Source organism: Malaclemys terrapin, chromosome 4 (genome assembly GCF_027887155.1).
Source record: "Malaclemys terrapin pileata isolate rMalTer1 chromosome 4, rMalTer1.hap1, whole genome shotgun sequence".
NCBI classification, from domain to species: Eukaryota; Metazoa; Chordata; order Testudines; family Emydidae; genus Malaclemys; species Malaclemys terrapin.
Window position 1 is genome coordinate 30,122,028 of NC_071508.1, and position 144,179 is coordinate 30,266,206.

General features: G+C 49.0%; 1 protein-coding gene across 6 annotated transcripts; it reads left to right on the forward strand.

The window, feature by feature from the left end:
- Positions 1-18,413: 18,413 nt before the first annotated feature.
- KLHL12 (kelch like family member 12) lies at positions 18,414-104,020 on the forward strand. 6 transcript variants are annotated; one of them, XM_054026245.1, is made up of 13 exons: positions 18,414-18,830; positions 30,593-30,746; positions 31,293-31,510; positions 39,894-39,971; positions 56,731-56,880; positions 58,178-58,292; positions 60,672-60,778; positions 71,718-71,913; positions 72,707-72,865; positions 73,874-73,972; positions 98,368-98,554; positions 99,128-99,270; positions 103,169-104,020. In XM_054026245.1, exons 1-12 carry the CDS (start codon positions 18,648-18,650, stop codon positions 99,252-99,254), a joined length of 1,773 nt encoding a protein of 590 aa, XP_053882220.1. In that variant the 5' UTR covers positions 18,414-18,647; the 3' UTR covers positions 99,255-99,270; positions 103,169-104,020. The 6 variants fall into 6 exon arrangements, with proteins under 6 accessions (XP_053882220.1, XP_053882219.1, XP_053882221.1 ...); XM_054026249.1 differs by adding an exon at positions 21,219-21,375 and having other exon boundaries at positions 18,742-18,830; positions 99,128-104,020; XM_054026244.1 differs by having other exon boundaries at positions 99,128-104,020.
- Positions 104,021-144,179: the final 40,159 nt, after the last annotated feature.

A 144,179-nucleotide genomic window follows, 5' to 3' on the forward strand; every position in this document is an offset into this window, starting at 1 on the left:
GTGTATGTATGTGTGTGTGTGTGTGTGTGCATGCCTAGTGTGTGTGCCCAGTCTGTCTCCCGTAGTATGTGTATATGTGTGTTCCCAGTGTGTCTCCCGCCATGTGTATGTGTGCCCAGTGTGTCTCCCCCAGTGTGTGGAGCCCAGTGGGTGCGTTTGCCCCCAGTGTGTGTCTGTCTCCAGTGCATGTTCACATACCCTGTGTGTGTGTGTCTGCCCAGTGTGTCTCCCGCAGTGTGCGCATGCATGCGTGCCCAGTGTGTGTGTGTGCATGCATGCCCAGTGTGTCTCACCCAGTTAGGTTTGGAGTCTCCAGGAATTAAAGATAAAGTTTAATTAAAGATTAATGTCATGTGATGAAACCTCCAGGAATATGTCCAACTAAAATTGGCAACCCTATCCCGAGTGTGTGTGTGTGCCCAGTGTCTCCCTCAGTGTGTGTGTGTCTGCATGCCCAGTGTGTGTGCCCCGTGTGCATGCGTACCCAGTGATGTCTGTGCCCAGTGTGTCTGCCTCAATTGTGTGCATGCCCAGTGTGTGCACCCCCAATGTCTGCTCCCAGTATGTGTGTCCCCAGTGTGAATGTGTGTGTGAGCACACCCCCAATGTGTGTGTGCATGTGTCTGCCCCCAGTGTGTGTGTGTGACCCCAGTGAGTGTGTGTGTGCCCGGGGTGTGCATGGGTGGGTGTCCGCCCCCAGATGTGTTTCCAATATGTGTTATCCACAATGTGTATGCGTGTGCCCAGTGTATGTATGGGTGTGTGTCCACTCTCAGTGTGTGTGTCTGCCCCCAGTGTGTGTGTCTACCCAGTGTATGTGTGGGTGTGATGGCTTCCCCCCGGGGTGCAGCCTGGGACCGAGAGCCACTCGTGAATCACACAGAGAAAGGCACCAGCCAAATCCCCCCCAGTTCCCAGCACTGTACCTCAGGAATATACCGTCTTGCACTGCTCAAGATGGGCAGTGCAAATTTATTAATTGGTTCACCACTTCAGCAATGGAAAGTGGATATACACCAGCCTTTGCCAACCTGAGCAGATTCACCCCACACTTCATACAAACTCACTGGTAAAGATAAACAATTAAACAAATTTATTGACTATAAAAGGTAGATTTTAAGTGATATTAAGTGATCGGCAAAAAGTCAGAGTGGTTACCAAAATAAAATAAAATATAAGCATGCAGTCTGAACTCTCAACCCTATTAGACTGGGCAACATCTAGATTAACCCCACTGGATATTGCAGTCCTTAATATACAGGGTTGTTCCTTAAACCTGGGCCAATCTCCTCTTTTGGAGTCTTGTCTTCTTCTCAGTGTGTTGGTTGCTTGCAGCATAAGTGGGGGCAGGAGAAGGGCCCAGTAATGTCCGCTCTGTCTGTTTTATACCCTCAGTCCATGTGCTTGGGGAGCACAAGTCCAGGCATGTCTGGGTGGGCATTACTGAGTCTCCAGGCAAGGCTGAGCAATTCCCCTGGTGTGGCCTCATGTAGGTGAGTCATTGCATTGTAGCTCCTTTGTTGGACAATGGCTATTGATGGGTTGTTTGACACACTGCCTGGGCATTGGTTACTTTCCTTGCTGTTGCCTCTGGGGAGCTAATATCTAGCTGAGTCCCCAACTTACATCATGTTTTAGTGACAACCATACAACCCAATTCTCATAACTTCATATGCATTAATGATACACATATATGGATAGAGAAATTACTTTCAGCAGATCATAACCTTTCCCCTGATGCCTTACAAGGCATGCTTTATATGTAAGATCACGATTATATGAAAATGAGGAATATGGGGTTACAGTACGCTTCCCCAAGGTATACAATGTCACAGTGGGTCTCTGCCCCAGTCTGTGTGTGTGTGTCCAACTACAGTGTGTGTGTGTCCCCAGTGTGTGTGCATGTCCCCAGTGTGTGTGCATGTCCCCAGTATGTGTGTGTGTCAGCCCACAATATGTGTGTGTGTACCCAGTGTGCATATCCCTGTGTGGGTGTGGGTGTCCCTGCCTCCAGTATGCATGTGTGAATGCACCTCCAGTGAGTGTGTGTGTGTGTCCAGTGTGAGTAGGGTGTTTCCAGTCTCTGCTCCCAGTGTGTGTGTGTAGGTGTGTGCCACCAGTGTGTGCATGCGCCCCCTGTGTGTGGGTGTGTGCACGTGTGCCCCCAGTGCATGCCCCCAATGTGTGTGTGTGCTCCCAGTGTGCCCCCAGTGTGCATGTGCTGCCCCAGTGTCTATGTGTGTGCATGCCCCTAGTGTACATACACGTGCATGCATGTGTGCACCCTAGTGGGTGGGAGTGAGAGGAGACATGGTGCATGTGCATGCTTGCACCCTCACTATGAGCATACAGTGAGTGGGTGTGAGACACAGCATGCATGCGCGCACATCCCCAGTGTGTGCATGTCCATGTGCACACCCAGTGGGAGGCTAAGACAAGTGTATGTGTGCATGTCTGCAAGCGTGTGTGTGTGTGTGTGTGTGTGTGTGTATGCCCCCATGGATGAGTGTGAGACACAGTCTGTGTGTATGCCCCCCAGCAGGAGGGTGTGAGACAAGGGGTTTGTGTGTGTGAGAGAGAGTCATCAGGAGTCTGGGTACTGGCTAGGGTCCAGAGTCATCCCATGTTCCCCAGGACTAGAGAAGCTGCTCCCATGTCATTGATTCTTGGTGGCACTAGTATAAGATGAATTTGGTGGGTCTCCAATCCAGCTCCTATATCACAAACCCACCACTAGCTTTTTCAGTAACTCGCAGACTCAGCAGGCAGGCGAAGAGCTGCTTGGGCTGTGGAGTGTGAATGATCCCTGTCACCCCTAGAGGAAGTTCCCCTGGGATGAGGCCTGCTGGCAGGGCAGTGTGTCTGAGCAGTCTGCCCGGCTACTGCCTTGCAGATAGAGGATTCCATTCATCGGGGTCATTAAAGAGATGCCATTCACCAACATTAAATCCACCCACCATTTGTTTTATACTTCAGTATATTGTCATGCAAATTATCTCCACATATGCAAATTATCATATTGAATAATTTGCATAAAATGATTGGGCAACAGGAAGCTGGTCCTTATTCTCCATTGCACTAGATACACACATAAACCAAGCTCTGTTTCCTAGGAGACTCTGGAGAAGGAAGATCGTCTTTCCATGCTAATGCCCAGAGCAAAATGTTCATGGAAATCCATCCAGAAAATATACCATAGAGGAGCAGGAGTTCCTCTTTCACAGGAATAATTGCCAGGATGTGTTGGGAGCTCTTTAAAGTTGTGGGAACTGGGGGAGGCCCTCCTGACACCGTTGTCAGTGTGCCCCCAACTATGTCACCATACAGAGCTGCCTGCTGGGGAGTGGGTGATAGCAGGGTAATACCCGTATAGAGCCCCCTGCTGGGGAAGGAGATAGTAACAGGGTAATACATGCACAAATTCCTTTGCTGTGGAGTGGGGGGAAGAGGGATGGTAACAAAGTAACACCCGCACAGATCCCCCTGCTGCACAGGGGGGTAGGGGAGGGGAAGGGGAATGATAGCAGAGTAACACCTGCACGGAGCCCTCTATCGGGGACGGGAGGGTAACCATAGAATCACAGAATCATAGAAGATTAGGGCTGGAAGAGACCTCAGGAGGTCATCTAGTCCAACACCCTGCTCAAAGCAGAAACAACCCCAACTAAATCATCCCAGCCAGGGCTTTGTCAAGCCGTGCCTTAAAAACGTCTAAGGATGGAGATTCCACTACTTCCCTAGGTAACCCATTCCAGTGCTTCACCACCCTCCTAGTGAAATAGTTTTTCCTAATATCCACCTAGACCTCCCCCACTGCAACTTGAGACCATTGCTCCTTGTTCTGTCATCTGCCACCACTGAGAACAACCTAGCTCCATCCTCTTTGGAACTCCCCTTCAGGTAGTTGAAGGCTGCTATCAAATCCCGCCTCACTCTTCTTTTCTGCAGACTAAATAAGCCCAGTTCCCTCAGCCTCTCCTCATAAGTCATGTGCTCCAGCCCCCTAATCATTTTTGTTACCCTCTGCTGGACTCTCTCCAATTTGTCCACATCCTTTCTGTAGTGGTAGGCCCAAAACTGGACACAGTACTCCAGATATGGCCAGTGCCGAATAGAGGGGAATAGTCACTTCCCTCGATCTGCTGGCAATGCTCCTAATAATGCAGCCAATATGCCGTTAGCCTTTTTGGCAACAAGGGCACACTGTTGACTCATATCCAGTTTCTTGTCCATTGTAATCTCCAGGTCCTTTTCTGCAGAATTGCCGCGTAGCCAGTTGGTTCCCAGCCTGTAGCAGTGCATGGTATTCTTCCATCTTAAGTGCAGGACTCTGCACTTGTCCTTGTTGAACATCATCAGATTTCTTTGGGCCCAATCCTTCAATTTGTCTACGTCACTCTGGACCCTATCCCTACCCTCCAGAATATCTACCTCTCCCCCTTAGTGTCATTTGTGAACTTGCTGAAGGTGCAATCCATCTCATCATCCAGATCATCAATGAAGATGTTGAACAAACCTGACCCCTGGGGCACTCCGCTTGATACGGGCTGCCAACTAGATATGGAGCCATTGATCACTACCTGTTTAGCCCAACAATCTAGCCAGCTTTCTATCCACCTTATAGTCCATTCATCCAATCCGTCCTTTTTTAACTTGCTGGCAAGAATACTGTGGGAGACCGTATCAAAAGCTTTGCTAAAGTCAAGATATATCACGTCCACTGCTTTCCCCTCATCCACAGAGCCAGTCATCTCATCATAGAAGGCATTCAGGTTGGTAAGGCATGACTTGACCTTGGTGAATCCATGTTGACTGTTCCTGATCACCTTCCTCTCTTCCAAGTGCTTCAAAATGGATTCCTTGAGGACCTGCTCCATGATTTTTCTGGGGACTGAGGTGAGGCTGACTGGTCTGTAGTCTCCCAGATTCTCCTTCTTCCCTCTTTTAAAGATGGGCACTACATTAGCCTTTTTCCTAACGTCTGGGACCTCCCCGGATTCCCATGAGTTTTCAAAGATAATGGCCAATGGCTCTGCAATCACATCAGCCAACTCCCTCAGCACCCTCGGATGCATTGCATCCACCCCCATGGACTTGTGCATGTCCAGCTTTTCTAAATAGTCCTTAACCCGTTTTTTCACCGGGTTGCTGAGGGCTGCTCACCTCCTCCCCATACTGTGCTGCCAGGCAGTCTGTGAAGACCGAGACAAAAAAAAGCATTGAGTACTTCAGCTTTTTTCACATCATCTATCACTAGATTGCCTCCCCCATCCATTAAGGGTCCCACACTTCCCCTGACCTTTTTCTTGTTGCTAACATAGCTGTAGAACCCCTTCTTGTTACCCTTCACATCCCTTGCTAGCTGCAGCTCCAGTTGTGCTTTGGCTTTCCTGATTACACCCCTGCATGCTCGAGCAATATTTTTATACTCCTCCTGAGTCATCTGTCCAAGTTTCCACTTCTCGTAAGCTTCCTTTTTGTGTTTAAGCTCACTGAAGATTTCTGTTTAGCCAAGCTGGTCACCTGCCATATTTGCTAGTCTTTCTGTACATCGGGATGGTTTGTTCCAGTGCCCAGGGCCGGTGCTACCATTTAGGCAAACTAGGTGGTTGCCTAGGGCGCCAAGATTTGGGGGCGCCAAAAAGCAGTGCCCCCAATTTTTTTACAGCGTTCTTAGGCCCCCTCCCCGAGCGTGCGGTCGCTGCTCCCCTTCTCCCCCCTCCCAGGCTTGCAGCGCGAATCAGCTGTTTGGCGCTGCAAGCCTGGGAGGGGAGGAGAATTAGAGCGGGGGCGGCGAGCTCGGGGAGGAGGCAGAGCAGAGGTGAGCTGGAGTGGGGAGCTGCCGCACGGCTCCCCGGGGGGGGGAGCTGCCACGGGGGAGGGTGCCTCAGGGCGGGGGGGGGGGAGCTGCCGCAGGGGGGGTGCCTCAGGGCAGAGGGGGAGGCAGGGAGCTGCCGCAGGGCTGGGGGGGGGAGGCGCAAGGTAGAAGTTTCGCCTAGGGCGTGAAACTTCCTTGCACCGGCCCTGCCTGCACCCTCAATAAGACTTCTTTAAAATACAGCCAGCTGTCTTGGACTCCTTTCCCCGTCATATAAGCCTCCCAGGGGATCCTGCCTATCAGTTCCCTGAGGGAGTCAAAGTCTGCTTTTCTGAAGTCCAAGGTCCGTATTCTGCTGCTCTCCTCTCTTCCTTATGTCAGGATCCTGAACTCAACCATCTCTTGGTCACTGCTGCCCAGATTGCCACTCACTTCTACTTCCCCTACCAATTCTTCCCTGTTAACACATGCACAGATCCTGCTGCTTCGGGGGCTGGGGGGGGAGGAAGAAGGGGAATGGTAGCAGAGTAACACCTGCACAGAGCCCCCTGTTGGGGAGGGGATAGTAACAGAGTAACACATGCACAGATCCGGCTGCTGCGGGGCCTGGAGGAGGGATGGCAGCAGAGTAATACCCACACAGAGCCCCCTGCTGCGGGGGGAAGGGGGACGTAAGCAGAGTAACACCTGCACAGAGCCCCCTGCAGGGGAGGGATGGTAGCAGAGTGACATTCGTACAGAGCCCTCTGCTGGGCAGGTAGTAGACAGGGGCCCACACAGGGCCACTTACAGAGGAGAGGCATCAGCAGCTGGGATATTTCTTTTCCTCTGCCCCTCCAGCTGCCTGAAGGAATGTGCACCAGACCTCCAGGGTCTCCTGCTCCCCCTGGTTTGCTGTAGTGCCAGGAACAATAAGTTGCACACATACAAAATGGGAAATGACTGCCTAGGAAGGAGTACTGCGGAAAGGGATCTGGGGGTCATAGTGGATCACAAGCTAAATATGAGTCAACAGTGTAACGCTGTTGCAAAATAAGCAAACATCATTCTGGGATGTATTAGCAAGAGTATTATAAGCAAGACATGAGAAGTAATTCTTCCGCTCTACTCCGCGCTGATTAGGCCTCACCTGGAGTATTGTGTCCAGTTCTGGGCACCACATTTCAGGAAGGATGTGGACAAACTGGAGAAAGTCCAGAGAAGAGCAACAAAAATGATTAAAAGTCTAGAAAACATGACCTAGGAGGGAAGATTGAAAAAATTGGGTTTGTTTAGTCTGGAGAAGAGAAGACTGAGAGGGTACATGATAACAGTTTTCAAGTACCTAAAAGGTTGTTACAAGGAGGAGGGAGAAAAATTGTTCTTCTTAACCTCTGAGGATAGGACAAGAAGCATTGGGCTTAAATTGCAGCAAGGACGGTTTAGGTTGGACATTAGGAAAAACTTCCTAACTGTCAGAGTGGTTAAGCACTGGAATAAATTGCCTAGGGAGGTGGTGGAATCTCCATCATTGGGGATTTTTAAGAGCAGGTTGGACAAACACGTGTCAGGGATGGTCTAGATAATACTTAGTCTTGTCTTGAGTGCAGGGGACTGGACTAGATGACCTCTCGAGGTCCCTTCTATGATTCTCGAGTTCTATGATTCTATGAATATGCAGCTGACACACAGTTCTACCTTCCTTCACTGCATAAAGACCACACCACAACACTACCACCAATATGAGCCAATGTTTGGATGAGATCAGCTCATGGGTGTAGGGTTGCCAGGTGTCCTGGTCAAAAAGGGAAACCGTCCCTGTCCGGTCAGCTACACTAAAAGTCCGATTACATGCAGTAACTGGCCACCACCACCGGGAGCGGGGGGAGCAGTAAGAGCAGCAGCTGCTGCTGGAGTCTGGAGGAGTTCTGCTTACTAGCTGCTGCTGCTCTTCCTATCCCACAGCCTGATGGAGAGAACTGGCTGGCTTCTGGACTGGTCTCCAAAGTGGTACCTGCGCCATCCAGGGAGCAGAACCTATCTGCCCCCCCACACCCCACTGTGCCCCAATTTCCCCACCTCTCGCTCCAGGGACGGACCCCCGCCACCTTGCTGTGCCCCAATTTCCCCACCCCAGCCCCTCGCTTCGGGGACTGACCCCTGCCGTGCCTCGCTGTGCCCCAATTGGGCAGGCGGGCAGGTTCCACATCAGCTCCTCCAAGCCTGGCTCTGCAGGGTATAGGTGAGTCCCATGGGACAATGGGATTGAGAAACCTGCCTCATGTGACACTGTACCTGCCCCATGAGGCATTGCAAACCCTTCCCAAAGCACCCTGTGATAGTTTCCCACAATGCACTGCTCTCTGTGTCGATGCAAGAGCTGCTAGTGTGGATGGGCTCTGCCGACACAAGGGGCATAGTGTGGACATGCAACAGAGGTTTAGTTAAAATGGTTGCTGTATGTTGGCATAACTTTTGTCAACAAAACTCTGTAGTGTAGACAAGGCCTACATTATGGCAAACTCCCCACAGGCCTTGCTGGTGCTGTGAAAGGGAGCAGTGTTGGGCTGTGAAGATCTAGCACTGTTCCTGCATGGCAGGAATGCCTCCAGGGGACACTGCAGCCCCTGCACACCACTGGAGAAGAGAAGAGGAGCTGCAGGTAGGACTGGACTCTAAAAGCTGAAAGACTGTGGACAGCGACACTGTGATTTGATGGATAAGACTGGAGATCTGTGTTTTCTTCCTGGTTCTGTGTGCAAGCCACTTTAACTGGGCTTCAGTTACTTCTTTGTTAAATGGGGGATTATAGTTCCCTGCCTCATAAGGGTGCTGTGAGGCCTCCCTAAATAAGGTTTGGGAAGTGCACAATATTGCAAGGCCAGGCAGTGATGGTGATGCAATGGTGAGAAGTGCCATGGAAATGTCAAGAAATCAGAGGTGAGTTCCAGTTCAGCCCCCCAGCTCCCAGCCCAGGGCCTCAGCTCCCATGCAAATGAGCCATGCATTCTTGAAGAAACAATGGGGCAGGCCTCTCTCTACACAGTTACAGAACTTTTCACCATGCAGAGTAACTCTGCAGGTTACAGTACAACAGGGTTTGCACCATGTGGAGTACCGTGCAGTTTGTAGTGTAATGGGGAGGTTGCACCATGCTGGGTAACACTGTATCCAGGGCTGGCTCTAAGTTTTTTGCTGCCCCAAGCAAAAAAAAGAGCGCTGCCCCGCCGTAACACACCTCCTGTGAGCGCCGCGCCACCCGAAGCCCCGCCCCCCCGAGCGCTGCGCCACCCAAAGCCCCCCCCCGAGCGGCGCGCCACACAAGCCCCCACCCCCCCCGAGCGCCACGCCGCCGAAGTCCCCCCCAGCGCCACGCCGCCCGAAGCCCCTGCCCCCCCGAGTGCCGCACCGCCCAAACTCCCGCCTCCCCGAGCACTGCGCCGCCCGAAGCCCCACCCCCGAGTGCCGCGCTGCCCAAGCCCCTGCTCCCCCCCGAACGCCGCGCCGACCAAGCCCCCCCTCTGAGCGCCGCCCGGCGGAAACAAAAACAAACCAAAAAAACCCTCCACCACTGCCCCGCCGAATCAAAAAGAACAAAATAAACTGAGCGCCGCCCCGCCCCAAGGTGCTGCCCCAAGCATGTGCTTGGTCAGCTGGTGCCTGGAACGAATGAAGGACCCGACGCAGAATTGCCGTCAAAGACCCAGAGCACGGAAGGACCCCCCGCCGCCGAATTGCCGGCAAGGGCGGCAAAATGCTGCCCCCCAAATCCTGGTGCCCTAGGTAACCGCCTAGGTCGCCTAAATGGAAGCGCCGGCCCTGGTTACATTGGAAGCATCAGCGTTATCTCTGCTTGATCCAAGCCCTTTTACAGTGTAAGATGCAATGTTACCCTCCCACCCCCACCCCCCAAAATATGTGGTCCAAACACTATTAAACTGTAAGCTGCAATGGTACCCTGTGTGGTGCAAACCCCATTACACTGTAAGTTGCAGAGTTACCCTGTGCTGTGCAAACCCCGGTACACTGTAAACTGCTGTGTTATCCTGCATGGTGCAAATCCCATTATACCTAAGCTGCAGTGTTACTCCACATTGTGCAAACCCTGTTAGACTTTAAGATACAGTCAGGGCCAGCTCCAGGCATCAGCCGACCAATAACGTGCTTGGGGCGGGGCGGGGCGGGGGCTCCTGCTCTAATTCTCCTCCTCTTCCAGGCTTGCAGCGCCAAACAGCTGATTGGCGCTGCAAGCCTGGGAGATGGGAGAAGGGGAGCAGCGACGGCGTGCTCAGGGAGGGGGCGTAGCAGAGGTGAGCTGGGGTGGGGAGCCCTGCGGCAGCTCCCCCCCGCCCTGAGGCACCCCCGCGGCAGCTCCCCACTCCCCCGGCCCGGGATGCCGTGCGGCAGTTCCCCACCCCAGCTCACCTCTGCTCTGCCTCCTCCCCGAGCACGCCACCCCCGCTCTAATTCTCCTCCCCTCCCAGGCTTGCAGCGCCAAACAGCTGATTGGTGCTGCAAGCCTGGGAGGCGGGAGAAGTCGAGTGGCGACTGCACGCTCAGGGAGGGGTCCTAAGAACGCTGTAAAATAAAATTGGGGGCACCGCTTTTTGGCGCCTCCAAATCTTGGCGCCCTAGGCAACCACCTAGTTTGCCTAAATGGTAGCACTGGCCCTGGGCACAGGAACAAACCATCCCGATGTACAGAAAGACTAGCAAATATGGTAGGCGACCAGCTTGGCTAAACAGAAATCTTCAGTGAGCTTAAACACAAAAAGGAAGCTTACGAGAAGTGGAAACTTGGACAGATGACTCAGGAGGAGTATAAAAATATTGCTCGAGCATGCAGAGGTGTAATCAGGAAGGCCAAAGCACAACTGGAGTTGCAGCTAACAAGGGATGTGAAGGGTAACAAGAAGGGGTTCTACAGCCATGTAAGCAACAAGAAAAAGGTCAGGGGAAGTGTGGGACCCTTACTGAATGGGGGAGGCAACATAGTGACAGATGATGTGTGTGACGTTGTGCAGTCTATATGGTTTTATAAAAACTTGATAATAAGTCAATATAATGTAACTGAGATAGTTTTAGAGAAAATACGGTAATAAGTGAATGTAAGTAACTGGGATATGCCTCATGCAAAAGGTCTCTTGTAAGGTATCATTACAAAGCTTATAATCTACTGAGTGTGATCATCTGATTTATATAAATGTACCACTCTTGTATCTAAAACTAGAAATATAAAATGTAACTCTGAGGGCCTATTGTAATTGTGTAAAGTGTGGACCATTAATGATGGTTTGAATCTTGATGACTCCCATTGTCTGCAGATGACTGTATTTACCTGTGAGTCTTCCTGTATATGTGTGTGCTGGCAAGTGAGTAATGAAGTCTTGCAGTGACATGTGATCATGTCACCTGAACTGGAATCCATCTTTAACCTGGTGCTTTTCCAGTGAGGGGGGGTGGAAACCCAGAGAGACAAAGAGTTCCCGCCTTATGCAAAAGATATATAAAGGGGGGAAGAGAACAGAGAGGGAGAGGAGCCATCATGAAGAATCCCCTAGCTATCACCTGAGCTGCAACAAGAGCTGCACCAGGGGAAAGAATTGTGCCCAGGCCTGGAAGGTGTCCAGTCTGAGAAAAACTTACTGAAGCATCTCTGAGGGTGAGATTATCTGTATTCAGTTTGATTAGGCATAGATTTGCGCATTTTATTTTATTTTGCTTGTGACTTACTTTGTTCTGTCTGTTACTACTTTGAACCACTTAAATCCTACTGTCTGTATTTAATAAAATCACTTTCTATTTAGTAATTCACTCAGAGTATGTATTAATACCTGGGGGAGCAAACAACTGTGCATATCTCTCTATCAGTGTTATAGAGGGCGAACAATTTATGAGTTTGCCCTGCATAAACTTTATGCAGGGCAAAACGGATTTATCTGGGTTTAGACCCCATTGGGAGTTGGGCATCTGAGTGCTAAAGACAAGCACGCTACTGCGAGCTGTTTTCAGGTAAACTTGCAGCTTTGGGACAAGTGATTCAGACCCTGGGTCTGTGTCTGGAGCCAGACGGGAGTGTCTGGCTCAGCAAGACAGGGTGCTGGAGTCCGGAGCTGGCAGGGAAAACAGAAGCAGGGGTAGTCTTTGCACATCGGGTGGCAGCTCCCAAGGGGGTTTCTGTGATCCAACCCGTCACAATGTGGAAAAAGCTGAAGTACTCAATGCATTTTTTGCCTTGGTCTTCACAGACTGCCTGGCAGCACAGTATGGGGAGGAGGTGAGCAGCCCTCGGTGGTGAAAAAACAGGTTAAGGACTATTTAGAAAAACTGGACATGCACAAGTCCATGGGGGTGGATGCAATGCATCCAAGGGTGCTGAGGGAGTTGGCTGATGTGATTGCAGAGCCATTGGCCATTATCTTTAAAAATTCATGGCAATCTGGGGAGGTCCCAGACGTTCGGAAAAAGGCTAATGTAGTGCCCATCTTTAAAAGAGGGAAGAAGGAGAATCTGGGAAACTACAGACCAATCAGCCTCACCTCAGTCCCTAGAAAAATCATGGAGCAGGTCCTCAAGGAATCCATTTTGAAGCACTTGGAGGAGAGGAAGGTGATCAGGAACAGTCAACATGGATTCACCAAGGTCAAGTCATGCCTGACCAACCTGAATGCCTTCTATGATGAGATAACTGGCTCTGTGGATGAGGGGAAAGCAGTGGACGTGATATATCTTGACTTTAGCAAAGCTTTTGATACGGTCTCCCACAGTATTCTTGCCAGCAAGTTAAAAAAGGACGGATTGGATGAATGGACTATTAGGTGGATAGAAAGCTGGCTAGATTGTTGGGCTCAACGGCAGAAGTGTAGTGAGCGCCCTCCGTACCCTCCGACTGGAGGGGGCCCCGCAAGGAAGGGGGCCCCTAAAAGTAGCAAAAAAAATGTAAGGTATAACTAGGTAAGTGACATTTATTGATGCTATTGCACAATCCATGACAAAACCATGAAGTCATTATGATACATCATAATGCTATTGGCTACATCAGTTGTCTGTCGGTCAGTTTCGAATTTTAGTTGGACCTATTCAAAGAATGTGTATTTGCGTTCATAATGGCGGTCGGTGGATAAATGTTATTAATTTAGTTGTTTAATTTTTTATCGTTTGAAACTATTCGTTTCCAACGCAGAAACATGCTTTGTGATGTCAAAGAGAACATATAAGAGCGGAGCTAGTAAACGAAAGGCAGCAAAAGATGCCGAGAAGGAACTTGAGAAAATTCCAAAGTTGTCAACGTATTTTGCGCTGCAATCCAACATACAGGTACAGGCACATGAAATGGACAGCGCTAGCAGCGACGAATCGTATCCAGAAGTGCTTCAAGTGAGGTCGAAGGTGAAGCCAGTTGTTCTACCAAACAAATTGTGACAGATATTCCAGCTGCTGCCAGGAAAGAAGTATCTGAATCTGAACCACTGACTGATGATCCAGGAGATTGGCCGTCTATAATATCGGACAGGCAAATGTGTGACATTGTTGCACATGGCCCACCGCAGCAGAATGAAAGTTACGAATTTCCATTTAACGAGGAAAGACGGAGATTCACAAGTACTCATTTCTATCGAACCATGGCAAATGGCGAGAAAATAAGACGTTCATGGTTAATGTACTCAGTTCAGAAAGATGCCATTTTTTGTTTTTGTTGTAAATTATTTGGCACTGGCAACATACTGCTACGTCATGGAACATCTGCTTGGAAAGCACTGTCAAAAAGACTTCAGCAGCATGAAATAGGCAAAGGTCATCAAGACTGTACGGTGAAATGGTTTGACCTTCGGTCAGGCATAGTAAACCGTACATCTATTGACTAACTCGAATTGCAGGCTTTTCTGAAAGAAAGAGATATCTGGAGAAATGTTGTCAAACGCATGGTTGATGTCGTTATTTTCTTGTCCGAAAGAAACTTGGCATTTCGAGGAAGTAATGAAAAGCTCGGCAATCCTTTGAATGGCAACTTTTTGGGACTGTTTGAATTGCTTGCAAAGTATGATACTGTCCTCAGCGAACTTTTACAGAGGATTAAGAAGGCAGATTTCAGAGTAACAGCCGTGTTAGTCTGTATCCGCAAAAAGAAGAACAGGAGTACTTGTGGCACCTTAGAGACTAACAAATGTATTAGAGCATAAGCTTTCGTGGACTACAGCCCACTTCTTCGGATGCATATAGAATGGAACATATAATGAGGAGATATATATACACACATACAGAGAGCATAAACAGGTGGGAGTTGTCTTACTAACTCTGAGAGGCCAATTAATTAAGAGAAAAAAAAAAAAAAACTTTTGAAGTGATAATCAAGCTAGCCGAGTACAGACAGTGTGATAAGAAGTGTGAGAGTACTTACAAGGGGAGATAGTCAACGTTTGTAATGGCTCAGCCATTCCCAGTCCTTATTCAAACCGGAGTTGATTGTGTCTAGTTTGCATATCAATTCTAGCTCTGCAGTCTCTCTTTGGAGTCTGTTTTTGAAGTTTTTCTGTTGTAATATAGCCACCCGCAGGTCTGTCACTGAATGACCAGACAGGTTAAAGTGTTCTCCCACTGGTTTTTGAGTATTTTGATTCCTGATGTCAGATTTGTGTCCATTAATTCTTTTGCGTAGAGACTGTCCGGTTTGGCCAATGTACATGGCAGAGGGGCATTGCTGGCACATGATGGCATAGATCACATTGGTAGATGTGCAGGTGAACGAGCCCCTGATGGTATGGCTGATGTGATTAGCTCCTATGATGATGTCACTTGAATAGATATGTGGACAGAGTTGGCATCGGGGTTTGTTACAAGGATAGGTTCCTGGGTTAGTGGTTTTGTTCAGTGATGTGTGGTTGCTGGTGAGTATTTGCTTTAGGTTGGGGGGTTGTCTGTAAGCGAGGACAGGTCTGTCTCCCAAGATCTGTGAGAGTAAAGGATCATCTTTCAGGATAGGTTGTAGATCTCTGATGATGCGCTGGAGAGGTTTTAGTTGGGGGCTGAAGGTGACAGCTAGTGGTGTTCTGTTATTTTCTTTGTTGGGCCTGTCTTGTAGGAGGTGACTTCTGGGTACTCGTCTGGCTCTGTCAATCTGTTTTTTCACTTCAGCAGGTGGGTATTGTAGTTTTAAGAATGCTTGATAGAGATCTTGTAGGTGCTTGTCTCTATCCGAGGGATTGGAGCAAATGCGGTTATATCTTAGAGCTTGGCTGTAGACAATGGATCGTGTGGTGTGTCCTGGATGGAAGCTGGAGGCATGTAGGTAAGTGTAGCGGTCAGTAGGTTTCCGGTATAGGGTGGTATTGATGTGACCATCGCTTATTAGCACAGTAGTGTCCAGGAAATGGACCGCTTGTGTGGATTGATCTAGGCTGAGGTTGATGGTGGGATGGAAATTATTGAAATCATGGTGAAATTCCTCAAGGGCTTCTTTTCCATGGGTCCAGATGATGAAGATGTCATCAATGTAGCGCAAGTAGAGTAGGGGCGTTAGGGGACGAGAGCTAAGGAAGCGTTGTTCTAAGTCAGCCATAAAAATGTTGGCATACCCGCATGGCATATTGTGGGGCCATGCGGGTACCCATAGCAGTGCCGCTGACTTGAAGGTATATATTGTCCCCAAATGTGAAATAGTTGTGGGTGAGGACAAAATCACAAAGTTCAGCCACCAGGTTAGCTGTGACATTATCAGGGATACTGTTCCTGATAGCTTGTAGTCCATCTTTGTGTGGAATATTGGTGTAGAGGGCTTCTACGTCCATAGTGGCCAGGATGGTGTTTTCTGGAAGATCACCGATGGATTGTAGTTTCCTCAGGAAGTCAGTGGTGTCTCGAAGATAGCTGGGAGTGCTGGTAGCGTAGGGTCTTAGGACAGAGTCTACATAACCAGACAAGCCTGATGTTAGGGTGCCAATGCCTGAGATGATGGGGCGTCCAGGATATCCAGGTTTATGGATCTTGGGTAGCAAATAGAATACCCCTGGTCGGGGTTCTAGGCATGTGTCTGTACGGATTTGTTCCTGTGCTTTGTCAATGTTTGATTACGAATGTGCTGATGATTTGAGTTGTCTTTCTGCCGAAGAACAATTCAAATCGCAGTTCTTTCTTGTTCTCACTGATCAGGCCATATCTTCTGTTTCGTCGCGATTTGACCAACTTGTGGAGTGGTATAAGTTGTTTGGATTTCTGTACAATGCTAACAGCCTGAAGCAGTGTCACAGAGAAAATGAACTGGAGAATCACAGCAAAAATTTTGAAAGAAAAATGGGAGACATTGATGCCAACGAACTCATAATGGAATTGAATCGTTTTATTTATGGTATATTTTCTGGATGGATTTCCATGAACATTTTGCTCTGGGCATTAGCATGGAAAGATGATCTTCCTTCTCCAGAGTCTCCTAGGAAACAGAGCTTGGTATCTAGTGCAATGGAGAATAAGGACCAGCTTCCTGTTGCCCAATCATTTTATGCAAATTATTCAATATGATAATTTGCATATGTGGAGATAATTTGCATGACCATATACTGAAGTATAAAACAAATGGTGGGTAGATTTAATGTTGGTGAATGGCATCTCTTTAATGACCCCGATGAATGGAATCCTCTATCTGCAAGGCAGTAGCAGGGCACACTGCTCAGACACACTGCCTTGCCAGCAGGCCTCATCCCAGGGGAACTTCCTGGGAAGGACCCCCCCGCCGCAGAATTGCCAACGACGACTGGGAGCGCGGAAGGACCCCCCCGCCGCAGAATTGCCGACGACAACCGGGAGCGTGTAAGGACCCCCGCCTAGGATGCCAAAAACCCTGGCGCCACTCCTGAATGTAACAGGGTTTGCACCACATGGGGTGTAACACCACACCTTATAGTGTTAACAGGATATGCACCACATGGGAGAGGGTGGTAACACTAGGGTTATCATTCGTCCGGATTCCCCCGGACATGTCCGGATTTTTGAACTAAAAATAGCGTCCGGGGGGAATTTGTTAATTCAAACAGGGGAGCCGGATGGTGCCACTTACATGTGGCTCCGACAGCGAGAGAGAGTCCCTCCTCCCCCTGCAGCATAGCTCACTCCCTCCCTCCCCCCTCCCTGCATTCGCCTCCGGCAGTCTGGAGCTCCTCCCGCACTGCTGCCCAGCGTGCCGGGAGAACGGCTCAGACTCAGCAAGCTCCCAGAGAGACCTTAGGCGAACCGAAGGCCAACGACAAGGGAGCCAGGGGGTCGGAGAAGGGGCAGGGAGGTTCTGGAGGGGGCAGTCAAGAGACGGGGGGGGTTGGGAGTTCGGGGGGGGGCTTTCTGGGAGGTGTGTGGATAAGGTTTTGGGCAGTCAGGGTACATGTAGGGGGTAGGGTTCTGTGGGGCAGTTTTGGGGGGTCTTAGGAGGGGGCAGTTAGGGGATAAGGAACAGGGAGGCTTAGGTAGGGGGTGGGGTTCTGGAGGGCAGTTAGGAGCAGGGGTCCCAGGAGGGGGCAGTCAGGGGACAAGGAGCGGGGGGGGATTGGGAGTTCTGGGGGGGGGCTTTCAGGGGGCAGGAGTGGGGAGAGGGATCGGAGCAGTCAGGGGACAGGGAGCAGAGGGGTTTAGATGGGTCAGGAGTTCGGGGGGGAGGCTGTCAGGGGGTGGGGAGTGGTTGGATGGGGCGTGGGAGTCCCAGGGGTCTGTCTGGGGGTGGGGGTGTGGATAAGGGTTGGGGCAATCAGGGTACAGGTAGGGTCTTAGGTGGCCAGTTAGGATGGGGGGAGGGTCTCAGGAGGGGGCAGTCAGGGGACAAGAGGCACGGAGGCTTAGGTAGGGGGTGAAGTCTTGGGGGGGCAGTTAGGGGCAGGGGTCCCAGGAGGGGGCAGTCAGGGGACCAGGAGCGGGGGGAGGGTTGGGGGTTCTGAGGGGGGCGGGAAGTGGGTGGGGCAGGGGCGGGGCTAGGGCGGGGCTCCTCCCATCCTCTCTTTTGCTTGCTGAAATATGGTAACCCTAGGTAACACTACAGTTGACAGTGTTTGCACCACATGGGGGTAATACTTCAGCTTACAATGTAACATGATTTGTACAGGGTAACATTGCAGTATATAATGCAATGGCCTGCACAGTGTGTGACACGATTGCATTGCATAGGATAACGCTACACCTTATAGCGTAATTGCACCATGCATGGTATCAGTGCAGTGTACAGCGTAAAAGGATTTGCATCCCATGTAGTAACACTGCAGCTGACAGCATAGTGGGGTTCGGGCCCCACGCAGTGACCCGCAGCTTACAAAGTAAGCTGGTTTCCTGCTACAAACGTGCTCCTTCCCGTGGATTGCCCAGTGTGCAGAGCGGGGTCATTTTACCCCCACGCACGCCCCGCAGCTCTTGCAAGGCTCTTGCTCCCGGGTCCGAACGATCCCACGCAACGCGGTGCGGAGCAGAGGCCTTATTGGAAATCCTGGGAGGTGGGCGGGCAGCCTCCAGGGCTCGGGTACAGGGTTCTGTTGCTGGGCAACAGGAGAGGGTTCCGTTGCTGGGTAACGAAGGGCGGGGTCTGCGCTGGGTCACGTCACCAGCGTGCGCCTGGTGGTGCCGCGGGGCGGAGCCTAGAGCTGGCGGTTGGCGCGGCGGAGGCAGCCGGGCCCTGCCGAGCAGCTTCGGGTGCGCTGCTGCCGCCCCCCCGTGGCTCCCCGCAGCTGTTCCGTCTAGTGGGATCGGGCCCCGCTCCAGCGTCCGCGCGCAGGGGTCCCCTCAGCCGCGCCGCCCGGCCCGGGGGCCGCCGTGACTCTCCCGGGCGCCCCCAGTGCTGGGTAAGCCCCGGCCAGGCGCCCGGGAGCTGCGCCCCTCCCGCGCCGCCATGGCCCCTAAGGACATCATGACCAACTCCCACGCCAAGTCCATCCTGAACGCCATGAACGCCCTGCGGAAGAGCAGCACGCTCTGCGACGTGACTCTGCGCGTGGAGCAGAAAGACTTCGCCGCGCACCGCATTGTGCTGGCGGCCTGCAGCGACTACTTCTGCGCCATGTTCACTAGCGAGGTAGGGTGGGGGCAGCTCGCTGCGCCCAGCGCTGGCAGGTGTCTTGACCAGCGCGCTCTCGTGCCGACCCCCAGGATGGCTGTGTAGGGTTTTTGTCAAACTCCTGAGGGTTCAAAGCTTTTGCTGGGAGCATTCCCCGGTGCACTGCCATGGTGGCTCTTAGGCCCTCTTGTCCCGAGTGCAGCCAGAGACAGTTCTTGTCCCTAAGAGCTTACAGCCTGTCATAGAGAAGACTGAGAAATGGTTGGGAGGGGAGAGGTACAGACAAGAGAGGGAATTGGTTCAAGGTCATACAACAGGTCAGTGGCAGAACCATAGCCCTGAGCTCCAGGTCTAGTGCCCTATCCACTGGACCAGGCTCTTCTTCATAATATTTGATAATGATTTACACTAATTGCACATTCTTTCTTTGCAAAATGCGGAAAGGCAATAATGTCTGGCTGAGCTGCAGTTCACTGTTTGGTTCAGGTTGTTAAATAGGAGGTGCTGTCTGTGGCTTTGATTCAAACTTAATGCTGTAGCAAATAGAAAAAAAAAACATGAAAGGGGCAGTAAGGGATTGTGGAACTGAGTTTGTAAAAGATACATTTCTGTTGTCTCTTCTTATCAGAGAAGAGAAGCCTTTCTAGTAGCCTCCGAGTTGGTATGGAGAGAACATGCTGAAGCAAACTGAGATTCTGTCTCCCTACAATGCCTGTAGTCCTTTCTGGAGATACCATTTCTCCCCAGATCTTAGCAAAAGATGTAAATAGATATATGCCTTTACCTTATGTTTCCTCATTTTCACAATTTTCAATTTTGCCTTGTTGTTCTTCAGCAACCTTAGCTGGCTTTTATGCAGTGTTTGTGTAGATGAATATGTGCTTTTAAAAAAACTGGAGTGAACTTATTGCTGGTAAATATGCAGGATTCGCTTTTCTGGAGATTGAAGCTCTCTATCCAACAGTAGTCACAACATGGGCAGCAAGCAATACAAACTTCCGCATACACCAGCCACTAACTCCCTCTCAGTGAAATTTAGCCCTTTTCCGAGGAAGCACACCTAGCAGTAGCACAGTCAGTCCTTGGGACCTCTGCTGAGACTGCCAATAAGGGCCAATGGCAGCAGTGATTAGTGTGCATTAGGAACTAGGCTGAAACCATTTCTCCATGACCCCCACAACACACCTTTCAAGATCCATGGGTCCTACACATGCCTATCACAACATGTGGTATACCTCATCCAGCATATTAAGGGTATGTCTACACTGCAGTTAAAAACCCACGGCTGGCCTGTGCCAGCTGATTTGAGCTCATGGGCCTTGGGCTAAGGGGCTGTTTAATTGCAGTGTAAATGTTTAGGCTGGAGCCCGGCCTCTAGAACCTTGTAAGGCTGAAACCCATGCTGGACCATCTACACTGTAGTAAAACAGCACCTTAGCCTGAGGCCCACGAGCCCAAGTCAGCTGGTACTGGCCAGCTGCAAGTGTTTAATTACTGTGAAGACATATCCTAAATACCCCAATAACTATGTGGGTGAAATGAAACAATCACTCTCAAATGAACTCTTACAGGGCAGGTCTACACTTAAAATGCTGCATCGGTGCAGTTGCGCCGCTGTAGCAGTTAAGTGGAGACATTTCTATGCTGACAGGAGAGCTGCTCCCATCGGTGTAGTTAATCCACCTCTGTGAGGTGGAAGCTATGTTGATGGGAGAAACTATCCTGCCGACATAGCGCTGCCTACATCAGGGGTTAAGTCAGTATAACTACGTTGCTCATGGGGTGTGGATTTTTCATAGTTATACCAATATAAATTTGTAGTGTGGACCTGGCCACAGAAAAATGAGAATACAAAAACACCATATTACTCATGGGTGGACACTTCACAAAATGATCATTCCATACCTGACCTCTCAGAAGAAACCTGCACAACATCTTCAAAAGATGAGCCTGGGAGCTTACATTCATAATTTTGTTAGATAGTAAAAATCATGAACTCAATAAAGATGTTGTAATGATCTTTAAATTCAATCTGTAATCCACTAACCTTCTTTTGTCCTACCACTGCAAGGTGTTAACTGTTCACTTCACCTTGAATGGTCTCTTGTAACATGTTAACTCCTTTCCTTAACAATATGTTCCATCTTGTCTTAAGCTGTGGCACTCTGAGTACCTTTTCCAGACCGAAGAAGAGCTCTGTGTAAGCTTGAAAGCTTATTTCCTTTCACCAACAGAATTTGGTCCAATAAAAGATACTACCTCACCCACCTTTGTCTCTAATATCCAAATTTAGAATCACAGGCCATGCTTCTGTCTAGTTTCCTTCTTCTCCCTGACTTTAATATTTACTTTAAACATTTTAAATACCTGTTTTTATGTTAATTTTTCTCCCTTTCTGCTTTACAGGAGGAGGAGAAGCCACTGATCAACTGTTGAATCCCTGGCTGTTGACAGCACTTTTTCGCTGCCTCTGTGCTGAGTGGAGTGGGGAAGCTAAAACAACCCTTCAGTTTTAACTTCAGAGTTGTTCCTCATTGTGAAAACTGAGGGGCGGTTTCAGCATGTATGTACCTCTACTTCCTGGTTTTGCACTGGGACTTCTGTCTCTGAGGAGTCTATCGCAACATCCCAGGATGCTCTAAGAGCTGATCACTGGCTCCGATCCTGAAAAGCCCGGATGGTTTCAATGATTAGCAAAAGTCCTCTCTAGAAACTGTTTTGTCTGATATAAACAACACATAGAAACATCCTTCTCATTTTGAAAATAAATTACTTTTGAATCTGTTCAGATTTTTATATGGGCATCATCACTGTAGTATGAGCACTTTCCAATAGTGCATTAAGCCACAGGACTAGCATTTGTCATGTTTCTTTTTTCTCTCCAAGATGAAATTCTAGTTTTTTGTTTGGGTTTTTTTAATCATTTAATGTGTCCTGTGTGTCTATATCAGCAAAGGCAAGGTGGAAGAAAGCCTTGCAGTCAGAGCAGAAGGTGGTGATGCTTGTGGTTCGATGATCTTGGGCTTGCCTTAAGAAAGCTTTGTCTCCTGTACAGGATGAGCAGTACACCTGGGGGAGAGCAGCATTGTGCCTGAGAAATGGAGCTGCCTGCAGTCCTAGTCTAGGAGCTTTAAGTGATCTTTTAGGTATCCTAGGCGCAAACCATTGATGTTGCTAAAGGCTTATAACTCCGTGAACCTTTTCTAATAGCACTAAACCATATTGAGATGTGCTTTCCTAGACCTTCCTAATGCATTCAGGAAAGCATGGGTTTTTGGTTTATTGCCTGAATTAGGATAGTAAAAATTCTAATCTTGGTCCCTTGTCACCCTAATTGGTGCTGGATGAGCAGAATTAAGCGAATGCACTTGATAGTAAATATGAGGTAAATGATCTTAAATATTTCCAAGATATAGAGCTACATTAGGTCATTTAACAGCACTACATTTATACTAAAGAGAAACTTACCAAATCTCATTCCATTCTCTTAGCAATTGTCTGAATATCATTTGCGGTGCTCTTGTGTGTAGACAATAACTGAATCCAGTATGTGTTCAGTATAATGTGTTCAATATTATTAGGTTCGTTCTTGGTCATTTTAAATGGTGATAATGGAAAAATGATGGTAGGGTCCCCTCAGATACCCAGTCTAATTTCAAACTACCTATAGATTCATTAATGGAGATGAGACTTTCATCCTAGATGCATGCACTCTGATTTCATAGCACTGTTTGCTGCTTGGGCTGGTGAATGGAGGCTAAGGCAGAACATTCTCAAGAAATAAATGATTCCAAAATATACAGATTTATAAAGCAAGGTCAGCTTCTCACACTGAATGTCTTAAGGGTCTTCATTCAACAGGGCATTGAGGCAGAAGGAATCGCGGTGATGCAGTGGCTTATAATCTCTCTTATGGAAGGTCATTTACAAGCAAGCTAAATGTTTTTGTGGTATTGAAAGAGCCAAAATGAAGCAGAGTTTGGATGTCCTTGAATAAAAATCCCACCTGATAACCACATAGACAGGCGGTATAGTTCATGCAGATTGTAGGTGCTGTTCTTGATATCTGGGCATTGAATTACTGCCAGTGTGTTATGAAATACTAGCTGTTGCTACCTTCTCATGATTAAAGTTGCTAGTGAGTATCTCAGAGCCCAGCTTTCCCCAACTGCCCTACTTTCTAGTCCACAAGCAGAGGCTTCAAAATTGGTAGATTTGGTTTGGGGCCAAGGAAGAATTTTTCTACCAGATTTAAAGTGGATTGGACCAAGGGTGTTTCCTAACTATTCTAAATACAGGAGCTATTCAGAATCTGAAACGTTTGTGTGTTTTGGCACTTAGTTTCAAGAAAAGATGAGACAGAGAGCGTGCATGCTTAATTTTCTGGGTCTCATCTAGTTTAAAAGTTGATGTCCAGATCCAAAACTTAGGCATGGCGCAATATCTCAATGAATATTTTGCATCGGTGTTTAATGAGGCCAATGAAGGTATTAGGGATACTAGCACCATTACAGAGGGGCATACAGGATGGGGGATTACCGCATCCGAGGTAGAAACAAAACTAGAACGCCTTAATGTGACTAAGTCGGGTGGACCGGACGATCTTCATCCGAGAATATTGAAGGAATTGGCGCGGGAAATAGCAGGCCCATTAGCAATTATATTTAATGAATCTGTAAACTCGGGGGTGGTCCCGTTAGACTGGAGAATAGCCAATGTGGTTCCTATTTTCAAGAAAGGGAAAAAAAGTGACCCGGGTAACTATAGGCCTGTTAGTTTAACATCAGTAGTGTGCAAGGTGCTGGAGAAGATTCTGAAAGAGAAACTAGTTGAGGACCTTGAGGTTAATGGCAAATGCGATAAATTACAGCATGGTTTTACGAAGGGCAGATCGTGCCAAACGAATCTGATCTCCTTCTTTGAGAAAGTAACGGACTTATTAGATAAGGGAAATGCGGTGGACCTAATATACCTGGATTTCAGTAAAGCGTTTGATACAGTACCCCATGAGGAATTATTGGTTAAAATGAAAAACATGGGGATCGAAATGAAAATCCAGAGGTGGATAAGGAATTGGTTAATGGGGAGAATGCAGCGGGTCGTATTAAAGGGTGAATTGTCGGGCTGGAGGGAGGTTACTAGTGGAGTGCCTCAAGGTTCAGTTTTGGGACCCATTTTATTTAATCTATTTATAACTGACCTCGGGACCGATTGCAAGAGTGGGCTGATAAAGTTTGCGGATGATACGAAGGTGGGAGGAGTTGCAAACTCGGAGGAGGACAGGGATATTCTGCAGGGAGACTTGAATGAGCTTGTGAATTGGAGTATCAGAAATAGGATGAAATTTAATAGTGAAAAGTGTAAGGTGATGCACTTGGGGATGAATAATAACAATTTTAGTTACAAGATGGGGACGCATTGGTTAGAAGTAATGGAAGAGGAGAAGGACCTAGGGGTCCTTGTGGACCGCAGGATGACTATGAGTCGACAATGTGACGTGGCGGTGAAAAAAGCCAATGCAGTCTTGGGGTGTATTAGGCGAGGTATATCTAGTAGGGATAGGGAGGTCCTGCTTCCGTTGTATAAGGCGCTGGTGAGACCTCATTTGGAGTACTGTGTGCAGTTCTGGTCTCCCATGTTTAAAAAAGATGAACTCAAACTGGAACGGGTGCAGAGAAGGGCGACTAAGATGATCAGAGGAATGGAAAACCTGTCGTATGAAAAGAGACTAGAGGAGCTTGGGTTGTTTAGTCTGACAAAGCGAAGGCTGAGGGGGGATATGATTGCTATCTTCAAATATATCAGAGGGGTTAATACAAGGGAGGGAGAGGAATTATTCCAGCTTAGTACTAATGTGGACACGAGAACGAATGGATATAAACTGGCCGTGGGGAAGTTCAGGCTTGAAATTAGACGAAGGTTTCTGACCGTCAGAGGGGTGAAATATTGGAACGGCCTTCCGAGGGAAACGGTGGGGGCGACGGACCTGTCTGGTTTTAAGATTAAGTTGGATAAGTTTATGGAGGGAATGGTTTAATGGTAAAACATAGTAGCCAAGGAAGACCAAGCAATGGTACATGAATAGCATAATGGCCAACAAGGGTCAGGCTAGAGACTCTTGCCTATATGCTCGGGGTATTACTGATCGCCATATTTGGGGTCGGGAAGGAATTTTCCTCCAGGGTAGATTGGCTGAGCCTCTGGAGGTTTTTCGCCTTCCTCCGCAGCATGGGGCAGGGATCACTAGCAGGAGGGTCTCAGCCGATTGAAGTCACTAAAACACAGGATTGGGGACTTCAACGGCAGAGTCCAGGGAAGGGTCTTGCGGCCTGCATCATGCAGGGGGTCAGACCAGATGATCATAATGGTCCCTTCTGACCTTAAAGTCTATGAGTCTATGAGTATGTAAAAAGCTAAGAATTTAAATAGGAGCTTCACGTGCCAGCCCAGAAGGCAGAGGAGGTAGCTGAGCAGGGATGGGTTCTTTGTTCCTCAGGACACCTGTATGCACTGTGTGAAGCCCAGGAAAATGAGTGCGGGGAGCAGACTTTGCCCCTTGGGTCACTTTCCTGGCATCCCTAGTCCCCCTTCAGATCCTGTCTCCTCCTTTGCTTCCTGTACCTATACCATCCTCAGCAGACCTGCTAAGATATTTACTTCCTGCATATTTCAGGATGTTTACAGAAGTTGGAGAGGTATAGGGAAAGTATAGCGCTTGGGGACAGCGAGGTCACAAGATGGGAGAGTCAGTCCTTCCTCCTTTTCATGAGCTTTGGGTGGGGCTCTTCAGAGACATCCTTCAGTCCTTATTCTGTTCCTCAGCCCCCAACAAGACTAAAAATTGGCCTTATGCGTGGTTGACAACTCTGTCTAGCTCTCTGGGGAGAGGGGCGTGTGCTTTGATTCTCCAAAGCGTTGGCCCAAGTGCAGCACCATTCCTGCACTCTCCTCAGGAGCAGAAGGGGAATGGTTGTTTTTTTTTTTTTTTTTGAGCAACATTCCCTCCAACTATACTCTCTCTTCTTTATCCAAACAGCTGTCTCCTGCTGCCCCAACACTCCCTCAGCACCATCTTCAGATTTTCATGTTTGGCTTTCCCTCTTCCACTCTTCTCAGTTTCCCATCCTCATCCTTGATGACCTCAATCTCCACATTGATACCCTCCCCCCTACACACACCTGACTTCTTGTCCTCCTGTCTTATGATTTTAAACCATGATATAGCTTGCTCACTTACCAAAATGGCCACTCATCTGATTTTGTTTTCACTAAAAAACTGTTCCTTCTTGATTTCTCTGTATCCAAAGGCGGCTTCAGTCAGAAAAATCTGTCCTGGTAAAGAAGGGACGTGAAAGCAGCAATTTTATCAAATGGAAAAAGAGAAAGTTGATGATAGTGATTTGATAGTAATTTGATAGTGATTTGATAGTAATAAATTTGTTAGTCTCTAAGGTGCCACAAGTACTCCTGTTCTTCTTTTTGATAGTAGTAAATTAGCAGTTATGCAGTGCAGACAATTGATAAGGCAGAAAGTAAAAGCATTATTGGAAAAAAATGCACAGTAAGATGTTAGTTGGCTAACTTATAATCCATTTGACAGATCTCAAAAAGTAACTAAATGGGGACTCATTATCTGAAAACATTTTTAATAGTGTAGCTAACTTACCTAGGGACATGCTGGATTCTCCATCTCTTGGAGTGTTGTACTTAAAGTACTGCACAGGATCTTTTCAGGGGGAATAAGGCAAAACGCCACATTTATTAGCAATACATGTATTTATTAACACTGTATTATGTGCATATAATATATTACACTTACACTTACACACACACACAAACACACTCCGTCTTGTTGTTACCAATTAGTTGCTCCCCTTAACTTCACTGGCCAGGTGAGTTAGATGGGGGAGGGAGTGGAGCCGGGCTTCTGCCGATCCGGATTGATGCTCCCATGTTGACAAGACGAGACCCGGGGTCCTCTGCAAGACACCTCACTTTTATAGCAGCTTTTCTCTTATGCAAATCTATACCAGATTTAAACTCTGTGTTTGTGTCTATTGGTCCTTTGTGCTGCTTTCTTTTGAGTGTTGTCCCAATGCTGCAAAGAGGGTGTTTCCAAAAGAAGGTGCTTGCTTCTAACCCCCGAGGCCCTAGGTATGTCTGCTTGTTTTTAATGAGCCCACTTGACACGTTTTATTGTCCTTGGGTCTGGCTCCCAGCCCCTCTCCAACAGTCGAGGCTGTCTGGAGGTGCTGCCTTTCATGCCTTGCTTATCCACACCTCATTTATTTAACAGGGCAATTGATTAAGGGGGGGGGGGGGGGGGGGAGAGCTCTTGTTTTACTGCTAGCAAAAAGAAATTTTTCTTCTGTCTTATTCTATCCTTAGGGGCTATAATATTATACCAAGGACAATGCAAAGTTTCTAAATGAGGCTTTGATACAAAGTTCCATGAAAACAGAGGTCACACGTGGGTAGATCCACCACAAGGTTATATGAAGAGGCACAATGTAAAGTCATATGAAAATTATCAGAGATTGATCTACAGGAGTCTCTAAATCAGGAATGGATGTCTGTTTCTAAAAGACATGCTGTAACTCACCAGAAGTTATGAGCTTGAAGTCCTGCACTTAGGAAGGAAGAATCCTATGCACCACTACAGGCTGGGGACCGAATGGCTAAGCAGTAGTTCTGCATAGAAGGACCTGCGAATTACAGTGGACGAGAAGCTGGATATGAGTCAGCAGTGTGCCCTTGTTGCCAAGAAGATCAAGGGCATATTGGGCTGTATTAGTAGGAGCATTGCCAGCAGATTGACGGAAGTGATTATTCCCTTCTATTGGGCACTGATGAGGCCACACCTGGAGTATTGTGCCCAGTTTTGGTCCCCCCACTACAGAAGGGATGTGGACAAATTGGAGAGAGTTCAGCGGAGGGCAACAAAAATGATTAGGGTGCTGGGGCACATGACTTACGAGGAGAGGCTGAGGGAATTGGGGTTATTTAGTCTGCAGAAGAGAAGAGTGAGGGGGGATTTGATAGCAGCCTTCAACTACCTGAAGGGGACGGAGCTAGGTTGTTCTCAGTGGTGGCAGATGACAGAGGAAGGAGCAGTGGTCTCAAGTTGCAGTGGGGGAGGTCTAGGTTGGATATTAGGAAACACTATTTCACTAGGAGGCTGGTGAAGCACTGGAATGGGTTACCTAGGGAGGTGGTGGAATCTCCCTCCTTAGAGGTTTTTAAGGCCCAGCTCACTAAGCCTTGGCTGGGATGATTTAGTTGGTGTTGGTCCTGCTTTGAGCGGGGGATTGGACTAGATGACTTCCTGAGGTCCCTTCCAACCCTGATATTCTATGATGTGGGAATCACTGGGTGAAATTCTCTGGCCTGGCCTCTGCAGGAGGTCAGAGTAAATTATTTTAGTGGTTCCATCTGGCCTTAAGTTTTATGAATCCTCTCTCTCAGATTGCCACTGAGTCTCATTGTATATGGTCCACTCACCTTCTACATCCCACTTCTCTGCAATCCTCAGGCTATTGTCGTCTTACACTCTTCTTACCCACTTTCTTTTGCACCCTCATTCTGCTTTCTCCATCACCTTTGACTCCTGTTCCCCTCTCTTCTATTGTAAAGTGCATCCCAGTAACCCACGGCACTGGCTCAGTCTGTTTCCTCCACTCCTGTGTTGCCTGCACCTTCATAGGAAGGCCCAGGACTGCACTGATTTCCTCCACTACTGGATTATTATTTTCTTCTTCAACTCTGGCAGTTCCATGGCCAAGCAACAATCCTTCCTCATTGAATCCTTATCCGTAACCATTTAATCTAATTTTTTACAAGAGAAGCTCAAGTGCTTTTCTCTGAATCATACTCGTCTAGTGCTGACCCTGCCACCTTTAGCCATATACAGGCTTCAGGGGGAAAAAAATCTACTTCATAAGTCACATCCTGAAGACCTCATTAAAGGCCTGTGCATACTGACAGGAGATCCTCAACAGCTTGCAGGAGCAGGCTTTGTGGTTCTGTATGCTAGCCAATTATCCAAGAGTCATTAGAAACAGAGTCAGCAGGTTTACAATAGAGACCTGAAACCAATTATAAACTGATGTCTGTGAAGCACAATTTCAGTACACCTCTACCCCGATATAACACGAATTTGGATATAATGCGGTAAAGCAGTGCCCCGGGGGGGGGCGGAGGGCTGCGCGCTCTGGCGGATCAAAGCAAGTTCAATATAACGTGGTTTCACCTATAACGTGATAAGATTTTTTTTGGATCCTGAGGACAGCGTTATATTGGGATAAAGGTGTATTTCATCTGCACATATATAAGTACTGTGGCTTCTTGGAATTTAATATGTCTATATTTGATGAATCCTTTAAAGCCCTTAGAAAAAGTATTTGATCCAAAATAGCACATCTTACAAAATAACAAAAGGAAGATGGAAGGTTGGCATTGCAAAGTGGGCCAGAGTTAAGATTGATTGGGTACCTTAACTGTGCATTTCTCTATTTTCATATTTTTCATGTAAATTTAACCTTGGCTCTGAAATTCCTGGCTTTTTAATAGAACGACGAAGTTCTTGTAAGGATTTTTATCCTTAAATTACTGATTTGTCCCTTCAATCTTAACTCTGGCTTAATGGAATTTTTTGTGGTGTGATTATAAAGACAGGCGTGAGATGGCTGCTCCACACAACCCATAATGTGTCAGGCAGCCAGTCCAAGGTGAAGAGTTGGCGGGGGAACTCTCCTTCCCTCCTCACTTCTGCATATCAAATGACACAGATGCTGACTTTATTTTTCCCGGTGAGTGCTCCACCCCAAGGCCCCACTCTCGCTTGGCCTCTTCTCCCAAGGCACTGCCCTCGCTCCACCTCTTTCTGCCCCTCCCCTAAGGCCCCTTGCCTGCTCCCTGCTCCCTCCTCTCTGCCCCTAAAGCCCCCCCCCCCCCGCCTGCCCACCCACCGGTCCCTCCTCTCTGCCCCCTCCCCTGAATGCTCACCAAATAGTTGATCAGGTGGCCAGCATCAGGGTGAAACCACTGTGGATAGTGGGTGCTGAGCACTGCCCTATTTTTGTCCATGGGTGCTTGAGCCCTGGAGCACCCACGGAGTCTGCGCCTATACAAGGTGGTGATAGTGAGTCTGCCATTCATCTTAGGTTAAATACCACTCATTAAGCTTCTGTTGTGTCAAATCTCATCTGGCTTCTTCCAAAATACAGTTTTCCTGAGGCATCCTTCTACACCAGGGGTAGGCAACCTATGGCACGTGTACCGAAGGCGGCACGCAAGCTGATTTTCAGTGGCACTCACACTGCTCTGGTCCTGGCCACCGATGTGGGGGGCTCTGCATTTTAATTTATTTTTAAATAAGCTGCTTAAACATTTTAAAAACCTTATTTACTTTACATACAACAATAGTTTAGTTATATATTATAGACTTATAGAAAGAGACCTTCTAGAAACATTAAAATGTATTACTGGCACACGAAACCTTAAATTAGAGTGAATAAATGAAGACTGGGCACACCACTTCTGAAAGGTTGCCGACCCCTGTTCTACACACAAGAAATACTGTCTCCTCTACACACGTGTGTGTGTGTGTGCACGCACGCATGCTGAATTCGCCAAGGGAATTCCTTCATTTTTATCTTTTCCTTTTTTACATGCACTGAAAAGGCAGAGTACTCTGAAAGGACAACTTTTAAGAGCCATCATTGGGTTTTTTGTCTGACCTCTGGAAAATAAACCATTATCTCCCTTACTTTTAATTTGTAGCTTTCAGAAAAAGATAAACCATATGTGGATATCCAAGGGTTGACAGCCTCTACTATGGAAATCCTGCTGGACTTTGTGTATACAGAAACGGTTCATGTGACAGTAGAAAATGTCCAGGAATTGCTCCCAGCAGCATGTCTGCTTCAGCTGAAAGGTAATTGCAAACCAATTAACCATGCAGTTGATGCTGTTTAGAGCTCTGGAATGTCTTTGTAAGTAAAGGAAAGATTGCAGAATGCAGAAGGCTGGTGGGCTGTTTCCAGACCCAAGTCTTTTTGTCTTGAAATTGCATAATACCTGTTTGTCAAATGTGCTGCTGCGTGTACTCTGTTCTCACTGATAAGAGAGTTTGAACCTCATGGAGATATGGTGATAAAACAAATAAGTGTCCCAGGGCATCTCCCACTCTCCGGTCTTATAGCTGTGTAAGGCTTCCTTTTGAGTCTCTCCTATATCTGTCAAGTTATTTTTAATATGTATAAATAGTCAGTGGCCTAAACATACAGTCTGTTGCTTTATTTTTTTCCTGGTCCCTGAAGAAATGTTTGCCTATATGCCCCTTTGTGTGTGCTTACCTCTAAGCAAGGCTTTGGGGTTTACACTTCAATATAGACTAGAGCTTGGTTTTCTAAATTACTTTCCAGAGCAGTGATTGGATAGCAGAAGTGCATGAGCTCACTCATTCATCTCATTTCCATAGGTGTGAAGCAGGCTTGTTGTGAGTTCTTGGAAAGCCAGCTGGATCCATCAAACTGTTTGGGCATCCGAGATTTTGCTGAGACACACAACTGCGTTGATCTAATGCAGGCAGCAGAGGTCTTCAGCCAGAAACACTTCCCAGAGGTGGTTCAGCATGAAGAGTTCATCCTCTTAAATCAGGAAGAGGTGGAAAAGCTCATCAAATGTGATGAAATTCAGGTAAAAGTAGCAGGAGCTGTTGTGCAAATCAGTGAGAGCAAAACACTGCTTGAAAGAAAAGCAAATCACGGTATATCTCGCCCACTTCCCTTTCCCCCCCACATTGGTTATCTCAGGCAGGCTCTGAATGCTCTACTGACATCTACTTCTTACTGAATCAGCTGCATATTCTGAAACTGATGGGTAGAATGTAACCTCCCCTCTACAGCAAGGTAGCTGTCATTGGAACATGGAGAATGAAACATTGGTTACTTTATTGGTTACTAACTGTTATGAAAAGACCAGTACTACAAACTGGAACCAGATTAGTTACAATCAAGGAGAAAGGCTAAGACACAACAGCCATGGGAGATATTTCTCTTTGGTATAGAACAGAAATCATGAATGCTGGCCTGGGCTTGACACTTGGTGAACAGTTGGGTTAAAAGTTGCAGTGAAAACAAAAATAGTTACAATGGAATATATTTATTAGGCATCAGGTTATGCTTAGGCCAGTGTTGATTGTTGATAGGATAGTGCTTGTGGATTCTGCTTTCATCTCCAGTGCGTTCTGTACAGACAGGAAATATCTCACTCTTCTAGTTTCACTGGCATTCATGGGAATTCCTTCTCAACCCCAAATATGGTGATCAGGTAGACCCTGAGCATGTGGGTGAGACCCACCAACCAACCTCCTGGGAAATAATTCTTTGTAATAACTCTCAGCCTTCCCCATCTAGTGTCCATCTCTGGCTACTGAAGATATTTGTTAATAACAGTCGCAGATGGTCCATATGCCATTGTAGGCTACCTCATTGTACCATCCTCTACATACATTTATCAACCTCAGTCTTGAAAGAGGTTAGGTTTTTGCCCTCACTACTCTTCTTGGAAGGCTGTTCCAGAACTTCACTCCTCTGATGGTTAGAAACCTTGGTTTCAAGCCTAAACTTGTTGATGGGCAGTGTATATCCCTTTGTTTTTGTGCCATCATTGGGCCTTAAGCACCAGGGAGAGAGAGGAGTTAAGTTATCCCTCTGATAGCAATTATATCTCCCTCTGACTTCCTCCTTAAGTCTCCTCTTATAAAGTTGGTTTTATTTTCCTCTGATCATCTTAGTAGCCCTTCTCTGCACCTGTTCCAGTTTGAATTCATCTTTCTTATACATAGGAGACCAGAATTGCACACAGTTTTCCAGATGAGGTCTCACCAGTGTCTTGTATAATGGCAATGACACTTCCCTGTCTCACCTGATGCATCCTAGGATTGTGTTAGCCTTTTTCATGGCTGCATCACATTGGTGGTTCATAGTCAGCCTGTGATTAACCAGTCCATCCAGGTCTTTCTCCTGCTCTGTCACTTGCAACTGATAAGTCCTCAGCTTTTAGCAAAAACTCCTGTTATTAATACCTAAATGCATGATCTTGCATCCTCCGCTATTAAATTTCATCCCATTTCTATTCCTTCAGCTTCAAGGTTGTCCAAATCTTGTATGATATTCCGGTCCTCCAACTTTGTGTCATCTGCCAAATTTATTAGTACATTTCCACTTTTTGTGTCAAGGTCATTAATGAAAATGATAAATAAGGTTGGTCCCAAGATTGATCCTTGAGATGTTCCACTTGTACTCTCTCCATCCCGATATTTCACTTTTCAGTATGACCTGTCTGGTTTTAAGATTAAGTTGGATAAGTTTATGGAGGGAATGGTTTAATGATAAAACATAGTAGCCAAGGAAAACCAAGCAATGGTACATGAACAGCATAATGGCCAACAAGGGTCAGGCTAGAGACTCTTGCCTATATGCTCGGGGTATTACTGATCGCCATATTTGGGGTCGGGAAGGAATTTTCCTCCAGGGTAGATTGGCTGAGCCTCTGGAGGTTTTTCGCCTTCCTCCGCAGCATGGGGCAGGGATCACTAGCAAAAGGGTATCAGCCGATTGAAGTCACTAAAACACAGGATTGGGGACTTCAACGGTAGAGTCCAGGGAAGGGTCTTGCGGCCTGCAGCATGCAGGGGGTCAGACCAGATGATCATAATGGTCCCTTCTGACCTTAATGTCTATGAGTCTGAGTCTATGAGTATGACCTGTTGTAGTTTCCCCTTTAACCAGTTTCTTACCCACCTTTTGATTCTTGTATTAATCCTCATCTTCACCAATTTAACTAAGAATTACCCACATGGAACTGTATCAAATGCTTTACTGAAATCCAGTTAGCTTAGATCTACTGCTTTTTCTTTGTCTAGATTAAAAGTCCTATGTCAAAGAAAGAGATCAGGTTGGGTCTAGCACAATCTGCAGGGGAGGGATAGCTCAGTGGTTTGAGCATTGGCCTGCTTAAACCCAGGGTCGTGAGTTCAATCCTTGAGGAGGCCACTTAGGGATCTGGGGCAAAATCAGTACTTGGTCCTGCTAGTGAAGGCAGGGGGCTGGACTTGATGACCTTTCAGGGTCACTTCCAGTTCTATGAGATAGGTATATCTCCATATATTATTATTTTATTATTACCTTTTGTAAAACCATGTTGTATTTTATACAAATTACCATTTATCTCTGTCTTTAATTACACTGTCTTTCAGAATTTGTCCTAACATTCTGCCTACAACTGAGGTCAAACTACTGGGCTTGTATTTCCCCAGATCACTTCCCCCCCCCCCCCCCCTTTCTTAAATATAGGTACAATAGTTGCAATTACCTAGTCATAAGGTATGAATCCTGAGTTTATGGATTTGTTAAAAATCTTTGCAACTGGGCTTTCAATTTCATGTGCCAGTTCCTTTAATATTCTTGGATGGAGATTATCCCAGCCTCCCAATTTGGTCCCATTAACCAGTCTGAGTTTGGCTTCCACCTCATATGTGGTAATTTCTACTTCCATTTCCTTGTGGCCATTAGCCACCTGGCCGCTCCCCCCAAGATCCCCATTAGCTTTATTGAAAACTGAGGCAAAGTATTAATTTAGGTGTTGGGCCATACCTAGATTATCTTTAATCTTTTTATGCTGGATTCCCCCTTCTTTTGTTGTTTTTCTTTTTATTTATATGGCTAAAGAACCTTTTATAATTGGTTTTAATTTCCTTTGCAAGATCCAGCTCTGCTTGGCTTTTGGCAGTTCCCACTTTATTCCTACACTTCCAGACTTCCAGGAGGTAGCTTTCCTTGCTAATCCATCCCTTCTTCCATGCCTTGTAGGCTTTCTACTTTCTCTTAGTAATCTGTTTGAGATGTTTGGTCTGCAACCCTTCCCTGTGAGTCGTCCGTGCCCCCCCCCCCCCCATTGCTTGGGATGCAAGTTACAGGTGGTTTCTGCAACTTCGAAACTTCGACTTAAAATAGTTCCAAGCCTCCTTCACGTTTGCTGTTGTATACATCAGCTCTGGTCAGGGGGAGAGCTTACAGCTATTTTGGCTCCAAAAGCAGTGGAGACTTTCATGTTAGGAGCATTTTCTGCAAATAAATTAATAGCATTTACTACCCAGTATTTTTGGTTGACCTAGAGAGCTCTCTTTGGTTCTTATGCAGAGCATCTTTTTCTCCATTTCCTGAAGGAGCTATCAGACATTCCAAAAACAATTTGTGTTGGTGCCCAGTGTCTTATTTCAGAAAGAAATTAAAGACCTAACTGTATATCAGTCATTCGTTGTATGCTGCTCAGTAGCATTAGGAGTGCATGCACCATCCCCATGAATGTGGGATTTTTCCACCTAGATGAGCAGTAAACTGCAGGAGTGTATAGGGGATCTGTGATCTTCAGGAATTTAGAACCAGATTTACAGTCTTGAAAACTTAGCCTTTATTTTTTTGAGGGTTTATTGGTTGCCTGAAACCTGGCAAATAATTGGTCTCAAGTTTTGTGGGAAAATGGATTCTTTTTCATAAGTTAAAATAAGTAAAACATTCCCCTGTGTAAGAAACTCTGGTGTGTGTTACTTTTAATAGAAAGGTTTACTTATGTAGCTTAATACATTGATACCAACAGTTACAAGATTGAAAGGGGCAATATTTGTGTGAAATTTGACTCTTCATTAACTGGACCAATGTGTCAGATGCCTCTGCCTCCTCTCACTGTGTTATAGGACTGGCCCACCTGCTCCAGTAAAGATTTTGAACTCTACAGTGGGTTTTGTGGCCTTAAATTATAATTAAAGAAAACAAAGAAAAGTTAAATATGAAAAAATGAATTAAAATAACGTTGAAGGGCTGGCTTAAATTCACCACTGCGGGAAATTCATAATTAATGTTTAAAGAGCCCAGCTGAGATTGGGACCTCATTGTGCTGGGCACTGCACAGGCAAAGATTAAGAGACAGTCCCTGCCCTAAAGATCGTAGAGTCTAACTAAACCAAACATGGTGTGGGGGGAGTGGCAGAACTCATCAGCAGAATGACAGGTGGCAAACGGCATGGTAATGCCACAATATCTTTTAAACTCTTTTGAGGGAAGATTTTAAGCGAAACAGAAAAGGAGGGAGAAGAGTCACTGAAGACAGAGAGGCAAATGGTGTAAGAGAGGGGAGATAAGGGAGAGAGATGGGAAGGGAGGAGGCTAGAGTGAGGCAGAGGTGAATTGACCATGGGGGGGGAGAGGGGGAAGCAAACAGCCAATCAGCAGAGGGGAGAGACTGCCCAGTAAAGCTGTGAAACAGTCTGATAACATCAGGAGTCCCTGCTGCAGCCACTATCATGTCAGCCTGGGCTGTCCTTAGGCATGTGTGTAGAAATTTGGGGCAACACTGGGTCTTAGTGTCCAGCCTCTTCCTATCCCTGTTCTGACCCTACCTGCAGGCTCCCACAGCTGGCTGCTGCTCCCTCGTGACTCTTACTCCAGAGGGGAGCTAGTAACTTAAAAGTGAAAAAGCCTTCCAGCCTGCCAGACCTATTAGCACAACATCGAAACTGTTAAAGAGCTATTCAAGTGGTAATGAGGCCATTTAACAGGCATTTGCCAACCCCTAAGTATATACTGTCAGTTTCAGAATTTACTGACACAAACAGTTGTGCATCACTGTAATATTTACTCAGAACATCTTAGTCTACAGGACCTTAGTTTAAAGTTTGCTTTAAAAATATTTCATTAGTGAGTTGGTGTAACAACGTTGCCTCTGGCGGGACACAACTGAGAGTATCAGTTCAGGACAAATTGCTTAGAACAGGGCAGTCACAGCCCCAGGCTGGTGATTCTTCACCTCTAAGGCACACTAAACCAGCCAAACAGAGAGGACTTCAGTCACACCCCACTGGCTAACCTTAAGTCATACAAGCAATTCCCTTAGACACTCCAGTTTCCCAGTATCACCACCAGTGCCACTCACTATGGGGATGAATGGTTATGAAAACCAATATCCCAGTAAAAGAGAGAGTTCTCCTGATCCCAAAGGACTATGCCCCAGACCCAGGTCAATATACCAGTCAGATCTTACCCACAAATCACGCTGTTGCCAATCCTTTAGAATCTAAAGGTTTATTCATAAAAAGAAAGAAATATAGATGAGAGCTAGAATTGGTTAAATGAAATCAATTACATACAGTAATGACACAGTTTTTGGTTCAGGCTTGTAGCAGTGATGGAATAAACTGCAGGTTTAAATCAAGTCTCTGGAGTACATCCACAGTTGGGATGGGTCATTCAGTCCTTTGTTCAGAGCTTCATTTTCTAGCAAGGTTCCTTCAGAAGTAAGAAGCAGGACTGAAGACAAGATGGAGGAGATGCAGCAGCCTTTTATAGTCTCTTGCTATGTAGCCTTTGCTTTCTTTGTTCCAAAACAAGCACATGGCATGAAAAAACTCAAGAGTTCTGTCCATAGGCATGTCCCTGCATGCTTTACTGAGTCACAAGGTGGATCTGCCTTCTCTCAATGGGTCAGTTGTATAGCTGATGGTCCTTAATGGGCCATCAAGCAGGCTAGGCAGTGCTGACGCCAAATTGTCTGGGGTGTCACCCAGAAGCACAGCACAAGTTTGAAATACAGACAGTATAGAGCCAGTACTTATAACTTTAAATACAAAAATGATACATGCATGCAGATAGCATAATCATAACCAGAAAACCATAACCTTGTCTTAGACACCTTATTTGACCCCCTTTATACAAGATTTGGTGCCACTACAGGACCTTGGTTGCAACAACGATCTATACCGTCCCAGTTTATATCAATAACGTCACAGTTGGTGAAGATTATAAAATCACATCTCTAAAAAATCCTTGCATAGATTTTTAGATCCACAATCATCTTTAGCCTTAAATGCTTAGATCTTCAGACATACAGTTTTTTTAAATAAATCCTTCAAAAGACCATTCTTCTCTAAAATACATATTTGTAAAAAAAAAAAAAAAAAAAAAAAAAACTTTGGAAATATATTTTTTAAAGTTGGTGAAACTTCATAAACATGTTTATTGTTATGGAGATCACACAAAGTAAATTAGTGTTCCCTTTTTCTAAAAGCAATGAACATTGTTATGAACTCAATAAACCTCTGTTACTGATTAATTTAAAATAATGTCTTTGTTTCAGTGAGTTAAATATGTAGTAATCTGGAATGATTACTTTATGAAGGCTTAAGAATACATTTAAAATATAAAATCAGCTTAGAAATACTGATGAAAAAAAATGTAAAACAGAGAAGAGCTGCATCATGTATTCCATAATATTTAATGTTGTATTCAGCAAGACAGCTGACTCACCCTTACTACGAAGTTTTTTGTAAATAAATCTCTGACAAACTTCAGGATATATCAAAAAAACCTGTGACTCACATTTTTAATTCCCAAATTTAGTGCTTTTAATTAAGTACCTTCTGCATATCCAGTCTTCACCTTCTGGCATGCAGTGGAAAACATTCCCCATTTTCTTTAGAAAGAAATTACAGAAATGTGGTGTTTTTTTTTGTTCATTTGGGTTCAGAGATTTGGCTGGAAGGGGGTGAGCGGGGAGGGAAGAGAGGAGGGAGACAATGGGGAGAGGGTGGGGCCTGGGCAGAGTGGGGGCGGGATCGGAGGCAGAGTCAGAGTGGAGTATGGGCAGGGCCACAGGCAGAAGAAGTGGGCTGAGGAGCTAGCCTCCCCGAGCTGCAGCTTCAGCCACCCGCCAATGACAGCAGGTAAGAGCAGGTCAGCTCCTGGACACCCAGTGCGCACTGCAGTCCCGTTAGGCAAGGGCCATATTCAGAGCCGAATGCGCTAGCGCCGCACATTCTGTATGAGGGAGTGGGTACAGGGCTCTCTGGGGGGAACTGACTCTCCGCCACCGTGAGGCGGGCCGGGTGGCTTTGTATCCTTGCTGCCTTGTGTCTCCCTTCCGCTCCCTCCCCGGGCTGTGAGCTCAGGCTGCCATCGGGTATAGGGGCACCAGTTTACTAATACTACATAGTGCCCCATAAATCCTAAGGATGGCCCTGATGTCAGCAGCACTGTCTTGGAACTTCTGTCTTCCCCACACCTACACGGTTGTGGGGCTGGGTGGTTCCACATAGGTCTCAGTGGAGGAGGAGTCTCCTCTGCATAGCTGTTGCCCAAAGGGTGCTTTGGGTGGAGGAATAACCCTGACTGGGTCCCCAAGGTTTGCCTGTTTGTAGAAATGCAAAAACAGGAAGGACCAAGTTAGTGCTGATTACTGGTTAGATAGTGAAGGTGAGTCCGTGACAGAGATGATGAAACAACCTGAGAAACTAAATTGCACTATGTCACCAGATCAGGATGGTGCTGAAAGAGGTTTAATTAAAAGAAGCCACTCTCCAGTTGACTCGCTGTTAACATTAACTGAATTGTGATTGTCTAGCCTGACCTTGTGTATAACACAGGCCATAAAACTTCCCCCCAAAAAATTCTTAGTGAGTATCTTTTAGAAAAACATCCAACCTCAACTTAAAAATTGCCAGTGATTGAGAATCCACCATGACCACTGGTAAATTGTTCTGATGGTTAATTATGCTGACTGTTGAAAAATACATGTCTTATTTCCTGTCTGAATTTTTAGACTCATAGAATACCAGAATTAGAAGGGACCTCAGGAGGTCATCTAGTCCGACCCCCTGTTCAAAGTAGGACCAATTCCCAGACAGATTTTTTTTCCCAGATCCCTAAATGGCCCCCTCAAGGATTGAACTCACAATCCTGGGTTTAGCAGGCTAATGCTCAAACCACTGAGCTATCCCTCCCCCATCTAGCGCAATCTGCAGGGGAGGGATAGCCATTTAATTTCTAGCCATTGGCTTGATCTTTCTCTGCTAGATTGAAGAGCCCATTATTTGTTACCTATGTAGGTACTTACAGGCTGTGATCAAGTCACTCCTTAACCTTCTTTTTGTTAAGCTAAATAGATTGAATTCCTTGAGTCTATTATTGTAAGGCATGTTTCCTAATCCGTTAATCATTCTTGTGGTTCTTATCTGAACCCCCTTCAGTTTCAGTATCCTCCTTTCTGTGGGCACCAGACTGGACACAGTATTCCAGCAGCAGTCACATCAGTGCCAAGTATCGAGGTAAAATAACCATTCTACTCCTACGCAAGATTTCCCTGTTTATGCATCCACAGATTGTATTAGCCCAGGGGTCTCAAACTCAAATTACCTTAGGGCCAGTGCCCGCCCTCAAATCCTCCCAGCGGGCCAATGATGTCAGTGAAGATCGTGTTCATGCCACCTCCCAGCCTGTTTCCTACCCTTTTTCCTCACTCCCTTGGCCTCATGCTGCCCCGGCTGCCTCTGCCTGGCGATTAGTGACGCTGCCGCCATGGCTGACCTTGCCCAGCGACTAGTGATGGTATCTCTGTCCCTCTTCCACAGCCTATGGGAGCTGGGGGGGGAGGGGGAATGGCGTCTGCAGCTGACAGCCGGCAGCGTGGCTGCATTGTTCTCTCCTCCGTGGCTCCACCAGCAACAGCAGGGATAGGGAACCGCTTGCAGGGAGCCGAGCTGCCTGAGATGAATGACATCAGGATGGAGCAATGTTGTGAATCTCTCCTGCCCACTCCCCTCCTGCCCCCCCGGGCCACGAGGGCCGAATGAAAGAACTTTTTCAAAAGTTTCCATGGGCCGCAGTGGGGAGGTTCTCGGGCCACAGATGGCCTGTGGGTCGGGACTTTGAGACCCCTGTATTAGCTGCTTTAGCCTTAGAGTTACACTAGGAGCATATGTTCTTCTTCAAGTGGTTGCTCATGTGCATTCCAATAGGTGTGTGCGTGTGCCACGTGCATGATCGTCGGAAGGTTTTTCCCCTAGCGATACCCGTCGGGTTGGCCGTGGAGACCCCTGGAATGGCGCCTTTATGGCAGCGTATATAGGTCCCTGCCGACCCGCCGCCTGCTCAGTTCCTTCTTACCACCAGTGATGGTCGTTGGAGCAGCTCAGTCTCTTTCATTCGCAAGTGCCTATCTAGTGGTTCCCTTTTCTTAGTTGTTAGTTCGTTATATAGTAGTTTGTAGTTAGTTGGACTTACTTTAGGGGGCTTCCGTCCCGCTCTAGCTTCCTCAGGCACCGTGGCATGCCTTGGTCTCAGGGGTTTAAGGCATGTGAGAAGTGTGCAAAACCTATGCCCACAGGCGATCCGCATGCTGCCTGTCTCAAGTGCCTAGGAGAAGGCCATGAGACAGATAAGTGCCCAATTTTCAGGAGTTTCAAACCCAGGACTAAGAGCGGGACTATCATTTGAAGCTCCTCCTGATGGAGTCGGCCCTCCGTCCACGGCCGGCACCAGAAGCGGCACCGGAATCGGTAATATCAGAACTCAAGGCCTATGACCCCACACAGAACTATTGCTGCATATCAATGTGAGGGAGCTGAGGGTGGTTCGTCTGGCATGCCAAGCGTTTCAGGCCCGCCTGCAGGATGCACGTGTGTCGGTGCTGACGGACAACACTGCAGCGATGTTCTATATAAACAACAGGGTGGTGCTCGCTCCTCTCCCCTGTGCCAGGAAGCCCTCGAGCTGTAGGATTTTTGTATCGCCCACTCAATACACCTAGAGGCATCCCATCTTCAGGGAGCACAAAACGAACTAGCCGATTGCCTCAGCCATTCATTTCACGGTCACTAATGGTCCCTCAGGCTCTCCCCACATAGACCTGTTCACAACGCGGAGCAACAGGAAGTGCCAGCAGTTCTGTCCTTTCCTGAACCACAGCCCAGGCTCCATCGCGGACGCCTTTCATTTTTCATGGTTGAGTCACCTGCTGTATGCGTTCCCGCCCTTCCCTCTCATACACAATGTCCTCCTCAAGACTCGTCGGGGCGGGGCTTCCTTGATCCTCATAGCGCCAGTGTGGCCCCGCCAGCACTGGTTCACCATGTTGATGAACCTCTCACTGGATAGGCCAGCGGCGCTTCCTGTATGCCCGATCCTAATCACACAGGACCACGGCTGTCTGCAACACCGAAATCTGGAGTCCCTCCACCTCTTGGCGTGGAAACTCCATTGGTTGAACTCTTGAGCTTCAATGTTCGGACCCAGTGAGGGAGGTCCTGCTGGGAAGTAGGAAACCTTCCACTCAAGCCACGTACCTGGCAAAGTGGAAGCGTTTTTCCATCTGGTCTCGACAAAGAGGAACCGAACCGCAGCTAGCGTCAATTCCCCTTGTTTTGGACTACCTGTTATACCTTAAGCAGCAGGGGTTAGCAATATCATTTCTCAGGGTACACCTTGCTTCCATTTCGGCTTTTCACCTAGGGACAGCGGGTGGGTCAGTCTTCGGTAATCCCATGGTGGGCAGGTTCATCAAGGGCTTAGACAGGCTTTATCCCCAGGTACGACGGCCCGTTTCCCAGTGGGACCTTAACCTAGTCCTATTCGCACTCATGGGGCCCCCTTTTGAACCCATGGCAGCCTGCCCTCTGTCCTACCTCTCCTGGAAGGTGGCCTTTCTGGTGGTCATAACCTCGGCCAGAAAGATATCTGAGCTCAGAGCGCGGATATCCGAGCGCTGACTTCTGAGCCCCCCCATACGGTATTTTATAAAGACAAGGTGCAGCTGTGCCCTCACCCTGCGTTTCTGCCAAAGGTAGTCTCCCAGTTTCATGTGAATCAAGACATATTTTTACCTGTGGTCTTCCCTAAGCCTCATGCCAGTAACAGAGAGTGCACGTGCCAGTCCCTGGATGTTAGGCGTGCCCTAGCATTCTACATTGAGCGACAAAGCCATTTCGTATGTCACTGCAGCTCTTCATTGCAGTCGCAGAAAGGATGAGGGGGCTCCCAATCTCGTCCGAGCGCATTTCATCATGGATCACGTCCTGTATCAGGACTTGCTATGACCTGGCAAAACTTTCAGCCCCTCCGCTTACGACGCACTCCACGAGAGCGCAGGTGTAGTCCACAGCGTTCCTGACAGCAACATGGTCTTCCATCCATACCTTCATGTCACACCACGCCATTACCCAGCAAGTGAGGGATGATGCAGCCTTTGGCAGGGCAGGCCTGCACTCAGCAACCAAGTGAACTCCAACCCCTCCCCCAGGGAAACTGCTTGGAAGTCACCTATTGGAATGCACATGAGCAATCCCTCGAAGAAGAAAAAATGGTTACCTACCTCTCGTAATTGATGTTCTTCGAGATGTGTTGCTCATGTCCATTCCAATTCCTGCCCGACTCCCCTCTGTCGGAGTGTTCTGGCAAGAAGGAACTGAGCAGGAGGCGGGTCAGCAGGGACCTATATACACTGCCATAAAAGCGCCGCTCCAGGGGTCTCCACAGCCGACCTGATGGGTACCGCTAGGTGAAAAACCTTCAGATGATCGTGCATGTGGTGCGCGCACACACCTATTGGAATAGACATGAGCAACACATCGCGAAGAACAACAGTTACAAGAGACAGGTAACCGTTTCAAAAGATGATTATCATGACCCCCAAATCTGCTTGAGTCATTACTTCCAAGGATAGAGTCCCCATCCTATAAGTATGGCCCACAGTCTTTGTTCCTATATGTATACATTCACATTTAGCCATATTAAAATGCATGTTGTTTGCTTGCACCCAGCTTACCAAGTGATCTCGATTGTACAGTATTAGTGACCTGTCCTCTTCATTATTTACCACTCTCCCAATTTTTGTGTTATCTGCAAACTTTATAAGTGATGATTTTATGGAATTCTGGAGCTGGTCATCGGAGAGATAGGAAGTCAGAGAGGAGATCTGGCGGTTTGTAACCACTAGGGAAAATGATCTTGAATGTTTGTGGATCAAAGTTCTAACAGATAAAACACAACATGGGGTATTAGGTGGTGTCTGCTACAGACCCATAATTCACACTAGGGAACAGAATGGTGCTCTCCTTATGAATCTATCCAGATCTAATGCATCCAAGGGTGCTGAGGGAGTTGGCTGATGTGATTCCAGAGCCACTGGCTATTATCTTTGAAAATTTGTGGCAATCGGGGGAGGTCCCAGACGATTAGAAAAAGGCAAATATAGCACCCATATTTAAAAAAGGGAAGACAGAGAACGCGGGGAACTACAGACTGGTCAGCCTCACTTCAGTCCCTGGCAAAATCATGGAGCAGGTCCTCAAGGAATCCATTTTGAAGCACTTGGAGAGAAAGATCAGGAACAGTCAACATGGGTTCACCAAGTGCAAGTCATGCCTGACCAACCTGATTGCCTTCTATGATGAGATAACTTGCTCTGTGGATATGAGGAAAGCGGTGGATGTGATATATCTTGACTTTAGCAAAGTTTTGATACGGTCTCCCACAGTATTCTTGCCAGCAATTTAAAGAAGTATGGATTGGGTGAATGGACTATAAGGTGGATAGAAAGCTGGCTAGATTGTCGGACTCAACAGGTAGTGATCAATGGCTCAATGTCTAGTTGGCAGCTGAATCTATTTGGCGCTGGTGAGGCCACATCTGGCGTATTGTGTCCAGTTTTGGTCCCCCCACTACAGAAGGGATGTGGACAAATTGGAGAGAGTCCAGCAGAGGGCAACGAAAATGATTAAGGGGCTGGGGCACATGACTTACAAGGAGAGGCTGAGGGAACTGGGGTTATTTAGTCTGCAGAAGAGAAAAGTGAAGGGGGATTTGATAGCAGCCTTTAACTACCTGAAGTGGGGTTCCAAAGAGGATGGAGCTAGGCTGTTCTCAGTGGTGGCAGATGACAGAGGAAGGAGCAGTGGTCTCAAGTTGCAGTGGGAGAGGTCTAGGTTGGATATTAGGAAACACTATTTCACTAGGAGGATGGTGAAGCACTGGAATGGGTTACCTAGGGAGGTGGTGGAATCTCCATCCTTAGAGGTTTTTAAGGCCCAGCTTGCCAAAGCTCTGGCTGGGATGATTTAAATGGTGTTGGTCTTGCTTTGAGCAAGGGATTGGACTAGATGACCTTCTGAGGTCTCTTCCAACCCTAATATTCTATTCTATGATTCTATCTATAATGTGTAGGAGAAAACGCTGTATGATCATGTGGGACTTCAGTTTGAGTGACATCTTCTGGAAGTCTCATGCTGTCAATACTAAAACATCTTTGGAATTTCTAAACATTATAGTTGTCAATATCCTAACTCAAAAAGTGTTGCAGCGAACATGGGGGAATTCTTTGTTAGACCTTGTCTTGTCTTGATAGATAAAGAGGAACTGATCATAGAACTAAAAATAAATGGGTACCTTAAGTACAAGTGATCATAAGTTCATCACATTTATAATTAAAGATTAAAGTTCAAACCAGTAAAATACACACACGCGCGCATACACGCACACTCTTAGTGTTTTAATAGGGTCAGGTTTACAAAGTTGAAAATATTTATAAGATATGTCAGCTGGGAGGAAGAATTTAATCAGAAAAATATAAATGATAATTGGGAATCATTTAAGAACACATTACAAAACTAAAATCCTATAACTGAGGAAGAAGGCCATGCTGGTTAAAAAACTGACCTGGTTTAGAGATGAAGTAAAGACAGCTTTTAAAAAATAAATGTATAACAAATGGAAGAAAGGGGAAATTTGCTAATCACAATATGAGAGGTCAAGTCCTGGCATCGATGGAAACCTGTTTAAGAAAAAGGAAGCAAAGTACAAGAAAAGTGCCAATTTTTGTCATGATGCAAGGTTAATAGTGGGGTGCCATGCGGATCAGCACTAGGACTAGTATGTTATATATTTATGCTCCAAAGGAGGAGGTGACAGTGAGATGACAGAACGTATTGACCTAACATTTTTGGTTTGTCAACACTAGCGAGGATTATGAGGAATTCCAGAAGGACCCAGCCGAATTAACTCAACCCAACTCATGGCTATGCAACGAGAAATGAAGTTCAGTATGGGGAATTGCTAGGTAACATTCACTGGAAAGAACAATTCAGGCTCTATATGCATGCTGCTGGCTTCTGAATTAGTTATGTCTTCAGTAGGTGCCAAAAGAAAATCTTGATATCTGTGCGCAGCTCAGTGAAGATGTGCTCAGTGTATGGTAGCCACCAAAACATCGAATATCATGTTAGAGTTTATCAAGGCAGTGATAGAAAATATTATGGAAAACATTATATTGGAGTGACATTTCCCAGGGTACAATCTGGACTGCTGAACCACTATGTCCCCTTAAATCTCCAACCTGGGGTGCCTTTTACACTGCTGTGACAACAAACCACTCCTGGTCCTGCTCTCACACAGCCTCTATCATGCAAAATCACTCCCAGCTGAATTACATGAATGCTCAAACCAGCCACTCATGAATTTCATACAGGGTGACACCAGCAAACTCCCAGTCCCAGACTTGTCCCCAGAAGTGTGCATCTTGTACTGTCCAGTTCTCCTTCTGCACAATACTAGCTCATAGAAAGTCCATCATTTCATCAATGGAAAATGATATACCCTGTTATCTCAAACACTTTAATCCAAATACACACTGTTTTAGGTAAAACAATAAAAAAAGTTTATTAACTACAGAAGGATAGATTTGAAATGATTGCAAGTAATGAGGCATAAAATTCAGAATTGGTTACGAAGAAAATAAAAGGTAAAATGCAAACTGATATCTAATTTAACAAGCAAAGTGAATTGAAAAACAAAAGGTTTTCTCACCACAAGCTTACAGCTGGCTGGATTGCTTCAGCCAGGACCTTTCCTGAGTTTAATGATGCTTCCTTTGTCTTTCAGACATTGTTGGTGTCATGAATAGAGATGAAGGGAGAGAGGTGATTTGGGAGCCTCTTTTTCTCATTCTTGTACCCTTCTCCCCTCTTGGAGGATAACCCCCAGCTGGGGTTCAGGTGACAGTCAATCTGTTTGCACAGAAAACCCCCAACTGTTCCATTGCCAGTATGTAAAGTTCTCTCTCACACCCTTCTTCCTGCCAGAGAATGGCCATGTAACCAGATGATAGCCCATGATAATCTATTTGATTATGCTGATACCTGGCCAGGACATCAGTGTGTCTTTTGTCTCTAAAAAGCTGGTTTGGGCCTGCTTTTCTAACTTTGGAACATGTCACAGCAATATTATACAGTAGAATCGTATAAACTTACAGACAATGTTGATACACAGATTTTACCAGAACAATAATGTTCAGCACATTGAGTTCTGAAATGAGAACTCACAAGGCATACTTCGTATAAAATTTATCATGGTCTTGTAAAAAGGATAAATATAGGGGTACAGTCTGTCACAATGGGCTATTACAGAAACTTGAGGGCAGATTCCCACCTGGAACGTTATGTTCAGTTTTGCTCATCACAAATCAAGCAGAGAAATAATGAATAAAAAAGGTCTACAGAAGAAGAAGATGAAAACTGATAATATATCACAGAACATTCAATTCAATAAGAGCTGGAAAAAGGCTACCATTACTTAGTTTTCAGAGTAGGTGGGAAAAAAGAGAAATGCTCACTACTGTAATGAACTTCTAGTTATCCATTCCCAGTAATACAAGCATAAAAGGCCATTCAGAATTAAAAAGTGGCAAATTTAAAATTGATGCAGTGGAAGAATTGTCTTACACAATTAACCTGTAGAGTGCACTGCTGCAAGAAACTATTGAAATAAATCACTTCAGGCTTGGCTTGAAAATGTAACAGATACCTACTAGCTGGACAACTATATCTACCAACCAGAAAATATTTCTGTCTTTCTCTTTACCTAATGCCAGCTAACAGACACCTTAATAAGAAATTAGCAAACAAAATCTCTGTATAGTGAATCATAGAATATCAGGGTTGGAAGAGACCTCAGGAGGTCATCTAGTCCAACCCCTGGCTCAAAGCAGGACCAATCCCCAACTAAATCATCCTAGCCAGGGCTTTGTCAAGCCTGACCTTAAAAACCTCTAAGAAAGGAGATTCCACCACCTTCCTAGGTAACCCAGTCCAGTGCTTCACCACCCTCCTAGTGAAAAAGTTTTTCCTAATATCCAACCTAAACCTCCTGCACTGCAACTTGAGACCATTACTCCTTGTTCTGTCATGTGGTACCACTGAGAACAGTCTAGATCCATCCTCTTTGGAACCCCCTTTCAGGTAGTTGAAAGCAGCTATCAAATCCCCCCCCTCATTCTTCTCTTCTGCAGACTAAACAATCCCAGTTCCCTCAGCCTCTCCTCATAAGTCATGTGCTCCAACCCCCTAATCATTTTTGTTGCCCTCCGCTGGACTTTTTCCAATTTTTCCACATCCTTCTTGTAGTGTGGGGCCCCAAACTGGACACAGTACTCCAGATGAGGCCTCAGCAATGTTGAATAGAGGGGAATGATCACATCCCTTGATCTGCTGGCAGTGCCCCTACTTATACAGCCCAAAATGCCGTTAGCCTTCTTGGCAACAAGGGCACACTGTTGACTCATATCCAGCTTCTCGTCCACTGTAACCCCTAAGTCCTTTTCTGCAGAACTGCTGCTTAGCCATTCGGTCCCTAGTGTGTAGCAGTGCATGGAATTCTTCCGTCCTAAGTGCAGGACTCTGCACTTGTCCTTATTGAACCTCATCAGATTTCTTTTGGCCCAATCCTCTGATTTGTCTGTTTCCCTCTGTATCCTATCCCTACCCTCCAGCGTATCTACCATGCCTCCCAGTTTAGTGTCATCTGCAAACTTACTGAGGGTGCAGTCCACACCATCCTCCAGATCATTAATGAAGATACTGAACAAAACTGGCCCCAGGACCGACCCTTGGAGCACTCCGCTTGATACCGGCTGCCAACTAGACATTGAGCCGTTGATCACCACCCGTTGAGCCCGATGATCTAGCCCGCTTTCTATCCACCTTATAGTCCATTCATCCAATCCATGCTTCTTTAAATTGCTGGCAAGAGTACTGTGGGAGACCGTATCAAAACTTTGCTAAAGTCAAGATATATCGGTCCCAATCCCGGTCACGGTCCCAATCCAGACGCTGGTCTCGTCCACGGCACCGCTTGCAGTCCTGGCACCAATCACCATCTCGGCGCCAGTCACGCTCGCAGCACCGCTCCGCCTCACAAAGATCTTCTTCCCGGTACGGTCGGTATCGGTCCAGATATCGGCGCCGGTCTACTCAGAGTTGATCCCAGCACCGTTCCGCCCATAGATCTTTGTCGAGGTCCAGATCTGCCTCCTGGCACCGATATGACTGCCGGTCCCAATCCAGGTCGCGGTACTGCTTGAGACCACGGTGCGGGGCGACAACACAAGACAGGGCGACCCAGCATCCGCGATGGGCTTCACCTTCGTCCTGTCCCACCCCGAGGTCGTCCCAGGCAGAAAGTGGCTACCATGTCCAGGACCAGGATGCGGACGGTGCTAGCCAGTGGCACGATGAGGGGCAGGATCCTGGTCAGGGACCTCCACAATGGTCCTTTTGGACCCCTTGGGCATACCATCAGGTCCAAGGTGTCCCCTCGGGGGGCTTCTCACTCTGCCCACTCGGAACCCCGGGTACCGGAGGCCATTGTGAGTCGCCCACCCCCGGGGGATTCGGAGGCGACAGCCCTGCCCTCAGCTCAGGCCCATGCCCCTAGCATGGTGGACCTAGGGCAACCAGACACTCCACAAAAAGACTTGCCCGAGGACCCGTTAGTCCCTAGAGTATCCTCCTCATCTTCGCCTGACGAGGCAGTGGTGGGTACATCCTCCTTTGGCCCCCCACCTATAGACCTCCGTGCACACCAAGAGTTGCTTCGCAGGGTGGCACAAAACATGAGCCTCCAGGTGGAGGAGGTGGTGGAAGTCAAGGATCCGGTAGTGGACATTCTATCTACCGATACCCCAACACGTATAGCCTTGCCATTTATTCGGACCATCCAGGCTAATGCCAATACGATCTGGCAATCTCTGGCCTCTATTCCTCCCACTGCCAAGGGGGTGGAGAGAAAGTACTTGGCCCCCCTCCGAAGACTACAAATACTTGTATATTGACCCCCAACCATGCTTCCTTGTTGTACAGTCCGTTAATGAGAGGGAAAGACACGGCCAACAAGCTCCCGCTCCTAAATCCAAGGACGCTAGACGCCTGGATTTATTCGGGCGCAAAATTTGTTCTACTGGCGGCTTACAACTCAGGGTGGCTTACCAGCAGGCCCTCTTGAGTCGCTGCAATTATAATACCTGGAACTTGATGGGAAAGTTCGAAGAGCTTATTCCTCAGGAGTCCAGGGAGGAGTTCGGGGCCCTACTAGAGGAGTGCAAGAAAGTAGCCAGGACATCTTTGCAGGCCTCAATAGATGCGGCAGACTCGGTGACTAGGACTCTAGCCTTGGGCGTAGTATGCGCCACATCTCGTGGCTGCAGGTCTCCGGTCTCCCACCGGAACTCCAGCAGACTATCCAGGACCTGCCTTTTGATGGCCATGGTCTATTTTCTGACAAGATTGACTCCAGAGTCTGAAGGATAACCGGGCCATCATGCGTTCATTGGGCATGCATACCCCGGTGACGCAACATAGGCCTTTCTGACCCCAACCACAGCACACCTACCCTAATCCTCGGCCAAGACAGGACTTCTCTAGAAGACGTGGCCGGGGTGGTAGGAAGAGACCGTCTGGTCCTCAGACGGGCCAGAACCAGGGCCCCCCCAAACCTTCGGCGGGGTTCAAGCAAAACTTTTGAAGGTGCGCCCGAGGGTGGAGCACCAGTCTCCTTCCAGGATCCTTCCCTACCTTTCACCAACCGTCTCTCCTATTTCCTCCCTGCATGGTCCCGCATAACGTCAGACCGATGGGTCCTACGTATGGTGGAAAGTGGATACCACCTTCAATTTGTTTTGTCCTCCCCCGCCCCCATCCTTCCTCCCCATCCCTCTTCAGGGACCCTTCTCATGAGCAACTCCTCGTACAGGAGGTGCAAACGCTCCTATCGGAGCTATAGAGGAGGTTCCAAGGGAACTGAGGGGCAGGGGTTTTACTCCAGTTACTTCCTAATCCCCAAGGCAAAGGGGGGGCTACAGCCCATCCTGGACCTGTGCGGACTCAACAAATTTATGGTAAGGTTGAAGTTCCGCATGGTTTCCCTGGGGACCATTATCCCTTCCCTGGATTCTGGAGACTGGTATGCCGCCATTGACATGAAGGACGCGTACTTCCACATAGCGATTTACCTGCCGCACAGGCGTTTCCTTCGCTTTGTGGTCAACCAACAGCACTTCCAATTTACCATCCTTCCCTTCAGCCTATCCACGGCACCAAGGGTCTTTACAAAGTGTATGGCCATCGTAGCTGCCTCACTCCGTCGACATCGTATCCAAGTGTTTCCGTACCTCGACGACTGGCTCATTTGGTGTCGCTCCAAGGACCAGGTGCAATCTCATGTCCAGTTCACCATGAGATTGTTGAGACAGCTGGGCCTACTGCTCAATGTTGAAAAATCCACTTTGGAGCCGACCCAAAGAATAGACTTCATTGGAGCAGTCCTGGATTGAAAACTCACCCATGCGTGCCTACCGCACGCCCGCTTCCAGTCCATGACGAGCATTATCCACGGCCTCCAAAGCTTCCCGACCTCGACAGCATGCACGTGCCTTGGTCTCCTGGGACACATGGCGTTTTGCACCTTCGTGGCCAGACTGCGCCTCCGTCCACTTCAGGCCTGGCTCTAAACCATATACCGCCCAGGCTGGAACAATATGGACACAGGGGTCACGGTACCGACGGAAGTCGTAACCTCCCTGGTCTGATGGCTGAACCCCAGCTCGGTATGCGAAGGGGTGCCATTCCATGCCCCACAGCCCTCCCTGGTCCTGACCATGGACGCATCATCTTTGGGTTGGGGTGCTCATCTCGCAGACCTTTGCACACAGGGAGGGCCTTTGGACCACCCAAAAGATTTCCCTGCACATCAACGTACAGGAACTGAGAGCAGTGCACCTGGAATGCCAGGTGTTCGGCAAGCACCTTCAGGGCCGTTGTGTTGCAGTTTTCACAGACAACACAACGGCCATGTTTTATATCAACAAACAAGGGGGAGCACGATCGTCCCCCCCTCTGTCAGGAAGCCATTCGCCTGTGGGAATTTTGCATAGTCCACTCGATCGACCTGGTGGCATCGTTTCTCCCAGGAGTCCAAAATACCTTGGCAGATCGCCTCAGCAGATCCTTTCTGGCTCACGAGTGGTCAATTCGCCTGGACATTATCCATTCCGTTTTCCGGAAGTGGGGGTTTCCCCAGATAGACCTTTTCGCCTCTCGCAAGAATCGGAAGTGCCAGATCTTCTGCTCTCTCCAGGGGCACTCCCCGGGTTCCCTATCGGACGCCTTCCTGATACTGTGGAAAGACCGCCTGTACTATGCCTTTCCTCCATTCCCGTTAGTCCACAAGGTCCTTCTCAAGCTGCGCAGAGACAGGGCCCGCTTAATCTTGATCACCCCGGCATGGCCCAGGCAACATTGGTATACCACTCTCCTTGATCTATTGGTGACCACTCCAATTCCACTTCCGTTGTGACTGGACCTGGTCACTCAGGAACACGGCCGTCTCTGTCATCCGGACCTGCAATCCCTCCACCTCACAGCATGGATGCTGCATGGCTAACTCAATCTGAGCTACGTTGCTCCCACTCGGAGCAGCAGGTACTTTTGGGTAGTAGAAAGCCCTCGACTAGGTCCATGTACTTGGCCAAGTGGAAGCGTTTCTCCTGCTGGTGTGCTCAGCAATACTGCCCCTCTGGAGGCGCCAGTACCTACCATCTTAAACTATCTCTTGTCCTTGAAACAGCAGGGCCTAGCAGTTTCTTCCATCAGAGTTCACCTAGCAGCGATTCCGGCCTTCCACCTGGGCGAAAATGAGCGCTCGGTCTTCTCCAGTCCCATGGTCAGCAGGTTCCTCAAGGGATTGGAATGTCTGTACCCGCAAATTCGGCTTCCGGCCCCTACGTGGGACCTCAACCTGGTCCTATCCAGACTCATGGGTGCCCTATTCGAGCTGATGGCCACTTGCTCGCTCCTGTACCTTTCCTGGAAAACAGCTTTCCTCGTCGCTATCACCTCGGTGAGACGTGTATCGGAGCTTAGAGCCCTTACTTCAGACCCACTGTATACGGTGATTCATAAGGACAAGGTACAGTTGTGACCACACCCTGCCTTCCTTCCTAAGGTGGTGTCTGCCTTCCATGTCAACCAAGACATCTTCCTTCCGGTCTTCTATCCGAAGCCGCACGCTTCTCGATGAGAACAACAGCTGCACTCCCTAGATGTTCGCAGGGCCCTTGCCTTTTACTTCGAACGAACTAAACCTTTTAGGAGGACGACCCAGCTGTTCGTAGCTGTGGCAGACCGGATGAAGGGCCTCCCGGTCTCCGCCCAGCGCGTCTCGTCCTGGATCACATCTTGCATCCGTGTGTGCTATGACTTGGCTGGCGTGCCAACTACGCACCGTACTGCCCACTCCACCCGGGCTCAAGCTTCCTCCTCCGCCTTCCTGGCTCATTAGCCCATACAGGCGATATGTAGGGCAGCAATCTGGTCATCGGTGCATACCTTTGCTTCCCAATACGCAATTGTCCCAACAGTCAAGGGGTGATGCGGCATTTGGCTCAGCAGTTCTCCACTGTGCGATGTCTCACTCCGACCCCACCGCCTAGGTAAGGCTTGAGAGTCACCTAAGTGGAATCGATATGAGCAAGCACTCGAAGAAGAAAAGACGGTTACTCATCTTTATAACCATTGTTCTTTGAGATGTGTTGCTCATATCCATTCCAAACCCGCCCTCCTTCCCCTCTGTTGGAGGAGCTGGCAACACGGAACTGAGGGGGTGCTGGATCGGCCGGGGCATATATCCGGTGCCATAAAGGCGCCACTCCAGGGGGCGCCTCAGCCGACCCACCGAGTGTTGCTAGGGTAAAAATCTTCCGATGATCGTGCACACGGTGCGCGCACACCTAATAGGAATGAATATGAGCAATACATCTCGAAGAACGACTGTTACAAAGGTGAGTAACCATCTCTTATTACTGTTGGAGTTTGAGCCTGCAAACACCTATGCATGTGCTTATCTTTGCTTGTGTGAGCAGTCCCAGTGACATCTCTGCAGCTGCTTGTGTGGGTAAAGCTAAGTACATATGTAAACGTTTGCAGGGTTGGAGCCTTAGAAAATATTTATGCCCACACTGTGCTGAGTGCCTTCCAAACACATAGGAAGATGGTCTCTGCCAAGAATCTAGTCTGAAGAGATATGAAGGGAATGGGACAGAGAGTATAGCTTACAAACACTGCAATCATTATTTATTAGTTACCTGTTTGTTCTCTTTTTGGTTAAGAAATGTGTGTGTCTGCAGCATCTGATTCTTACATTATCAGTGTCTTTAAAATGTACTTCTACATACAAGAGATGAAGTTTCAGATATGTGCCAAAGCTCTGCAGTTGATCACTGAATGGAGCCACTACTGAGAGGTTCACCAAACTAGTGACCTCTTTGTTCTGTTTCCTACTGTATTGATCTGTTTGTGAGGAGTGCAGGTACTTGGGAGTGATGGCCGCTCTGAGAATTGATCATTGGACTAGACAGCTGTTTATTTGTAAGACACACCTCCAGATCTGCTCCATCAAGATGGTAGAAGTATGAATTTCTCTTTAAGCCTGAGATGTTACTCAATTTCTTTTGGACTGTGAGTTTCTCAGGGAGGAACAACTTCATTCTGTGTCTCATATAGTGCCAAATACATTGTCAGCATTAAAAAAAATTCTCTCTAACCAGGTGACTGTCCTGATTTAGTAAGCTGCATTTTATATTTTCATGGAGCCTATAAAGTGGAAGTAGATCCAGTATATGTAAAAACTAATCAAAGGTTTAGCCATTTGAAGTGGCAGGATTCAGTCCTGAATTAATTAATTAATGGACCATATTCTGATTATAATGCATCTTTCAGAAAATGTAAACAGTAATTTTCAAACCTAAGTAAGATACATTCCCTGGCCTGAAACATGTACAGTGTAAAAGAGACAAACACAAATCAAGGAACATCACAACAGTCCAGGAGAGCTGTTTAATTTGCTTTCTTCAAAGTAAAAGGGGCACCATGGAATTTGAAAGACCTTGAAAATTTATGCTTCTTTTAAAAAGTCCTTTGATAATTAAAAAATCAATAAACATGAGCTTTTCAAAATTAGGGTGTGTCTATCCTATCACAACTGCCCTTTGACTGGGCAGTGCACTTCTTTCAAGGCTGCTGGGCTGGTTGGGATTGTTTTTTCATATGCATCAGAAGTTGATATCTAGATTGTTCAGCCATCTAACTGCTGCATCATCGAGCATAGCACGATGCATTCCTCCATCAAGTTTTGACTATATGCATTGCTACCCTGCAGTCATTCTTGTAAAGATTGGGCTAAACCAAATTTCTGTATTGTAGCAGCCATTATGGCCATTCCAGGAACAATCCAAGATTTGCGTCCCAGGTTGCAAACAAGTGGGTGTAAATTTGGGATTCTGAAGTTCACCAGCATGCCTGGATTGGGATTGTTGAGGCTCATGTGCTGGTCCTGTTGTCCCTCTGTTTTCCCATTTGCCTTTTTTCTGTTTCAAGGGGGTGGGGGAATGGATGCGATGAGCTCTGAGTGTTTCTGGCAGCAGGATGAGTGTTGGGGAGAGCAGGAGACAGCAACCCATGTGTGGATGGTAGTTTTACTCAGCTCAGGAGCTGAGATTTTAATGCTGTACCAGCCCTTACTCTGGAGATTGATTTTTTTTATCATGGGGACACTATATAACTGGCAATATCACTTGTTTTCACAGAATTAAGGATCCTGTAACATTCAGAGCTGCCTCAACCATTATTTCAGTGAGTGCTCTATAGACGTTACACTGGGGAGGAAATAAAGCTGGTGTTGTTCAAATTCCTGGGGTTTACAGACGCTTCTCCTGTCTCTAAAGTGGGATTTTAGCAGCAGATTTGTTAGGTATGGGGATCTGCTTTTTGGGTATTAAGAGAAGGGCATGATCACTTCTGCTTACTTATGTATTTCAAGGATGCTCTCAGAGTATCAATTAATGCCTTTGATACGTTTAGATTTTATGCTGTGTTTTTGATCAAGCCCACTAAGTACAATACTGAAAGGAAGAAAATTAACTTCAGATATAGTTTTAAAGGGAAGTGACCGATCTTGGCTGTATGCTTTATGTTTCAGAGTGAGTTTCTGTATGTAGAACTGCCCCCTTATCCCTGGGGCTGTGCTCTCTGAGCTCTCTTGGTAAGAGCTTTGCCTCATCTTTAAACCTACCCCATCCTCCAAGGGTTTGCTGATATGCTCACTTGGTTTGGCTGGGGTATCATCTTGTGGCTGAAACCCATGAGGTTTTACCAGACCCCTACATCTGCCTAACATCTGACCTGCCCTTACTTCTGAAGCAAGACCCATTTGAGATGCAGAATCCAAAGCATAGGAAGTGGAGCTGACTTTCCTATATAACTGGAATGAAATCACTAGTCATGCTGGCTGTAAGGTGGGTACTCATGTCCCATTGCTGATTCTTGCCCAACCCCAGTGATTTGCTGAAACCTTAATTACTTACGAGCCTTCTCCTTAGTGGTTGCACTTTTAGTGTGCCCTGGAATTACCGACAGTCAAACAATTTGTATTTTCAGAGCCTAGCCAAAGAGCCAGGGCTGTCTGCAACAGATTTAAGTTTTCCAGAGTCAGTAAATATCTCTGGGAGGGGGTAGGTATTTGAAGTTTGGTTTCTTCAAGTGGGAAGAAATGGACCATTCTTAGAAACCCTCATGATAAACTGTTGCTTAAGAATTCAACCTTTTTGCTAACCGAGAAGCAGAGTCAACAATCTGGACAGTTATTGTTCATCCCAAATCCAGTCAGTGGAACAACCCTCTCTGAAGTCTGATCAGTGCTTTTTCTTTTTAGGTGGATTCTGAAGAACCTGTTTTTGAGGCAGTTATAAATTGGGTGAAACACTCAAAAAAGGAACGGGAGGACTCCTTGCCAGAGCTGCTGCAGTACGTGCGCATGCCGCTTCTTACCCCACGCTACATCACAGATGTCATAGACACCGAGGTATAAACAGCACAGTGATCCTGTGATATAGAAAGGTTAAGAGTCAATATTATTATTCCTTTGCATTCCATAGTTCAGCCCCAAATATCTCAATAGAACACATTGGGGACTCTTTCCATACTGTTTCCCTTCAGTGATGGCCTTTAATTAAGGCTACGTTTTAGTCACGGGTATTTTTAGTAAAAGTCATGGATAGGTCATGGGCAGTAAACCATGGACGTGACCTGTCCATGACTTTTACTATATACCCCTAACTAAAACTTGGGGCAGGGGGCTGCGGGTGATCTGGGGTAGCGGTCTGGGGATGTTGGAGGGAGTGGGTGGCAGCACGCAGCCCAGGACCTGTGCTGGGGAGGGAGGGGTGGGTGGCAGTGCGTGGCCCAGGACCCCCGTTGATGCTGGGTGGGGAGGGTTCGCGGGGCTGGCAGGCTCCCGGCTCCGACTGGCATGTCCCTGCAGCTCCTAGGGGGAAGGGTGGCCAGGGGGGCTCTGCGCACTGCTCCCGACACAAGCACTGGCACTGCAGCTCCCATTGGCCGGGAACCGCAGCCAATGGGAGCTGCGGGGGCCGTACCTGCGGGCACGGGCAGCGTGTGGAGCCCCCTGGCTCCTCCGCCTAGGAACTGTAGGGACATGCACTCCGCCCTGCACTCCAAGCCCCAGCCCTGAGCCCCCTCCCACACATCCAAACTTCTGCTGCTGGCCCATGGGCTGCCCATCTTTGACATCCCCATCTTGGGCAGCCCCTGAGCCAGCACCAGCCGCTGCAGAAGCCATGAAGCTCATGGAAAGTCACAGAATCCGTGACTTCCATGACCTCCGTGACAGACACGCAACTTTATCTATAATCCATAGTGTTATCCTTACCCAGCTGGAGATTCCTAGTTGTGTTACCCTCACCAAGCAGGGCAGAGTTTCCTGCAGCAAACTACATTAGAATGGTTTCACTGGCATAATGAAATTGATCTAAAACTAATATTATTACCTTGATGCCAATCCCCAGCACAGACATAGTTGAACTGGTTTAAATATTGCTTAAATTGGTTTATCTTAGTTTGGTAATTTACTTGGTCTTGTTTGTTCTTCCACAGTTAGGGAGCCCTGCAGTATCTGGCACTGTGCAGGTTTTTGGCCTTTTTTCGTCTGTAGCACTTGCAGCCTTTCTCTGTTGCCAGCAGGTCATCATGCAAGTCAGAGTTTTAATGTCATTTAAATCCAGTGGAACTGGTTCTAACATGATTGTTTCTAGGGAATTTAAAACAAATCAAACATACAACATATGCATGTTTTCTCCCAGCCTTTTATACGGTGCAGTTTGCAGTGCAGAGACCTTGTAGATGAAGCTAAGAAATTCCATCTAAGGCCTGAGCTCCGGAGTCAGATGCAGGGACCCAGGACTAGAGCACGTCTAGGTGAGCAACAAAGGAAAAGGCACTCAGGAGGTTCTCTGGGATATTGCCAGGTATTGTATTTAGATGTTTGTCTAGTGCCTTCTGACTGATGATCTCAATGCTTCACAGATACTAATGAGCTAACTCTCACGACCCTTTGGGAAGCAAGTAATATTCCCATTGTACAGAGGGAACCTGAGACAGAGAATGGAAGTGATTTGACTCAGAACAAACAGTGAATTTGTGGCAGAGCTGGGAGTAGAGACCAGATCGCCTTAACTTCCAGTTCTGTGTATTAGTGACAAGACTGTCTTTCCGCTCAGAGTCCATGCTTCTAGACATGTATCCCAACGTGGTGGGATAGTTTCTTTCTACCCATTTACCCGGATCATTAAAAACACCAGGGAGGTAGGAAGTGAAGAGAGCAAAAATAAGCCCTTTGCCTCTCTTTGACACATGCCTTAGCAAGCCTCCTTCTTGCCTGAAGTTACGATCTCCCTTTCTGACCGGTCTGCAGAGTTGAGCTCAATTGATTGCAATGTAGTTAGAGGTCAGTTGCTCTTGGCCTGCAGAAGCAGCATGCCAGTCCTTTTGCAGGGCAAAAATGCTTTTCATCTCTCTCGACAACTCCCACCCAGGAACTATTATAATCTAGTCTGACCTCCTGCATAACACAGGCCATAAAATTTCACCTAGTTAACCCTGCAGAAGAGAAGAGTGAGGGGGGATTTGATAGCAGCTTTCTACTATCTGAAGGGGGGTTCCAAAGAGGATGGAGCTAGGCTGTTCTCAGTGGTGGCAGATGACAGAACTAGGAGGAGTGGGGGAGGTCTAGGTTGGATATTAGAAAAAACTATTTTACTAGGAGGGTAGTGAAGCACTGGAATGGGTTATCTAAGGAGGTGGTGGAATCTCCCTCCTTAGAGGTTTTTAAGGCCCGGCTTAACAAAGCCCTGGCTGGGATGATTTAGTTGGGGTGGTCCTGCCTTGAGCAGGGGATTGGACTAGATGACTTCTGGAGGTCTCTTCCAACTCTAATCTTCTATGATTCTATGACTCGGACCCTCCAGTCCAGCACGGTCCTGGGATCCTGGGTCTGAGCCCTAGGTTAGCATATTTGCAGTGTGTATGCAAGGGGGGTTTGGCTTGAGCCTTGCTTGAGACCTGGGATTAAATTGCTGTGTAGATATACCCTCAGAGAACAGGCAGAAATCAAGACAGAAATGGGAGAGAGCTCTGTGGAGCTTTGGGATAAAATACATGCTTCAAAATCCTTTGCTTGTTTACATAGTTTTAAGGTGTCTGCAAAGGAAAGAAATAGTTTGATTTCCCCCCCTTTCCCCCCCCCCCCTTCTCTGTGATGTACAAGGAAGGATTAGGCAGAATATTTAGGATTTTTTCTTTTCAGGGCTTGGCTATCTTTGTTTTACTTGGCAGTATTATGGACAACTGGGGAAGTAGTAGGATGATGATGATGATATGAGTAGCAAGGAGGTGAAACTGGGCAACTGAGTGGGGGAAGAGATTTTGAAATGATTACACTGTTCTTTGATGTATTTATTTACTTATTTAACTCAAACTCCTGACAAACATTGGAGGGAAAATAAGTTACCATGTTAAAGATCCAGCACTGCTCCCCTTTAAGTAAGGGCTCAACAGGCTCCCATTCCACTAGTCTGGGCCTCCAAGAGACCTCCAGAAAAAAACAGAAAAAGAAACATGATATTCTTGATAATTCTAAGCTAAACAGAACAGGCAGGAAAAATCCTTTCAAGCCTTCCTTATACATGATAAAGAAGCAAAAAGGGCACAGAACTCTTTTCTTTCCTTTATAGGAGAAATATTTAACACAATTAACTTCATGGTCACCTGAAAAAGACTTTATTTGGAATTTAATATTTTCAGAAAATAGTTCTTCCCCCAAATCATCCCTTCTGCCTTTAATTATAAGTATTTTGTAGCTGACTTGCTTCCTTCCATCAAGATAAGTCTCCTACTGTGCTTCAGTGGGGTAGCTAGGTAGGTACAGCAGCAGCTGGTTGCATGAGGAGGGTATAGGGCATTGATGCTCACAGTGAAATGGTGAATGAGGGCCTGCATCTGAGGGGTAGCTTAGATGATGAGAAAGGAGAACAATTCTTGTGAGAATAAGCTAGGAGGAGCATGCACCCTCCACCAGCCACTTTGAGGTGAGGGGAAGGCTGAATATTGTCTGTATGGTGCAGGGAGGGAAACAAAGAGAAGTGACAGCAATATTCAGTTAAAGAGGCAGCTGTGCCCCATTGTTCCTGGCACAGACCATCCCTCCAGGATGGATCCAAAAGTTTCATTAAAGGATTCTTTCTAGGTGACTCTTTGGTGGCAGAGGAATTAACTTGACTCTGGACTTTTTTTCTACAGGGGCTAACGAGGTTCTGCTAGTGATTGGAGGCTTTGGCAGTCAGCAGTCACCTATTGACGTGGTGGAAAAATATGACCCAAAGACCCAGGAGTGGAGTTTCTTGCCGGTAAGGAATTATTTGCTTTACCACATTTTTCACCACCAGTGGGTCCTGCAAATGTAATGGATCAAAATACTGATAGGTCTAAACATTCTGATAAGGGGATAATTGCTTAGTGTTCCCCATATGGACTGTCCATTCTCTTCTGCTTAGAATTGGAGATTTATGTTCAGAGGGACTGCTGAGGTTTAGATGTTGCCAGAAGTGTTAATGATTCAGCATCTTTCCTCCACTTGACTGAGATTTGCACCGGTGTCCCCAACTCAGTACCAAGGGTTCTTTGCTGCTTGTGGGACTCTCTTTTACGTGAGATATTAAATTTAGATCCCAAGCTCTTATGGCCATTAAAAATTCCCCTGAAACTTTTTGCAACAGTTTGTATGAGTTTCTGTGTTCTGGCCAGATTCCAGTTTGGATGATTGTAATCTACCTCCTTAAATTACGACTGCAGTTAGATTCTGCATTCTCCATTTCCTCTCCTAAGCTGTTGTGTAGTGTTGCTATTAGCTGTTAAACAGCTGCCACATTCTATCCAGAGGAGGCTGTATTTCAGTGGTGAAATGATGCTAGTGTATAAACAGTGTATAATAAATGAGTGAAGTTTGCAGAGCACAGTAAGATCTGTGGAGGAAAGATGCCATTGATTGATGGTCATTAGTCTTAATATTGATAACATAGACATATCAGGTTTTTTGGAAAGATTAATTAAAATATTATCTCAGAAAATATACATTGAGAAAAATGTATTCATAGATTAATAGATTTCAAAGCCAGAAGGTACCACTGCGTAACACAGGTTGTAGATCTTCCCCAAAATAATTCCTAGAGCAGATCTTTTAGAAAAATATCCAATCTTGATTTTAAAATTGTCAGTGATGGAGAATTCACCACAACACTCAATAAGTTGTTCCAGTGGTTAATTACTCTTGCAGTCAAACATTTACACCTTGTTTTCAGTCTAATTTTTCTCTAGCTTCAACTTTCAGCCATTGGATTGTGTTTTACCTTTCTCTACTAGATTGAAGAGCCCATTCTTCTTCGAGATGAGTGTCCCGGTGGGTGCAGCACTCTGGGTGTTGGTGCGTCCCTGTACCTTTGCTCGGAGATTTTTACAGCAGTACTTGCTCGGGCCGTGCATGCGCGGTGCCTGCCTCACGTGCCCACCATGTCTCAATAGCACACGTGCGTAGCCGGTCTCTTCAATTCCTTCTCTACCGTCCCTGGCCTGAGACGGAGCACAGCAGAGTTGTTGAAAAACTTATTTGCTTTTAGCTAGTCTAGTTAGTTTTACACAGTTTTACCCTGTATTTAGTCAGATAAGTTTTATTTTTCCTTTCCCAGTCCCTTAAAAAAACCAACCAAACAAAAAAAACTCCAGTTTTTTCTTCCTTCCCGTTTTTCCTGTCAGTTAGTTCATAATATGACTGGCTCACCAGCTTTTAAGTGCTGCACTACGTGCAGAGATGCCATCCCTGTTTTGGACAGCCACTCTCAATGTGTTCGTCGCTTGGGGGAGTCCCACATCCCCCAGAAATGTATCCACTGTAGTAAATTAAAAGCCAGGGCACGAAAAGACAGAGACCTCAGGCTCAAGTTAATATTAGTGGAAAAGTCCCTCGTACCTGCCTCTGACCCAGGTGCGGATTCCTTATCGACACAAAGCCCTCCTCGGTCAGCAAAAGATTAAAAAAAAGGCAAAAAACCGACCACCTGCCTCGCCTCACAAAGACTTACCGCTTCCCAAATGATCTCCGAGCAGGTCTGTCTCCTCGGTGCCGACCGCTCCATGGCTCAGCACATATGAAGCGCCAGGCATCTCCGGCACCGCATGTACCCTGGCTGCTTCCAAGGCACACCATCCCGATGCCAGAGCTTCAGGCTTAAAGTTGCCTACCTCTTCTCATGCAGCACCCGGTGCCAACTCAACTGAACCTGCCTAGTGCGGTTGCTATTGTGGCACCGGCACCTCAAGCCACTATGTCTGCCCCTACGGCACAGCGGCATTCGGGACCACCCGACCCCATCACACCGCAATTGCAGCTAACAGAATGCACTCTGGCTGCAAACACTGCGGCACTGCAGTTTGTTCATTCAAGGGATTTGCTGGAATCACCGACCCTATAGTCCCCCCTGCTTGATACTGATCTCACACCAGACCTATCAACATATTCCCTCTAACTTCTCTAGTTATGAGGATGCCGATGTTCAGGGAGGTTTTTCACCATACCATTCCTCCCAACTCCAGATCCCAGTCAGCATGGGACACAGGAGATCAAGGTCTTCATACTCCAAGGACCTACCACCCTGGTATGCACACCCATGGATGGGACCACCCATGCCATTTCCCAGACAGTGGCATTAATGGGGCCCCTGGGGATCATACAGGAGACACCATGGTGACCGACACAGCCCCAGAAGAGGTGACACCGCATCTCCTCTTGAACCTGTGCATACATCTGCGACTGAACTACAGGAACAATCCGCAGTGCTGCACGTAGAAGAAGAGGCATCTGACACCTCTCCGAACAATATTAATTAACCCACTGGACAAGGCTATTATGCACCCATCTCCAACAACAGCGAATGATTTTTCTAATTTTCAGGATCTCTTCAAAAGAGTGGCTAATGAATTGAAGATTACCCTGGAGGGAAGTACCTGAAAATCAGCATGAGCTGACCGACATTCTGCAACCTTCCAGTGCATCTAAGATTGCTCTCCTATTAATGCAGCTATTATGGATCCTGCCAAGAATATCTGGCAAACTCCGGCCACTATAACCCCTACCTGCAAGCTAGCAGACTGGAAATACTATGTCCCTTCCAAGGGCTCAGAGTTCCTTTTCATGAACTGAGCACCAAATTCACTGGTAGTTGAAGCAGCTAATCAAAGGAACAAACAACAGCATCTTCCATCCACCCCCTTTGACAAAGACAGTACAGTAACTCCTCACTTAATGTTGTCCTGATTAACGTTTTGTTGTTATGTTGCTGATCTATTAAGGAACAAGCTCATTTAAAGTTGCGCAATGCTCCCTATAATGTCGTTTGGCAGCTGCCTGCTTTGTCCACTGCTCGCAGGATTCTCTGGAAGAGCAGCCCCTCCTTGTGGGGATTAGAACCAAGGGGGCCGGCAGCCCCCCCCATCAGCTCCCCTAAATTCCCTGTAAGGTGTGTGGCTCAGCAGCTGTCTAGCAGCAGTTCAGGTGGCCCTCCTCCCACTGCCCTGCTGCTCCTGCCCTGCCCTCGATATGCTCCCGGAAGCTTCCTGTTTGCGGGGGGAGAGGAGTGCTGATATCAGGATGTCCCCTGCTCCTACCCACCCCCCTGTTCCTTACCCCCTCTCCACAAAGTGGAGGAGGGGGAACAGGGCTCAGGGACAGAAAGGAGGGAGCTTGCTGGAAACTGTTGCTTCCTGTCTGAACTGGCTGATTTGCTTAAAAGGGCAACATACTTGAAGTGCGGTCTGTGTACTTAAAGGGGCAATGCACGTCTCTCTCTCTCACTCATGCATGCATCCCCCAGCAGTTTGGAAAGTCAGCACCTGTGCAGCCGTGCATGTGCTGTCAGGAGGAGGGAGTGGTGCGCTCCAGCTGGATAGCGTGGGCTCATCATCATGTTCAGTTTTTGCAGGGAAGTGTTTGCAACTACTGCCCTGCATCTATTGTGTTTCCTCCCTCCTGCCTCAGTCCATGCTGCCTTGTAGAGTGTAATGCTACATTAGCAACAGCGTATTAACCCTTGAGGGCTCAGCTGAGTGCTAGTTCATCATTGAGCAGCAAGGCATTCCCTGGGAAATATCCCACCCTCTTACTCCACCATCTCAACCAAGCTTCACAAACATTCATTGCTGTGTACAATATTAAACTTTGTTTAAAATTGTTTAAAACTTATACTGTATGTGTATATAATGTCTTTTGTCTGGCGAAAAAAAATTCCCTGGAACCTAATCCCCCCCCATTTACATTAATTCTTATGGGGAAATTGGATTCGCTTAATATCGTTTCACATAAAGTTGCATTTTTCAGGAACATAACTACGTTAAGTGAGGAGTTACTGTAAAAGGTTGGACCTACTCGGTCCAAAAGTTTGTGTTGTCCACACTACAATTCAGGGTGGCTAATTACGTGGCCCTATTGGCCAAATGTGACCACAGAAATTACGGGAAACTCATGGACTTTATTACTGATATTCCTGAGGACAAGAGACCGCAATTCAAAGCCGTAGTCTCTGAGGGGCACTGCGATAGCAGTCGTGATGCATTGGGCCTCATGGTTTACATCATCTTCTTTCCCACACGAGATTCAGAATACTGTGGAAGATCTCCTCTTTGATGGAGACAAATTATTCGCCACAAAGACCAAAAAGTGTTGCATACCATGAAGGATTCCAGAGCGACTCTCAGGTCCCTAGGCATCCACACACCATTGACTAGAAGGAGACAATATAGGTATCAGCCATATCTACGTCCACGATATCCGACCTACACTCAACAACACCAGAGGCCATATGATCACCAACAGCAAGAACGCCAGAGACCTAGGTACCAACGTTGCTGCTCCACTCTGTCGACACCTTCCCAACCCCCTCCACCTAACAAGCAGATTTGAAGCCTTGGTCGATGGTATAGAAGACTTCCCACCCACTCCAGCGCTCATATTACCTACCTATATTTTTGGGCACTGTTTGCTACTTTTTTACCACAAATGGCAGAACATTACTACCGACAAATGGGCCCTAGAGGTCATCAGAATGGGCTACTCCATTCCCTTCCTGTACATATCCCCCACCCACCCCATCCCTCTTCAGGAACCCCTCTCACGGCCACTTGCTCCACCAAGAGGTACAACATCTCCTGCAAATAGGAGCCCGACCAGCACAAAGAAAAGGGGTTTTACTCCCGTTAGTTTTTAACAGAAAAGAAAAATGGAGGATGGCAGCCCATTCTTGACTTCAGATGACTCAACAAGTTAATCAAAAAGCAAAAATTCAAAATGGTTACCCTCACAACCATAATTCCAGCGCTGGAGCAGGGATATTGGTTTTCAGCCCTTGACCTGCAGGATGCCTATTTTCATGTAACTGTACATCCTGCCCACAGGCGTTTTCTCCGCTTTGTTCTGGGCTCACAGCACTACCAGTACAGAGTTCTGCCCTTGGGCCTCTCAATAGCTCCCCATATCTTTTCCAAAATTCTCGCTGGGGTAACGGCTCACCTAAGGAAAAAAGGACTCATAATTTTTCCTTACCTGGATGATTGCCTCCTCAAAGTGCGGAGTCTCAAGGAGGCCGTTTGTTCCACCCAGATGACTGTCGACTGTTTCCAGGGTTTTGGCCTACAAATAAACGAACAAATCCACATTGATTCCTACCCAACAACTGGAGTTCATAGGTGCACACCTTGATTTGTTAATGGGACTCACATCTCTCCCATTCGACAGATTCAACACCATAAGAAATCTGATCGCCAAGTGGTGGAACAACCCTCAGGTCACTTTCCGAGACTGCCTACAACTTCTGGGCCATATGGCCTCTTGTACTTTTGTGGTCAAAAACGCACGCCTCTACATATATTCCAAGACTGGATGACTACTGTCTACAGACCAAATGTACACAGTCTAAACAAACTTCTATTCATCCCTACCAAAGTCAAGGACTCACTCGTATGATGGATTCTTCCACACAATCTCTGCTCTGGAGTGTTGTTCCTACAGGACTCCCCCCTCCATTATAATTACTACAGACACACCCCTCACTGGCTGGGGGGGCACACATGGCGTATCATACCACTCAAGGACTTTGGTCCCCCACCGAAGCTTCTTTATACATAAACCTTCTAGAACTCCGAGCAGTCTGCAATGCTTACCTCCAATTCCTCCCCTTCATCAAAAACCAAAACAACAGGATCATGACTGACAACATCGCCTGCATGTTTTATCTAAACAGACAAGGAGGAGCTCGAGCCCATCTCTTTGCACCGAAGTTATGAAGCTTTGGAATTGGTATCTCCAACACAATATCCAGATTTCAGCTTCTTACCTACCCGGTTCTTTAAACACTACCGCGGACGAGCTCAGCAGAGCATTTCCCCTAGATCACGAATGGGAGATAAACAAGACCATCCTACACAACATATTTAAAATATGAGGTTACCCGAAACTGGACCTTTTTGCAACCGCAAAACCAAGTACCCAGAATCCCGCTCCAGGGCTGGCCTAGGGAAACACTCCTTTGGGTGTTTCCAATGGAGCGGCAAATTACTGTACGCATCTCCTCCCCCCCCCCCCATGCCACTTCAACACAGAGTGTTACTCAAAATACAGACAGACTGTGCCAGGGTCATACTAATAGCCCCTATGTGGCCCAGGCAGGTGTGGTACGCTTTTCTTACTGGGATGTCAATTTGCCTGCTGATTCCGCTGCCCCTTCTTCCGAACCTATTATTACAGCCCCTTCTTCCGAACCTGTTATCAAAGCGGTTGACTACCCCACCCCAGCCTCTTTATCATGAAAGTGTAACTTACGAATGTAGATTTTTAATTTTTTTTAACATAACTGCGCTCAAAAATAAAACAATGTAAAACTTTAGAGACTATAAGTCCACTCGGTCCTACTTCTTTTTAGCCAGTCGCTAAGGCAAACAAGTTTGTTTACGTTTACGGGAGATACTGCTGCCTACTTCTTATTTATAATGTCACCAGAAAGTGAGAACAGGCTTTTGCATGGCACTTTTGTAGCTGGTGTTGCAAGGTATTTATGTGCCAGATATTCTAAACATTTGTATGTCCCTTCATGCTTTGGTCACCATTCCAGAGGACATGCTTCCATGCAGATGATGCTCATTTAAAAAAAAATAATGATTAATTAAATTTGTCACTGAACTTCTTTGGGGAGAATTGTATGTCCCCTGCTCTGTTTTACCCGCATTCTGCCATATATTTCATGTTATAACAGGCTCGGATGATGACCCAGCACATGTTCGTTTTAAGAACATTTTCACAGCAGATTGGACAAAATGCAAAGAAGGTACCAATGTGAGATTTCTAAAAATAGCTACAGCACTCGACTGAAGGTTTAAGAAACTGAAGTGCCGTCCAAAATCTTAGGGGGACGAGGTGTGGAGCATGCTTTCAGAAGTCTTAAAAGAGCAACACTCCGATGAGGAAACTACAGAACCCGAACCACCAAAAAAGAAAATCAGCCTGCTGATGGCATCTGACTCAGATGATGAAAATGCACATGCATCGATCCGCTCCGCTTTGGATCATTATCGAGCAGAACCCATCTTCAGCATGGACGCATGTCCTCTGGAATGGTGATTGAAGCATGAAGGGACATATGAATCTTTAGCGCATCTGGCACGTAAATATCTTGCGACGCTGGCTACAACAGTGTCATGAGAAGGCCTGTTCTCACTTTCAGGTGACATTGTAATCAAGAAGTGGGCAGCATTATCTCCTGCAAATTGTAGCCAAACTTGTTTTGTCTGAGCAATTGGCTGAAGTAGGACTGAGTGGACTTGTAGATTCTAAAGTTTTACATTTGTTTTATTTTTGAATGCAGTTATTTTTTGTACATAATTTTTTGTACATAATTGTACTTTCATGATAAAGAGATTGCTCTACAATACTTATATTAGGTGAATTGAGAAATACTATTTCTTTGTTTTTTTACAGTGCAAATATTTGAAATAAAAATAATAATGTAAAGTAAGCACTGAACACTTTGTATTCTGTGTTGTAATTGAAATCAATATTTTGAAAATGTAGAAAATATCGAAAACTATTTAAATAAATTGTATTCTGTTATTGTTTAACAGCGCGATTAATTTTTTTTAATTGTGTGACAGCCCTACTTTTTTTTCCTTTTTTTTTTTTTTTTTTTTAAATAATATGGCATTTTTCCTTGATTGAGGGATTGTGGCTTTTTGGGCATCTAGTAAAGTGTTCTTTAGTTGTTCCAGCTATACCCTAGAGCAACAAAGATATGGAAACATGGTTTTGTTAGTATGTGATGCACAACTTCTGAAACTTCCTTATGAGTTGACTAGCTAAAGAAACCTGTGAGAGAATTAGAATGTAAATATAATTTACTTTATTGAAGTACACTAAGAACTCATAACATAAATACTGTAGAGCAGTGGTTCTCAAAGCTGGTCCACCGCTTGTTCAGGGAAAGCCCCTGGCAGGTTGGGCCGGTTTGTTTACCTGACGCATCCGGAGGTTCGGCCGATCGCGGCTCCCACCCTCCGTGGTTCGCCACTCCAGGCCGATGGGGGCTGCGGCAAACGGTGGCAAGCACATCCCTCGGCCCGCGCTGCTTCCCGCAGCCCCCATTGGCCATGAGTGGCGAACTGCAGCCAGTGAGATCGGCCGAACCTGCGGACAGGGCAGGTAAAGAAACCGGCCCGGCCCGCCAGGGGCTTTCCCTGAACAAGCGGCGGACCGGCTTTGAGAACCACTGCTGTAGAGCACTCTTCCTTTTGTTGGAAACACGTGTGTGTTGCCTCTGCAGAGCTAAAGTTGAATCTAGATTTCCATTTTAAGCGTCTCTCTAACTACTAATTGGAGCAACTGTTTTGTTTGTAAATTTACAATGTTTACTATAGGGCAGGCAAAGTGTTTTTTTAAAGATCTGGGAAAAGTGTTGGATTCCAGATGTTTGTGTGCTGCTTAATTAAAATGGGCAGTGTTCTAATGTGTCATCCCCCTTCTTCTTCCTCCCCCCGTGCCCCAACAAGTAAATCTTACTTATTTTTGGCTTTCTTGTTCTCAATTGCGGAAAATGTGAAGAACTCCCAATTTTATGCATAGCTGCAACTCCTTATGTACTTGAGAGTAGGGCTTTTTGAAATCACAGGAAAGGATTATATAGGAATCTTAATATTTTAGCCATAGAGATTAGTAAAGGATTAGGGTAGAGAAGCCAGTTTCATTATCCAGGGAAATGCCATTCCTGCTTGCTACTATTTTCTGTGAGCTAGAGGACTACAGATGTTCTCCAAAATAAGAAAAGGAGAAAGGAGTGAGGGGAGAGGGAGGAAGAGAAAAGGTAAGGGGGAGAAATTAGGGACTGAAGAGGGTGTGATGTGATTATAGGGCTGTATAAATGGCTGCACCATTGCCAATTTGTTTTAAGTTGCTACATAAGCTCTGCACCCAAAAAAAAAAAAAAAAAAATATTTAAGCCTGCAAAGGACTTTATCAAATTGGGCTTCTGACCTTTTTGCTCCTTTTAAGATGGATAAAAAAATGGAATGGAAGGGTTTTTGTTTGTTTCTGGCTTTAAAATTTATTTATTTATTTATTTATTTTTACCTCAGAAGTATCTATCAGGAGTGTCAACTCTGATCTGCCCTGGTTTTGCTGTGTGTCTCAGAGCATGTGCACAATCTGCTTTCCCACCTTAATTGCAGGTATGAGGTTGGGGAATTTTAAACAAATACATCCTTTCTCCAAAATATTAATATGTTGTTGAAGTTAAATAGCTGTTTGTTTTTTGTTTTTTTTTAAGTTTTAAGGGATTAAAAATCCCTTCTCTCAATTACTATAACTCTTGGTTTCTTATGATATCACATCACTAAGTCTACAGTCACCATTGAGTGTGTCTACACAGCAACTAGACACCCATGGCTCCAGCCCAAGCCTGGACATCTACACAGCAATGAAACAGCCCAAGCCCTGGGAGTCCGAGTGAACTGGCGCAGACCAGTCCCAAGTTTTTCTTTGGTGTGTAGACATACCCTCAGAGCCTAGACAGAACCTGAATTTCTAATATAGGAAAAGAAACAAGGGAAAAAACTTACAAAAAACCATTCACATTCTTCTTTTATCCATTGTAAAGAATTTTTTTAGAAAAGGCTCTAGCCCTATTCTTTCCTTTGCAGGTCACCATTAAGTCTCATATGGTCCAGGAAAAAAAATCAAACTATGAATGGAAATTGAGCCATGCAGTGATGTTTTGGAGGTGCCAGGATTCAGGAGACCTGAGTTCTGTCCCCAGCCCTGCTACTAGGACACACTAGATTTTGGTCACCTCTCTGTGCCTCAGTTTGATTATCTGAAATGGGGATAGTGATATCTTCTTTTTTAAGCACTTTGTGATCTGCTGATAACAAGCACTGTATGAAGGCTAATTATTACTATTATTTCATTAACTGAGTGTGCAGAGACACTGAAACTATAGCTCCATGAGAGTGTGGCTTGCCCCCTTCATCTCCGTGGGGCCTTAAAACTGTGAAGCTTATTGATGATCGTTTAAATGTCAACAGTAACTATTTCACCACTGATATTTTAACAGAGACACCTTGCTAACATGCGTGTTTGTTGCTGAATGTAATGGGAGATAGCAGAGAGAGGTCACTGGAGGAGCTAGTGGCTCCTGGGATGGAGAATGAGGAACACTACTCCCCAAATGTAAAGCCACCCCACCCCTACCAAGTGGGGGGAGGTGGGAGAAGGGAGGGAGGAGCTGCATTTCCTTCCTAGAAGAGCCTGGATGCCATGAATTCCCAAATCCCATTCTGCTCTGGGGGTGAAACCTCCCAGATGTTCCCTACATGTCTGCCAAACTTTCCAGCTTTCCCTCTTGACAATTACTACAGTGCTGACAAGTGGTGGGAATGCAAACATCTCTGGAACGTTGAAGTTTTTGGGGCAACAGAAAGTAAACTGAATTTAATTGCAAAATAAATAGTGCAAAGGATATTGGACTGGGAGGTGGGAGCGCTGAGGGGGAGACCATAGGGAAGGGAATCCATACACACAGATTCAGGATTCCTACATATAATTTTCACCCATTATGCCACATAGAATTGAGGGCTTTGGCTATATAAACGGGTCCCTTTCAGTGTAACAGCAAAAAGGGATGGAATAATCTAGAGAGACTCTGATAGTTCTCAATGTATTGGTGTCATTTTCTGTCTTTGACACTTCTTCAAATGTGTTAGAGCATCACCCGTAAGAGGCGCTATGTTGCCACGGTGTCCCTGCATGATCGGATTTATGTGATTGGGGGATACGACGGCCGCTCCCGTCTCAGCTCTGTGGAGTGCTTGGATTACACGTCGGATGAGGATGGCATCTGGTACTCAGTGGCTCCAATGAATGTTCGTCGAGGCCTGGCAGGGGCCACTACCCTAGGAGGTACACACTGATCAGCACTTGTCACAGAGGCCAGACAGGTCCATTGCCAGCATGAAATACAGTGTGTCAGCACCTTCCGAGGGCAGGTGGCTGATAAGGGAAGAGGAGTAACTGATTGGAGATTGTATCTCTCAGCATTTGGAGTTTGAGAAAGAAAATCACTTGCCCATTAACTGTAAGAGCAGCTCTTCCTCTTCTTCATCCTAAGAGTGTGTGTTTCTAGTTCCAGGGAGTGGGAATCTTCCATTCTATACCCTGAAGTTCAGAATTCATCTCCCAGGCAGTTGTTAGAAACGTGTTGCTCCCAGAGATCAACTTCTGTGTGTCCCAGCTGGAAGTCGCTGCTGGGACCTGGTGCTAACAGATTGGCCCTTTTTCCCCCTCTCTTGGCTGGCAGCACCTTCAGGGGCCTGTATTGATTCATTTGCTGCAGTTTAACATGTTTTTAAACATTCGATGAAATGTCATTTGCAGTGAACAATTTGAATATAACCAATAGATATTTTTCAATAGAACTGTATGAGGGAATATAGCTAAGGAAGGCCTTTGGGCTGGGATTTATGCAGCGGGTTTCAAGCATAGAGTGTTACATCTTTTAAATATTCATTCTAAGGAAGTGCTGATGTAACATCAATGAATGGCAGTGTCCAAGTGACCCTAGGCCTCTTCTATGCACAGGGACACACACACATGGTGTGCATGAAATAATATAAAGGGTGGGAAGTGCTGGAGAGGGAAGGGCATGTGTGTGTATTCATGTCTTTCTGAATCTGCTCCCCGTATTATGTTGCAGATATGATTTACGTTTCTGGTGGTTTTGATGGAAGCCGGCGTCACACCAGTATGGAAAGATATGACCCAAATATTGATCAATGGAGTATGCTGGGAGACATGCAAACAGCTCGGGAAGGAGCAGGACTGGTTGTAGCTAATGGTCTTATCTACTGCCTCGGTAGGTGACCTTAGGATCCATCAGCACTCTGCAAGTATTAGTGTTCCACCCAGAATTCAGGGCAAATACCATCTATAATGGGCTCCTGGGATGTGCAGAATACAGCCTAAAAGAGAATCCCAGTTGTTATATACTTCGCTCTCCTGAGATATTGGGTAGCTCAGTCAGCAGACAGATTTCTCACATAGTCACTGCTGAGGAGACATTTTGATGGCTTATACTGAAGTCATGGGAGGTGTGCTGGGTCACGTGCCAGCTGAGATATGAGGAAGTTTGGGGGATGTGTGCTGGCTGGAATGTGCAGGCTATGGGATAACTAGTTCCTGGGAGTAGCTTTGGCTATGGTGCTGTTGGAACATGGAAAGGCTGGAGTGGCCTGTCCTGAGCTGCTTGTGTTCCAGCTCCTCTCTCTGGAGGCTGGAAGGCCCCAGCTGCCCATACTGAATGTTGTGAGTCCCAGATGGACAATGGTCTTAAACTCTTAAATGAACTCATTCTTTGGATGCTTCTCCAGGGCCCTTGGTCAAGGCAGCACCATGGCTTTGTTTTCTGACCACCCTCGTCATGGTCCTATTCTAGGGGAATCTCATGTCTCAGGCTGTCCGCTACATTTTCACTAACTGCTCCATCCTAGGTTCCCCAACCTTCCCTTGCTCCCTTCTTCTCCTTGCCCTCTGGGCTGGTAGCACAGTGTTCTTCCCCTGCTGAGGCAGTGTGACATGGCCACTCTGTGTACAATTTCCTGAAAAAGTTGCAATGGCTGCGTCAGGTCATCCCCAATCCCTGCTGTCTGTGGCCTCCAGAACTTTGATCCCTGCCTGGTGCAGGCTAGATTCTATGTTTGCTTTTGTTCAGCCTTGCGAGGCGCTGTGAGTAGTGTTGCTCACACTGCCAAGGAGTCACTAAGCCAGAGCCATTGGGGATGGAGCAGACACAGGCATTGCAATGTTCTCTTTGCAGAAACAGTGATCAGGGTTGAACCCACTGTTTGTTCCCATGTTGTTTCAGGTGGCTATGATGGGCTGAACATCCTGAACTCTGTAGAGAGGTATGACCCTCACACTGGACACTGGACAAATGTCACCCCAATGGCCACCAAGCGCTCAGGTGAGAACTCTGATATGCAGGGTGCACTGCTAGATTGAATAGAGCAATGATTTCTGGCCTGCCTTCATATCCTGGAGGCCATCATATATCTGCTGGCCTGTGGGGCTTAGCATTGTTATAGATGCACAGCAATCCTAGCAGAAGTTCTTAGGCAGCCCTGGGTGACCATTGACTTAGCTCCACAAAGAGGCTTTTCTTGCTGTCTCCAGTATAGCCCTGGTGCCAACGGGACAGTGTTGTTCCCAAACGACGGGTCAGGATATGCCCTGGCCAGCAGTGCTCCTCTGTCTCTATCAGGCATTCAGCACTCTAACTTCAGAATGCCTCCCACGAATTAAAAAGATCAGCAGTGCACTTTCTTCCTTTCTGGTCACCAAAAGGCAACCTTAGGGGTCTGATGGGTTTTATATTTGGTTTGCTTTTTAGTTTTTTTAAAGTGACCACAAAGGTGCTAGTGTGGGAGAACCTGAGTGAACCTGAGTGAAAAGAGGGGGGTCGCATTCAGCTTTGAATGTGATGAGGTTAGTTGTCATTTTGATTTCATCTTGTAGTACGTTTCCATGGTTTTTCTCCATCTGCTATGAAGATTCTGTCTTCCATAGTCACTAACCCTCCTCAGTGGCTGACCATTTCATTGTCCAATTCAGTGTAGCCATTGGAGGGTGACATGGTCACAGAGACATAGATACTTGGACCAGTTCCATGCAGAGAATCAAGACAGTGACGGGGGAGGGATAGCTCAGTGGTTTGAGCATTGGCCTACTAAACCTAGGGTTGTGAGTTCAATTCTTGAGGGGGCTACATAGGGATCTGGGGCAAAATCAGTACTCAGTCCTGCTAGTGAAGGCAGGGGGCTGGACTCAATGACCTTTCAGGGTCCCTTCCAGTTCTATGAGATAGGTATATCTCCATATATTATTTTATTATTCAATGAGGAGCCAGTGCAGAAAGCAGTGTTTCATGGAGATGTGTTCCTAGTGGCCTGTGTTGTTGAGCAACTGGGCTGCTGAGTTTATTGTGGGCACTAACTACAATAGTTGTATGGTAGTGCACACTAGAGTTCAGGATGTATTCCTGCGTCCATTCAACTTCCCTTCTCATTTTTTGAAAACATTCATCTTCTTTCAGAGTAGCAGCCGTGTTAGTCTGTATCCGCAAAAAGAACAGGAGTACTTGTGGCACCTTAGAGACTAACAAATTTGTTAGAGCATAAGCATAATGCATATAGAGTGGAATATATATTGAGGAGATATATATACACACATACAGAGAGCATGAACAGGTGGGAGTTGTCTTACCAACTCTGAGAGGCCAATTAAGTAAGAGAAAAAAACTTTTGAAGTGATAATCAAGATAGCCCAGTCCAGACAATTTGATAAGAAGTGTGAGAATACTTACAAGGGGAGATAGATTCAATGTTTGTAATGGCTCAGCCATTCCCAGTCCTTATTCAATCCTGAGTTGATTGTATCTAGTTTGCATATCAATTCCAGCTCAGCAGTCTCTCGTTGGAGTCTGTTTTTGAAGTTTTTCTGTTGTAAGATAGCCACCCGCAGGTCTGTCATTGAATGGCCAGACAGGTTAAAGTGTTCTCCCACTGGTTTTTGAGTATTATGATTCCTGATGTCAGATTTGTGTCCATTAATTCTTTTGCTTAGAGACTGTCCGGTTTGGCCAATGTACATGGCAGAGGGGCATTGCTGGCACATGATGGCATATATCACATTGGTAGATGTGCAGGTGAACGAGCCCTTGATGGTATGGCTGATGTGATTAGGTCCTATGATGATGTCACTTGAATAGATGTGTGGACAGAGTTGGCACAAATCTGACTCAAACTGATCTGATTATCACTTCAGAAGTTTTTTCTCTCTTACTTAATTGGCCTCTCAGAGTTGGTAAGACAACTCCCACCTGTTCATGCTCTCTGTATGTGTGTATATATATCTCCTCAATATATATTCCACTCTATATGCATCCGAAGAAGTGGGCTGTAGTCCACAAAAGCTTATGCTCTAATAAATTTGTTAGTCTCTAAGGTGCCACAAGTACTCCTATTCATCTTCTTGGTACTTACGCTCTACGAATATGTGTAGATTATTACCATGTGGTTTTGTTCTCCCTACTTAGTCAGATTAGACAGTTCTAGCTCTTCTAATCATTCCTAGTACATTGATCCCTCCAGCCCCCCAATCATGTTGCTGCTTTTCTTTGAACTCCCTCCAGTTTGTCCACATGCCCAAAAGGAGCATTATAAAATATTTTCTATAAAGTCTAGGAAACGAAATAGCCAAAACCTTTGGTCAAGTGACACATAAGCTTGTGAAGTAAAAAATTAAGAACTGATGTACCAGTAGGTACTTCTTTAACAAAATAAACCTTACAAAGCAAGAAATTCTCAAGCTAATGTTCCATAAACAGTCTTGCCGCCAGCTTTACTGCACAGTTCATGCATACAGACCATTAAACAGAAACCTTCTCCGTGAGGAGCCTCAAAACAACCAGAACTCTGCCTTACTAAAACAAATAAACATCATCCATTCAGTGTATAGATTCTCTCAAAATTACACCTAAACATTTTAACACATTACTTTTATTCGTGCAAAGTTTATAAAAAGCCTGTCTTTTCATTCAGCCATATACAGTCTACAAAATCAAACTAGCTATTCAAGACCATTTGCATGTCTTAGATTTTTTAATAGCACCCTTCATAGTAGAAATCTTTCTCTACTGAGGGAAATAATTCTATGTTCCCATATTTAGAAAATGAGCATTAGAGACAAAGCTACTGGATGAACATACATTAAAATTAATTCTTACACCAAATCATAAAATGTATCCATTACACAGGAGCTATTCATGTCTCAGTGAACGAGCCAAATTGCTCAGACAGAACAAACAATATACACATATGATCAGTTATCCAAGCAGATCATGTTAAAAGGGCATGTGATGTCCATGTTCAGCTGTCATTAAAGTGAAAGGAAAAACAATCATTGATTTCAGTGGAATTTGGATCTGACTATAAAATGTTAGGGAACACAAAGCTTGGGTCAGAGTAAAGGTTTGGGTGCTGGTCACATTTTTGTTTCCAGACTGGGTGTTTCGGTTGGTATCAGAATTGTTTATATAAATTAAACTTACATTTCCACTTGTTTTAACATGTTAACGTATTTACAGATGTGCTTGATGATACATCTTCCCTTGGACTGCTCTTAGCAACATTAAATGTAATTTACTGGAGTCTATTGTTAATTACTGTATTATTGGGTAACTAATATATAAAGTGAAATCTTGTACAAGAGATCACTATTTATTAGGCAGCTTTCTGTCTTGAGACCACCCCAAAATACCCTTAAATGTATCAAGTAAGGCTGTCGATTAATTGCAGTTAACTCACGCAATTAACTCAAAAAATTAATTGTAATTAAAACAATTAATCATGATTAATTGCAGGTTTAATCGCATTGTTAAACACTAGAATACCAATTGAAATGTATGAAATATTTTGGATGTTTTTTCCAACATTTTCATATCATATTCTGTGTTGTAATTGAAATCAAAGTGTATATTATTCTTGATTACAAATATTTGCACTGTAAAAGACAAAAGAAATAGTATTTTTCAATTCACCTCATACAAGTACTGTAGTGCAATCTCTGTGTGGTGAAAGTGCAACTTACAAATGTAGATTTTTTGTTGTTGTTACATAACTGCAGTCAAAAACAAAACTGTGTAAAACGTCAGTGCCTACAAGTCCAGTCAGTCCTATTTCTTCAACCAATCGCTAAGACAAACAAGTTTGTTTACATTTACAGGAGCTGATGCTGCCCTCTTCTTATTTACAATGTCAACAGAAAGTGAGAATAGGCATTTCCATGGCACTTTTGTAACAGGCATTGCAAGGTATTTACGTGCCAGATATGCTAAACATGAGTATGCCCCTTCATGCTTCGGCCACCATTCTAGAGGAGTATCAGAGGGGTAGCCGTGTTAGTCTGAATCTGTAAAAAGCAACAGAGGGTCCTGTGGCACCTTTGAGACTAACAGAAGTATTGGGAGCATAAGCTTTCGTGGGTAAGAACCTCACTTCTTCAGATGCAAGCTTACTTGTATCTGAAGAAGTGAGGTTCTTACCCACGAAAGCTTATGCTCCCAATACTTCTGTTAGTCTCAAAGGTTCTAGAGGACACGCTTCCATGCTGATGATGCTTGTTAAAAAAATAATGCGTTCATTAAATTTGTGACTCAGCTCCTTGGGGGAGAATTTTATGTCTCCTGCTCTGTTATACCCGCATTCTGCCATATATTTCATGTTATAGCAAGCACGGATGATGACCCAGCACATGTTGTTCATTTTAAGAACACTTTCACTGCAGACTTGACAAAATGCAAAGAAGGTACCAATGTGAGATTTCAAAAGATAGCTACATCACTCCACCCAAGGTTTAAGAATCTGAAGTGCCTTCCAAAATCTGAGAGGGATGAGGTGTGGCGCATGCTTTCAGAAGTTTTAAAAGAGCAACAGTCTGATGAGAGAACTCCAGAACCCAAACCACCAAAAAAGAAAATCAGCCTTCTGCTGGTGGCATCTGACTCAGATAATGAAAATGAACATGCATCAGTCCGCACTGCTTTGGATTGTTATTGAGCAGAACCCATCATCAGCATAGAATGTCCCCTGGAATGGTGTTTGAAGCATGAAGGGACATATGAATCTTTAGCGCATCTGGCACGTAAATATCTTGCAATGCTGGCTACAACCGTGCCATGAGAACGCCTGTTCTCATTTTCAGGTGACATTGTAAACAAGAAGTGGGAAGCATTATCTCCTGTAAACGTAAACAAACTTGTTTGTCTGAGCGATTGGCTGTACAAGAAGTAAGACTGAGTGGACTTGCAGGCTCTAAAGCTTTACATTGTTTTATTTTTGAATGCAGTTATTTTTTGTACATAATTCTACATTTGTAAGTTCAGCTTTCATGATAGAGATTGCACTACAGTATTTGTATTAGGTGAATTGAAAAATACTATTTCTTTTGTTTTTTACAGTGCTTGTAATCAAAAATAAAAATAAATGTAAACTTTGTATTCTGTGTTATAATTGAAATCAATATATTTGAAAATGTAGAAAACATCCCAAAAAATTAAATAAATGTTATTCTATTATTGTTTAACAATGCAATTAATTGTGCGATTGATTTTTTTAATTGCTTGACAGCCCTAATATCAAGTATAATTTGCTCCACTATGGGATAGCTTGGAAGGGAATACTGGTTCTTCTTCAAGTGCTTGCTCACGTCGATTCCATTTTAGGTGTGCATGCATCCACGTGCACAGTTGTCATAGATTTCTGCTTTAGTGGTATCTGTAGGGCTGGCTGTGGTGCCCTCTAGAGTAGCGCTCCCATGCGGCAGTATATCAGGCACCGCTGGCCCTGTGCCCTCTCAGTTCCTTCTTACCACCCGTGACAGTTGGTTGAGCGCCTTGTCTTGCTTGACTCTGGACTCATGGCACTGCTCCCCATACTGCCAGTACTGATGACCATCCGGCCATAGATCACCTATACGCTGAGCACCCTCTCCCAGAAGGTCTCCTTGTCGTCAGTCCCCATCCTGTAGGGCTTGCTCAGGGTCTCGACGTCGGTCACGCTCGCCCGGGTACAGCTCCCCCAGCAGGCGGCGCGACTCCTCGTCACACCGCTGTTCGCCTACCAGGGTCAATAGACAGACTCAGGCCACAATGGCTCCGCCGTGGTCACCGGAAGGGCAATGGTCAGATTGGACCACAACTTCTCAGCCTGTCACCGAGGCGGGGTGACTCCCCTCTGACACGGGAGACAGGTGGCACAGGCTGCGGTGCCAACACAGCAGGATCCATGCCCCTCCACCTCCAGTGGCAGTCCTGGAATCCATGGGGGGTGCTGGTGATATCGGTCCAGTACTCCCAGCCCTCCCTGGCCACATCAGACAAACCGGCCAAGGTGCAGCCGGTGCCACAATCGGAGCACAGCACTGCGGTGGAGGCGGAACCCGCACCCCGTACTCTGGCGCCGAGGAAGCCCTCCCCCAATAAAGAAGGGGGTGACACCATCCCTCAGGCCACTCAGTCGTCATCGTTATCCCTGGATGAGGCGGTGGTCAGACCTTCCCACAACAGCAGTCCCCTGGACGATTTTAAGGAGCACCAGGCCCTCCTTAAACGTGTGATAGAGAATCTGAGCTTACAAATCGAAGAGGTTGCTGAAGTGTCATCTCGGCCACCACACCAGCAAAAATTGCATTGCCCATCTATCCAGGGTTGGTCAAACTAGCCAAATCGATGTGGCAAATGCCTTCATCTATTCCACCCAAATCCTAAAAAGCGGAAAAGAAATACTATGTCCCTACAAAGGGCTTTGAGTATCTGTATACTCCTCCCGCCACGGCATCACTGTTCGTGACTGCGGTGAATGAAAGGAACAGACAGGGCCACCCCAGAAGAACCTCAAAAATAGAGGCCAAGAGACTCGACCTATTTGGGAGAAAAGTTTATTCAACTGCCAGCTTACAGTTTAGGGTCTCTAACCACCAGGCCCTGCTGGGACGTTATAACTTTAACCTGTGGAAATCCCTTAATAAGTTCACGGGGGCCCTCCCACAGGATCGTGCCCATGAGTTTGCCGCATTGGTGAGCAAAGGCATGGCAGTGGCCCGTGGAGTCCTCCAGATGGCCTGGGTGCGATGGGCTCAGCTGCCAGGGTGGTCGTGTTGGTGGTGGCCATGCAACACAGCTCCTGGTTGCAGGCTTTTGGGCTTCTCAGGAGATGTAGACCACGATACAGGACCTGCCATTTGAGGGTTTGGGGCTCTTTTCTGAGCTGACTCTAGGCTCCTGAGCCACCCTCCGTTCCCTGGGTCTGCACACCCCTCAGCTGTCCAGGAAGCCGTTCTGCCCTCTGCCTCCTCCTCAGACGCAGTCTAGGTCCTGGGGGGCTCCCAGGTCTGGCTCCTACAGGAGAAAGAACAAGGACAAAGCGCCTAAGAGACACTACGCATCCTCTTCCCGTCCACCTGCTCAACCTGATCCTCCCAGAAGTCAGGGAGGCCAGAAGCAGTCCTTTTGAGGGTGCGCTCAAGGACCCCAGCCACTGTACTGGATCCAACCCTCCCTTTCCTCAACTGCCTCCATGTCACCTTGGACCGGTGGGTGCTAGATACAGTTTCTTCTGGCTATATCCTGCAGTTTACAGCTGACCACCCCTCCCACTTCTCCCTTGTCCCTCTTCAGGGACCCTTCTCACGACGTGGAAGGCAGAGGATTCTACTCCTGCTACTTCCTATTTCCGAAGGCAAAAGGAAGCCTCAGACCCACATGCGTCACCTCAACAAGTCGCTCCAGAAGTTGAAGTTCCACATGGTCTCCCTGGCCTCCATCATCCCCTCCCTGGATCCAGGAGACTGGTACGCCGTCCTCGATTTAAAGGACGCATACTTCCATATTTCCATCTTCCTGGGGCACCGGTGCTTCCTCCGCTTCATGTTGGGAGGGCGCCATTTCCAGTTTACGGCGATGCCCTTTGGTCTTTCGTCGGCCCCGAGGATATTCATAAAATGTATAGCACCAGTGACGGCTTACCTGAGGCTTCGGGGAGTCCAAATATACCCATACCTCGACGACTGGTTGGTTGATAAAGGGCTGGTCTCTGGATCAGGTGTGGAGGCATCTCAACCTGGTCTGTTCCACCTGTTGCGACCTGGGGTTTATAATAAATGAGACAAAGTAAACCTTAATCCCAGTACAACACATAGAGTTCTTCGGAGTGGTCCTCGACTTCACTCGGGCCAGGGCTTTCCTCCCCGAGACTCAGTTCCAGGCCATGTTGGACCTTATCGCAGGCCTGCAGGCCCACCCGCTCACCACCACCTAGATGTGCCTGAGGCTGCTGGGCCACATGGCAGCATGTACTTGCATGGTCTGGCATGCACGACTCAGCCTCAGATCTGTTCAGTGTGGCTGGTGTCAGTCTACGTCCCCAACTGGCACAGCATGAGCCGGGTGGTCAGGATTCTGGACAGCGTCCTGGCGTCCCTCATCTGGTGGCAGGATCCCGCGTTGGTGTTGGAAGGTGTTTCCTTTGCGGCCCCATTCTCGTTGGTGACCCCTGTCTCCAACGCCTTGGACCTGGGCTGGGGAGCCCACCTCGGCAATCTTAACACTCAAGGCCATTGGTCCAGTCAAGTTTGTTTCCTTCATATCAATGTCAAGGAACTCAGGAAGTCTGACTGGCCTGCCAGGCCTTTCTACCTCATATAGAAAACAGGGTGGTACAGGTCCTGACGGACAACACGGCTACAGTTTTCTGTATCAACAGGCAGGGCGGAGCCAGGTCGTTGGCCCTTTGCCAGGAAACCCTCTGGCTCTGGGATTTCTGTCTACAGTACAATATCCATCTTGTAGCCGCTCACCTTCCGGGGTCCAAGAACCCGCTGGCTGATCGCCTCAGCAGGACGTTCTTTTCTCGCCACGAGTGGTCCCTTCATCCAGAGGTGGTCAGCTCCATCTTCCACAGGTGGGGAATTCCTCAGGTGGACTTGTTCGCTTCCAGGCAGAACAGGAAGTACCACGTCTTCTGCTCAATTGGGGGCATGGACAGAGGAGCCCTGTCTGACGTCTTTCTACTCCCATGGTCGGAGGCTTTGATGTACACCTTCCCTCCGGTACTGTTGCTTCCCAGGATTCTCATGAAGATCAAACAGGACAGGGCGACAACACTGGTTCAGCACCCTCCTGGGCCTCGGTAGCAACCCTGTTCCAGCTACCGCTCAGGTCGGACATGTTGTCCCAGAACCACAGCAGTCTTCTGCACCCCAACCTGCCAGCACTACATCTGACAGCCTGGCTGCTGCATGGTTAAACGCACAGGAGCAGCAGTGCTCGGCAGAGGTTCAGCATGTTCTGTTGGGAAGCAGGAAGCCCTTCACTAGAGCGAACTATGTGGCCAAGTGGAGACGGTTCACCTGTTGGATTGCGGACAAAGCTGTTCATCCCAAGCGGGCTTCACTGTAGCTTATTCTGGACTACCTCCTGCATCTCAAGCTCCAGGACTTGTCCCTCTTATTGATCAAGGTCCCTCTAGCAGTCATCTCGGCCTTCCACCCGCTGTTACAGAGTAGGTCTGTTTTTGCTCAGGATTTCGTGACCAGATTCCTTAAAGGCTTGGAGTGCCTCTACCCACAAGTCAGAGACACTGTCCCTCCGTGAGACTTGAATCTGGTGCTGTCTCAGCTCACGGGTCCTCCCTTTGAGCCCTTGGCTTCCTGTTCTCTCCTCTCCTCGAAGGTCGCGTTCCTGGTTGCAGTGATGTCGGTATCTAAGATGTGGGTATCTAAGATTCAGGTACTCACCTCGGAGCTGCCGTACACGGTCTTCTACAAGGACAAGGTCCAGCTAAGGCCGCACCTGGCTTTTCTTCCTAAAGTAGTCTCTGTTTCATTGGAGCCAGGATATTTATTTACCGGTCTTCTTTCCAAAGCCGCATAAGTCAGAAGAGGAGCGCAGGCTACATGCCCTAAACATTAGGAGGGCTTTAACTTTCTATGTGGACAGGACCAAGTCGTTCCGTAAGTCGATGCAATTGTTCGTCACAGTGGCTAACAGGATGAGAAGTTGCCCAGTATCCACACAAAGAATTTCTTCTTGGATCACTGCCTGCATTCACTTCTGCTATGACCAAGCGAAGGTGCCATCCCCAGCGATTGTCACCGACCACTCTACCAGGGCGCAGGCCTCTTCAGCAGCCTTTCTGGCCCATGTGCCTATCCAGGGCATCTGTAGAGGGGCCACATGGTTGTCTGTCCACACCTTTACATTCCACTATGCGCTGACCCAGCAGGCCTGGGACAATGCTGGCTTCGGTAGGGCAGTACTGCAAGCCGCTAAGCTGTGAACTCTGAGCCCATCTCTGTTGATACTGCTTGTGAGTCACCTACAAGGGAATCAACATGAGCAAGCACTCGAAGAAAAAACAGTTACCTACCTTTCGTAACTGTTCTTCTTCGAGTGATCGTGTCCATTCCAAGCAGGTGTGTGCGCGCCGCGTGCACGCCAGCCGGAAGATTTTCCCATAGCAGAGTCCGTAGGGTCGGCTCCGGCGCCCCCTGGAGTGGCGCCTTTATGGCACTGTATATGGGGCCAGCTGACCCCCCACTGCCTCAGTTCCTTCTTACCGCTGGTGACGGCTAGCTGGAACTTCTCTTGCTCTTTAGCAATCATGGCAGTGTTCTATAGTTCTTGTACATAGTGTATTAGTTAGTAGTTAGTGTTACTGTTAGATAGTTAGGTGTCAGTTGGGGGGGTTTTCCCCAACTTTTCGTCGCCCCGCTGGGGCATGCCCGGGTCCCCAGGGTTTAAACTCTGTCGGAACTGCGGGAAGTTTATGCCAAAAAGTGATCTGCACTCTTCCTGCTTGCGATGCCTCGGGGAGACCCATCAAAGGGACAGGTGTCCTATTTGCAGGGCTTTTTGCCCCAGGACTCTCAAGGATAGAGAGCAGAGACTTAAAGTCCTCCTAATGGAGGCGGCACTGCGGCCGCAATCGGATCCTGGACCTTCAGAGCCGGCACCCAGCATTTCATCCTCGGTGCGCAGTGCCCCGGCACCGGAGATAGGTCGTGAGGCCAGGGCCCCAAGACCCCGGCACCGCAAAGAGTCGGCGCATAAGAAATCGTCTTCGACAAGACGCCGCTCTCCTTCGCCAGTGCCGGCTAAAAAGAACAGGTCGCGGACCGAACAATCTCCCCACGGGGACTCTAAAGGTCGGGCGCAGTCCACGATTGTTATGGGGCAACCTGCGCCGCAGACCCATCCGGCCATCCTGTTGACTCCCGCCCCGGAGAGGGCAAGGTCGAGTCCGGAACGCCATAGATCCCCGGACATTATGGAGGAGGTCCGCCTCCCATCGACGCCTGAGGCGTTCGAGGCTGACTCAGACCTCTTGAACCTTCCGGTGCCGGCGTCGCCGCACCGGTGCAGACAACCTCTGGCTGCCGCCGGGCCCCAGTATCACTCTAAGGGTAAACCAGTGATGCGCTCACCGCACTCTCCACGCGGCGCCACAGTAGCGGCACCGGCGCGAGCACCCCAGCCGGCGACTGTGGGTACCGCTCCTCCGATGTCCTCCTATTCAGAGACTTCTGACTCGGAGGCGGACTCCTACCGTTCTAACAGATCGAGGAGCAGATCGTCCTCGTGTAGGAGTGCCCAATCATACCCGCCACAGTGGCATCAGCAGCAGGAGTGGCAACCACCTCCACAGTGGCCGTTCTGGACGCCATGGGCCTACCATCAGTCGGTGGGTCAGGCGTACAGGCCCCGTTCACGAACCGCTTCCATCTCCTCAGCGTCTGGGGCACCACTGCTAATGCCACCGCCATCTGACAGGAGTGTGCCACAAGGCATTACGGCACCCCCAGGTCAAACAGTGGCACCGACAGGGGCTTTGCTTCCTTCAGCACAGGCACTGCCCAGCATTCCTCGGCGTTCGGTGGCGACCCCGGTACCGGCCGCGGTTCCGCATCTTGAGCCCGCACCGGCCGCACAGCCGGAGTACCGTGTGCCGCAGGTCCTTACACAGGGAGACGTGCTAGATGAAGGGCAGCTACATGGAACATCTTCCTCTTCATCTCCGGATGAGGCAGTAGCGGGAACTTCTGCTGCTCCGGCTTTAGAGGATAATAGACTCCTCCAATAGCTCCTTACTCGAGCGGCCCAGAGCCTCTCGATACAGACGGAACAGATCGAGGTGGACACCGATCCTGTAATTGATATCCTGGCCCTGTCGGGCCCATCTAGGGTGGCCCTACCCCTCATAAAAACCATTGCGGACACAACCCGCACTTTGTGGCAAACTCCAGCCTCATTGGCCCCTACAGCCAAAAAGACTGAGAGGCGGTATTTTGTCCCAACCAAGGGCTATGAACATCTTTACACACACACCCCGCCGGACTCCCTGGTGGTGGATGCGGCCAACAAGAGGGAGCGTCAAGGTTTTCAGGGATCCACTCCTAAAAATAGGCTAAAAAGTTGGACCTCTTTGGACGTAAGGTCTATTCAGCGGGGGGCCTACAGTTGCGTATTGCCAATCAGCAGGCCATAGTGAGCCGGTATGGACACAACACATGCTCGGCTTTGTCTAGGTTTACGGACCTCCTCCCACAGGATTCACGAACCGAGTTCTCGGCCCTTGTCGAGGAGGGCAGATTAATTACTTGAGCTTCCCTTCAGGCAGCCTTGGACGCAGCCGATTCGGCCTCGCGCACGTTGGCTACTGGTCTCGTCATGAGGCGCGGAGCCTGGCTTCAAGTTTCCGGCCTTCCTCATGAAGTCCAACAGACTATACAGGACTTACCCTTCGAAGGGCCCACACTTTTCTCAGAAAAGACGGACAAACGGCTCCATAGCCTAAAGGACCACCCTCCGTTCTTTAGGCCTACACACCCCTGTTACTCAGTGTAGGCAGTTTAGACCGCCACAGGCCCCGTGCCATATCAACCTCAAAATTGAGGTGATGCCGTGCGCAGGAGACCGGGGACTAGCAGGAGGAGGCAACAACAGCAGCCCTTCGGACAGTCTTCTGCCCAACCAAGGCCTCCGCAGGGGCCTAGGCCACCATTTTGAGGGTTCGGTCGAGGACGGCCTACCGGACAGATCTCTGGATCCTCCCAACCTTACCTTTTCATCACGTCTGTCCCCCTTCTATCGTGCGTGGCCCCGGATCACGTCAGACGCTTGGGTGCTTCGCACGGTAGAGGAGGGATATTTTATCCAGTTTTCCTCCCTCCCGCCCCACCAGCCCCCCTCCCTGTCCCTCTTCAGGGACCCTTCTCACGAGCAACTTCTCCTTCAAGAAGTTCAGTCCCTCCTTACAGCAGGGGCAGTGGAGGAGGTGCCTCCAGAACTACGGGGCAAGGGCTTCTATTCTCAATATTTCCTAATACCGAAAGTGAAAGGGGGCCTCAGACCTATTCTGGACTTGCGGCGTCTCAACAAGTTTGTCAAGAAGCTCAAGTTCCGCATGGTCTCCCTGTCCTCCATCATTCCTTCCCTGGATCCAGGAGACTGGTATGCCACCCCCGACTTAACGGATGCATACTTCCATATCGCGATAATCCCTCGCCACAGGCGTTACCTCAGGTTTCTCGTCGGCAACGTTAATCTACAGTTCACGGTCCTACCCTTCGGTCTATCAGCAGCCCCAAGGGTCTTCACGAAGTGCATGGCAGTCGTGCCAGCCTTCCTCCGCAGGCAAGGGATCCAGGTATTCCCTTACCTGGACGATTGGCTCATCAAGGGCAGGACCAAGGCACTCGTGGAGGCTCAGGTGGTCTTCATCAGGCACACCTTCAGCTCCCTCGGCCTCTTACTCATCGAGGCCAAGTCCACTCTTTCTCCAACACAAAGAATCGAATTCATAGGAGCACTTCTGGACTCGACACAAGCCAGAGCATATCTCCCAGAGGCCAGATTCCGAACTTTGTCCAACATCATTCTCGGCCTCCAAAGTTACCCTACCACCACAGTAAGAAGCTGCCTCAAATTACTAGGGCACATGGCAGCATGTACCTATGTCGTCAGACACGCCAGGCTCAGACTGCGCCCTCTCCAATCTTGGTTGGCAGGGGTTTATCGGCCAGTCAGGGACTCCCTAGACTCAGTGGTGACGTTACCTCATCCGGTGTTGGACTCCCTCCAATGGTGGCTCGACCCATGGGTGGTCTGCACGGGGCTCCCTTTCCTCGAACCAGAGCCCCCCCTGACCCTGGTAACGGACGCGTCGGATCAGGGATGGGGTGCACATCTGGGCCACCTCCGAACCCAAGGTCTTTGGTCAAGGGAGGATCTTTCATCTCACATCAATGTCAGGGAATTGCGAGCGGTATGCCTCGCATGCATAGCATTCAAGTCCCAGCTCGCGGGCAAGTGCGTTTCTGTCATCACAGACAATACTCCAACCATGTTTTATATCAACAGACAGGGTGGTGCTCGCTCCTCTCCCCTTTGCCAGGAGGCCCTTACATTATGGAACTTTTGCATACAGAACGTAATTCACCTGATAGCATCCTACCTCCCCGGCACGCACAACGCACTCGCGGACGCTCTCAGCCTCTCGTTCCAGGGTCGCGAGTGGTCTATCCACTGGGATGTAGTTCTCTCCATTTTCCGACTCTGGGGTCATCCCCGGGTGGACTTGTTTGCTTCCAACTTGAACAGGAACTGTCGTCAATTCTGCTCCCTCATGGGACGCAGTCAGGGATCCCTATCAGACGTGTTTCTCCTCTCTTGGGCAGGTGGGCTTCTTTACGCCTTCCCCCCCGATTCCCTTGATTCACAAGGTGATCCTCAAGGCCTGCAGAGATCACGCTCGACTCATCCTCATAGCTCCTGCGTGGCCACGCCAGCATTGGTACGCGTCTCTCCTACACATATCTACGAGGATTCCGCTCAGGTTGCCCCTACTATCGGACTTGATCACGCAGGATCATGGTTGCCTCCTTCACCTGAACCTAGAGTCGCTCCACCTCACAGCTTGGATGCTCCATGGCTAAACCCACTGGAGTTACCATGCTCCCATCAGGTCAGACAGATCCTGTTGGGCAGCAGGAAGCCGTCGACAAGGTCTACGTATTTGGCCAAGTGGAAGCGCTTCTCCCTCTGGGTTACACAGCACGGTCAGGGCTCCTTGCTCGCCCCGATCCCTCTCATCTTGGACTATTTGCTACATCTGAGACACCTGGGACTAACTCTCTCATCGATTCAAGTCCACCTTGCTGCAGTCTCCGCATTCCACCCTGGAGAGGGGGGGGACCTCAGTGTTTGCAAACCCACTTGTTGGACGGTTCCTTAAGGGTCTTGACAGATTGTTCCCACATATCCGTCAACCTGTCCCTGCTTGGGACCTCAATTTGGTCCTGTCTGTCCTCATGGGGGCCCCGATGGAGCCACTGGATTCATGCTCGCTGTTATAACTCTCATATAAGGTCGCATTCTTGGTGGCTATCACATCAGCACGGAGGGTATCGGAACTCAGAGCTCTGACATCCGAGCCTCCATACACCGTCTTCCACAAGGACAAGGTCCAACTCAGGCCGCATCCTGCGTTCCTACCTAAGGTGGTTTCCCCGTTTCACATGGGTCAAGACATTTTTCTCCCTGTGTTTTATCCAAAACCGCACTCCTCGGCTAAGGAGCGCAGGCTGCATTCTCTGGATGTTTGCAGGGCTCTCGCGTTTTATATAGAAAGGACAAGACCCTTCAGGAAGTCGACCCAACTTTTCGTAGCTGTGGCTGACAGTAGGAAGGGGCTCCCGGTCACGTCACAGAGGATCTCAGCTTGGATCAGAACCTGTATCCAGGAGTGCTACAGTCGAGCCAATATACCAGCCCCGCCTATCACGGCCCACTCCACAAGAGCGCAGGCCTCTTCAGCTGCGTTCCTGGCCCACATCCCAACACAGGAAATTCGTAGAGCGGCCACCTGGTCCTCAATCCACACCTTTACGGCTCACTACGCCATTATGCACCAGGCTAGGGAGGATGCTGCATTTGGCCGTGCAGTCCTCCAGTCTGCAGTGACCTCCGACCCCACCACCTAGACTTGGGCTTGTGAGTCACCTGCTTGGAATGGACATGAACAATCACTCGAAGAAGAAGAAACGGTTATTCACCTTCTCGTAACTGTTGTTCTTTGAGATGTGTTGTTCATGTCCATTCCAATACCCACCCTCCTACCCCTCTGTCGGAGTATCGGCAAGAAGGAACTGAGGCAGTGGGGGGTCGGCTGGCCCCTATATACAGCGCCATAAAGGCGCCACTCCAGGAGGCGCCGGAGCCGACCCTACGGACGCTGCTATTGGAAAATCTTCTGGCTGGTGTGCACGCGGCGCGCACACACCTGCTTGGAATAGACCTGAACAACACATCTCGAAGAACAACAGTTACGAGAAGGTGAGTAACCGTTTCTTCTTCAAGATGTGGTGTTCATGTCCATTCCATTTCCCACTCTCTCACCCCTCTTTCGGAGTTGCTGGCAAGAAGGAACTGAGAGGGTGCCGGACCGGCGGCACCTGATATACTGCCGCATGGGAGCGCCACTCTAGGGGGCGCCACAGCTGTCCCTACAGATATCGCTAAGGTAGAAATCTCCAACAACTGTGCATGTGGGCGCATGCACACCTAGAATGGAAATGAGCAACACATCTCGAAGAACAACAGTTACAAAAGGTAAGTGACTGTTTTTAACTCTCCCACACAATCGTCTGGCACAATGGAACTTTCAACAATAAGAGTAAAGCTATCTCTGCAGGAGACAGAACTCTTGTCTGGGGTAGCCTGAGACTATGGAACAAACTCCCCCAGGAACTTAGACTATCAAAAACCTCACCACTTTTTGCAAGTTCTTTTCCCTTGCTTTCTGTACTATAAACACATAGCAACAGGTATACCTATATTTAAAAACAATAGATGCTCCCAACCCAAGACACCCCACTTCATGTGCTTCTCCATATGGGGAGAAAATGAGAGAATAAACAACACGTGACAGATATATAGTCATATGGCTTAATGCATTACTGGAAGGCTCTTGGACACTATGGTGGTGAGTGCAGTATGAAACAGTAGAGTATAGAATAGAATCCCAGGGTAGCTGGATGTTTCTGTGAAGATGATCAGCAGTAAAATAGTTTATAGTGTTGACTGTAACAAGGTGGCAGTATTTACAACCCTGACTAGAGATACAGATTCAGACTGGAAATAAGATATACATTTTTAACAGATAATTAACCATTGGAACAACTGACCAAGGGTCATGGTGGATTCTCCATCACTGACCATTTTTAAATCAGGAAGGGATGTTTTTAACTGATGTGCTCTAGGAATTCTTTTGGGGACGTTCTTTGGCCTGTGTTCTACAGGAGGTCAGACTAGATGATCACAGTGGTTCTTTCTGGCCTTGGAATCTATGAATCTATCCAGGGCTCAGCTGTTAACCTGCACTCTTAGCAGGATTTAGAACCCTGCATAAAGCTACTGAGCACATTCTGCTGGCTCTGTGGTAGGTGCTTCACAGCTGCACCAGATCTGAAAGGTAGTGTGGCTAGGAACAGTCAGGCTGGGAAAGAGTTTAGGGTGAGGTTTATTTTCAGTTGTTTGAGTTACCAGTAAACCACATCCCAGGGAAAGGGTAACTTTGACCTTATCCAGTAGGTATGGTCATTTTGGAGCAAGGTGGGCTTTTAATTCTGCTGTGCTTCAGTGCCACCACATCACCGAGGTTGATGACAGCAGCCTTCATGTCCTTAGAGCCAGATATTGCCTGGCTGTATGTAGAAGGTCTAAGAGGGATGGGGGTAAAGGAATTCCACCCCCAGCTTGGTGCAGAGCAGTGGCCTTCTCCCCACTACAGCCAATGAGCTGAGTAGCAGCCAGAGATGAATGCATTCACTGTGCAGGGGTTAGACCTGTGTGTGCATATTAATGGATCTGCTCATTTGTACGGCCACCAAACTACTCCTCTGTACTGAGTCCCCCAGCATGGCCTCCCACACACACCCAGTAGAATCACGGCAGTTCCATTGGGTTTAAACCTTTTTGCACCTTTGAGTTGGGCGAGCATGTTTAGAGCTATTGCTTCAGCTCTGTCTGCAGCCTGAACCCAGTGCCCTGCCCCTTCCCCATGCATATTGCCCAAACTGTCCACTAAAAGCAGAGAAATCCAGTTGTTGTTCTTCGAGTGCTTGCTCATATCAATTCCAATTAGGTGTGCGCGCGCTGCATGCACGGCCGCCAGAGAACTTTTACCCTAGCAACACCCAGTGGGTCGACCGTGGAGCCCCCTGGAGTGGCGCCTTCATGGCACTAAATATGTACCCTGGCCGACCCAGCACCCCCTCAGTTTCTTCTTACCGCCCATGACGGTCGTTGGAACTGTGGAGCTCGGCTTTGCTGCTCTCCACTCTCCCTAGCATTATTCCTCTGAACAGTGTTAATAGTTTGTTAATAGTTTATAGTTAGTATAATTATAGAGTTTTTATATAGTTATAGTGTAAATAGTTCTATTTAGCAGGTTGGCAGGGATCTTCCCTCCTCCCCACCGGTAGCTTGGGCTCATGCCCAAGGCTCCGGGCTTTAAACCCTGCGTGTCCTGCTCCAAGCCCATGCCAAAAGGCGACCCCCATGACTCTTCCCTAAAGTGTCTGGGGGAATCTCATCAGACCAAGAAGTAAAGGATCTGCAAAGGTTTTCAGCCTTGGACTAAAAAGGAGCGGGACTTTCGTTTGTGACAGTGCCTCGTGGAGGCGGCTCTTAGCCATCAACCTCCAGCACTGCACCAAGACCTGGCACCAAGTGCTTCGGTGCGCAGCATCCCAGCGGCAACAGTAGGAACTGCACCGCAGTCGGATTCTGATAGAGACCCGTGCCACCGGCGTTCCCTGGCACCGCAGCCGGCATCATGGTTCCAGCACCGCTCGCATTCACCTGGTCAGAAGCGGCACCATAGACCAGAAAAGGCTGGCCCGCCTCAACAAACGCCAGCCTCCCTTGACCCGCCCTCGGCGCCGCGTCCCGTAGAAGAGCGACCAGGGGCACAAGTGCCGACTTCGGCAGCATTGATTCTAGCACCAAGAGCGGAGCCGTTGAGTCTGGTGAGTCTGGACTCCCCGACACGTAGCGTGGTTGAAGTCCAGTTGCCATCGACTCTAGACACATTTGCGGCTGCAAGAGATCTGATTGCTATGACAGCATCGGCATCCCCTCAGCAGAGAAAGGCACCGGTTCCTGCTCATGTGGTCCCATCCCGGGGCAAGCCAGCCCTTATCCACCTGGCACTGTCGATTGAACCATGGCACCGATCCCACTCTCGGCACCGTTCCTGCTCCCGACACCGCTCGCAGTCCCGATGTTGCTTGCAGTCACAACGCCGCTCTCTTTCGCGACGCTGGTCGTACTCGCGGCACTGATCAGACTCCCAGCACTGGTCTCGGCACCGCTCTGTACACCAGTCACCATCCAGGAGCTGATCTCAGTCCAGATGCCACTCCCAATGACTATCACCGTCAAGGTCTAGGTCCAAATCTCAGCACCGGGCCAGACCCCGGCACCGATCTAGGTCATGGCATCTCTCCCCATCGCGGTGTCGCTCTCCATCTTCGCGGTACCAATCTCCATCGCGTTGACACGAGTCAACGCAGACCCGCTCAGCACCACCGTGGCCATTGCGCTCCGCCTCTCATTCGACAGAGTCGGACGTGGGGTCGCGTCTATCCAACCGCCGCCACTTGGATCACAGCCGTCTGAACTCAGGGGCTGCTCATTGGCAGGCGCAGGGACAAGGTCCGGTCCAAGGGTCTACTCAATGGCCCTTTTGGATGCCTTGGGCGTACCACCAGGCCCAGGGCGCTCCATCAGGGGCTTCTCATTCAGCACCCTCCGAGCCACGAGTGCCAGAGGCCACCGTCAGCCGTCTTGCTCCTGGGGACATGGAAACTGGGGCATTGTCCATCCAGACCCTCCTCCAACCCCGCTTCCAGGTCTGGATGCTGAGATCGGGGGCTCAGGACTCCGAGACACAGCTGACCAAGAGGGCCCAGATGATCCTCTTCCTCCTGTGGCCTCCTCCTCACCTGATGAGGCAGTGGTAGACACTGCTATTTCGGGTCCCCCCCAATAGACCACCATGCCCACCAGGACCTCTTACGTAGGGTGGCACGGAATATGAACCTCCAAGCGGAGGACGGTCTAGAGGTGGAGAACCCTGTGGTTGACATTTTGTCTGCAGAGGCTTCATCTAGGGTGGCCCTACCGCTCATCCGGACTATTCAGACCACGGCCAGAACAATCTGGCAAATACCTGCGTCCATTCCTCCAACTGCTAAAGGGGTGGAGTGGAAGTACTTCGTCCCCTCCAAAGAATATGACTATCTGTACACACATCCACAGCCCTGTTCACTGGTGGTGGCCTCAGTGAATGAGAAGGAGTGCAAGCCCCAGCAGCCAAATCAAAACAGGCCAAACGCCTCGATTTATTTGGGCGTAAAATGTACTCCTTGGGTGGTCTTCAGCTCCAGATCGCAAACCAGCAGGCGCTCCTGAGCTGATACAACTATAACTCTTGGAACTCCATGTTAAAGTTCAAGAAGCTGGTTCCTTTGGAGTCCAGAGAGGAGTTTGGGGCCTTGGTGGAAGAGGGCAAGACAGTGGCGAGGACCTCATTACAGGCCTCGTTGAACACCGTAGACTTCATTGCAGTGAGACGTATATCTTGGCTGCAAGCTTCCGGCTTACCACTGGAGCTTCAGCAAACATTACAGGATCTCCTCTTTGATGGAGAGGGCTGTTTTCAGACAAAACTGACTCAAGGCTTCAGAGACTCAAGGACTCAAGGGCCATAATGTGATCGCTGGGGATGCACACACCGGCTACCCAGCGGAAGCCATTTAAGCCTCAGCCCCAACGCTCCTATCCCCCTCCTCAGCCGAGGCAGGACTTCTATAGGAGGCGGGGGCGCAATACCAGAAGGAAACCCTCCAACCACCAACCCGACCAAGGCCCTTCCAAGCCCTCAGCGGGCCCTAAGCAAAACTTTGGAAGTGATGCTCGAGGATGACGTACCGAACCTTGGTCAGGATCCTACCCCACCCTTCCTGAATTGTTTATCCCGTTTCCACCGTGCTTGGTCCCGTATAACCACGGACCGTTGGGTTCTTCACACGGTGGAAAGGGGATACTCTCTGCAATTTTCTTTCTCCCCACCCTGTCCCTCTTCAGGGACCCTTCTCACGAGCAGCTCCTCGTTCAGGAGGTTCAAACACTCCTATCCATGGGGGCGATCGAGGAGGTTCCAAGGGAGCTAAGGGACAAAGGGTTTTACTCCCGTTACTTCCTAATACCCAAGGCAAAGGGCGGGCTTCGGCCTATTCTGGACCTGCGCGGACTCAACAAATTCATGGTAAAGTTGAAGTTCCGCATGGTCTCCTTGGGTATCATTATACCTTCCCTGGATCCTGGAGACTGGTACGCTGCCCTCGACATGAAGGACGCATATTTCCACATAGCAATCCATCCGGCACACAGACACTTCCTCCGCTTTGTGGTCAACCACGAACACTACCTGTTCATGGTCCTTCCGTTCGGCCTTTCCACGGCCCCCCGGATGTTCACCAAATGTATGGCAGTCGTGGGAGCCTCCCTTCATCGGAGACTGATACAGGTATACCCGTATCTCGACGACTGGCTCATCCAAGGCTGCACCAAAGAACAGGTGCAATCCCACGTTCAAGTGGTCATGGACACGTTTTCTCCATTACGTCTTCTCATCAATGTGGCGAAGTCGACTCTAGAATCAACCCAGAGAATAGAATTCATTGGGGCGATCCTAGATTCCATGCATGCCCAAGCCCTCCTGCCGGACGCGCTTTTCCACACTCTGACGGGCCTCATCTGGAGCCTTCAAAGCTTCCTAACCTCGACGGCAAGAACATGCCTGAGTCTCCTGGGTCATATGGCTTCCTGCACATACGTGACCAGACATGCCAGACTTCGGTTCCGACCGCTTCAGGCCTGGCAGGCATCTGTCTACCGTCCAGGTCAAGACAGTCTGAACCTGGTGATCACTGTTCCGGAAAGGGTCCTGGCCTCCCTCCAATGGTGGCTAGACCCAAGAGTGGTATGCAAAGGAGTCCCCTTCCACACCCCTCAGCCCTCCTTGTCCCTCGTCACGGATGCGTCAGCCCTGGGATGGGGTGCCCACCTCAGGGACATCCAGATGCAAGGTCTATGGGCCCCATCCGATCTCTCTCTCCGTATCAATGTACGGGAGCTGATGGAGGTGCGTCTTGCGTGCCAAGCCTTTTGGGAGCAGTTGCATGGTCATTGTGTGGTGGTCCTCACAGACAACACCACGGCCATGTTCTGCATCAACAAGCAAGGGGGGGCTCGTTCCTCCCCCCTCTGTCAAGAGGCCATTCGACTCTGGGAGTTCTGCATGGTCCATTCTATTCACCCAGTGGCGTTGTTTCTCCCAGGGGTCCAGAACACGTTGGTGGATCACCTCAGCAGGTCCTTCCAATCCCACGAGTGGTCAGTCCACCCGGATGTCATCCACCCCATCTTCCTAATGTGGGGGTTTCCCCAGGTTGACCTGTTTGCCTCGCGCAGCAACCGGAAGTCCCGGTGTTTTGCTCCCTCCAGGGCTGCTCCCTGGGCTCGCTCACAGACGCCTTCCTACTCCCGTGGACGAGCAGGTTGTTGTACGCCTTCCCACCATTTCCCCTTGTGCACAAGGTCCCGATCAAGGCACGCAGGGACAGATCACGACTGATTCTGGTCGCCCCAGCATGGCCCAGGCAGAATTGGTACACCACGCTGTTAGAGATCTGGGTGGATACTCTGATTCCGCTGCCTCTCTTTCCGGACCTCATCACGCAGGATCGCACCCCAACCCGCAGTCCCTCCACCTCACGGCATGGATGCTGCATGGCTGAGCCACTCTGAACTTCTCTGTTCTCGTTTGGTGCAGCAGGTCCTGTTGAGCAGCAGGAAATCTTCCACTCAGGCTACGTATATGGCTAAATAGAAGCGATTTCTCATCCTGGTGCTCTCTCCGTGACACGCTTCCCCTCCAAGCGTCCATGCCTCTCATTCTAGACTATCTCTTGGACCTGAAACAGCAGGGCTTGGCGATATCATCCATCAGAGTTCACCTGGCAGCCATCTCAGCTTTCCACCCGGGAGCGAATGGGCGATCTGTCTCCGCCAACCCCATGGTTCGTAGGTTCCTCAAGGGCCTGGACCGTCTATATTCACAGGTACAGCAGCCTGTACCCACATGGGACCTCAACTTGGTCCTCTCCAGACTTATGGGACCCCCGTTTGAACCTTTGGCCACATGTTCCCTTTTGTACCTCTCTTGGAAAACAGCTTTCCTCGTTGCTATCACTTCACGAGGTGTCTCTCTGAGCTCAAGGCTCTTACATCGGAACCACCTTACACGATCTTCCATACGGTTAAGGTGCAGCTACGACCTCACCTTGCCTTTCTTCCCAAGTTGGTATCGACTTTTCATATCAACCAGGTATCTTCCTCCCTGTTTTCTTCCCAAAACTTCACGCCAATAGTCAGGAACAACAGCTTCACTCCCTCGATGTTCGTAGGGCTCTTGTCTTCTACACAGAACATATGAAACCATTCTGGAAAATGACGCAGCTCTTTGTCGCAGTAGCAGACCGGATGAAGGGTCTTCCGGTCTCCAGCACATCTCTTCATGGATCATGTCATGTATTTGTGCTTGCTATGATCTGGCCGGGATCCCGACCCCACATCTCACCGCTCACTCCACGAGGGCTCAAGCCTCGTCGGCAGCCTTCCTGGCCCAGGTGCCAATCCAGGAGATCTGCAGAGCTGCTACTTGGTCTTTAGTGCATACGTTCGCCTCACACTATGCCATCGTTAGACAAGCCAGAGACAATGCAGCATTTGGTAGGGCGATCCTACAATCCACGGTACTTCACCCCGACCCCACCGCCTAGATAAGGCTTGGGAGTCACCTAATTGGAAGCGATATGAGCAAGCACTCGAAGAAGAAAAGACGGTTACTCACCTTTAATAATAATATCATATATGGAGATATACCTATCTCATAGAACTGGAAGGGACCTTGTACTATCCTTGACAGGGTTTTGTTGTTTTGTTTTTTCTTTTTTCCCCCCAGATCCCTAAATGGTCCCCACAAGGATTAAACTCACAACCCTGGGTTTAGCAGGCCAGTGCTCAAACCACTGAGCTATCCCTCCTCCTTTGTAACTGTTGTTCTTCAAGATGTGTTGCTCGTATCCATTCCAAACCTGCTCTCCTTCCCCTCTGTCGGAGTAGCTGGTAAGAAGGAACTGAGGGGGTGCTGGGTCGGCCAGGGTATATATCCAGCACCATGAAGGCGCCACTCCAGGGGGTTCCATGGCCAACCCACCGGGTGTTGCTAGGGTAAAAGTTCTCTGATGCTGTGCACATGGTGCACGCACACCTAATTGGAATGGATATGAGCAACACATCTCGAAGAACAACAGTTACAAAGGTGTGTAGCTGTCTTTTTTTCAGTTGGATGCATGAATGAAAACCACAACGTTTACCAAACTTTCACCAAAGTGTCTCCTTTGAGGTAAGAACAATCAGGAAACACTTCAACCCTAACAAGCTATTTTGCAGAAAGTTGAAGCAAGTAAGAAATGTCCTTTCTGTCTCTGTAAGTGCAGCAGCATCTGTGCCATAGAGCTGCAGTTATGGGGAGAGTGCTCCATCCAGCCTACCTGCAGTGATAATCGTGGGCTGGTCGCTGTTGCTCAGCGTAACTCCCCTTCCCCTTCCAGGAGCAGGAGTAGCGTTGTTGAACGATCACATTTATGTTGTTGGTGGGTTTGATGGGACAGCGCATCTCTCCTCTGTGGAAGCCTATAACGTTCGCACTGATTCCTGGACTACTGTGACGAGTATGACAACGCCTCGTTGCTACGTGGGTGCCACCGTGCTGAGGGGACGGCTGTATGCAATAGCTGGGTAAGAAGGGTGGGTCTTGCTGCTCTTTGAAGGGTTGTCTACACTGGGAACTTGTTTGGTGGTAGGAAAGGAGTCCTCTAACATGCTGCTAAACAAGACTTAATCCTTAGTGCAGATGCGGACAGCCATGTTTAAAACGTATTAGCAGGGAGTGTCCAACCCAGGCTGAGGGAGGGGGAGTGGCTTGTTGTCACTAAGCAAAGTAGTAGCCAGCAAGTGAGTTTAGTGCAGTGGCTGCAGATCCTGCGGTAGAGCTTCAAAACAGGGGCTCTCCATGTATTTCCCTTTTGGCGCACCCAAAGAATGACAGGCCATGGTGTCACCATAGTGAGTTAAACAAGCAGTGCCACATGCTGGGACGCTGCTGAGCTGGCCAGGGAGATGGTGGGAGAGATGCTCTGGAACTGCTGTGCTGATCTTATTTCAGCCCTCCTTCCCTGTGCACAGAGCTTTAGCAGCATTTTGGGCCTTCGAACGCCCAGGATAACTCGTTAAGCTCCCACCCAGGGCTCCGTACTCCCCTCTCTCCCTCTCAGAAATCATTGCTCACCTGTGGCCCTCTGTCCTTTGCAGGTATGATGGCAACTCGCTGCTGAGCAGCATTGAGTGCTATGATCCCATCATTGATAGCTGGGAAGTGGTGACCTCACTGGGTACACAACGTTGTGATGCTGGTGTTTGTGTCCTTCGGGAGAAGTGACTTTGGAGAAGCCCAGGTGAGAGAAACTCCTTGAGAGGGACAGGCTGAAGGAGGAGAGTCTCACGTGATTTGCAGGGACTGTTCCTGATAGCTGGGGATGCAGGGACTGCAGGCACTAGTGCAGCATTCTTTCTGTGCTGCTTGAAATACGTTGTGTGGACAAAGACATCACCCCAGCAGCCACTTGAAATCAGGAGCTCTGTGTGAAGCTAGAAAAAGGTACTTGGGTGGGTCAGGAGAAATTGCATCCTCTGCCAACCTGCCATCCCAACAGCTAACTTTATCAACACAGCAGATATGCTTGGAGCTTTGGCTGGTCAGACAGCCTAATGAATGTTTAGGAAGATACGTACTTACAGCTGATCTGACAGTCACCTCTGCACCTACAGTCCTTGCAGGGTCACTGGCAGCTCTGAGTTGCCTGCGTGTTTGAGGGTGGAATCCAAACTGTTTTTGATGTGCCAGCTTCAGATTCTCATACAAAGTAAATGTTTAAAGCTAAGTGTTCCATGTACCAAGTGCACTTCCATGCAGATGATTGCCAGTGTGTGCTACACTGGAGCTACATTTGCAGGTTATACATGGACCTGTGTACAAAGGACAGAAATCGCACACTAATGCTTTCAACTACTGAGACCCAGATGTGGCGGCGGAGGAGGAGAAGGGTCTGGCACTCCAGGTAATAGTGGAGGAGGGAGAAGCAGAGATTGGGGTGTTGGCAAGACTGCAGTATCCCAGTCTGCCTACTGGAAACAGATTGGAAGAGGTGAGGAGAATAATGTGTTTAACATGGTCGCATTTTCTTCAAGAAGATTGATGGACTTGTCTTGGGAGTGAGCTTTTTCTGGCAGCAGAAACCTCACTCTGCTGCTCACCACAACCCTGTGTTTGTCATCGTGCAGAACGGTGGAACCAGCGGATCTCTTGGTGACTGAGACATGGGAGAGTAGACAGGACTCAGGATCAATTTAGAACATACATGTACTACTGAATAAGAACCATTCCCTGCCTCAAGACACAAGGCATCTAGAACTGGCACGTCAAACCCCTTTCATGCCTTTACTCTCGGCTATTTACTTCCTTGGCTCCTAACACCTCGTCTTCTCACGCCCATAATGCTGTGTGCAAAACGTACAGTCCAAGCTCCACAGCTGAAGCTGCAAATAATGCAGCTTCATCCATTGGCTTGCTAGACTGTCCTCCCCTTCAGCCCATCTTACATCTTTGGTGCTCTCTGCTCAAGGATCAGAAGCCTCAGTCACTCCTGCCAAGCCTCCCACAATGTCTGGGTTTTGGGTGGTGCTGCTCTTTATGTGTGCTGTTGATTCTGTGCTTCAGGGATGGGGTGGGACCAGGGACACAGTAGAAGGAGTTAATGATGCACTTTCAGCCAACACTCTGAATTCCTCCATTTGTTCCTATCACATGTTTTGTGTTTCATTTCATATGTATTTTTTTAGTGAAAGTATCAAAAATAAAATATCTGTAGGAGTTTGTTCTCTGCCCTCTAGTCATGCATTTAAGAGTTATGTTGGGGATACACCTGTATAGTTGCCTTAAAAGACCCTCATTAGACCAGTTAGTCATCCATGTTGAAGTTCTCTTTAGCTGTGACTTTTTGACCTGCAGTTTACAAGCCTGGGTGGGTGGTTCTTAATAGATGTGTCTTGTCCATTGTGGTCAGTGTTACAAACATCTTTTGGGGATAGGAGGGCTAGAAGAATTTGCTGCTGCCAAATCGATTTGAGGCCAATTTAGGAGGATTCAGGAAAGGATTGGACAGTTATGTGATTCATGAAACATCCAATCTAGATGGAGATTGCAAAATGTGTTACTTTTGAGCTAGGGGTGAGGCACAGCTTGTTGTGTGTTGTATTTCCTGTAGAGCCTGAAAATAGCAGCTCGTATTTGCTTTCTTGCCAATGGTGGAAATGCAAAATACCCTCAGTACCTCCCTCCCCACCCTCACCAAATCCTTCAGTGATCCTAGTCCTGGGTTGAGAGCGCTCTTGCAATCTCCTAGCTTGTGACTTAGTCCCCTTCCAAACATCCTCTCCTCATGTTTTCTGGATTTTAAACATGCAGGTTTCCTGCAGTGCTGACTCTCTCTGCATCAAGGGGAGAGCGGGGGTACTGCCTGGACCACTCTCTAGCCCTCTTCCTAAGCCATGAGTATATGAGGAACTGCCTTGCTGATGAAGTGTGAGCTCCCATGTAGGAATAAGATCCAAACAGGAGCCCTATCCAGTACTCACTGGGAAGCACTATTTCCATAACTGCATGCAGGACCCCAGAGCAGTAAATAGGAAATGGCCTAAGCCAAACCTCCTATGGCATGAGGAGAGAGACTTCTGAGAGTTCCCAGGCTATAATCGCAGCAGAGGGGTGGTGGTCTACACTCGAAGCATGCAGCAGCTCCTCTCACCTTTCTTGGGTCAGCTTCCATGCAGAGGCCTTTTGTGCTGCTTTCTAACATCAGGCCCCAGGCTTCCACCTCCAGTTTCCCTATTGTCCACCCACCCACCAGTGATGGTGGTCAATGCTTGGTTCTGCAGACTTCGTTCCATTCCAACGAATGAAATAACAGGGCCTAAACCAGGTTATTGGAGGGGCTTGGCCCTGTCCACAGTGCCATGGGGACCTTTCTAGGAAGAGCTGTATTGTAAAGGTTGTATTTGCAGGAGGGGCATGGCATTGCTAAATATATCACAAACAAAAGAAATCCTAACAATAGTGTAAGCTCTGATTAATGATGGAGATGGTAAAATTGTATATATTGATTGAGAAAAGGCAGAAGTGCTCAATAAATATTTCTTCTGTGTTTCGAAAGAAGCTAGATGATGTTTTCACACCTTACAGTGATAATGAAATACTCTGTTCCAACAGCAACTAGGGAGGATGTTAAACAACAGCTGTTAAAGTTAGGTTTCAGAGTAGCAGCCGTGTTAGTTTGTATCCGCAAAAAGAAGAACAGGAGTACTTGTGGCACCTTAGAGACTAACAAATTTATTAGAGCATAAGCTTTCGTGGACTACAGCCCACTTCTTCGGATGCATATAGAATGGAACATATATTGAGGAGATATATATACACACATACAGAGAGCATAAACAGGTGGGAGTTGTCTTACCAACTCTGTGAGGCCAATTAATTAAGAGAAAAAAAACTTTTGAAGTGATAATCAAGCTAGCCCAGTACAGACAGTTTGAGAAGAAGTGTGAGAATACTTACAAGGGGAGATAGATTCAATGTTTGTAATGGCTCAGCCATTCCTAGTCCTTATTCAAACCGGAGTTAATTGTGTCTAGTTTGCATATCAATTCTAGCTCAGCAGTCTCTCGTTGGAGTCTGTTTTTGAAGTTTTTCTGTTGTAATATAGCCACCCGCAGGTCTGTCACTGAATGACCAGACAGGTTAAAGTGTTCTCCCACTGGTTTTTGAGTATTTTGATTCCTGCTGTCAGATTTGTGTCCATTAATTCTTTTGCGTAGAGACTGTCCGGTTTGGCCAATGTACATGGCAGAGGGGCATTGCTGGCACATGATGGCATATATCACATTGGTAGATGTGCAGGTGAACGAGCCCCTGATGGTATGGCTGATGTGATTAGGTCCTATGATGATGTCACTTGAATAGATATGTGGACAGAGTTGGCATCGGGGTTTGTTACAAGGATAGGTTCCTGGGTTAGTGGTTTTGTTCAGTGATGTGTGGTTGCTGGTGAGTATTTGCTTTAGGTTGGGGGGTTGTCTGTAAGCAAGGACAGGTCTGTCTCCCAAGATCTGTGAGAATAAAGGATCATCTTTCAGGATAGGTTGTAGATCTCTGATGATGCGCTGGAGAGGTTTTAGTTGGGGGCTGAAGGTGACAGCTAGTGGTGTTCTGTTATTTTCTTTGTTGGGCCTGTCTTGTAGGAGGTGACTTCTGGGTACTCGTCTGGCTCTGTCAATCTGCTCTCGTCCCCTAACGCCCCTACTCTACTTGCGCTACATTGATGACATCTTCATCATCTGGACCCATGGAAAAGAAGCCCTTGAGGAATTTCACCATGATTTCAATAATTTCCATCCCACCATCAACCTCAGCCTAGATCAATCCACACAAGCGGTCCATTTCCTGGACACTACTGTGCTAATAAGCGATGGTCACATAAATACCACCCTATACCGGAAACCTACTGACCGCTACACTTACCTACATGCCTCCAGCTTCCATCCAGGACACACCACACGATCCATTGTCTACAGCCAAGCTCTAAGATATAACCGCATTTGCTCCAATCCCTCGGATAGAGACAAGCACCTACAAGATCTCTATCAAGCATTCTTAAAACTACAATACCCACCTGCTGAAGTGAAAGATCTCACAGATCTTGGGAGACAGACCTGTCCTCGCTTACAGACAACCCCCCAACCTAAAGCAGGCAGACGTCAAGTGGTTGTAGAACTGAAGTTAAGCCCAGGTATTACAGCCAAAGTAGTTCTCATATTTTTGGCCACATTTTTCACCTCATCTGTCTTGTGTGCCCTGAACATGTCCCAAACGAGCATAGCTGATTTCTTGAAAAGTGCTCCTGGTCTAGTATTCCACAGTTTTTCCAGCCATTCAGTAGTCCCACTTTCATCCATCCATCCCTTTTCGTGTGCACGTATGATGACACCAGCAGGAAATTTCATGTTTTTAGGTAAGGTTTTTCTTTTAAAAATAACAAAAATAACAAAATAAAAATCCATTTGCCAAACACAATAAAACCACTGTAAAATGGATATTTTCATGGCTAGTGGTTTTAATTAAAACTGTTTTTTCACCAACACCAGTTACCGTTCTGTTGCTCGGGAGATCGAATGTCATCGGTGTTTCGTCCATATTTGCTATTTGTGACAGTTCAAATGCATATTCCTTTCGATATTTTATAATAAACCTTTGGAAAGATTCGATTTTTTTCTTCAAGATCTCTCGGCAGCTTTTGCGCTGTCTTTGTTCGCTGACGAAGACCGAGACCATGACAATTCATGAAGCGAGCACCCCAACCTGCTGATGTGACAAACATTGACAGCTTTACTGATTTGTATTTGTCGTCTTTCTACATTTGCAGAGCACGCAGCCTAATTCCAGTTCTAGTGACACTGTACCCATTTTGTCGACATTCAACAACCCAATTATTGAGATCTTTCTCTAGGTCAGGAAAGGAAGCACACCTTGTTGGACATTTTTTCTTGCTGCTTGGCATGTCTTTTAGTGTTTTATTTTTTTCACCATTCTCTTACTTGCTTCTCATTGATACAGAATTCACGAGCAGCAGCGCAATTATTTGCTTCTGCATATTCAACAACTTTAAGTTTGAACGCTGCGTGATAAGCAGACCGTTTTCTTTTGATTTCACCGTTCATTTTAAATACTAGTATGAAAATAGATTATTATTATTATAGTTAAAGATTTTTTTAGGACTTTAGGAATGTCACCTGCTTTATCACTGTCAAATTATTATTATTCTTTGTTTATTTCAAAGCAGCCCTGTAGAGTGGCGATAACAGGCTATTTAAATTTTATTAGCGATTCCATTGATTCTGTACGTTATATTTTCATATTGGCTCGAGATTTATGAGGTCCATTGGCAGAAATGCATGAAGAGATCAAATTATACAGTAGCGGACTGACACCAGTGCTATAGTACTATTGTTCATAGTATTTTTCTGATTGGCTTGTAAGGTGTAGCATTTTGTGAAATGCGTGAGGCAAATGTCATGCAGATCTGCAGCACTGCTCTTTTAGTATTCATTTCAAGCCAATCTAGTCCACTAAACAAAGCCTTTGGAACTTTAAAGGCTGCAGTATTGACATCAATAAATAGGTCGGCAAACTTTGGCTCCTGGCTTGTCAGGGTAAGCTGCTGGTGGGTTCGGACATTTTGTTTACCTGGACTGTCCGCAGGCATGGAGCCCCTCAGCTCCCTGTAGCCACACTGTGCCGTTCCCAGCCACTTCCTGCAGCTCCCATTGCCTGGGAATGGTGAACCGCGGTCACAGGGAGCTGAGGGGCTCCATGCCTGCGGACGCTCCAGGTAAACAAAACGACAGTGTATTATTCAATTCAATAATTCCGTAGTGTTTAAAATCTTCAGATTTTGGTGTAGACCCGTTTATAAGCTGACCCCCGCTCTTTGATGCTTCACTTTTTACCAGAAATATTCAGCTTATGAACAAGTATATAGGATAATTTGGTTTTTAAAAGCCACCTTTGTGCTGTATTTTGTGTTAGTGTTGCCGGCCTAGAGAAGGCCCGGGGGGGCAATAGGATCCATTGCCCGGTGTGCTTTGCACCAATGAAGACACCGAGGTGGAGAAACAAAGCAAATTTATTTGAGATCTCTGGATAGGCACTAGGAGACCAGTATGTCTCAAATCAAGTGCAGCAAATACAAGCAAGTTTTCCCTTTTATATTCCAAGCAGTTTCTGTGCAGGCTTTGTCTGTTACTTTTCCCCCTACCCTCCGTCCCCTCCCTCCTAAAGCAGTTACAGTTAGGAAAGTTCCCATTCGTCTGCTTATCTTTGACCTTGTTAGTATGAACGAAACAGCAGCTATCTGCTAGAAAAGCTGACCATTACATTACTGCTTTAGCCTGCTTCAGCATGTAAGCAGTTAGCATAGAAGTAGGTGAAAGTTCACAAGATGGAGTCACTGTGGTTCACTTAGACCCAGAGCAAAGGAGTTTCATCGGCACTTATAGCCTTCCACTCCCCTGAGTTACCTGGTAGCTATGCCTAGTGACACCAACAATAGCACCTTTATCACAGACCCCCAGGCCAAACCTTAAACTTTTGACTCCTGCAACAGACCTTTGTGAAGTATCTAGACTAGCATTTAGAGTCCTATTAGTTAACTTGCATTAATTGGAAATTAATTGAGTTTCAACAGGGCCACAAATTCTAGCCTAGACAAATCCCGGAGGCCAGGTTTTCAGAACTCAGCATGTTAGGTCATAGCTGAGGTCACAGTAGGAGGTGAACACTTTTGCTAATCTGGCCCAGAGCTCAGCTTCCATTTGACAATCAGGCCCCGGTTTCAGGTGCTGAGCCTGAAAGAAAATCAGATCTTTCATGACCTGGCCTGTCTTTTTCCCCTTGACTAATGAAACCGCAACCGGGTCAGACATTGTTTCAGCTATTGCCTTAGCAAGAGTAGAATGGTGGCTAAATGCTTTTATTTCAACATGTTGGGTGTTGCACATTTGTGAAATCAAGGGCGCAGTTTTCTGCAGAGAATGAAATGAAAATGCAGCTGAACTGTTTGGGCTGGTCTCTGCAGTGCACTGGCTTTCAAAGCCATTCTGCAGTCTGGCTGAATCCAGTTGTCTGTTCTGCTGCACCTCTTCTGGGTAGGTGTGCATGTGGTGTTCTGTCCTAGATCCCACACAGGAGAGGGAAATAGAAACTGGCAATATAACAATGCCTTAGTCCTCCTTAACCAAACCTTGCATTATCTCTGTGCCCAGCATAACTCCAAGATGAAGGGAGAGGTGCAGTACTGTGGTCTTTCTGAGGGATTCTTCAAGGCAGGGCTCGAAGGGGACAGAGTTAAGGACATGCGGAAAGTGTCACCTTAACGCTGCATTCCTGTTTTTTGTAAGTGTCTCCCCTCCGCTATCAGTGATAGGTGATATCAGTTGAAGTGTGGGCAGTCCTTAACTCAGCATCTCCTGGATTGCTAATGTTCCAATATTGGGTTGCAGAATCCCACTTTCTGGATAGGTGTGAGGAGCAAAAAGTACTGGTGTGTGTGAGGAATCAGAACTCCCCCTTAAGGATACGTTGTGTAAGAAACTGAGGGTTTATCTTAGGGTTACCATATCTCATAAATAAAAAAAGAGGACCCTCCACGGGCCCTGGCCCCGCCCATTTCCCCACCCCTAGCCTTGCCCCAACTCCGCCCCTTCCCTGCCCTAACTCCGCCCCCTCCTTCCTCCCACTCCCAGCCTGGGGGAAAGGGCTGCCCCAGCGCTACCGGCGTCAGGATTTGCCGGGCAGCCCCCAGACCCTGCGCCCCGAGCCGGCGCTTCCCCAGCGCAGCTGGAGCCCGGGAGGGGAAGCGCCCAGCCGGCATTTTCCCGGACATGTTCGGCTTTTTGGCAATTCCCCCTGGATGGGGGTTTGATTGCCGAAAAGCCGGACATGTCCGGGAAAACCGGACATATGGTAACCCTAAGCATGGCAGAGGCCTGTAACCAGAGCTCCCCACCAGCGTCCATGGAGCTGCACAAGCTCCGGGTCACTCGGGGATTCTGCACCAAGGGGCTGACTGTGAGCTGCACCCCAGCAAAGCCCTGGCTGGGCTGGGGAGGGGGTGTGCCCACCACCCCTGTGATAAGTGCGGGAGGGTCCCCAAAGCCCTGGTGAGCAGATCTTCCCTTCTCTCGCTCCGCTCTCGAGGAGCCGCCTGCCCAAAGCATTGCTCCAAAGCACTGGTTCTCAACCGATTTCCCATTGTGGGCAGCACACGCGGCTTTTTGGGGGTTCTATGGGCTGCAGCCACACAAGATACGCGCTCCCTGTAAGGCCCTGAGGATGGCACATGGGCTGCAGCCGGGTGCTGATTGGGCTGCAAGCCGCTGGCGGGCTGAGAATCACTGCTCTAAAGAGCCACAGCGTGCTCGCTCCACGTGGGGCTGAGTTAGCTGCCCCTACAGCACCCTGCCAGAAGAGGGCAGTCATGACCCGATTGCACCCTCCTGCCCCTTCTTCAACCACACAAACGTTGGGGTGGATTTGGAGTTGAACTGAGAGGCTAGGCAAGCTTCGCCCACAGCAATGCCATGCCCCTCGTGGCTGGCCTGCAGCACCCCTGCCACACCAGCCTGATCCCCAGCCCTGCCATGCAGCACCCCCTGCTCTGCCAGCCCCCCCAATGCACCACACACCTGCTCTGCAGCACCCCGTGCTCCACCAGCCCGATCGCCTCTGGCCTGCGCTACACGGCCCCTGCTCTGCCAGCCCAGGACCCCCACCCTAGTGCTGGCTCTCAGCTCCCACAGGATTTGAAGTGGCTGGTATGTGAAGCCCAGCACCTGACCTAGCCCATGGCATCCCTCAGTGGCACTAGCATGTTTGCATCAATCTCCTGTCTGCAGACAGACTCCCCCTCCCCCGTTACAGATTTCCCCCCCCATGTGCCCCAGGCCAGGCTGAGCCACGGTGGGGTCCCTGTCCCTTTAAGAGCGGGGCTGGGCTGAGCCGAGCCGAGCTGGCGCGGGGTGGCTCTGCTCCCGGCTGCAGCCTGATGCCGGAGCCTGGGCTGGGAGCCAGGCTCGTCTCCTGCACCAGCTCCGGGAGGGGCTTTTCTGCGGCTCCCCCAGTCCCCCCCGGGCCGAGCCGCCACACGGTAGGGGCGGGTTGCATGAGGCAGGGCAGGACCCGGTGGGGCCGAGGGCTGAACAGGCCCGGCAGGGCGGTGCGGGGGAAGCTGGGGAAGGGGTGGCATGGCCTCAACCCCCTGGGGCTGCCTGCCCCGCGGAGGAGGCAGAGGGGCACAAGCCGCAGCAGGACCCCAGCTCCCCGGGGGAGGGGATCTGGGGCCAGCCCAGGGAGGCAGGAGCAGCCCCGGGGGTGCTGGGCGTGTGCAGGGCAGAGCCCCGGGAGAGCCCCAGCCCCGCGGTGGGCAGTGCTGCAGAGGAGGAGCCCGCGCTCCCTGGGTCACCCGCACCCACCGCTCGCGGCTGCTCCCAGTACCGCTTTCAGCCGGCGCGGCTGCCCTATCAGCGGCTTTTGGGTCTTTAAATAGCCGTCCGGGGGGAATCCCGGACATTTTTAGCTTTTGACAAATTCCCCCCGGACGGCTATTTAAAGACCCAAAAGCCGGACATGTCCGGGGAAACCCGGACGTATGGTAACCCTAGTTTATCTACACTACAAAGTTAAGTCAACATAAGACAGGTGTATATGCTGTGATGCTCCTCCTGCCAGTTTAACTCTCCTACTGCACCAACATAATAAAATCACCTTGATGAGAGGTGTAGGTAGTGTGATGCAGCGTCAGTGTAGATGTTGCATTGTTTATGTTGCCCTAAGTGGCCTCCAGGCAGTGTCCCACAATGTCCATTGTGACCGCTCCAGTTGCTGTTTTGAAGGTCACTGCCCTGCAGCCAGGTACCCAGGCATGTGCCCCTCCCCTTTTAAATCCCCAGGAAGTTTTGAACTTGCTCTTCCTGTTTGCTAGGTGTGGAGAGCTCACATAGCAGCTGTCCAGCTGTGCAGGATGGCTTCAGGCAGCAAACATGCTCCTGCCTGGAGTACACAGGAGGTGGTGGATCTCCTGGGTCTGTGGGAAGAGAAGACCCAGCTCTGCTGTAGCTACAGGAACTTTTTTGGGGCATGGAGAAGAAGGGCTATAATAGGGGGACACAGCCGTGCCATGTAAAAAAATCAAAAAGCTGCAGCAGGCATAGCAGAAGACAAGGGAGGCAAATGGTCACTCTGGTGCAGATTTGCAGGCATGCTGCTTCTACAAGGAGGGAGCTGGGGTCAGGGTGCTGACATGCAGGTGGGGGAGCAGTCAGGGTGAGGGCTGTAGGGGAATAGTGGGGCTGGGGTTGGGGTTGTGGGAGCAGCCAGGGTAGTGGTATAAGGGTGAGGAGCTTTTGAAGGGAGCAGTCAGGGTGGGAGGGCAGGGTGCTTAGCCTCAGACTATAGAAAAAGCAGGCATGGTTTTAAGGAAGAAAGGGAGATACCCCTGGCATTCACTTTTTCATATAGATGTAAACTGCGCAGGATTAAATTACTGATGGAGAGTGGGAAATTGGTACAATTTTTGCCTATTGTAGATTATTCATTAAAGAAAAGGGATTTACTTCTTTTGAGGAATGATTTTGTGTTTTAATTCTGGCTGAAACCTTCTCCAATCATACAAAGCCTAATTAGAAAAGAAACAGCATTCCAGGACCTCCCTACACTCCCCCTCCCCACCCCCCATTCCATGTATCTTCCAGGGCTGCAGCAGCACCAAAGGCACTCCACCCCATAGGAGATTAAACAGAACAGCCTCACATATACCCAGCTGTGAAAGCCGTGTTGGTTCACCCTGTTCCCTCCCCTTTAAAGATACTTTCCCCTGCATATATGAAGTTTTCCTCCACATTACATAGGTAGGTTTTGTGGAAGAAAACAAGTCCTCACTCTGCGTTTGTTAGCAACAAGCCAGAGAAATTTATTACGAGCAATTGCAAGGGAAGACTGCGGCCGGACAGGGGGCCCCCCTGACCTTAGGCAGATCTTCGTTTTACAAGCAATATAGGGCAAGTATTTATACCTTCCTGTTACATATATCAGCGGCTAACGGTTATCCTTTGTTTATACAAATTCCCTTCAGACTCTACCTTATCTCAAGGTTTCTGCTTAAATCAGCATTCCATCCTTATCAGCTAAAAGCAAGGCGAGAATTCTGCATCTCTAACAACTCTCGGGTTGTTAGGTTTAGGGCTAACTTTCACTCTATCCTTAAATTGACTAAAACATTTATCCTGCTTTTTAATTCAGCTTCCACATGGGTATGGGTGTGGAATAAAAATCTACGTGTGGAAACTGAAGTTATCTGCTAACATTCACCAACAATAGCAATAGGTGCATGTGAATTGTTATAGTTGAAGACACACAGCAATCACTACAAGGTACATAGCACAATGCTAACAAACAATGCCAGGCTCAGCACATTACAGCAACACACGTTACTGTGGCTCATTATTAAAATGCTCCTTCAAGGCCTCCCTCAGCCAAATAGCCCCCCCCCGCATTGGGCTCCTCTTATAGCCTTGTGTTAATAACACACAGCTCAATACTGAAGAGCAGTGCAGGATCCGGGCTTTCTGACACAATGGCTGGCTCACAGCTTACCAGGGCAGTTGAAAAGCAGCTGGAAACCTAGTAGGATGCCCATGGAATTATGGGATTGAGAAACCTGCGTCATGTGACACTGAACCTGCCCCTACGAGGCATTGCAAACCCTTCCCAAAGCACCCTGCAGCCAGTTGTGCAGTGGGATAGCTACCCACAGTGCACTGCTCTCTGGGTTGATGCAAGAGCTTCTACTGTAGAGGCGCACCACCAACACAAGGAGCATAGTGTGGACATGCAACAGAGGTTTAATTACAGCAATGACTGTATGTCGGTGTAATTTAAGTTGACTTAACTTTGTAGTGTAGACTTGGCCTCAGTTAATTTGGGGTATGTCTACACACATAGGCGCCGACTCCATGGGTGCTCAGGGACTGGAGCACCCATGGAAAAAAATTGGTGGGTGCTCAGCACCCACCGGCAGCTCCCCATGGCCCCACCCCACCCCACCCCCCTGCTCCAGCTCTCCTCTGCGAGCGCGCCACTGCGTCCTGCTTCTCCCCCCTCCCTCCCAGCACTTGTGCCGCGAAGCAGCTGATTCGCAGGGCAGGGAAGGAGGGGGGAAGACGGGGAACACAGCACAGTGGGGGAAGAGGCAGGGTCGGGGCAGGGATTTGGGGAAGGGATCCAATAGGGGCAGGGAGGGAGCGAAGTTAGGGCAGGGACTTTGGGGATGGGGTTGGAATGGAGGTGAGGCATTAAGGTCCTGTTTTCACGGGGGTATCCTAAATTAAAAAACAAAACCAAAAACCCGTGGGCCAAACAAGACAGTCATCACTGTGTCTCAGAAGATGGGTTTTCAAAGTTTTCTACAAGGCAGCTGCTCTTTAGGCCAGGGGCAGGAGTGGGTGAGAATGAGTCACTGCTTCTTTTGGACTGCTCATCCCCAATAACTCCCTCTCGGTAACACCTGCCAGGGGCTGGCTCGCTGGCTTTTTTATCGACGCTGTGCAGAGCCAGGCCCCTATGGAGCCAGCAGCGCAGCGCTTTGCAGAACCCCCCTGCCACTTGCCCCCTTTCCAGCAGCTACCATGTGAAAAGCAGCAGCCACACAAAAGATAAGCGAGAATGCAGCAGGCGCCTGCCAGGTGCTGTCAAGAGCACGCGGGGTCGGGCTTTTCTGGGGGGCAGGGACGGTGGCGGCTCTTGTCACCATGGGGGTGGGGAGGCTGCTTTCGCCCGCTGATTTGGCAGTCTAGCCGGGGGGATGGGCCGAGGCCAGCGGGCAGGGGAGAGGCAGCGCCCGGCTGACAGCAAGCTAGCGGCAGTCAGGGGGCGTGGGGAGGCGGATTTCCTCCGCGCTGCCGGCGACACCTCCCCGGGGGAAGGGATCCAATAGGGGCAGGGAGGGGACGGAGTTAGGGCGGGGACTTTGGGTGGGGTTGGAATGGGGGCGGGGATGGAGTGGAGTCGGGGCGGGGGAGTGCGGGCATTCACCGGCACCAGAGAAAGTTGGCGCCTATGTCTACACAGCAAAAGAAACCCCACTACACTATCAGAATCCAAGTCAACAGACTTAGGCTCACACTACGGTGGAGAAACTAGCTGTGTAGACATTTGGGCTCTGGCGGAAGCTCAGGCTCTGAACCCAGCCCTGTCCCTGGGCTTCAGAGTCCAAGCTTCTGCCCACGCCCTAACGTCTGTGAGCTATTTTTAGTGCTGTAGCATGAGCCCAAGTCTGTTGACCTGGGCTCTGAGACTCCCTGCCACAGGATTTGTGAGGGTTTTTTTGAGGGGGTTTTTTTTTTTTGCCATATTGATGTACCTTAGGGGCTGCACAAGGCCACTTTGGGCTGATCTGGGAAGTAGAACCCAGTCTCCAAATATGACAGAGGAAGTCTCATCCACCTGAACATGCTGTGACATGATCTCGCTGGCTCCTTATGGGTATGTTAGCACGAGCAGGCAGAGTCCCTGGAATATTGTCACAGGCACAAGCTCATTTAGCAATATTGTTCACTATTGTTCACTGGAAGAGGGTACAGAGGCAGCGCCAATCTTGCTGCTGGTACTGCTGTACAGCAGGATGAACTAATTTTGCTTTCTCCCAGTGGCAGGGAGCACAAACACACCCTAAACTTTCTCCCAGCATTACTTCCTGACATTTCTTACCCTAGGAGAGCTATATGGGGGGGTTGCCAAAAAACCCAGCCAACCAACAAGACCAGTAACCTGTTACAAGGCTAACTCTGTGTGCACCCCATCCAGTCAATAACCCCAGCTCTCACCTCATGTAGTGCACTTCTCCCAGAGCCTGGCAAAATCCTCAAGATTCCTGATCCCAGCATCCTGCAGCTGTTTAACAAATAGTTGTATGACCCGCTGCTAAATGTGTGTCATGTCCCAGCTAATAGCTGGGCCACCCAAAAGGTAAATCATAGAATCATAGAATATCAGGGTTGGAAGAGACCTCAGGAGCTCATCTAGTCTAATTTCCTGCTCAAAGCAGGACCAACACCAACTAAATCATCACAGCCAGGGCTTTGTCAAGCCAAGCCTTAAAAACATCGAAGGATGGAGATTCCACCACCTCCCCAGCTAACCCATTCTAGTGCTTCACCACCCTCCTACTGAAATAGTGTTTCCTAATATCCAACCTAGACCACCCCCACTGCAACTTGAGACCATTGCTTCTTGTTCTGTCATCTGCCACCACTGAGAACAGCCTAGCTCCATCCTCTTTCGAAACCCCCTTCAGGTAGTTGAAGGCTGCTATCAAATCCCCCCTCACTCTTCACTTCTGCAGACTAAACAATCCCTGTTCCCTCAGCCTCTCCTCATAAGTCATGTGCCCCAGCCCCCTAATAATTTTCGTTGCCCTCCGCTGGACTATCTCCAATTTGTCCACATCCCTTCTGTAGTGGGGGGACCAAAACTGGATGCTATATTCCAAATGCCAAATAGAGGGCAATAATCACTTCCCTTGATCTGCTGGCAATGCTCCTACTAATGCAGCCCAATATGCCATTAGCCTTTTTGGCAACAAAGGCACACTGCTGACTCATATCCAGCTTCTCGTCCACTGTAATCCCCAGGTCCTTTTCTGCAGAACAGCTGCTTAGCCAGTTGATCCCCAACCTGTAGTGGTGCATGGGATTCTTCCTTCCTAAGTGCAGGAGTCTGCACTTGTCCTTGTTGAACATCATCAGATTTCTTTTGGCCCAATCCTCCAATTTGTCTAGGTCACTCTGGACCCTATCCCTACCCTCCAGCTTATCTACCTCTCCCCCAAGTTTAGTGTCATCCGCGAACTTGCTGAGGGTGCAGTTCATCCCATCATCCAGATCATTAATAAAGATGTTGAACAAAACTGGCCCCAGGACTGACCCCTGGGGCACTCCGCTTAATACCAGCTGCCAACTAGACATTGAGCCGTTGATCACTACCCGTTGAGCCCGACAATCTAGCCATCTTTCTGTCCGCCTTATAATCCATCCATCCAATCCATACTTCTTTAACTTGCTGGCAAGAATACCATATCAAAAGCTTTGCTAAAGTCAAGATATATCACATCCACCACTTTCCCCATATCCACAGAGCCAGTTATCTCATCATAGAAGGCAATCACATTGGTCAGGCATGACTTGCCCTTGGTGAATCCATGTTGACTGTTCCTGTTCACCTTCCTCTCCTTCAAGTGCTTTAAAATGGATTCCTTGAGGACCTGCTCCATGATTTTGCTGGGGACTGAAGTGAGGCTGACTGGTCTGTAGTTCCCTGGGTTCTCTTTCTTCCCTTTTTAAAATATGGGCACTGTATTTGCCTTTTTCCAATCGTCCGGGACCTCCCCCAATTGCCACAAATTTTCAAAGATAATGGCCAATGGCTTTGCAATCAGATCAGCCAACTACCTCAGCACCCTTGGATGCATTAGATCTGGACCCATGGACTTGTGCATGTCCAGCTTTTCTAAATTGTTCTTAATCTGTTCTTTCACCACTGAGGGCTGCTCACCTTCTCCCCCTACTGTGTTGCCCAGGACAGCAGTCTGGGCGCTAACCTTGTCTGTGAAGACCAAGGCAAAAATTGCATTGAGTACTTCAGATTTTTCCACATCATCTGTCACTATGTTGCCTCCCCCATTCAGTAAGGGTCCCACACTTTCCCTGACCACCTTCTTGTGGCTAACATACCTGTAGAAACCTTTTCTTGTTACCCTTCACATACCTTGCTAGCTGCAACTCCAATTGTGCCTTGGCCTTCCTGATCACACCCCTGCATGCTCTAGCAATATTTCTATACTTCTCCCTAATCATCTGTCCAAATTTCTACTTCTTGTAAGCTTCCTTTTTTGAGTTTAAGCTCACCGAAGATTTCACTGTTAAGCCAAGCTGGTCGCCTGCCATATTTGCTATTCTTTGTGTACATCGGGATGGTTTGTTCCTGCGCCCTCAATAAGGCTTATTTAAAATACAGCCAGTTCCCCTGGACTCCTTGTCCCCTCATATTAGCCTCCCAGGGGATCCTGCCCATCAGTTCCCTAAGGGAGTCTAGACTGCTTTTCTGAAGTCCAGGTGTGGCAGTGCCCCCCATAAGGCTTTATGGAAATATGCTTATGAATGTATATAACTGGAATATGTTTTATGCTACATATGCCATGTAACATATCTTGGTAAAGGTTATGATCTACTGAATACATTCCTCCTCTTTGCATGCATGTATCATTTGTAAAGATTATGATCTACTGAATACATTCATCCTATTTGCATGCATGTATGATTTTTGTACTTGAATGAATATTGGCTGTATGCTTGCTTGATTTCTAAGTAAGCTTTGTAAGGCATTTGGTCAGCTTCTTTGGAAAGGAATTTGCAACCTTAAGTGCCCAATCAAGAAGCACCTAAGGAACAATGAATCTTGGAATGCTCCAATCCACATAAGAAGTCTGCCTGAGGACGTTCAAGGAAGCATGTGAATCATGGCTGCTACCCTGTAAGTTCTGAATCATGCATGGACATGTGACTTGCCCATGTGACTCCAAAACTCCATCTTGGAGCTGGACTTTGCATAGGAGAGAGGAGGGGGTCTCCACCCACAAGAGAAAGTCTATTTAAACCCCTGGGAGGCCCCTCCATTTGGTCTTCAGCTGGCGAAAGAGATAGCCTCTTCACCCCCAAGGATACCTGAAAGAAACTGGAACAAAGGACAGTAACTACAGGTGGTGTGAGTGATTGCTGAACCCAGACTAGCAAGAGACTAGTCTGTAAAAGGAAGCTTACTGGAACTGGTGAAGTTTTATTTGTGTTCAGTTTCTTAGACATAGACTTGCATGTTCTATTTTATTTTACTTGGTAATTCACTTTGTTCTGTCTGTTACTACTGGGAACCACTTAAATTCTATTTTCTGTATTTAATAAAATCACTTTTTACTTACTAATTAACCCAGAGTATGTATTACTACCTGGGAGGGCAAACAGTTGTGCATATCTCTCTATCAGTGTTATAGAGGGCTGTAGTGGGGCGGTGTGGCGCCCCTCCGTCCCGCATAGGGCCGAACTTCCCCTAACCCCAACGTGGGCGGAGACGCCGGGTCCGGCGCCTGCCCCTCCGAGGTCACAGCCCCGACCCGTAAGTATAAAAGCCCGCCTGCAGAGCTCAGTGGAGCCCAGGCTGGCAGAGAGAGCAGACGTCCCGGGCCGAGCTCCCGCTTGGGAGACAGCCACAGGCCGTGAGCCGCCTGCTACCCCACCACGCCGGTCGAGCCTACCTCTCGCCAGGTACCCCGAGGAGGACTGGCCAAGCCTGCCCCGGGCCCGCTACCCCGAGGAGGACTGGCCAAGCCTGCCCCATGTCAGCTACCCCGAGGAGGACTGGCCAAGCCTGCCCCATGCCAGCTACCCTGGTGGAGAGCTGCCTGACCTGCCCCCAAGCCCCGCACCAGAGGAATCGATGCTGCTGGACTGTCCCGAACCCGGCGTCACCAACGAGGTAGGCCCCGAGGGAAAACACGGAAGTAGCCCGGGGGTAGCCGACCCCGGTCAGGCTGCAGAGACATGTGAGCCGATGTCAGTGTGTTCCGGTCAGGACACCCCACTGACCAGCAGTGGCAGTAACCGCTGCTAGGGCCCCGGGCTGGGACGCAGTGGAGTGGGTGGGCCTGCGTCACCCCCTGCCACCCCCGCTCACGGGTGGCAGGCTTCCCCCTCACTCAACGCTCAGGTAGGAACCTGGGCCTCCCCCAAGTGTATTGTTGCTCAGCCCCCGCACCAGAGGGCCTGAGCCCCGTAACTGATTATTGCTCAGCCCCTGCACCAAAGGGCCTGAGCTGTGACTGTTTATGCCCCGCCCCGATCCAGGGCCTGGGCCTACTTTAAACTGTTCATTGTTACTCAGCCCCTGCACCAAAGGGCCTGAGCTAGCTGAGTGTTTGCTCAGCCCTGCCTGAGGGCCTGAGCTCCCTGAACTGTGGGTCACTCAGCCCCTGCGTAAAGGGGCCTGAGCTTTGACTGTCTGTGCTGTAGTGAGTCGGTGTGGCGCCCCTCCGTCCCGGAGGGTAGAGCCCCGGCGCGAACCTACTACAAGGGCAAACAATTTATGAGTTTACCCTCTATAAGCTTTATAGAGGGTAAAACGGATTTATTTGGGGTTTGGACCCCATTGGGAGTTGGACATCTGAGTGTTAAAGACAGGAACACTTCTGTAAGTTGCTTTCAGTCAAGCCTACAGCTGTAAGGGAACGTAGTTCAGACCCTGGGACTGAGTTTGCAGCAGGCTAGTGGGTCTGGCTCAAACCAGGCAGGGCACTGAAGTCCTAAGCTGCCAGAGCAGGAAAGCAGGGGCAGAAGTAGTCTTGGCACATCAGTTGGCAGCCCCAAGGGGGTTTCTGTGATCCAACCCGTCACACCAAGGTCCGTATTTTGCTACTCTCTTTTCTTCCTTTTGTCAGGATCCTGAACTTAACCATCTCATGGTCACTGCTGCCTAGTTTGCCACCCACTTCTACTTCCCCTACCAATTCTTCCCTGTTTGTGAGCAGCAGGTCAAGAGGAGCACGGCCCCTAGTTGGTTGCTCCAGCACTTGTACCAGGAAGTAGTCCCCAACACTCTCCAAAAACTTCCTGGATTGTCTGTGCATTGCTTTTTGCTCTCCCAACAGATGGCAGGGTGATTGAAGTCCCCCATTAGAACCAGGTCCTGTGATCTGGAAACTTCAGTTAATTGTCCGAAGAAAGCCTCTTCTACCTCATCCTTCTGATCCAGAGGTCTATAGCACACGCCCACCACAACATCACCCTTGTTGCTCTCGCCTCTAAACTTAACCCAAAGACTCTCAACAGGCTTTTCTCCAGTTTCATACTGGAGCTCTGAGCAATCATACCACTCTCTTACGTACAATGCAACTCCACCTTTCCTCCCGTACCTGTCCTTCCTGAACAGTTTATACCCATCCATAAATCACTCCTGCAGCAGAAGTCTGTGGTGGGGATCAGAAGCTCCAATGCTCAAGCCCTGCCGATGAGCCACAGGAGTGTCCTTGTGCTTGTATATAATGTCATTTGTTTGTTTTTATAAAATTGTTTCTTTAAGTCGCACAGTGGGTGTGTCCTGAATCAGGTGTTACAGTTAAAAGCTGATAATTGCTCAGTTATGGTGGGATGCACAACACAACCTGAGTGCTGTTCTAGTCATTTGTCTCCCTTTTGCTGGCTTGTGTGGCCTGCAGCCAGGTGGGAAAGCTGAGAGGTCAGTGCAGGATACCTAGTGTGAGAAGAGCTGCTACTTTGTCATGCTGCTCCCTTAAGCACATAGTCCACCAGTCCTTGGTCTGGTGAACAATAAGTGTTTCTTATTTACTATTTGTAACTTGCAGGGCTGGCTTCAGACCAATTCAACCAATTCCCCTGAATCAGGCCCCGCCCCTAAGAGGGCCCCGCGCCCAAGCACGGCGTACCAGCAAGAGCTGGTGCATCGTACTGGGGTGGCCCAGCTTCCCCAGGGGGCAATTTAAAGGGCCTGGGGCTCCCAGCAGGGGCTGGAGCCCCCAGCCCTTTAAATTGCCACCAGAGCCCCACTGCTGGGGCCCTGGGGTAGGGCTGCGGGGCTCTGGGGGCTATTTAAAAAGTCCGGGGCTCCCGCTGCTTCTACTGCCCCGGCCCTTTAAATAACTACTGGAGCCCCGCCGCTTCCCCAGGGCTCCCTTGGCTATTTAAAGGGCCGGGGCAGTAGAAGCAGGGGAGCCCGGGGCCCTTTAAATAGCCCCCAGAGCCCTGGGACAGCGGGGGGCTTGGGGGCTATTTAAAGGGCTGGGGATCCAGCTGCCTCTGCTGCACCTTCTGCCCGCACCAGCCCCGCACCCTTTGCCTTGCCCTCAGCCAGCCCGTCTCCAGCCAGCCCTGCACTCCCTGCCCACAGCCAGCCCCTGCTGCCCCCTCTGCCCTGCCTGCAGCCAGCCCATCTCCAGCCAGCCCTGCACCCCCTGCCCACAGCCAGCCCCTGCTGCCCCCCCTGCCCTGCCTCCAGCCGCGCACCCCCTGCCCTGCCCGCAGCCAGCCCCTGCCGTACCCTCTGCCCTGTCTCCAGCCAACCCCTGCCGCACCCCGCTGCCTGAAGCCAGCCAGTCCCGCACTCCTGTCTACAGCCCTGCCAACCCCCGCCGCACCCCCCTGCGGCCCTGCCTGAAGCCAGCCAGCCCGCCCCACACCCCGCTGTCTCCAGCCAGCCCCGCACCCCTTGCCCTGCCTCCAGCCAGCCCCATGTCCACTGGTGCCCTGCAGTTCCCAGGGCAGTAACCCTGCACACCTGCTTCAATGAGGGGGGCAGGGAGCAGCTGGGACCCACACAGGTGCACACCACTAGGGTGACCAGACAGCAAGTGTGAAAAATCGGGACAGGGGGTGGGGGATAATAAGATCCTATATAAGAAAAAGACCCCAAAATTGGGACTGTCCCTATAAAATCGGGACATCTGGTCACCCTAGCACATCCCCAGGGAGTGGCGGGGACCCACACATTTGAAACAGAGCTCATTAATAACCGATCAAAAGCACATATGATGCACTGTACATAATATATAATTTTATTATTTATATAGTTATGGAAAGTAAATAATACATGGAAGAAATGAAAGGCTTTTCTTTACATGTTTTTTTTTTTTTGTTGTTAGTCATCCCTGCCGGGGCCCTGCCGAAATGTTCGAATTGGGCCCCGCACTTCCTAAAGCCAGCCCTGGTAACTTGCCCATGTGTGGGTCCTCATGAGTGGGGGAAAGGTTCCCAGCATGAGTGGAGCAGTTTGGGACTCCTAATGGGGTCTGGAAGCTGGATTCTCAGCAGGGGAAGGAAACAAGTTTAGAATTAGCAGCTCAAGGGAGTTCTGTTCTCTGGCTGCAGTTTTGCCCCTCTGATAATGAGGGCATAAGTTCCTGGGTTCTCAATCCTCATCAGCCTTGCCACTAATAATGGCAGCACCCAGGCTGTTCCTGGGGTCTGAATAAACCCACTCATCCCTCAAGCACCCAGTAAAACAAAGAACAGATGCAACACAGTTCTGTAGAACCCAGTACGTGATGCCCAGAGAGCCTGTCTCTGCCTACAGGACCCTCACACCGCCCTGAGAGCAGTTCCACAGCATGTTGTTGGCCTCAGCCTCCCAGCAAACAGCCAGTGCCCAGGACAGCTCTCCAAGATGAAGCTCAGTGCAGCATGGAAGTGGTGGGGGATTGGCCAACTATGGGGGTGCAGTCACTGTTCAAACCTTCAGTGACTTTACCCTGTGAGCACTGCCTAGCACTCTGGTTACTTCCCAGAGCAGCAAGTCTGCCCAGCCCCTTGCTGTGTGGACCTGCTGATGATCGAGGGGCGTTTCTGCCTGAGGCGTTTTGTCACTTCAGATCCTGGATCAGAGCACTCATGCCACAGACCTGCTCATAGCTCAATCACCAGAGCAGACACTGTAGGAAGCTAAAGCCGGGGAGGCAGGGAGCTAGCCCAGGGATTAACACGATCTCTCAGGAGCAGATACTCATGCTCTGGTGCAGCAGCAAGTGCTAGTCATGATATCCCAGTAAAATGAGGGCCTGCTGTTTTGGAATGACAGTGTAATTAGTGTGAAACATGAGTCACTGTACTGTGTGCTGGAGTTGGGAGTGTTACTGGAGTGCTCGGTATCTGTGGGTAAATCAATGGCTAATAGGTAAAGTAGAACATGGAGCTTAATTCCTGGGGTTTGTAGGACAAATATAACTTGTTTTGCACTAAAACCAGCTTCCTCTATGCAGCATTTTACACCAGCTCTTAACAAGGAGGTTGAGTGGAGCTGTTCATTGCACCAGTTCAGCAGCACCTGCACTAAAGACCTTGACCCAAGTGCTCAGAAACACTGATCTAGCCACTGCTTGTAAAATTCTTATAGCAACACCTGTTTGCCAACCAGAGACTGAGGCATGAGTTTCCTAGCCAGAGATTGAAGGTAGACACAACCCAAGAGATTGAAGGATCCTGCACAGAGGACATGAGTTCTCCTCAACAGTCGCCATATGGTAGCCAAACAAACAGATTCCACTTCCAATTCTTAAATATTAGCTTATGCAGAAATTTTATTTCATGTGGGAATGTCTGGCCTCATGCTATTCTTGTATGCAGCTAATGCTTCTCCCACCAAGGAGGGACCAGGAAATAGTCTGAACCAACTTGTCTCTTTCCTAATCTCACAGAGTTGCCTGAACAGCTGATATTTTGATGCATGTGCTGTGATTTCACACTGCACTAAAATGTTCTGTCACAAAGCTATGTGTGCCCCAGTTTCAGGAGATCTGGCAGGAGCAGGTGAGTCTCACATGAAACCCACACAGCATGGGGAGAAGTTGGCTCTAGCCCAGGCCTTTGGCAGGCAACTAAATGTGTGATGGCTTTACAGAAATGTTCTTGATCGTATTTGCTGCAGAGCAACTAAGGGGGGATGTGATAGAGGTCTATAAAATCATGACTGATGTGGAGAAAATGACCAGGGAAGAGTTATTTATGCCTTCACATAACACAAAAACCATGGTTCACCCAGTGAAATTAATAAGCAGCAGGTTTAACACAAACAAAAGGAAGTATTTCTTCACACAGCGCCTTTAAATCGGCTTCTGTACCCAACAACTGGAAGATAGCTAATGCAACGCCAATATTTTAAAAGGGGTCTAGAGGTGAATCCAGGAGGCCCAGGAAGGACTGGGAGGTGCAGAAGGCCCTCCATGAAGAGTTGGGCAAGCTGGCGAGGGAACAGCGGGCCCTGGTAAAACTCCTTAGAAAGAAGTTTCAGAGGAATGGTGGAGAAGGGCGTGAGCAGCCGAGAGCCAGGGCCAGGAGGCCTGTGGCAGAGCGCCAGATATGTTATGCCTGATTAAGGCAGGGACATATAAAAAGGGATTGTCCCTACGGGGGTGGGGTCAGGGTGCCTCCCCCAGGAGAGAGACGGGGCAAATCCTGGGGGCAGTCCACCAGGTGAGGGAACCCAGGCGGCTGCTAATCTGCTGGGCCTGTGGGCAAAAGGGCCACATGCAGTTGGCATGCTCAGGCCCAAGGGGCAAGGTCCAGGTCCGCTCTGGCAGAAGGGTGGGACCCAAGACAGACCAGGAAAGACCCAAGGCGGCACAGAGGTGAGGAGCCTGCTGGGCCTGTGGTATACCAGGTCACATGAGGAGGCACTGCCCCCTCAAGGGAGTTGAGGGCCGGTCGACAGAGGTGCCTGGAGACCTGGAAGGGACCGTACTGGACCCAGTAAAGGCAACAGAGGCTAAGGCGGAGATGGCGGGGACCCAGCAGGGAGTCGGGACTCAGACCGTCGCCGAGCCAGTCGCCAATGGGGAAACCCAGACTGAGTGAGGCCTGCAAGAGGCTGGGACCCAGGTGGTTGTGGGACAGACCACTAAGTGGACCCAGGCCCTGCAAGTGGAGGGTCCGGGGGACGCTGACCTACAGGCACGGCTGGAAGCCGCGGAGCTGGCCCGCCGGAAGACGGAGGCCCAGTCCCGGGAGATGGTCCAAGGCTGGGAAGCATCAGAGAGGAAGTGTGGGGGCCTGGACGGGCGACCCTTGAGGGTCAGGGAGCCCAGGCCAAGACTCCCCCTCTACCCCCAGTGGTGGGGATTTTGAGTGGGGGGGTGTAGCGGGGTAGTCACCCCGCTCCAGCCCTGAAGGGGTTAAACCAGCCTGGGGGAAGGGGCTGAGGCTGCGAGAGGGCCCCACCGCTGTGAGAGGGGTAAGTGGCAAGCCTGGGCTGACAGGGGAAACAGCTACAGCTGGGGCCATGCCCCAATCAGGGCCCAGCTGGCCCTTATAAGAGGGCAGTGGGCCAGGAGCTCAGATAGAGTCTCTCTTGCTCTCGCTTGCTGAGTGAGGAGGGCCTGGCTGCTGAGCAGGGTACCTGAATGGGGAAAGGCTGGAGGAGCTGGGGAGCTCTAGCCTGGAAACTTCCCAGGTTGCAGGCCTTGATAAAGGCTGGAAAGGTACTGGGGTTGCAGAGGGGCAGCCCAAGGGTAGGCACTGGCAGCAGGTCCAAACCCCCCTTGCCTCTGATGAGTGGCTTTTACACTGCAGTCCGCCCCAGTGAGCGGGGGCTAGATGGTGACTGGCAGTAGCCACTGAGGTGAAGTGGGGATGGGGCAGGCCTGCACAACATGCGGGCTCACTGTGTGGCCTGTGGGGAGTGAGTAGGCAAGCGGTGGGGCAAGCCAACAGCCGGCTGGCTGGCCAGTGGGTGGGCGGGGTGGTGAAGAGGCCAGTGACAGGCTGGGGAGTGAGGGTGAGCCAGCGGCAGTGGGTGGGGGCAGCAGCAGCAGAAGGTAAGAGGCCAGTGGCAGGCAGGCAGGTGAGCTGGCAGCGGGGGGAGCAGGCAAGCCGACAGCAGACAGGCAGGTGAGCTGGTGGCAGTGGCAGCAGTGGGGGGGTGAGTAGGCAAGCCAGGAGGGGTGGGGGGATGAGGAGGCGAGCGGGTGGGCAGTGGTGGGGGAGGGGGGCTTAGGAGGTGAGTGCATGGGCAGTGGCGGGGGGGCAGGTGAGCTGGCAGCGGGGGAAGGGGGCTGAGGAGGCGGACAGGCAGTGGGGGGGGGGCTGAGGAGGCAGGCGGGCAGTGGCGGGGGGGCAGGTGAGGTGGCGGCGGAGGGGAGGCTGAGGAGGTGAGTGGGTGGGCAGTGGTGGGAGACAGCTTTGGTGGGGGAGGCAGGGGCTGAGGAAGCGAGCGGGCGGGCAGTGGTGAGAGGCCATTCCTAATGTCTGTAAAAAGGATAAATGGACACAAGTCAGATATTAGGAATGGCAGTATACAAAAACCTGTAGGAGAACACTTCAACCTCCCTGGACACACAATAGCAGATTTAAAGGTAGCCATCCTACAGCAAAAAAACTTCAGGACTAGACTTCAAAGAGAAACAGCTGAGCTTCAGTTCATTTGCAAATTTGACACCATCAACTCAGGATTAAACAAAGACTGTGAATGGCTAGCCAACTCCAAAAGCAGTTTCTCCTCCTTTGGTGTTCACACCTCAACTGCTAGAAGAGGGCCTCATCCTCCCTGATTGAACTAACCTCGTTATCTCTAAACTGATTCTTGCCTGCATATTTATACCTGACTCTGGAAATTTCCATTACATGCAACTGACAAAGTGAATATTCACCCATGAAAGCTTATGCTCCAATACATCTGTTAGTCTATAAGGTGCCACAGGACTCTTTGTTGCTTTTTACAGATCCAGACTAACACGGCTACCCCTCTGATACTTAATTACATTATGGTCACTATTACCAAGCGGTCCAGCTATATTCACCTCTTGGACCAGATCCTGTGCTCCACTTAAGACTAAATCAAGAATAGCCTCTCTTCTTGTGGATTCCAGGACTAGCTGCTCCAAGAAGCAGTCATTTAAGGTGTCAAGAAACTTTATCTCTGCATCCTGTCCTGAGGTGACATGTACCCAGTCAATATGGGAATAGCTGAAATCCCCTATTATTATTATTATTGAGTTTTTATTTTTACAGCCTCTCTAATATCCCTGAGCATTTTGCAGTCGCTATGGCCAGCCTGGTCAGGCAGTCAGTAATACATCCCTACTGCTATATTCTTATTATTCAAGCATGGAATTGCTATCCATAGAGATTCTGTGGTACAGTTTGGTTCATTTTAAGATTTTTACTTAATTTGATTTCACGCTTTCTTTCACATATAGTACCACTCCCTGACCAGCATGACTTGTTCTGTCTTTCTGATATATTTTGTACCCTGGTATTACTGTGTCCCATTGATTATCCTCATTCCACCAAGTTTCTGTGATGCCTACTATATCAATCTCCTCATTTAATACGTGGCACTCTAGTTCACCCATTTTATTATTTAGACTTCTAGCATTTGTATATAAGCACTTAGTGTCACTTTTTAGCTGTCTGCCATTACATGATGTAATTGAATGGGACTCTTTCATTTGACTGTTTCTCATCAGATCCTACCCGTATTTTATCATCTTCCATTCTCTCCTCCTTAGTAGGACATAGAGAATCTCCAGTAATAGATCCTCCCCTAGGGGGGGCTCTGTCCAAACCACATGCTCTTCCACACCTGTCTGCTTTCCCCCAGCCCTTAGTTTAAAAACTGCTCTACGTCCTTTTTAATTTTAAGTGCCAGCAATCTGGTTCCATTTTGATTTAGGTGGAGCCCATACTTCCTGTATAGGCTCCCCCTTTCCCAAAAGGTTCCCCAGCTCCTAATAAATTTAACCCCCTTCTCCCTACACCATCATCTCATCCACACAGTGAGACCCTGCAGTTCTGCCTGTGCATGGAACTGGAAGCATTTCAGAGAATGCTACCATGAAGGTCCTGGACTTCAGTCTCTTACCTAGCAGCCTAAATTTGGCCTCTTTTCCTCTCTCCTATCCTTCCCTATGTCATTGGTTCCTACATGTACCACGACCACCAGCTCCTCCCCAGCACTACACATAGATCTATCTAGATGTCTTGAGAGAGCTGCAACCTTTGCACCAGGCAGGCAAGTCACCATGTGGTTCTCCTGGTCATCGCAAACCCTGCTACATCTTTCTAACAATTGAATCCCTCATAACTATTATCTGTCTCTTCCTAATAACTCTCCCCCAGAGAGGTATCCTCAGTGCAAGAGGATACCACAACATCATCTGGAAGGAGGGTCCCAACTAGGGGAATCATTTCCTTCTGCTCCAGTTGGATGTTCTCCTTCCCTGAGACTTTCCTCCTCCTCCTCCACAGTACAGAGGCTGTCAGACTGGGGGTGGGACTGTTCTACTGTGTCCTGGAAAGTCTCATCTATGTAACTCTGTCTCCCTCAGCTCCTCCAGTTCAGTCACTCTGGTCTCCAAAGGCCGTACATGGTCTCTGAGGGCCAGGAGCTCCTTGAACCAAATGCACACATACACCTGCCCATAGGGCAAGTAATCATACATGCTGCATTGAGTGCAATAAACTGGGTAGCCCCCACTCTGTTGCTGGACTTCTGCCTGCATTCTCTTTTTATTCCTGCAGCTCTTCTGTTTGATGTTCTGTTTTTATCAGGGGGTGTTTTTGGCCTTAAGTTTAAAGAATGTTAAGTGACTCTAGCCTCCCCCCCATCTAAACTCCCTCACAAAACTCCCCTGTTCAGTGCTCCTGTTCACTAGTTCCTCTGGTCACTTAGGAGCAGGCTTTTTAAAGCCCCGGTCTTCCTGAGTAGCCCTGCCGCCTGGTTAAGGGTTGATGGGTGTTAAAGGGCTTAGGGATCAAAGACTTGTTAAGAACCACTCAGCCTTACCTAACAGCCCACTAGGCTCAGCACACAGTCCCCCAAACAAACAGATCATACAATCTATTTCAGTCAAGCAGCAAGCACACCACAAACACATGCACTACAGACAACAAACTTACCCAAAGGATCATGTAATCGCTCCTCCTTCACCTGGAGAACTCCCTCGCAAAACTCCTGTTAGCTGCTCCTGCTCGCTAGCTCACCAATTTGGAGTCCTTCCCTTTGGCATAGTAACAGCATTGCAAGTTGTCACAACAGTTTTCAGCGTTGTAGCCAGGGCCGGCTCTAGGCACCAGCAAAACAAGCTGGTGCTTGGGGCGGCACATTTTTAGGGGCAGCATGGCCGGCGCCAGAATGCTGCCCCTAAAAATGTGCCCCGGCCGTCCTAGCTCACCTCCGCTGCTGCTGCCACGGCGCATGAAACAACTAATTCGCGTGCCGCTACTCGCCCTCCCTCCCAGGTTCTCAAGTCTGGGAGGGAGGGGGAGCAGCGGCGTGCGAATCAGCTGTTTTGCACGCCGCGGTGGCTCGGGGTCTCCCCCTCCCTCCCAGGCTCTCAAACCTGGGAGGGAGGGGGAGATCCCGAGCGGCCGTTTCGCGCGCCGCTGCTCCCCCTCCCTCCCAGGCTTGGGAGCCAGGGAGGGAGGGGGAGAAGCAGCGCCCGCCCCGCAGCCACTCGGAGTCTCCCCCTCCCTCCCAGGCTCTCAAACCTGGGAGGGGGAGACTCCAAGTGGCCGCGGCGCGGGCGCTGCTTCTCTCCCTCCCTCCTAGGCTTGAGAGCCTGGGGGGAGGAAGCAAGGCTGGGGATTTGGGGAAGGGGCGGAGTTGAGGCGGGGCTGGGGGTGGGGTAATTAAAGAACAGGGTGGGGCGGCCAAAATTATTTTTGCTTTGGGCGGCAAAAATCCTAGAGCCGGCCCTGGTTGTAGCAGCACATATGTGCCACCTCAGCTACTCCGAAGGCCTTATCTCAGCCATCCTAGCTCTTCTTGCCCTCCTCACCTCACCTTTCTTGCTATTTGCATCAACGAGAAATTGGTATGTTTACCTACCAAGATGATCAAATTTATCGGGGCACAACAAGACTCCATTGCAGCATGCGCCTTCCCCGTGGCAGAACGGTTTGCTATTCTGACTTCCATAACTGCAGCCCTATGCCGCAACCCCCGTACCACCATCCACTGCTGTCTCTCCTTCCGTGGCCACATGGCAGCCGCCTGTACTTCGGTGATACTGCACGCCCACCTCCACAAGCATCGCTTACAGATGTAGCTTCTTTCAATCTACAGACCACACGGGGACCATTTGGCCAGCAGAGTCCTGATCCCCCAGGTGGTTCTGGACTCCCTCACATGGTGGACCCACCCTTCCAAGGTCATGGTTGGTATCCCCGTTACACCTCCTACCCCACAAGCCACCATCACCACAGATGCCTCCCTTGGGGAGCCCACTTGGACTGTCACACAACCCATGGCGACTGGACACCACAAGAGGCCAGGAGGCATATCAGCCTCCTGGAGTTGAGGGCAGTCTGTTTCATGTGCCAGGCATTCCTCCCTCTCATCCGATCCCATCACATCCAACTGCTCTCTGACAACATTGCAGCAGTAGTTTACATCAACAAGCAAGGCTCCCTTCCTCTGCTCCAAGTCCATCCACCTTTGGAATTGGTGCATCGAATATCAAGTCACACTCCAGGCCATGTACCTCCATGGGCAGAGTTTGGGGGAGAGGCGGTGCCCACCCAAACTTCAGGGCCGTAACCAGAGCAGGGCAACAGCCCAGGGCACAAAGCTGTGGGGGAGGCACCCCTCCTCCTCTCCCACTTCCCACCAGGCCCCGCCCCTGGCCAGGTCAGAGGCCGGAAGCCAGAACCGAGCAGTGCAGGTGTCATAACTATAAAGGGAAGGGTAACAGCTGTCCTGTGTACAGTACTATAAAATCCCTCCTGGCCAGAGACTCCAAAATCCTTTTCCCTGTAAAGGGTTAACAAGCTCAGGTAACCTGGCTGGCATCTGACCTAAAGGACCAATAAGGGGACAAGATACTTTCAAATCTTGGGGGGGGAGGGGGGAAAGGCTTTTGTTTGTGTTCTTTGTTTTGGTAGTGTGTTCGCTCTCGGGACTGAGAGGGACCAGACATCAATCCAGATTCTCCACATCTTTCTAAACAAGTCTCTCCTATTTCAAACTTGTAAGTAAATAGCCAGGCAAGGCGTGTTAGTTTTCCTTTGTTTTCTCAACTTGTAAATGTACCTTTTACTAGAGTGTTTATCTTTGTTTGCTGTACTTTGAACCTAAGGCTAGAGGGGGGTCCTCTGAGCTCTTTAAGTTTGATTACCCTGTAAGGTTAATTTCCATACTGATTTTACAGAGATGATTTTTACCTTTTTCTTTAATTAAAAGCCTTCTTTTTAAGAACCTGATTGATTTTTCCTTGTTTTGAGATCCAAGGGGTTTGGATCTGTATTCACCAGGGAATTGGTGAAGGTTTCTCAAGGCTTCCCAGGGAGGGAATCCATTGGGAAATGGTGGCAGCGGACCAGAGCTAAGCTGGTAGTTAAGCTTAGAAGTTTTCATGCAGGCCCCTACATTTGTACCCTAAAGTTCAAAGTGGGGATACAGCCTTGACAGCAGGGCAGCTGCTGCTCTGGTTGGTGCCATGGTGCGGGCGGCCGCAGCATTCACCCATCTCCTCCTCCTGCTGCTGGTGCCTGAGGCTACTGCTGTTTTTCAGCTCCCAGCCCCTTTTGACTGCTCACACAGCCAGTAAGAGCCGCTCAGGGGTGGGAAGGATCTGGCTCTGGGGCTGGCACAGCCCTAGGGTGTGATCACCCAGCACACACCCCCTAGCTACTCCCTCCCTGCATCTTGAGCGATTTTCAAACTTTGAGCTGAAACCCTCCCCTTTGAGTTATAATTTTTTGGTTGTTTTCTCCCCTCCCCCCCTCCCCCCCCCCCCGAACCCAGACAGGCTGGGTGGCCTGCTGAGGTGAGTCAGAGGGTGGAGGTGGCTCAGCCTGGCTCTGTTCCCTCTCCCCCACAAAATATAGAAGTCAGACTATGCCTATGCATACCTCCTGGCTGTCCAAAACTTCCTAGCAGGACTCTCTACATGAACCATGAGTGGAAATTGCACAATGCCACACCAAGGTACCTCTTCCACAAGTGGGGCACCCTATCCTGGGACCTCTTTGTGATCCATGAGAACGGCAAACTGCCCACTTATTTCTCCAGAGGAGTCATGGGGGCAGATTCACAAGTAGGGTGACCGTATGTCTCATTTTGGCCGGGGCAGTCCCTTTTTTAAGCCCTGTCCTGGCCATCCCAACATTTTTGGCAAATGTGGGCATTTGTCCTGTTTGCTCTCACCAGCTTGATCAGTGGGCAAGAGCAAATGCCCATCTTTGTCAAAAAGGTGGAGTGCGGGGTAGAGGAACGTGCAGGGGAGGTGAGCGGAAATACCAGCCCCGCACAGGGGGGAGGCAGGGCTTGAGGAGGGGAGGGTTCCAGCGCGGGGCGGGGAAGAAGGGTTCAAGTGACTAGTGACAACCTCACGTGGGGGGTGTGGTGCTCAGGCAACCAGCAACAGTCTCGCATGAACAGCGAACCAGTCAGCAGCGAACCAGCTGAGCGGCGAACAGCAGAGGCTAACAGCGGGAGTTTGCCTGGGAGCTGTCCGAGAGGAGGTACGCTAAGTGCTGCATTAGGGGGGCTGTGTTGGTGAGTATCTGAGTGTCTGCTGCTGGGACAGTTGGTCAGTTTGACCGTGTGCTTGATTGCTTGCTTGTTTGTTTGAAAAGTGTGAATTGGGAGTGCTTTGTTCCAGCTGGGCCTTGAGTGGGCCTGACTGGTATATAAGGGCAGTCAGCAGCGAACCAGCTGAGCGGCGAACAGCAGAGGCTAACAGCGGGAGTTTGCCTGGGAGCTGTCCGAGAGGAGGTACGCTAAGTGCTGCATTAGGGGGGCTGTGTTGGTGAGTATCTGAGTGTCTGCTGCTGGGACAGTTGGTCAGTTTGACCGTGTGCTTGATTGCTTGCTTGTTTGTTTGAAAAGTGTGAATTGGGAGTGCTTTGTTCCAGCTGGGCCTTGAGTGGGCCTGACTGGTATATAAGGGCAGTCAGCAGCGAACCAGCTGAGCGGCGAACAGCAGAGGCTAACAGCGGGAGTTTGCCTGGGAGCTGTCCGAGAGGAGGTACGCTAAGTGCTGCATTAGGGGGGCTGTGTTGGTGAGTATCTGAGTGTCTGCTGCTGGGACAGTTGGTCAGTTTGACCGTGTGCTTGATTGCTTGCTTGTTTGTTTGAAAAGTGTGAATTGGGAGTGCTTTGTTCCAGCTGGGCCTTGAGTGGGCCTGACTGGTATATAAGGGCAGTCAGCAGCGAACCAGCTGAGCGGCGAACAGCAGAGGCTAACAGCGGGAGTTTGCCTGGGAGCTGTCCGAGAGGAGGTACGCTAAGTGCTGCATTAGGGGGGCTGTGTTGGTGAGTATCTGAGTGTCTGCTGCTGGGACAGTTGGTCAGTTTGACCGTGTGCTTGATTGCTTGCTTGTTTGTTTGAAAAGTGTGAATTGGGAGTGCTTTGTTCCAGCTGGGCCTTGAGTGGGCTTGACTGGTATATAAGGGCAGTCAGCAGCGAACCAGCTGAGCGGCGAACAGCAGAGGCTAACAGCGGGAGTTTGCCTAGGGAGAGCGCACTGAGGCTTTCATCTGCAGGTTTCTCCGAGTAGTTCCTGCAACAGTTGAGGAAGTTCTTAAGAGGACGGAGATATGGAAGGTGAGCGATCAGCTGTTGTAACCTGCACAGGTTGTGCCATGTTTGTCTTTCTTCCGCAGGACAGAAGCGACTTTGTCTGCACAAAGTGCAAGCTGGTCTCCATATTGGAGGAGAAGGTTCGAGGGCTGGAGAAACAAGTATCAACTCTGCGTTGCATAAGGGAAAATGAAGATTTCCTGGACAGACGTCAGGAGATGCTTCTACGGCCACAATGTTCTGAAGATTCAGAGCAGGCGCAGCAGGGACAGAAGGATTGTGAGGAGGTTTGGCAGCATGTGACCTCCAGAAGAAGAAAGAGGAGCGTCCATGCACCAGCAATGGAGATACAGGTGAGCAATCGTTTCCATGTTCTCTCTACAGGTGCTAATGCGGAGAGTGGACTAGATGGCCCATCTGAGGGAAGGGAGCAGAAGGAGACTCCACCGATTGGAAGGCAAAAGATGCACTGTCCTAGGGATGGGGGTTCCACGACCACCACTCCCAAGAGGAGGAGGAGGGTGGTGGTGGTCGGGGACTCCCTCCTCAGGGGGACTGAGTCATCTATCTGCCGCCCTGACCGGGAAAACCGAGAGGTCTGCTGCTTGCCAGGAGCTAGGATACACGATGTGACGGAGAGACTGCCGAGACTCATCAAGCCCTCGGATCGCTACCCCTTCCTGCTTCTCCACGTGGGCACCAATGATACTGCCAAGAATGACCTTGAGCGGATCACTGCAGACTACGTGGCTCTGGGAAGAAGGATAAAGGAGTTTGAGGCGCAAGTGGTGTTCTCGTCCATCCTCCCTGTGCAAGGAAAAGGCCGGGGTAGAGACCGTCGAATCGTGGAAGTCAACGAATGGCTACGCAGGTGGTGTCGGAGAGAAGGCTTTGGATTCTTCGACCATGGGATGGTGTTCCAAGAAGAAGGAGTGCTAGGCAGAGACGGGCTCCACCTAACGAAGAGAGGGAAGAGCATCTTCGCCAGCAGGCTGGCTAACCTAGTGAGGAGGGCTTTAAACTAGGTTCACCGGGGGAAGGAGACCAAAGCCCTGAGGTAAGTGGGGAAATGGGATCCTGGGAGGAAGCACAAGCAGGAGAGCGCAACAGGGGAGGACTCCTGGCTCATGCTGAGAAAGAGGGACGATCGTTGAGTTATCTTAAGTGCCTATACACAAATGCAAGAAGCCTGGGAAACAAGCAGGGAGAACTGGAAGTCCTGGCACAGTCAGGGAACTATGATGTGATTGGAATAACAGAGACTTGGTGGGATAACTCACATGACTGGAGTACGGTCATGGATGGATATAAACTGTTCAGGAAGGACAGGCAGGGCAGAAAAGGTGGGGGAGTTGCGTTGTATGTAAGAGAGGAGTATGACGGCTCAGAGCTCCGGTATGAAACTGCAGAAAAACCTGAGAGTCTCTGGATAAAGTTGAGAAGTGTGAGCAACAAGGGTGATGTCGTGGTTGGAGTCTGCTATAGACCACCAGACCAGGGGGATGAGGTGGACGAGGCTTTCTTCTGGCAACTAGCAGAAGTTGCTAGATCACAGGCCCTGGTTCTCATGGGAGACTTTAATCACCCTGATATCTGCTGGGAGAGCAATACAGCGGTGCACAGGCAATCCAGGAAATTTTTGGAAAGTGTAGGGGACAATTTCCTGGTGCAAGTGCTGGAGGAACCAACTAGGGGCAAAGCTTTTCTTGACCTGCTGCTCACAAACAGGGAAGAACTAGTAGGGGAAGCAAAAGTGGATGGGAACCTGGGAGGCAGTGACCATGAGATGGTCGAGTTCAGGATCCTGACACAAGGAAGAAAGGAGAGCAGCAGAATACGGACCCTGGACTTCAGAAAAGCAGACTTTGACTCCCTCAGGGAACAGATGGGCAGGATCCCCTGGGAGAATAACATGAAGGGCAAAGGGGTCCAGGAGAGCTGGCTGTATTTTAAAGAATCCTTATTGAGGTTGCAGGAACAAACCATCCCGATGTGTAGAAAGAATAGTAAATATGGCAGGCGACCAGCTTGGCTAAACAGTGAAATCCTTGCTGATCTTAAACGCAAAAAAGAGGCTTATAAGGAGTGGAAGATTGGACAAATGACCAGGGAGGAGTATAAAAATATTGCTCAGGCGTGCAGGAGTGAAATCAGGAAGGCCAAATCACACTTGGAGTTGCAGTTAGCAAGAGATGTTAAGAGTAACAAGAAGGGTTTCTTCAGGTATGTTAGCAACAAGAAGAAAATCAAGGAAAGTGTGGGCCTCTTACTGAATGAGGGAGGCAACCTAGTGACCGAGGATGTGGAAAAAGCTAATGTACTCAATGATTTTTTTGCCTCTGTCTTCACGCACAAGGTCAGCTCCCAGATTGCTGCACTGGGCAGTACAGCATGGGGAGAAGGTGACCAACCCTCTGTGGAGAAAGAAGTGGTTCGGGACTATTTAGAAAAACTGGACGTGCACAAGTCCATGGGGCCGGATGCGCTGCATCCGAGGGTGCTAAAGGAGTTGGCGGGTGAGATTGCAGAGCCATTAGCCATTATTTTTGAAAACTCATGGCGATCGGGGGAGGTCCCAGATGACTGGAAAAAGGCTAATGTAGTGCCCATCTTTAAAAAAGGGAAGAAGGAGGATCCGGGGAACTACAGGCCAGTCAGCCTCACCTCAGTCCCTGGAAAAATCATGGAGCAGGTCCTCAAGGAATCAATTATGAAACATTTAGAGGAGAGGAAAGTGATCAGGAACAGTCAGCATGGATTCACGAAGGGGAAGTCGTGCCTGACTAACCTAATTGCCTTCTATGATGAGATAACTGGCTCTGTGGATGAGGGGAAAGCAGTGGATGTGTTATTTCTTGACTTTAGCAAAGCTTTTGATACTGTCTCCCACAGTATTCTTGCCACCAAGTTAAAGAAGTATGGGCTGGATGAATGGACTGTAAGGTGGATAGAAAGCTGGCTAGATCATCGGGCTCAACGGGTAGTGATCAATGGCTCCATGTCTAGTTGGCAGCCGGTTTCAAGTGGAGTGCCCCAAGGGTCGGTCCTGGGGCCGGTTTTGTTTAATATCTTTATTAATGATCTGGAGGATGGTGTGGACTGCACTCTCAGCAAGTTTGCAGATGACACTAAACTAGGAGGCGTGGTAGATACACTAGAGGGTAGGGATCGGATACAGAGGGACCTAGACAAATTAGAGGATTGGGCAGAAAAAAACCTGATGAGGTTCAACAAGGACAAGTGCAGAGTCCTGCACTTAGGACGGAAGAATCCCATGCACTGCTACAGACTAGGGACCGAATGGCTAGGTAGCAGTTCTGCTGAAAAGGACCTAGGGGTCACAGTGGATATGAAGCTGGATATGAGTCAACAGTGTGCTCTTGTTGCCAAGAAGGCTAACGGCATTTTGGGCTGTATAAGTAGGGGCATTGCCAGCAGATCGAGGAACGTGATCGTTCCCCTTTATTCGACATTGGTGAGGCCTCATCTGGAATACTGTGTCCAGTTTTGGTCCCCACACTACAAGAAGGATGTGGAAAAATTGGAAAGAGTCCAGCGGAGGGCAACAAAAATGATTAGGGGTCTGGAGCACATGACTTATGAGGAGAGGCTGAGAGAACTGGGATTGTTTAGTCTCCAGAAGAGAAGAATGAGGGGGGATTTGATAGCAGCCTTCAACTACCTGAAGGGGGGTTCCAAAGAGGATGGAGCTCGGCTGTTCTCAGTGGTGGCAGATGACAGAACAAGGAGCAATGGTCTCAAGTTGCAGTGGGGGAGGTCCAGGTTGGATATCAGGAAAAACTATTTCACTAGGAGGGTGGTGAAACACTGGAATGCGTTACCTAGGGAGGTGGTGGAGTCTCCTTCCTTGGAGGTTTTTAAGGCCCGGCTTGACAAAGCCCTGGCTGGGATGATTTAGCTGGGAATTGGTCCTGCTTTGAGCAGGGGGTTGGACTAGATGACCTCTTGAGGTCCCTTCCAACTCTGATATTCTATGATTCTATGATTCTATGATTCTATGCACGGAGGGAGCAGCTCAGGTGAGCGGCTTGGGGGGGGAGAGCTCGGACCAGCCCCACATGGTGTCCCATTTTCCCTTTAGGAAATATGGTCACCCTACTCAATGCCCTTTTCCTCTGGACAGACATCCTAGGCTATGCCTTCACCCCATCTCTATGATGAGATAACTGGCTCTGTGGATATGAGGAAAGCAGTGGACATGATATACCTTGACCTTAGCAAAGCTTTTGATATGGTCTCCCACAGTATTCTTGCCAGCAAGTTAAAGAAGTATGGATTGGATGAATGGACTATAAGGTGGATAGAAAGCTGGCTAGATTGTCGGGCTCAACGGGGAGTGATCAACCGCTCAATGTTTAGTTGGCAGCTGGTATCAAGCGGAGTGCCCCAGGAGTCAGTCTTGGGGCTGGTTTTGTTCAACATCTTCCTTAATGATCTGGATGATGGGATGGATTGCACCTTGAGCAAGTTTGCGGATGAGTCTAAGCTGTGGGGAGAGAGAGATACTCTGGAGGGTAGGGATAGGGTCCAGAGTGACCTAGACAAATTGGAGGATTGGGCTAAAAGAAATCTGATCAGGTTCAACAAAGACAAGTGCAAAGTCCTGCATTTAGGGCAGAAGAATCTCATGCACTGCTATAGTCTGGGGACCTAAGATCCCTCTAAGCTGCGCAGATGCCTATTAAGCCATGCACTGGGGCTCAGGGCTGCGGTGGGGAATGATGCATGGACCTGCCGCGGCGGGGAGAGGCGCCCCCTCCCCACCAGCCGCAGCACGGACTTGCCCTGGACTTGCCGCGGCAGGGGGAGAGGAGCCCCTCCCCAAGCCCAGCCCAGGCCCACCGGCGCTGCCGGGGAGAAGAGCCACTCCCCTGGCCCCGAGCTGCTGCATGAGAGAAGGCTGGGGGGAGTCCTCTCCCCCCACCGCAGCCCCAAGGCAGCCTGCACCCCAAACCCCTCATCTTTTGCTCCACCCCAGAGCCTGCACCCACCTGTACCCCAACCCTCTGCCCCAGCCCTGAGCCCCCTCCCACACCCCGAGCCCTTATGAGGAGAGGCTGTGGGAACTTGGTTTATTTAATCTGCAGAAAAGAAGAAGAGTGAGGGGGGATTTGATTGCAGCCTTCAACTACCTGAAAGGGGGTTCCAAAGAGGATGGAGCTTGGCTTTTCTCAGTGGTGACAGATGACAGAACAAAGAGAAATGGTCTCAAGTTGCAGTGGGGGAGGTCTAGGTTGGATATTAAGAAATACTAATATCACTAGGAGGATGGTGAAGCACTGGAATGGGTTACCTAGGGATGTGGTGAAATCTCCCTCCTTAGAGGTTTTTAAGGCCCGGATTGACAAAGCCCTGTCTGGGATACTTTAGTTGGGGTTGGTCCTGCTTTGGGCTGGGGGTTGGACTAGATGACCTCCTGAGGTCTCTTCCAATCCTAATCTTCTATGATTTCCCTCCTCCTGAAAGTCCTACACAAAATTCGCTGGGACTGAGCTACAGTAATACTTATAGCCCCATTCTGGCCCCATCAGTATTTGTTCACGGACCTCCTGTGATTCTCTGCTCACACACCGCTCAGTCTCTGCACACTCCTGGATCTCATGCAAGATTAAGGCTGGCTCTGGCATCCCAATCTGGGCCCTCTTCCCCTCACAGCTTGGTTTTTGGATGGGGCTTCATGATAGACTGGGCATGCTCCACCCCAGTGACACACATCCGTACACAAAGCAGGAGGGTATCCACCAGGGTCTGCTTCTGGGCAAAGCGGAAGTTCTTTACTTCATGTGCCCACCGACATCAACACCCTCTGGGGACGATATCCATATCTGTCATCCTCAACTACCTTCTTGAACTCAAAATGTCGGACCTGGCCCTCAGCTCCATATGGGTCCATTTGGCAGCGCTCAGTGCCTTTCTTCCCCTGGTGGACAGTGCCTCACACACCCTACCACCATCTGTTTCCTGAAGGGTCTGCTCAATACCTTCTTGCCAGTCCTAAAGCCCACTCCCTTGTGAGGCCTTAATCTCGTTTCTTCCGCCCTCACAAAGCTCCTCTTCAAGCCTCTGGCAAAATGTTCTGTCTCCATGAAACTGATCTTCTTAGTGGCCATCAGGTTGGCTAGATAGATCAGCAAACTGGCGGCCATGATGGCGGACCCACCTTACACTGTCTTCCACAGAATAAGATTTTCTTGTGGCTGCACAATTCATACCTAGGGTAGTGTCAGAATTCCACCTAAATCAGTGCATCTACCTCCCTGTCTTCTATCCCAGATCGCACACAGCCAGAGCACTGCACTCCCTCGACATCCAAGGTGCACTGGAATTCTACCTCCAGTGAACTTGTGCCTTCCAGACGTCACCAAAACTCTAGTCATTGCTAATCGATGCAAGGGACAAGCCCACTCCTCACAACAAATTTCCAAATGGGTCTCCAGGTGCATCCATGATCCACCTGATGGAGTCATGGCACGACTCCAAGGGTGACTCTACGTGAGCACACGTAGCCACAGGTCAACAGACACTGCTAGGAAAACATTCTGGGGCATGAGCACCCATACTTAGACTCCATATAGGGACCACACATCTCTAAGAACCTCCAGTTACAGGTAAGTAACCTCTTCATGGAGGCTAGGCCCATCAATGGCTATTAGCCAAGATGGTCAGGGACACAACCCCATGCTCTGGGTGTCCCTAAGCCTCTGACTGCCGGAAGCTGGAAGTGGACAACAGGGGATGGATCAGTCGATAATTGCCCTGTTCTGTTCATTCCCTCTGAAACATCTGGCATTGGCCACTGTCAGAAGATGGGGTATTGGGCTAGCTGGCCCATTGGTCTGACTTAGTGTGGCTGTTCTTACGAGCAAATAACCACCTGTCAAGCACAACAAAACCAAACAGGGATTTGGCGCCCCTGAATGCTAGTATACAGGGCAGTTGCTCTGATCACCTGCCCCTAAGGGTGACCTTGGCTGCTACAGCTTGAGCTAAAAAGCCAAGACTCTATAGCTGGGGTTGTAACAGACTCACCTGCTCTGTTGGTTGGGCACAGAGGGGCGCCTCTATCACTACCAGTGGCTTGCACTGGCTCCTTGTATCACTGTAATTGGCTCTGGAAACAGTAGCCATGCCATTTTACCCTACAAAGGAGGATCCCAGCTGGAAGAGGCCATGATACCTTTTACTCACACAGTGCTTTATGGTTGTATAAGTCACTGCCCAGTGGCACCCTCTGTCAGTTTGGTTTGGATTACACTGCAGTCCCCAGCCCTCTGCTCCAGAGGGATTGGGTTTATATCTTTATTTTGTAAATGGCTATTTACGTTTAGGAATGCAAAGAGACCTAAGCAGAGGAATGGTGATGTGTGGGCCAGGGAGCCCTCATGGTCACTAGTTTGAACGTGAGGTCATGGGGACTGAAATTTGTTGAAAATGGGTGTCAGAGCAGTTCCCACGGGGTCTGGGTCTATATCACAAACCCACCACTGACCCCCTTTTTGGCAGGCTCCATGCAGTGGCCAAAGAATGAATGGGCCATGGAGACTGAGCTGTCCTATCACCTTGAGAGATGGTTCCTTCAGGGCAGAGCTGAGGCAGTGTGGAGATGCCGGCATTGCTGTTCCTGGGCTGCACGTGTGGCATGTGCACTTCAGTTTCTTGGCCTTGCAGAACACAGGAGCAGCCTCTGTGAAAGACTCTGCTCTGGCAGCTCCAAGTGCTGTGAATGCAACTTAGAATCATAGAATATCAGAGTTGGAAGGGACCTCAAGAGGTCATCTAGTCCAACCCCCTGCTCAAAGCAGGACCAATTCCCAGCTAAATCATCCCAGCCAGGGCTTTGTGAAGCCGGGCCTTAAAAACCTCCAAGGAAGGAGATTCCACCACCTCCCTAGGTAACGCATTCCAGTGTTTCACCACCCTCCTAGTGAAATAGTTTTTCCTGATATCCAACCTGGACCTCCCCCACTGCAACTTGAGACCATTGCTCCTTGTTCTATCATCTGCCACCACTGAGAACAGCCGAGCTCCATCCTCTTTGGTACCCCCCTTCAGGTAGTTGAATGCTGCTATCAAATCCCCCCTCATTCTTCTCTTCTGGAGACTAAACAATCCCAGTTCCCTCAGCCTCTCCTCATAAGTCATGTGCTCCAGACCCCTAATCATTTTTGTTGCTCTCCGCTGGACTCTTTCCAATTTCTCCACATCCTTCTTGTAGTGTGGGGCCCAAAACTGGACACAGTATTCCAGATGAGGCCTCACCAATGTCGAATAAAGGGGAACGATCACGTTCCTCGATCTGCTGGCAATGCCCCTACTTATACAGCCCAAAATGACGTTAGCCTTCTTGGCAACAAGGGCACACTGTTGACTCATATCCAGCTTCTCGTCCACTGTGACCCCTAGGTCCTTTTCTGCAGAACTGCTACCTAGCCATTCGGTCCCTAGTCTGTAGCAGTGCATGGGATTCTTCCGTCCTAAGTGCAGGACTCTGCACTTGTCCTTGTTGAACCTCATCAGGGTTTTTTTGGCCCAATCCTCTAATTTGTCTAGGTCCCTCTGTATCCGATCCCTACCCTCTAGTGTATCTACCACGCCTCCTAGTTTAGTGTCATCTGCAAACTTGCTGAGAGTGCAGTCCACACCATCCTCCAGATCATTAATAAAGATATTAAACAAAACCGGCCCCAGGACCGACCCTTGGGACACTCAGTTTGAAACCGGCTGCCAACTAGACATGGAGCCATTGAACTTCTGCCTGTCTTGCCCAATGAGAGAGACAGGAGGCCTGTCTTCTGGAATGCTCCCCCCTCAATCTCTGCTAAGAGCCCACCTGGGCTGGCCGTAGCCCCCACAGCCACGCCTCCCCTCCGCAGACCCAAGCTGCCCCGCGGGAAAAATTTAAAGTTCCTCTCTTCTAGAAAAAGAACCTCAGCTTTTGTTATGCCCCGTGCAGGTTCCTGGATGGCTGAGGAGGTAGTATGTGTTACTCAGCTTCCCGGGTTCATCAGTATTCTCTCTGGAGTCCAGGGAGATTACTGATGAACCCAGAAAGCTGAATAGCACATATCATCTCCTCAGCTGCCCTGGAACCTGCATGGAGCATAATAAAAAGCAAACATTTCCCCTGCCAAACCACAACAGGTGCCCCGTGGCTGCATTAGGGGAGGCTGTACCTTCCCTGACCTATTATACCTGCTGCCCATGGAAGACAGGGTCAAATTCAAACAAAGCAAAGCATCCCACAAGGAAAACGTGGTGCTCATGATCCCATCTTGCTGCTTCCTTCAGAAGTTCAGTGGCTCTTTCTAAGGAAGCAATTAAGTAGCATTATTTTTTTTTAATAAACAGTGAAGTGCATCAATTAGCTATAACTTCCTTTAACAATAGTACCTCCCCTTACAAAGCTAGACAGAAGCAGTCCCTCATCTGCTGCCTCCCAATCATCTCACGTACAGCGTCCAAATAGACAGTGCTCTTGCAGGTAGGTGCAAGGCACATTACAGATGTGTAGTTTGGCTCGTACCTGTTTTCCTTGTCTGGGGTATAGGCTGGTGTGTGAACTGCCACAGAACCACAATGTTACTTATTATTGTAAAAGTGGGTATAATGGCAACACAGAAAATGTTGCTTTCATGTTTTTTCCTTTCCACTTTGGAACTCTTTTCCTTATATATTCCTTTTCCTTGGATATGGCAAGATATTTTTAATCAGTTCCTCCAAAAGAGGGATCCTGCACTATAATGTACCATTACCAACGTATAGCTCCTTTACTTATTTATTTTTGAGGTGGGGAGAAGGGAAGTGAAAAATCATGAAAGGTCTCAGATTCATAGACTTTAAGGCCAGAAGGGACCATCATGATCATCTAGTCTGCCCTCCTGCACATCGCAGGCCTCTGGCTGAGTTACTGAAGTCCTGAAATCTTGATTTAAAGATTTCAAGTTACAGAGACTCCATCATTTACTCTAGTTCAAACCAGCAAGTGACCCATGCCCCACACTACAAAGGAAGGTGAAACCCCCCCAACTATGGTGATCAGTTAGACCCTGAGCATGTGTGCAAGCAGGGCCAGCTCTAGGATTTTTGCCGCCCCAAGCAAAATCAATTTTGGCAGCCCCCCACCCCCTGTTTTTTTCTTACCCCACCCCCCGGCCCTGCCTTAACTCCGCCCCTTCCCCAAATCCCCAGCCCTGCCTCTTCCCCCCAGGTTCTCAAGCCTAGGAGGGAGGGAGGGAGGGGGAGAAGTGGCGCGTGCGTCACGACCACTTGGAGTCTCCCCCTCCCTCCCAGGCTGTCAAGCCTGGGAGGGAGGGGGAGCAGCGGCGCGCGAATCAGCTGTTTTGCGCGCCGTGGCAGCAGCGGGGTGAGCCAGGGCGGCCGGGGCACATTTTTAGGGGTGGCAGGGGCGGCACTCTGGCGCCGGCCATACTGCCCCTAAAAATGTGCCTCCCCAAGCACCAGCTTGTTTTGCTGGTGCCTAGAGCCAGCCCTGTGTGCAAGTAGTACTGAGTTTACCATGGTGCCACTAGCGCCATGGTGCCGGGCCCGGGCTCCAAAGAGGTCCTGGCCCGCCCTGTTCTTCTCCGCCCCCTGCTCTCTCCTGTGGGGGCAGAAGCTTGGTCCTGCCGGCTCCTGGGGCTCCTGCTGCAGGGCAGGGTCCGCCGGCAGCCAAACTCCCCCCTCCCCTGCCTCTTCCCCCGAGCGTGCCGTGTTCCCGCCCCTCCCCCTCCCAGAGCTTTCCCCGCTTCCAAACAGCTGTTTGCCAGCGCGAGGGAGTGGGAGGAGCGGGGCTGCAGTGCGCTCGCTGCTCGGGGGAGCAGGAGGAGAAGAGGTGGGGGCGGGGCTTTGGGGAAGGGGGTGGAATTGGGGCATATCCCTTCCAGCCCCCTACCATGAGCTGCTCAGGGCAGAGGGCTGGGAGCACCCTCACAACCCCAGCCCTGACTCCTGCACACACCCCCCACATCCCCACCCTGAGCACCAAATGGGAGCTCCTGCACCACCACCCCCACATTCCCACCTGCACCCCTCGCACCAAATGGGAGCTGCCCCAGGTAAGCGCTTCACACCCAAACCTCCTGCCCCAACCCTGAGCCTCCTCCCACACCCTAACTCCTGGCCAGACCCTGCACCCCAACTCCCAGCCTGCTCCTGCACCCTAACTCCCTCCCACACCCTAACTGCCTCCCAGACCCTGCACCTCCAGCCCCGTGCCCCCTTCCGCACCCTAAGTCCTGTCCAGACCCCATACCCCAATGTTTTTTTATCCAAAGCACTTTACAATAGTTAGCTAACGGTACAAACAATATTTGGAAAGATCATTAAGTGGTTCACCGAGACTCTCAGCGATTTTCAAGTGGTCTGTGGAAAAATAAGTTAGACTACAAAAACAATCAAGGTACCGCACTTTATTTTCATTTACTTGCTATTACTTATAGGAGGAGGATGAAGAAAAAAAGAATGTTCTTTTCTTGGCTGGGTTCCAAGGAGGGGCCCCAAAAATGAAGCTGACTACAGGGCCGGGGGCCCCACTAACTCTAAATCCACCACTGGCTGTCACGTCACCTGGGCTGGGGATACTGTGTCGACTGATCCCGTTTCCAACCTACCTGGGCAGTACAGCAGGCATGGCCCTGCCCACTAACTCCTCTCCACTCCCTAGCCCAGGGGTTGGCAACGTTGGCACGCGGCTCGCCAGGGTAAGCACCCTGGCGGGTCGGGCCAGTTTTATTTACCTACTGACGCGGCAGGTTCGGCCGATCGCGGCCCCCACTGGCCGCGGTTCCCCGTCCCGGGCCAATGGCGGCGAGAAGCGGCACGGGCAAGCGATGTGCTGGCCGCGGCTTCTCGCCACCCCCATTGGCCCGGGACGGCGAACCGCGGCCAGTGGGGGCCACGACCGGCCGAACCTGCTGCGTCAGCAGGTAAATAAAACTGGCCCGTCCCGCCAGGGTGCTTACCCTGGCGAGCCGTGTGCCAACGTTGCCGACCCCTGCCCTAGCCCATCCACCACTTGCTTCCTCCCCCTCCCCCTGCTTAAGGCTTAGCCCTCTCACTTTTGAAAATGATTGCTTGCCCCTCCCCCGCCCCCAGGCTTTTCTGGCACCCCTGTTGCCAGGTATCCAGTTTTAGACTGGAAACTCCAGTAGAAAACAGGATCTAAGTGTTCAGTTAGCAGTGCTGACTGGAAACTAAAAGTCAGATTATAGGAGTAACCACATTAGCCTCCGCTCCTCCCACCCCCAACACCTACCCCAGAGGACTGGAAGAGAACCTGTCCTGGTCCTGCCGGATGTCATGGAGTGTGGGGGAGTCAGGGCCCTGCACCCCCCACTTCCTGTGATTCACCGTGACTCTCAGCCAGCCAGTAAAACAGAAGGTTTATTAGATGACAGGAATACAGTCCAAAACAGAGCTTGCAGGTACAGAAAACAGGACCCCTCAGCCTCCCGTTTCCCCAGCCAGCTCCAAACTGCAACCCCCTCCAGCACCTCCTCTGGGCTTTGGCTGTTTCCCAGGCCAGGAGGCCATCTGATCTTTGCTCTCCA

Coding starts and splice junctions, on each gene's coding strand:
- KLHL12 (XM_054026244.1), top strand. CDS start 18,648: ATGGCCCCTAAGGACATCATGACCAACTCCCACGCCAAGTCCATCCTG. Junction 39,972..56,730: donor CATCAGTGCCAAGTATCGAG/GTAAAATAACCA, acceptor TTTTCTTTTTAG/GTGGATTCTGAAGAACCTGT. Junction 56,881..58,177: donor CAGATGTCATAGACACCGAG/GTATAAACAGCA, acceptor GTTTTCTCCCAG/CCTTTTATACGGTGCAGTTT.